The sequence below is a fragment of the Cryptomeria japonica genome, chromosome 8, assembly GCF_030272615.1.
Source record: "Cryptomeria japonica chromosome 8, Sugi_1.0, whole genome shotgun sequence".
Lineage (NCBI taxonomy): Eukaryota > Viridiplantae > Streptophyta > Pinopsida > Cupressales > Cupressaceae > Cryptomeria > Cryptomeria japonica.
In genome coordinates, this window is record NC_081412.1 from 725198567 (window position 1) to 725342745 (window position 144179).

Here is a 144179-nt window from a genome sequence, read left to right on the forward strand (position 1 = left end):
TTAGTTTCCCGAAACTAATTGCTTTTCAGGAGAGGTGGTGAGTGTTCACATAAACTACCTGACTGTTGGTGAGTGTGTCAAAACACCCGCCAACAACACCTTTATCAACTGTTTCTTCATGCATAACCTCATGCTGAATAGAATAAGTTTCCTCATGCAAGCCAAGTGAAAACATGGCTGCACAAATTGCTTCATCATGTTGTTCACAAAATTCAGATTTGGGAGAGTTGTCAACAAGACTTGAACAAAACTCCTCTATTATGCTTGTGAAAAGGGCTTCATCTAGTTCCTTACTATCTTCTTCATGCATAATATTTTTAAGTTTGTGACCTTGAAATATAGATGTAATCTTCTCATCTTGTTCAACTTGAATGGTTCCTTCATGCATGTCCATCTTTTCACATCTCAAGATATGATTGTCCTCCTTCACCGGCACCTTGGAAATGTGACCTTCAACCTCTTGTTGTTTATTCCTTATGGTATCTGATATGGTCTTTTCTTTTTGTTCATCATCTTTCTGATACTGCATAAACTAGATATGAGAGTCACCAGCTATGTCTACTTCCTCCTCTTGGAAGAGACTAGCAAAACTACTTTGTTCAGATTTAGAATCATCCACTGGTGCATTTGTTGGTGGTGCCTCAAGAGAAAGCCTTTATGGCGATGAAGGAAGCTTCAGCTACATAACTAGGAGCAATATTTTGATATGGAATCCTTGGAATGTCTTCTTCATAAGGGGAAGAGAATACACCTTGAGCTATTTTCTTTTTGAGGGCAACTAGCTCATTATCCAACCTCTACACCATGGTATTTGTTCTCTTGGTAGCCCATGATCCTAGTGAAGAGATTTCTTTAGACCCATTTGGCTCTATTTTTATCTTACCAACGAGGATAAGATCATCGTCAATATCAATTGCTAAGGCTTGTGCAACTGTGAGATTAACAGGAATTGATCTTCTCAACAAGAAACTCACCTTAGGCACTTGAGCATTGATGAAGAAGCACTTCAAATTTGTAGTGGTAGGCTGAGCAACAATTGGAATTATGTTAGACAACTTGTTGAATTTAGCAACAAACTCCTGCATGGGCTCATGTGACTCCTTTTTCATTTGATTTAGTTGTGCTAACAATGCATGCACATCTTATATGGGCTTGAACCTCTCTTCAAACTTTGTTCTGAGTGTAGACAAGTTGGTGATGGTCTATGGTGCGAAGTGGTAGAACCAATCTGCAACAACACCTTGAAGTGTCTCAATGAACAGTCTCATTGAAACATCCTCATGTTCCACACCAAGCATAAGACATGCAATATAGAAGGCATCAATGTGTTCATCGAGATGTTTTGTGCAATTCCCGTAGAACTTGGGAAAGTTCTTCAGCAAGCCATCAAGAAGAGCATGTAATGGCGAAATCATATTCAATAGACCAAAAGAATTCCCCCAAGGACCTTGAGCAGCAATTTACATGTCCTTGATGAAAGCTTCCCAAACTTCAAGAAATGAAATTACAATGAATAGGATACCAGTATACTTCAACTAAAAGCATGAGGCTTTTGGATGTGTATCGTATCCCCAGTAGAGTGGCCAAAAACTGTTGGTGACTAGGATGAGTCAATTTGCTATGTAATGATTCAATAAATTTATATCAAATATTCTAAGATAGAGTTAACAAAATATTTTAAATCTCTTGTTCAACAAAAACCCAAGAAAAGTTATTATGAAAACAACAAGACACTAGACTTCAAACGAAAGCATGAGGCTTTTGAATGCGTTTGTGTCCCTAGCAGAGTCACCAAAAACTATTGGTTAAAAATTTTCTACACCCGGGAAGATGTGCAAAATTATGGTTTCAACCATAGTGTGTGAGTATAAAACTCTCCTAATTTAGGGAAGGATCCCCCTTTGCTTTCTACTTCAACAATTCAGAAATAAAATCTAACTCTAAATCTATTATAAATCTAGGTAAAACTATGTCTTGTTCTCTTTTTTCAGAAAAGACACTTATTCTTTTCTCTTCTTTCAGAAAAGAATCATAGTTGAAAACACAAATGATTAATTAAGTAAACTAAATAAAGAAGCAAAGTTTCCATAAAGGCACAAAGTCCTATGTTGCTTTTCCGGGATGGGAAAACAGAAAGAAAGCTCAAAGTCTTCAACTATCTACTCTCCTATCAACCTTTTTAGATGATTTTCTGGTAACCAAACACAGTATGTAGCTGTTCAAAGTCTAACTGCACGATGCACCTCTTATGCACAAACATAGAAAATAAAAGCAGCACAAAGTCTCCAAGTTACCCCCTTTGCTTGAGTGTCCTACAATAGTTTCAAACATGACAAGCAACTCAAAGTCTACAATATCAAATCTAAAAACTAATATAAAACTCCAAACACAATAAATAACTTAAAGTTTGCAAGATTGAGCTTGAATCCCTCTTGTATAACACCTCAAAACTCACAATCAATCTCGAGATAATGTCGTCACATAACATCTTGAATTAACACAATTTTTGAAAGCAATTTGCCTCTTTTAATTGACTGCAATCTGATTTACAACTAAGCTCAAAGTCTTAGAGTGTACATAAAAACTAGCAGAGCCTCGTTGCATTACCAAAAGATATCCATTGCAATAGACCCCCTCAAGTATTTATAGGAGAGGAGCCTTGAGAAAAAGGTGGGAGGATCCCAACTAACTTGAGAAATTCTCTCAACCACCATGACTTATTCCAACTACAGTCCTAATGAAACCCAACTTGTAGTTGCTTTACATGTAATTACATTTTACAAAAATGCAAGTAAAATGACACTTGCAATTACAAAACTTGTTTTTACATGTAACTTGTCAAAACAAAATTACAAATGCATAATTGAAACTATTTTATGTGTCTGAAGACACGACTCTAACTACATCATCCTTTGTCTATGATGATCTTCATGTTGCTTCAAGATTTTAGAACTTGAAGTATTCGGGATTAGTGAAGACTACTTGAATCAGAACGGGAATTTGCATCCTGAATGATCTTTGTATCCTTGGCCAATGAACTTCAACCTTATCCATGCTCAGGGTAGTACCATTTCTTCAGGAGGGAAAGGGCTACCTTCCTGTTTTCATGTCATGACCATCTTTGTCTTGAAAGCATTCTATAATTTGCATTCATGAATTACTATTGTATCTCTTCTTCTCGTTGATTAAGAACTCATAACACCTTATTCAAGATGATATTGTTATAAAATAATGCCCATGCCTTGATTTGTTGGTTTGATAGATCATGTGTGCAAACAAGACTGGCAAGGGAAGGGATAAATTGATGCAAAAATGGGCTCACAAGTGAATTTCGGATTTTGAGGACTGCATTACATGTGTGGAAAAACTAGAGCATTGACTTGCAATTATGGAGAATGAACATGCAAATTCATATGTATAATGGGAAAACACAAGTTTGCACTTGTAATTGCATCCTAGAGATTCATTTTCAAGTGTTTTTTTACTGCAATAAGACCAATTTTGGGTTCTAGGAGGCTGACTACAAGTGCAATGTAGAGAAAAACTTTTACACTTCCATTTATAATCGGGTCTTGAAAATCCGACTACAAGTAACCAATATAAAATATAACTTCTTGGAAAACACTTGAGCATGGAAGGATATGGCTACAAATAGGACAATTTCACCAAGTTAAGGTGTATTGACAATTTTTATACTTGTGGTCGGGTCTTGGAGACCTGATTGCAAGTGTGCAAGGGGGGGTAAAATAATATGCTTTATACTTGTAGTCAGATCCTCAAGGTCCGATTACAAGTTGAGTCACAAAGACTTGAAGACACCAACTTTTAACCATCTTCATGAGAACCGATTTTTGAGCACAATGGGAGAGAATAAAATGCAAAAGACATACTTGTAGTCGGGTCTTGGAGACTCGACTGTAAGTATGTTTGCATTTAAAAACTTGCACTTACAACAATAAGACCCCATTCTTAAGATAATACATCACTTGTAGTTGGGTCTTAAAGACTCGACTACAAGTATTTTTCATTCAAAGACTTGTGTTTGAAGAGGGATGACCCGCCTGCAAATATGTGAACCGATGAATGAAAAGAACACAACACAATCGCAAGGCCAATGATGGATGCAAAGTGAGAGCACATGCTTGAATGTGTAGGGGGAAAAACATGAACTTGGCATTGAATGAATGGGAAGATTCACAGTGGGGTTTATACTTAGAGGCTAAAACATTTACCATGGTATGATAGGGAATCCCATTGCTTGTAGTCAGGTCTTGGAGACCCGATTACAAGCAATCAACACTTTCATTTCAAAAAATTGAATTATGATGCTTAAGAGCCAATTTAAACTTATTATAATGATATTATTGCAAGTGAAAAAACTCAACAAAAACCCCTTTATACTTGTAATCGAGTCTTAAACACCCGATTACAGGTGAATATATTTCACTTGTATGCACTTAGAAAAACCCTCAACTTGCAATGACTTCTCTAAAACCCAAAATTGCACAGAAAGTGACCAAAATGAAGGCAAAAACTAGCCAAAACTTTCACAATGATGGAAGATAATCTCATGATTTATTTACAATCAAGGAATGTAGACTTTCCACCTTGGGAAGTGATCCCTAGAGCCTTAAAATCTCAAATTTCAAGCAAAAATCTTCTACTTGCAGTGACTACTCTAAAACTCAAAATTGAAGAAAAAGCTAGGAAAATGAAGGCCAAAACTCACCAAAACTTGGTGAACAATGGAAAAGACACCCCTTGATGATTTGACCCTATCAAATATGAGTTTTTCACCTCATAAAATGTTCCTTAGAGACAAAAATGACACATTTTGAGCAAAAATTTGTAAGGGTTGTCACACTTTTTAAAATTCAAAAATGAGGACAACAACTATCAACCAAGTCTTTTCCTTAGTACCTCCTTAATAACCCTCAAAAGTGGGTGGAGGTGTCCTAAAAATGTCTCTCATGTGCCTTGCTATAATAATATCCTCATTCACCTTAGGCCTATGTCATCTATGGGGAGACTATCAATCTCTCCTATGTTAAACTCTCAAATGACTAGAGATTATAGAGCACTCTCACTCTCCTCCAACATGTTGGCTACCCTAATTTTGTATGGAAGGGTGGGGCTCCTCCGCATGGGATTCCTCGTGTCGAGACCCCAACCTAGCCTTTATCTAATAAAGGATATTAATAACCTAAGGACCCTTAACTTGCTCATTATTCTGACCCCCTCCCCAACTCCCTGCTTGGTTCTCCTCCTAGATATCACTTTGATTAGCTCCCTACATATTTAGTCGAGCACTTTGATGGCCACATCTACCCTTAGGAGACACCCTTCATTATACAAGTGTTGCATGATTTATATTAAACATGGTTTTGTCTTAACAATCTGTTCTAATGTATGATGTTACAAGTTTAGGCATTATGAGACATAATTTACCATAACAAACACACACCAAACATAGTAAGCATGTATAATCCAAAGCTCTTAGTGTATGAACATGACACTTTGATACCACATGTAATGCCCCCACCATGAAAACCATGGGAGGTTTTCCCAGAAACATGGAATTGTTTTTTAAAACATTTAAGTTAGCCTTGCATTAACAACTACTAACAACTCTCAATCTCACTCTATTAACACAAGACATCTTGTCACAACATGACAATGCACAAGCGGAATCTACTTCAATTTTAAAACACCAAAATCATATGGAGGAGGGCTCAAAATTCCCTAGGGATGTCCAACAAGGGTTTTCGACCCTTGTAAGACTTCACGAGACATCCCAAAGCAAACTAGACCATCTCTATGATCCTAGGTGTGACAATTAACCAACTTCAAATAAAGGAACATAAATCGATGCAAATGGTGCCATAAATTTTCAATAACCATACATATGGATGAGCTCAAAAATTTCCTATACTCTCTTAGACATGATGAATAACTTCCTTATATAAATTTTTCATTTTTGGGACCTAAAAAATGTTCTTTGTTGGATACATGGAGGACTACAACACCCAACTAGTACACTAGCACCAAATGCTATTGTCTCATTTCAACGTTGGATTATTTCTATAGTGTTGGTGTCCACTATGGTAACTAGTGTCCTAATTGGGCCCAATTGATACTCTTGCATGCTATAGTCCTTCTAGAGATAGTGTCCTAGCTAGTGGGCAATCCAAAAGTAGGGATTGGCCTCCAAGACACCACAAATAGAATGGAATCACCTAAGAAGTGTAAATGATGCACCAAGAACATTAAAATAGAAAGACTTGGATCGAGGAAGAATTGAAAAAAAGTCCCTTGGGCACTAGATATCGCTATGCACAAAGGGAGAGGATGGGGAGATGCGTAGTGATCTTTCCAACATCCCAAAATTCTACCTTAAGCTAGAACATGCAAGGCTGCACAATTATGACACTTTATAACATTTAAATTTTTTTACAAGATGCTTTAAGAGGCCTCCAATGGAGCCAAAACCTTCACAACATTACATAGTTCAACACTAGAGATGAGATGACAACATGGTGGATCTTTGTGGCTTAAACCCAAAACCTTAAACCCTAAACCCTAGGGCTCATTGTAAATTATTTTCTCTTTTTATTTTAATCAATCATTGACTTGCTATGGTCGGTTCTCGGTCACATTAGTTACAACTTGAGCCTATTCAACCATTGTCATGATTGGCCCTGCGCATTAGCCATATTATCGCTATTGCCTTAAGCCTTTTTGTCTTTTCATGCATCTTCCTTGAGATCAACGACTGTGATTGTCATGCGACTGTGTATTTAACCAAAACTTCTCATTCATCTTAACTCTATAGCCTTGTTCGCACATATAGCACATGGGTCCAACTAAAATCTGACTCCACACACATGGAATAGTAAGCCTCAGACACGTTTAATATTATGTGGCACATTGGAGATGTGAGCTCAGTCTGCCCGCCTCATAGGCATAGTATTGAGCACTTATATCTCTCATATCGAGTGGTCCAGATCATCGTGCAATTAGCCAAAGTTGCTTGTCCAACCTAACTCTGCAACCCCACCCGCAGATGTGGCACATAGGCCCCATCGAAGATGAAATTGCACACTTGGACCAATGAATGTGTGACATAAAGGAAGGTCACATAGCAAGGTGAGGAGGTGGTTCTAGCTTACCCATCTTCTAGTCATGATAATGAGTGATTTCCTTTCACAAGATCTTAGGCCCGAATCTTCGTGTGATTACATAGTTAGTTGAATATTCTCGAGGAAGTTAATTTCATAGCTCTGAAAAAGCTTAACAAATGGTGGCAATAAAAAAATAATAAAAGTAGTTGCGTGTTTTCTTTCTATTCATTATTGCCTGACAATAATTTAGTTATTGGGGCCACAACATTCGAATACAAAATTCAACGGCTAGTTCACACCATCAAACCTGCATACGTGCTTGTAGTCAATGTGCTCAATTTCCTGTTACAACCCAAAATTTTGGTTATATTTGCTTCACTCTGATTTCATTTTGCATTTGCTATGCTCTAAAACATGTTTTATATTATTCGCAATTCAATCATGTCATTATTAGGGTTTCTGCTCAAGGGTTTTTCACGTAAGTTATAGTTGCACTTGTCATATCAATTCTTGTGTTCTTTGTATAGGCTCTAAGTTTCATAAGTTTTTTTTGTCATCTAGAGTTGCAAAGAAGCTCATTTTGAATTCTATTTTGAAACCCTAACCATTATCTATATTTGTTCACATAAACCCTAATTCTAAAAAATGGTCAAATCTTCCAGCCTAGGCAAGAGGAAGTTCTCAGAAGAGATAATTGCACAACTTCTAGGATCGATAGAGACACAAAAGAGGTCTAAGCCAAGCACTAGGCCTAATGAATTTATAATTGACCATGCTAGTGGATGCACAGACACCTTGATTCCACCATGGGGATTTAGCCTCTAGAGAAGGGGTTACAATAAGAAGAAGGAATGTGTCCAAGTGTCAAACATATGGAATTACAATCTAGAAAGGTTGGTAGTTCCAAATTTCTATGTGAATATTGAGTTGGTCATAGCTATTGCTCAAAAGTAGAGACCAGATGTGAGGGATGTTGTGGCTAAGGAAGGAGGAAAATTGGCGGCCATTACAAAGGAAGTGATTGATGAAGTGTTCATGTTCAATCCTAATTTTGATTGGCCTATCAATTTGGAGGAGTTGGAAAGAGAATGCACGATCAATGAAAGGTTGTATAGAGTGAAGCTTGCATCCTTTAGGCCTACAAATTTGAAAAGATATGAGAGACATTTAACTTCAAAGCATGTTGCTCCTTATAGTACCAGCTTGTTTGGTGGTTATTTCATAGATACCTACTATGCTCTATGCCAAGTTTATGGGGTTGATGCTTCAATCATGATTCCAAATTCGATGCTTGTGCTATATATGGATATCCAAGATAGAGACATGAAGAGGACTTTTGATTATGGTGACTTGGTGGTCGAGGGTCTTCACAAAGCCCTTTGTGAGTTCAAGATGAAACCCTCATTGAATTTCAGGTATTATTCTCTGTTAATGCACATTTTCTCATATAAAGATCTTAAGGTATGGCACCCTGACCTTAATGTTAATTCTGTTTTAAAAGGTGAGTCACTCCTAGTCCAAGAGTGGACTTATATTTGGTACATGCATTTGAAAGAGTCTAGTTATCTCACCTTTGAGAATCATTTTGTTAAAAAGTTGTTGAGTATTCTCCAGGGAGAGGTGAGATGGGGCTTGAGTAAAGAAGTGAAAAACTTTTTGAGGCCTAAGGATCTTGTACCCAAATTGGGAATTACCCATAATTGGGGGTCATGGTTTTATCTTAAGGACTGTAGAATCATTATGGTTTTTGGTAGCCATGTTACCCCTAGGCTCCTTCCTATTACTATGTAAGATAATGTTTCTAACCTAGAAGTTATGCATCAGTTAACTGAGGTGGAGAAATCCTTGGCTGGGGGAGCTCATAAGAAAGGCTCATTGTTCCCATCACAAGTGTTGGCATTATGGATGAATTGATTATGTGTTGCATTGATGTTTTATCATTGATGTCAACACTAGCTGTTATGGATGGTTACCGGCAGACAGGTTTTGGTTACCGGTAGAAGATCTAGTGTTACCAACAGAAGAGACTATATGTTGGACGCTTCCAACATGTTTGGATATATGGAATGTGATTGGTTCCATGTGATATGTGCTTCTGGAGCATGTTTTGGTCAGTTGGTATTGGCTTGGTATTGGATGTTATCATACTTTCTGGTAAACCCTTACCGGCATTGGTTTAAGGCTCTACCGGTAGAGCTTTCACTAAGGAATTGTGACAAGATGCATAATAGGTTTTGGTGTAGCTCATGGATTTCAGGATGTTGAAGATGTTCTTTGATCATGCTTCAATTGCTTGAAGACATTGCTTTGACATGGTGGACCCAGAATAGGTCCGATACCTATCTAGGTTATGGACCAATATCATGATAACATGTACTCTACACGTTATCGGGATGTTTCGAGATGATATATGGATTTGTTATTATTGTTTTGGTCTTAAGCCGACATGGCATATCATTGTAATCTGGAATTATGTAAGATCTTATTGTAATATCTTTTAGGTGGCCGACCTAATTGGTTTAGGTCTCAAGGTTTGTATAAAATGATGTAAGATCTCATTATAGATCATCGGGATTATGTGTCATGGTCTTGGAATGCAATATCACATGCGAAGGAGATTTGGTTGATCATAGGTGATCGAATTGGGACTAAGGAAGAGGTCAAAGGCCTCTGGTATTGAGCTTGACTAGGACTGTAATCAGGCATGGTAGATGCTACCTTTGGTAGTTCACTTTATTGGATTGTTGTCCATTTATCTTGAGGTGGTTTTAACCTTTGTAGTCAATGAGACTCTTTTTTGTAATGAGCAGTACACTCTAGGCAGTGTGCCTTTTTGCATGTGCATGCCCCTCATTGTAACACATACTTTCTGCAGAAGTATCATCTGACTGTGGGTAGGCTTCCCACCGTGGTTTTTCCCTTTCCGAGTTTTCCACGTACAAATCATGGTGTTATGTGGTATGGTTTCTTTGCATTGATTATCTGCTTAATTGTTAAGTTGTATTGTTTACCGGTATATGTTCCTACCGGCATCTGTATGTACTTTACCGATACTTGATTTGTTTTAAGGTTGTATTGTGGATTTTCACCCCCCGCGCCCCCCCCTCTTAGTTGTTCACTAGTCATCCTAACAATTGGTATCAGAGCTTTGGTCCTCTTTTGCAGAAGCTTAACCGCTTGAGGTAGATCCTATGGTAGCTAATACTTCTAATCCACTAGCAACTATTTTCAGAAGAGAAATCCCTAAGCTTGATGGAACAAATTATGAGATATGGAAAATTTGAATGGAGACTCATCTTAAATGTCTTGGCAAGGATATTTGGGAGATCACTAAGAAAGGATACACTCCTTATGATCCGGCATCTGGCAATCCTGCTCCTGCAGACTTCGATAAGATTATTGAAAATGATTGCAGAGCTAGAGAAGCCCTCTTGTCTGCACTTACTGATCAACAGATCATGGGATTAACTGATAAATCATTGGCTAAGGTTATGTGGGATAAATTGCAAACTCTGAATGAAGGTGACCCTACTATCAAAATTGCTAAACTTGATGGTTACCGAGTACTTGATATGAAAACTTAAAGATGGAAGATAATGAGAGAATTGTTGTGTTTATGGAAAGAGTAAATGAGATTGTTATGGGAATTCAATGTTGTGGAGGATTTCTGAGTGAAGATGAAATACTTTCAAAAGTCTTGAGAGCCCTTCCACCGGCTTACAAGATGAAGCAACTGCAATTAATGAGTTAAGAACAATGGCAAACACTTCAGTTAATAGAGACATTCTAATTGGGAAATTATCTGCTTTTGAGGTTGAAGAATTTGGATCTTTTGGAGCTGTAAAATCTGAACTTGCTTTTCATGCATCATCATTATCATCTACTAACAAAAGTGATTGGAAATCCCTATATGAAAAATAATTGGAAGACATGAGGAAAGAAGATGAAGAACTTGAGCAACTTGAAGCCTTATTTGCTAAAAGAGTACCTAAAGGACCAACTGGAAGTAAGTATGAAGGAAAAGCACCTTTTAAATGTTTTACATGTAACAAGATTGGTCATTTTGCATCTAGATGTCCTGAAAGGAATGCAAGATTTGAGGAAAGAGTTAAGAAATCTTTTAAGCCTAACTAGAACAGATATAGATTCAAGAAAAGTAAACAATGCTACATAGCATATGAGGAAGGAGTAACTAATGACTTTGGAGATGAACTGACAGAAGACTTTGCTAGTGGATCTGGCAATGGAAAGGAATGGGTGTTCTATGCTTTGAAAGAAGATGAACCGGAACCGGCTATCAAGAATGAAGAAAAGGCCCTGGCAGAAAAAGTTGAAGATAAGGATGAATGGGTAATTAATAGTGGATGCTCACATCATATGACTAGAGATAAAGGGAAATTTTTGTTCCTGCAATAATAGAATGGCGGTCAAGTCAGATTTGGAGATAACAAGGCATGTATAATCAAAGGTAGAGGTATTATTTATTTGGATGGCAAGCATAATATTGATAATGTCTATTATGTAGAAGGTTTAAGGCATAATCTTTTGAGTATTGGTCAATTGGTTTTTGATTAAGGAAAACCAAGTTTTAAGGGACCTGAAACCCACTTACATATCAAAAAGAAAAGCATTAGAGAAACAAGAGAGGACAGAACAAAGAGAGAAAGGCTGCAAAAGAACAACACAAAAGACAATAGCCAGAGAAAAGAACAACAAAAGACCAACGAGACACTGGCACACCTAAAACATAACTAGAGCATTTAGGTGAAAATCTTTATGGTCTCCTCAACATCCCTGACAAGCATAATCATCGCATTTGTTGCCTCTTTAAGGTCTTTACTTTCCTGCACCTATTGATTACCTTTAGTCTTCAACTCCAACTCTTTAACATTTTGCCTAGTTTTGCGTCTGGAAGAATGTTGGACAAAGCTAGAACCCGGCTCATCATCAACAATCATAGTGTCTTTATTCTACTTATCCTTCTCCAAGAATGCAACCAACACATTCATATTTTGGGAAGACACCTTCAACACAACCAAGCTATGCTCCATGAATTTCCTCAGAGCACTCTCGGTTTTTTGAATCCTGTTGTTTATCAGTTCATTATCAGACTCACCCTTTTCTTTTAGAGTCCTCACCACATCCTCCAGGTGCTTCAAATCTCCCTTTATGATCTCACCTTCCGACCAGTTTGGAATTTCTTTTTCATCCTCTACTTCACTATTATCCTCAAAATTTTCCTCTTTTCCTTTATTATTAATATCCTTAACCACATTATCAATTTTGAGCTCCAGCTCTCTCTGTTTTTCCTTAATGTTGGTAATATTATTAACCACACACTTCTGGAAATTAAACATTTCCAGAGAGTTGTTTCTAGCAGCATTTAGAATAGTATCTACATGCTCCATGCCCTGGGCAAAATCCTCAGACCTAGGGTTGCCCTCCATATTATTTTGAACCTCATCCCTATTGTCTATATCATAGAGACTCTCCTTCTCCTCTGACTCATCAAAATCCTCTTTACCCTACTCATTATCCTTGTCTCCTTCCTAAACCTCCACCTCCTTCTCCTGCTCATGCTTCACCTCCTTTTCCACCTCCTTCTCCTACTCCTACTCCTGCTCGAAATCAGCCGTCTCTTCAGCATCTTCTTCAACTTTCTTACTAACCCTCAATTTCTTTTTAGGGGGAGGATTGGTAGAATACTCATCAGACTCAGAACTGTCATAATCCTCAGAGATATGGGCATTCTCCACAAAGGGATCATCCTTATTAGCCTTAACTTTATCCTTAAGATACTCATAAATTAATAGAATAAGACCTTGGTGGGAAATGGGGTAGGAATTGGGTTTCTTAGCATCGTTAGCTAGACTGTCATTAAGGGAGGAGGCTAGATAGAAGGGTAGAGATATCTTAGAGCCACGACGAAAGTGATTAAGGATAACAAAGTGATAATTATAGACTTTCAAAAACCTACCATCAACAGTAAGATACTCCATTAACACTTTCAACATTTTTTGCCAAAAGAATTTTACCTGGTTAGGGAGACAATAGGAAATATTATCCTTTTTGGCAAGGCGAGCCCTTTCATCTTTGTTCTTGGGGAAATTTTTGATGGCTTCCACTGAGAACTTACGATCTCTATAAAACTTGATGACGTCCTTTTGCAAACTAGTCACCTCAACCACCAAATCTTCATCCACTCTCCAGGTCTGACCAAACAAAGTAACTCTGGTATTTTTCTAACCCTTGGCAAAACCACGGGATGCAGACTTCTTGCTCCCATGCAATTTCTCCATATAATCAGTGAAGCCAATTTTATGCAGCATTCTCCAAATTTTCCTTTCACCCTTCCAACTATCATAGCTAGTGGGCTCATTATTGTTGAGATTTCCTCCCATAATGTAGTAGTTGTTCAAATCGAAACCCTCAGGGGAGCACAAACTGACCAGATGTTGAAGAACAGAGAAGTTGGAATCGAAAACCAAGGTAATTTTCTTGTTTTTCAAGTAGCCCTTTAAAACATGCAAATTAACCCAGTACTTAATATGATAAGGCCCTTCACACCTATACTCATTAGTGCGTCGCCTGAGACAGGTCACCATCTAACAATCCGCCTCACTCCAAACTCTATCATTGAAGTCCAAACCAAAAAGGGTAATAATGAGATTAATATGTACCATTGATCCTGTCATAAAATAATTGCTCTCAGACTTTGTTCTTACATGACGACTCTCCAATATAATTAGCATCTTCCGCTAAAATGACCCCCTCATTGGCTAACAAATCGGCTACCCTATTACCTTCCCTAAAGGTATGGGTAATAACCACACTATCACAGGCATCTAATATTTTTTTTGCCTTATCAATGATATTTTGGATATTCCAAGAAGGGGAACTAATACCTTTAATAGCCTAAATTATATTAAGGGAATCCCCCTCTAGCCAAATTCTTTTAAAATTGAAGCCTTGAGCAAGCTGAAGACATTTTAACATTGCCAGAGCTTCTGCAACATGGTTGATTTTAATTCCAAAGGGAGAAGCAATCGCAGCAACACAAAAGCCATAAGAGTTTCTGATAACACCTCCCCCTCCAGCATTACCTGGATTTCCTTTAGTTGCACCATCAAAGTTCACCTTCACCCAATCATGAGGAGGGAACCTCCAAACCACATTATCTCTTCTACTCTTCAGATCAGACTTCCAAACCTTATTCATTAATTTCCATTTTGTTAGAATCCTTTTCTCATTATCACTCATATCAATATAACTACATTGCTTGTTGCTTTTGTGAATGGTGTTGATGTTTTCTTTAATAGCCCTACAAATCTTTTCATAAACCACCTGAGAAGAACACTTAGTCTCCCTAAAAATTCTATTGTTTCTCTCCTTCCAAATATGCCAACAGGTCATAGGAAGAAAAAAGGACCAAAGGGTCTTAATGATGGGAAGCTTGGTAGGGAAAGTCCAATGCCAAAGGACTTCCTTAAAAATATTTTGCATAACCCAATCAACTTTCTATTGCGTCCACACTTTACCCCAGATTTCCCAGGTAAAAGAACAGTGAATGAACAAATGATCCACAGACTCAGCCTCTTTTGACATAAATCACACCTATTAGGGATCATAAATCCTCTTCTGACCAGGTTATCAATAGTGAGAATCTTGTTGTGAATTGCAAGCCAAAAAAACATATTAACTTTAGGAATGAGTAATCTATTCCAAACTTTAGTCCATATAGGGTTACAAGCCTGAGTTGATATCTTTTTGTAAGCAAAAGCAACAATTAAAGTACCCCTAGGATTACTCTTCCATAAAAAGACATCATCTAAATCTTTGTTGACATAAAAGGACAACAAATCATGCTGGAGCGAAGAAAATCCAGCATAAACAACATCAAGTCTAACCCATTTATTCTCCTCCCAATAATTACAAACCATAGAACCAAACCTCCTTTTACAATCTTCAATGATATGGCTACAATCCTTATTAAAAAGAGGCTCATCTTTGATCCATACATCCTCCCAAAATCTGATTTTGTTACCTTTGCCAAGGACCCAGCCAGCTCCAACTTTAGCAACTTTAATAGATTTTATCATACTATTCCAAATAAAAGATCCTGCATGGATATCTTCAGAATAGAGAAGGGAATGAATGGGTTGGTTATGCATGTATTTGTCAAACCACACCCTACTCCAATCTCTCTTAATACCATAGGCCCTCCAAACCTGTTTGGCTAACAAAGCTTTATTGAAAGGTTTAAGGGATTTGATACCTAACCCCCCACTACTTTTAGGACTACAGACTTTATCCCAAGCAACCAAAGCAATCCTTTTCTTATCTTCCACACCAGACCAAATAAAAATTTTCTAAATTCTTTCTAACGCTTCTGCAAATTTGACCGGTATATTGAACAAACTAAGAGTATAAGCAGACAGATTCTGAAGGGTAGCTTGAAGAAGCTGGAGCTTACCAGCCTGCGACAACATAGAGCCTTTCCATCCAGCCAATTTTTTGAACTTATCAATCAAAGAATTCTAGAAAGAGTTTGTAGGAGCCAAACCAAGAGGGAGGCCCAAATAAGTAGAGGGGACCAGCTCAACCTTACAGCCAATTATGTTAGCAATCCTCTACTGCCTCAACAAGGGGGTGTTGATGACGTAAATAGCAGATTTCTCCTAGTTAACCTATTGGCTAGTAGCAAGGGTTTCCAGCTTCAATTTAAAGAGAAAATGCAAAATTATTAACAAGACTAGTTTGGAGATTGCAACTGGTATTCAGACAGGAAGTAATAGCTTTCACTTGAACACTGGTGATAAGACATGCTCAATTGCTCATATTGATGAGAGTTGGTTATGGCATAAGAGGTTGTGTCATGTTAATTTTGATTGTATTGTTAAGATCAGTTCAACTAAGGCAGTTAGAGATATGACTAAGATTATGAAGCCTCATAATTCGGTATGTAAGGAATGTCAATTGGGAAAGCAAGTTAGAAGTTCTTTTAAGAGCATACATGATAAATCTAATGATGTACTTGATTTGATTCACACTAATTTATGTGGTCCAACAAGGACTAGAAGCCTTCAAGGTGATAAGTATTTCATGTTGATTATTGATGACTATTCTAGAATGATGTGGGTGACTTTTCTAAGGGAGAAGTCTGAAGCTTTTGAGAAATTCAAGATCTTTAGAGAAAAGGTTGAAACAGAAACTGGATTGAAATTCAAATGTCTAAGATCAGATCATGGCAGTGAGTTCACTTCTCATGAATTTAACAGTTATTATGAGACAAATGGAATCAAGAGACAGGTATCTGCACCTAGGACTCCTCAGCAGAATGGAGTAGTAGAAAGAAAGAACATAACCATTTTCGATGCAGCAAGATCTATGATGATGGAAGCCAAATTGCCTCATATCTACTGGAGAGAAGCAGTGAGTACAAGAGTCTACACATTCAACGGAGTTCACATCAAAGGTTAAACTGGTAAGACCCCTTATGAATTATGGTTTGGACATACACCTACTATTAAATATTTCAGAATTTTTGGAAGTAAATGCTATATCAAAAGAGATGATTCAATTGGAAAGTTTGATCTTAGATGTGATGAAGGGATATTTCTTGGGTATTCAATTCCAAGCAAAGCATATAGATGTTATAACAAAAGATTGCAGAAAATTGTGGAAAGTGCTAATGTGAAAGTAGATGTAGAGTACAAAAATCATTCTTATCATATGACAGGGAATCGACAGTGGAAATGATCATAATTGAACCAGCAATGCCTCAACCGGTATAGGAAACTGAAATAGTTACAACAACACAAACAGAAAATTCAACTGTGACTGATGATCAGAGCAGTGAACCTGAAGTTCAGAAGACACCAAGGTATGTAAGATTAAATCATTCTGAAGATCAAATTATCAGAGATAGGAACAAGGGAGTTATGACAAGAAGAAAACTGGAAAATGAAGAGGTATGTCTTATTTCTCAAGTTGAACCGGTAACTATTATTGAAGCTTGTAAGGATAAACATTGGTTAAAGGCTACGGAAGATGAATTAGATCATATAGAGAAAAATGAGACTTGGACTTTAGTTCCCCGACCCAAAAATAAGAATGTTATTGGAACTAAATGGGTTTTTAGAAATAATTTGAATGAGGATGGTCAAATTGTAAGAAACAAGGCTAGATTGGTTTGTAAAGGGATATTCTCAAATGGAAGGAATTGATTATTGTGAGACATTTGCACTATGCAGCTTATAAGAACTATAAGGTTTATTAAATGGATGTTAAATGTGCATTTTTGAATGGTGAACTTGAGGAAGAAGTTTACATTGAGCAACCTGATGGATTTTCACTAACAGATGATAAAGATATGGTTTGCAGATTGAAGAAAGCTTTATATGGATTGAAACAGGCTCCTAGAGCTTGGTATGCAAGGCCAGGGATAAATATCTTTTGAAGCTTGGTTTTACTAAAGGCAGTGCTAATAGTAATTTATATTATAAGATCACTGATAATGATATTCTGATTATTGAAGTATTTGTTGATGATCATTTTTGGAGGAGAAGATAAATTGTGCATGGAATTTTCTAACAAACATGAAGAATGAATTTAAAATATCCATGATTGGTGAGATGAGATTTTTCTTAGGTTTACAGATTACTCAAACTGACAAAGACATTTTTATCTGTCAAACTACGTATCTGAGGGAAATGTTGAAAAAGTTTGGTATGGATAATTCCAAACCGGTAAGTACTCCTATGGTGACAAGTGATAAATTATCTATCAAGGATACTTATACACTGGTAAATATGACAAGGTATAAGTCTATGATTGGTGGTCTATTATATCTAACTTAGACTAGACCAAATATTATGAATGCAGTAAGTATTGTTTCTAGATATCAAAGTAATCCTAAAGAAAATCATGAATGTGCAGTAAAGAGAATATTCTGGTATTTACAAGGAACAATAGAATATGGCCTATGGTATTCTAAAAATGATGATTTCACTTTATGTGCATATACTGACTCAGATTGGGTAGGAGATACTGATGACAGGAAGAGCACTTGTGGTGGAGCTTTCTTTCTTGGAAAGAAACTAGTTTCATGGAGCAACAAAAAATAGTCATGCATTTCTTTATCTACTACAGAAGCTAAGTATGTTGTAGCAGCAACTAATTGCACTCAAGTCTTGTGGATGAAGCAAAAGTTGAAGGATATCAGGGTAAATTATAATGAACCGATAGTTATCTACTGTGATAAGTCTGCAGCTATTGACATGTCTAAGAATCTAGTATTTCACTCTGAGACTAAGCATATTTCAATAAAGTATAACTTTTTGAAGGACAAGATAGAAGCAAAGGAAGTCAAATTGGTTTATGTGAACACTAAAGAACAGATTGCAGATATATTCACTAAACCGCTACCTAAGGAATCATTTGAGTATTTGAGAGACAGGTCAGGGGTTTATGTCCCTCCAACAGAGACTTGATTGATGCAGTTTGTCATCAGTCCAACATGCATTACCAGAGACATTATTCATTCTGGCACTGATGAGTGGTGCTACTACTCAGGGGGAGTAGTCAGCTTTGAGGTTTACATTATTGCTTTGATATTTTGGCAGATTTCTAGCATTGATGTCAAAGGGGGAGAGATATTGATGTGAAAATAAATAATAAAAAAAAGGAGTTGTATACATTAGGGGAAAGATTTATTCATAACTTTATAGAGATATCATTCACATAGACTGTTGGTTGTCTTCCACAGGGGGAGACTTGTTTGGCACTTCTTGGTACTTAGATGTTTTTCACATCTAGTATTGCCATCAATGCCAAAGGGGGAGATTGTTGGCATTATGGATGAATTTATTATGTGTTGCATTAATGTTTTCTCATTGATGTCAACACTAGCTGTTATGGATGGTTACCGACAGACAGGTTTTGGTTATCGGTAGAAGATCTAGTGTTATCGACAGAAGAGACTATCTGTTGGACACTTCCGACATGTTTGGATCTATGGAATGTGATTGGTTACATGTGATATGTGCTTCCAGAGCATGTTTTGGTCAGTTAGTATTGGCTTGGTATTGGATGTTATCATACATTCTGGTAAACCTTTACCAACATTGGTTTAAGGCTCTACCGGCAAAGCTTTCACTAAGGAATTGTGACAGGATGCATAATTGGTGTTGGTGCAGCTTCTACATGGATTTCAGGATGTTGAAGATGTTCTTTGATCATGCTTTAACTACTTGAAGACATTTCTTTGGCGTGGTGGACCCAGAATACGTCTGGTACCTATCTAGGTTATGGATCGGTATCATGATAATGTGTACTCTACACGTTACCGAGATGTTTCGAGATGATCCATGGATTTTTTATTATTGTTTTGATCTTAAGTTGACATGGCATATCAATGTAATATGGAATTATGTAATGATCTTTTTGTAATATCTTTTAGGTGCCCGACCTAATTGGTTTAGGTCTTAGAGTTTATATAAAATGATGTAAGATCTCATTGTAGATTATGGGGTTATGTGTTGTGGTCTTGGAATGCAATATCATATGTGAAGGAGATTTGGTTGATCATAGGTGATCAAATTGGTATTAAGGAAGAGGTCAAAGGCCTCTGGTATTGAGCTTAACCAGGACTGTAATTAGGCATGGTAGATGCTATCTCTGGCAGTTCAATTTATTGAATTGTTGTCCATTTATCTTGAGGTGGTTTTAACCTCTGTAGTCAGTGAGACTCTTTTTGTAATGAGCAGTATGCTCTAGGCAATGTGCCTTCCTATATGTGCAGGCCCCTCATTGTAACACATACTTTCTACAAAAGTATCATTTGACTGTGGGTAGGCTTTCCGTCGTGGTTTTTCCCTTTCCGGGTTTTCCACGTACAAATCATGGTGTTATGTGGTATGGTTGCTTTGCATTGATTATCTGGTTAATTGTTAAGTTGTATTGTTTACCAATATCTATTCCTACCGGCATCTGTATGTCCTTTACCGGTACTTGATCTGTTTTAAGGTTGTATTGTGGATTAAAAGTTATAATCTGTTAACAACCAATTCACCCCCACCCCCCCCTCTTAGTTGTTCACCGGTTATCCTAACAACAAGTTGTTGCAGGGATGTATTACTTTACAAATAAAAAGGCTTATAATATTTTAGATTCTATGTTGAATAAATATAACCTTCCTTGGGCCAAGTACATATACTATGATTCTGAGTGGTTTATTCAAGGGCTTGAGAAGACAAAGCCTCAACATCATAAATGGGAGGATGAGGAGGATATCATCAGGAATTATGCAAATTATAATGAGGTCTTGAAAGTGAAGGAAAGGTGGTACAATATACAGTATGAGGAGCATAAGAAGAAGAGAGTAGACAACTCATACTCCCTTGCATGGGAGATGTTATTTATATCAGAAGTAAGAATGAGGGCCATTTTTGGTGCATGCCCAAATGTGGATAGGACTCCTTTGCTACATGAAAAGCCTATGCTGGTGGTTGAGCCGTAGGTTCAACAAATGGAAGTGGAAGAGCCTAGTTCTCCTCAATCTATTGGTTCCCTAACTGGTCCTACTTCCCCTCCACCATCTCCCTTGCCTAGTTTTGATGAATGACCATCCATTCCCATCATTGTTGTGACACCTTTGCCACCACCCCAAGAACCCCTTCCACCACCTAGACTATTTGCATAATTTGCAATGAAGAGGCCAATGGTTGCATGATCTTCCTCTTCAAGTGGGCAACATTATCAAGTCCCAGAGAGTCCTAGAGCTATGACTCCCTTGCACACATTGTTTCTAGGTAGAGATATTCCATTCCAATCATATGAAGGTTTTTATTTTCAAGGAGAGGCACCTTTACCTCCACATAGATTCGACACCAGGTTGGGTGTCACAAATTGGGACCCTTCTCAAGAATGGGCCCTTGATACCTTCAAGATAGGTGAATATCTTAGTGAGGACATAAGGCTAAATGCTTGTGAGCAATTCATGAGCAATGATGAATTCATTAATACAAATGAATTCTAGTAATTTATAATAAGGAATATGGTAGATGAAATGGAAAGAAGAAAGGGTATCAAGCTTGATAGCTTAAGGGAGGATTAAAGACTTAGGATGAAGGATGAACTTCTAAGGGCTGCTAAGGAACAATCAGCTATTATGACTCCCAAGATGGGGAGACAAGTAGTGAAGAAGAGTGGTGTGCTCCTCCTTGAGGGCTAGGATATCTCCTCTACAATTGCATTTGATGCCTTAAGGAGAAGGCATGACATTGATTTGGAAACCATGGATCCAAAACACAGGAACAAATTTCTCTCTGGTACAATTTTTTATGACCATCTATATCAGTTGGTTATTTGGTGTCTACATTTGATCACAAGGAGGCCAATACTAAGTCATGAGATGGATCAATTATTTGCAAGCTTGATTGTCAAAAGGGTGGTTGATACTTTTGCTACTGAAGCCACATACATGACCATTCATATGGCAAGATTTTCTCATTAGATGGCAATAAAGACAGATGAAGAGGTCCTTATCCTAAGGAATAGGGTGAATTCACTGGAGGAGCAATTGTATTTGGGGCCAATGTATATGCCTCCTACCCTACCAAAAAATTCATCTGAGGAAGTAATAGGAATGAGAAGAGACCTAGCTCAAGCTAGGCTAGACATTTCAAGAATGAATAATGAGATTGACATGTTGAAAATGGATGCCTCAAGGATGGAGAAGAAGGCAGTTGTAGAGATTGATTTTGGATCATGCAAATGTACCATGGGATGAGCATAGAGAACTCTTAGGGTTTTTTCAAGATCATAAAAGATGGCAAAAGTTCCTTGCTCGCTCTCTGTCTCATATCAGCAATACAATTATAGTTTTGGAGATTGCTCTGATTAAACCTCTCCCTCCTCATTTGCATGACATCATGACGTAGTTTAGGTCAAAGTTTGAGGTAATGAAGCAATCTTTCATCATCGATGAAATGTACATAGAGAATTAGGTCTAAGCTCAGAAGCTTTCAGTTCTTGGTTACATGTCACATGCCAGTCCTATTTGATAAACAAAGGAGCAGCCTTAAAGGGAGAAAGATATTGAGGCCAAAGCTAGATTGGAAGGTAGAGATTAGGACTAGATTGGATCCTATGTTGATTGAAATCTTTGAAGATAAGACAAATCCTGAAGAAGTTGGAGTCATACATGGATGCACTATCAATATTTGATAGTGGAATGACAAGGATAGAAGTGGCCAGAATCGAGATAGATAATGAAGACCACCAACAACACATCAAAATACTTCAAGGCTACAAGAAAGATGGATTGGGAGCCCTATAATTCCTTCTCTCTCACTCAATTTCTAAATTTTGAATTTTTGAATTTCTCGCCTTTTTAAAAATTTTGGTTTTTATCTCTTTCTCAACATGTATAGATGAAAAAGGATGTTAGATTTGATTAGGTAACTTATTTATGACATTTTCAGAGAATATTGACTTTCATCTTCTCTGTTTAATGCATATCTTTTGTATAAATATGGTAAGTTGTTATTTGTCCATGTGCATTTAATAGGCTTGTAGGGTTATTTTATCCTCCAACTTGATAAGAGAGCTTGTGTGGAGAAAATAGGAGTTATAGATCATCCACAACAACTACCACCTGTGGAGCAAAGAAGGAGAATGTATGTCCCTGTCAGAAAATCCAAAAAGTTATTTGTTTTTTTTTTCTGTCAGGCGATCACCTAACACTTTTTGGAATTGTAAAAGGTATGAAGCTTGTTGCATCCTTATATTTTTCTATAAAAGGATATTCAAGGCCTTGTGTTGAGTCTCTAGGTTCATATTTAGAAATTTTATTTGAGTAGTGTAAAAGCTTTTTTCACTAAGAGTGAAATTGCACATAGAAAGTCCGTAGATTTTGCAATATAAGTATTGTTACCAGTTTCATGTCCTATTTGCAATTTTTTTTTCAATGGATGTGTGAAAGTACTTTACAATTATAAAAACATCTTGAAATCAATCTCAATTATTTCCAAGTTGTGCTCTTCAATTGTCCTATAAAATCTTGTTTAAATCAATTAATCAAGGATTTTTGGTTTTACTTTTGCACTATGTTGTTGAATTTGTATGAATTTAAGCTTCTTCTAAAGTAAAAGATTAAATTGCTTTATTCATTCATGTTTTGTATATTGAAAGCAGCCAAAACTAGGGGGATGGCCCAAATACAGGCACAGTAACAACTAAAGAACAGTTGTTAGCAGAATTACAGCATAGTCACAGCCTCCTAAAACTTTCCTCTATCAAAAACCTTCAACATACTAACTATATTAACAAATTTTAATAGAGTCATAATAAATAGTAAGATATGCCATGCAGGGCTAAAGATAACCAAGTCAGAGATGAATGAGGAAAGATTATAACTATGATCGTAACTAAAAAAACTAAGGCCACAAAGGTCATCCAAAAAATAAAAAAACCACCATGTAGCAAGAATCCTTATTTCTTTTTGCCATGACTGAGCTTGGGCAGGAGCATCCTAGCCCATTCTTTGGTGAGAAATTTAAAGATGTCTTTGTAGTCCTCTTCCTTCTTTTGTTTTCCTTTATGGGTGTTCTCCTGCAATAGAAAAAGGGTGGTCGCAGAGTTGTGCATGACCTTCAGCCCAAATCTGGTGACCTCCTAGAGCCTTTTTCAGTGATCTCCGCTTTGCTGACAATTTCCTGCATTTTCTCATTCAGGGCGTCCACTTTCTTTTCCATTTCCAGTAGCTTGTTGTTTGCTTCCTCCTTAATACTGATAGCTTCCTTCACAATAACCATTTTCTCAATCCTAAGGGTAGGGGACGAAGAATTGGCTCGAGAATTGGGGTCAACAATCGGGTTCACAGAGTTGTTAGGGCTTTTAGAGACATGGGTAGAGCTTTCAAGTAGGGGGGTGAGGTGGAATGGGATAGGGCCGCTTTGCAAGGGGGGTTGGTATAATCTCTTGCATTCTCATAATCACCCATGTCATGGGGTGAGGAGGGGTCCTTCAGGGATTTATCTTTTTAAGGGGATTTGGATGCCAATCTCATAGAGCGACGGGGGGTGTTAGTTTCATCAGTGATCTCCACATCAGAGTCAATTTGCTGAACCTTCACCTTCTTGGGCTCAAAGGAATTAGACTCCTTTGAGTGGCAAGCACGTTTTTTTCTTTTCTTGTTGAGAGTAGAGACCTGCAGAGGGTAGGCATTGGAGGGGCCAGGTTCAAGCATAAGAGTAGGTTTTTTTTTCAGGATTAGCAGTGGCCAAGGGCAGGGACTGACTTTCAGGCACATTTTGAATAGATATCATGCGAGGAGGGCAAAGAGCCAGGTGAAAATTATACAGGTGAAGAATGAGGCCTTGATGGAGAATAGTATAATCCTTACTTTTTTTCTTCGCTTCAGCAACATCTTTGACATTAGCAACCATAGAATGCAGTAAAAAGAACGGAATAGAAATAAGATCCCTATTTCTAAGATGGTGGTAGTAGAAAACCCCATACCGCCCTTCAAGGGTAAAATATTTCGTGATGATGTAGCACACCTCATCCCACGGTGATGGAAGCTCCTCGCGATTGAACCCACCAATCCGCTTCACAAGATTCTCACCATCGCGGAAGAATTTATTTAGACTAGTGGTGTATGAGATACAACTCTGCTTTTTCCATTTTCGACCCTCCATAGAAAAGCTCATCGCCTATGCTATAACCTCCTCATTCACTTCAAACGAAATGCCACCCACAATGACCCTTCTATCAACCCAGGAAGCCACAAACTATTTAGAAAATCTCTCATCATTGCCCTTCATATTCTCCATGAATTTATCTATCCCTCATCCCGTGCACACAAACCATAATGCCGACTTGGCTTTGAAATCATTCATCTTAACCGGTTCAAGTCTCACTCTTTCATCCCCCATATCCACTTCCTCCAACTTAACAGTAGTAGTGAGAAGTAGGGAATTAGAATTGTAGAGCCACTCAAGAGCAAATGAAGAGTCCAGAAATAGACCCACCAAACTTTGTACTAAGGCATTGCAATAATTGTCATAATCATTGCAAGTCATGTTTAAAAAAACCCACCAAGCCCGAGATATATTCCACTCATGTGAACCTTCAATCTGCCCAGTATTGACTAGGCAAGATAGGTTGTTGCCTTCATCAACACCAATGTCATTCATCTGGATGATTAAAAAAATACTACCTTTACCGATATTGGTACTCCGCAAGGAAATAAAATCATTATCCAACCGCCTTGGGTTATTTTGGGAATAATGACTAGGCCATATGCCGCCATGTGGGATGTCCATCCAACAATTGTCAGGCTCCGACTTCAAGTTCAAAATTTGAAAATTTATAATCATCATCATATTACAAATGGATAAGAGGCAAAGCAAAGGGAGATTAAACATTATTAGCACTTAAACTTTCCCTCTCAAGGATCTCCTTGGTAGCCACTAGCAGCAGATGAACATTCCTCCAACATCGTAAGCCATCTTGCAGCATGCCAAAAGGAACCATGGATTCAACAGCCACATTTCCTTCTCTGTAAATATGGCAGATAGTGAAACTATCAATGTTAGCTAAGAGCATTCTAACATCCCTCAATATCACTTCCACTTTCCATCCTTCTGCACTTCTTCCACTAACAGTCTCCACAATTATTTTAGAATCACCTTCAATTTCAATTTGTCTGATACCTATAGCAATGACGAACTTCATTCCCCATATAAGGGCCATTCCCTTAGCTTGGTTGATAGTATGGGTCCTCAAGCTTCCAGTGTAGGTAGTGATAATTTTTCCCTGATGGTCTCTTATAACTCCACCTCCACCTTGTCAATTATTGTGGACCACCCCATCAAAGTTTAATTTGTGCCATGAGGGACTTAGGGCTTCCCATTTGGTCATTTTTGTTGTTGATCTTTTTAGTGTTGTTGAACAATTTAAACTCCGGGGGGAGTTTCCAATGTTCAACAATCCTCCAGTCAGCCGAGTTAGGGGGATTGGAGGGGGATTTTCATCTACTCACCAAGATATTATCCATGATCATCTTGAAGCAGCTATTAAAAACATTGTCTGGGGAACTTTCAGCATCTCTGAAGATTCTATTATTTCTTTCTTTCCAAACACTCCAACATATATGAGGAGGAATATGTTTCCATAGCTGTTTAACTAGGGGGTGGTGAGAAGGTGATGACCATTTGTCCACAAATTGGTGTATGTCACCTTGGAAAACCCATTGGAGGCCACATTTTTCAAGGACAATGGTCCACAAGTGTCTAACGAAGGGGCAGTGAATAAAAAGATGGTTGTTAGATTCCTCCTCAGATTTATAGAGGATGCACCTATTAGGAAATTGGAAACCCCTCCTCCTTAATTTGTCCTAAGTCAGCGCTTTTCCACGCATGAGAGTCCACCAAAAGAAATTAATCTTTGGTATAAGTTGCGGGTTCCAATTTTTTTTCCAACATTTTGTATCCCTATTGAATGTCAAAAGTTGTCTGTAAGTAGACCTGACCGAGAAATCCCCAAACTGAACCCCCTTCCAGATGAATTTATTCTCATAGAGAGACAAAGGTATTCTCATCATGTGCACGAGGGCCTGAAGGTCTAGAGCTTTAGGAAAGAGTTCAGGCCAATCAATGAAGATCAAAGAGATTTTTTTTCACTTTCCTCTTCTCGGCACAATGTAATCAACAACATAATCACCAAATTTATCCTTTAGGATGTTCATTAATTGGTAGACATGAGTTTCACCCAAAGGTTTATCTTCCAGCCACGTATCCTCCCAAAATTAGATCTTTCTTCCATTTCCAAGCTGACACTTCAGTCTCTCTTTGATTATAGGTCTAAGCTTAAGTATCTTGTTCCATAATTTAGACCCAGGAGTTAAGCCAATGGAATTCAAGTTTAAATAGAACTGTTCTCTTTCCAAGTACTTAGCCTTGATAATGTTGCACCAATCTGCCTCCCCTTTAGCCAAGTTCCAACTCACTTTGGCAATTAAGGATTTGTTCAAGGTATTTATATTCCTGATACGTAGACCACCCATAGTCTTAGGTAAGCAAACAACATCCCAATTAACCAGTGAGAGGCATTTCTTTTCTTCCATACCATTCCAGAGGAAGGTTCTTTGGATCTTCTCAAGCTTCTCCCCCATAGAGTATGAGATTTTGAATAGGGAGAGGAAATAAACATGGATACCCTGGAGAGAGGCAACAAGAAGTTGGAGCTTCCCCGCACTACTAAGGAATTTACCCTTCCAACCTGCAAGTTTCTTTTGTATTCTTTCAAGGATAGTGTTCCAGAAAGCCGGAGTCACCTCTTTGATAGTAAGAGGGAGACCCAGGTAATTCCTAGGTAAATTAGCAGATTGGCATCCAAGAATATAAAGAATTCTGGTATGCAAGTACGTTAGTTGTATAAGGCAAAAGATGTGGTAGTGCTTGCATATTTTATATTATAATAATGGTTCATCTAGCCCAATGGATAGGCATTGGTCATAGAATTAAATTGATAACTATGGCACTTGAAATCAAGAAAATTTATCAATCTTTATAAATTTATTTTTGTTTTATGAATTCAAGTTTTAAGAAGTAGGATGCAAGAACTCTCATAGTGAGTCAGAATATATATGTTAAGGATAAAAGACATATCCAATAAGTTCAAGGATTTTTTTTGATTCACTTTATATGTTGAGAGTATATTTGTTGCAATACTAAAATAGGGAATTAAGATTATAAAAGTACTATTAAAGGGATACCCACCTAGGTCCAACAAAGCCTAAAGTGTAGAGAAGGTAACTAACTCCTTATCCCTAGTTACTATTCTATCAATTGGCCCATTGATCCAAACCCTTGAATGTTGAGGTTGGCTTCTCATAGAGGATTTTGGAACCATCAGTTGGAAACACCAACACAACACTATCCAAGATGACAGATAAAGCTCGCTAGATTCATTTTATGCCCAAAAGAATAAATTCATATGTTAATTTTAACTATTTGTAACATTCAAGGTGAAGAGGAAAGATGCATGGTCTTCGTGATCGACACCAACATCGAGACACGCAACTATGCTAATCCATTCTCATTTATATCCATTTACAAATCCCTCTTTAAGAGAGGTCCAATAAACATTATGACAACTTACATTTCCATATCAAATGTCTTTGATGTTATACATTTAATTGAATTGAAAAACTAGAATGCATATGGGAAAGACAAGTAAAGAGAGTTTCCAAAGTCGACTCCAATCCAAAGCCTCTCATCCCAAATAGTGGTTACCATGCCACCTAGCCATGTCGAACCTGTAGGCCCGCCCCACCATACTAGGAGATAATCACATGACCCAAACATATACACTCACACGATACACAAGGGGAGAAAGGTTTACACTCACACCAATCACAAAGAATACACGACATGGAATAAAGTGAAGTAAACACCAATAAAGAAAGGAAGGCTACATCTCTCAGGTGCTACTCAAGCTACGTAGGGGTTAGATATTATAGGGAAATAGAGGAAGCCTCATCATGTAACACAAAGGTATGGCTCATGGGAACTAAGTAGTCCTCTCAAAGAGATGAGGATCAATCATAGTAGATCAACATCCCATGGACAACCAGGTCTTCCTAGGTCTTGCTAAACCTATATAGGCACCCTAGGCATGAAAGGAAAATCTTTTACCTTTAGTTAATTCATTATATCACTTCTTATATCTTTATCTTTCTATCTCTTTATCTCATGTCTCTCTTACCTCCTCTATCTTTCCCAAAATATATCTATCTCTCTATCTCTCCTTTCTATACCCAACTCTATCTATCCCCATCTCCATCTTTCTCTCCCTATCACTCTCTACTTCTCCTCTCTCCTCTTTCTATTCTCTCTCTCTCTCTCTCTCTCTCTCTCTCTCTCTCTCTCTCTCTCTCTCTCTCTCTCTCTCTCTCTCTCTCTCTCTCTCTCTCTCTCTCTCTCTCTCTCTCTCTCTCTCTCCATCCATCTTTATCTATCTATATCTCTCTCCCCATCTTATATATATATATACATACATATATATATATATATATATATATATATATATACATATGTATATATATATACATATATGTATATATATGTATATATGTATATATATACATATCTATACATATATATGTATATACATATGTATATACATATATATGTATAGATATGTACATATATACATATGTATATACATATATATACATAGATATGTATATACATATGTATATATATACATATATATACATATATATGTATATACATATGTATATACATATATATATATATACATATGTATATACATATATATGTATATATATATATGTATATACATATATATGTATATATATATATATATATCTACCTCTCTCTTTCTATCTCTCTATCTCTCTCCCTATCTATCTATCACTTTCCCTATCTCGCCATGTCTTTCCTATCTCTCTATCTATCTATATCACCATCTATCTATATTTATCCCTCTCTATATATTGAACTATCTCCCCCTCTCTCCCTCTCTTATCCCTCTCTCCCTTTCTCTTCCCCCACTCTCTATCTCCCCCACCTTTTTATCTCTCCCTCCTATCCCCTTATCTATACTCTATATCTACCTCTCTATCTATTTTTTTCCCTCTTCCTCTCTCATTCTATCTTCTTCTCTACCTATATCTTCCTCTCTCCTTTATCTCTAGACATGTCTCCCTCTTTCTATAGTGTGGACTGTTGAAGGAGTTGCAACCAAGAATTTGTAGTCCAAAGGAAGATCATTGCAGAATGCATTGTGATAAGAGCTAAGCTCATTGAATTCAAAAAAAGATATCATTTTTTTTATTGAAGCAATTAGCGTTTGAAATTAAGGGGGAGATTGTTAGAATAATTAATTTCTCCCACTTCACATGAGGTTAAAATAGAATTTGCATGAAATCAGATAACTAGAGTTTTGCATATGCACGTGATCTCTTCTATAAGATAATATATCACATATAATAAATAAATTTCTATATTATTAATCTCAAAACAAAGTGTATATAGAGAAAATCTATACAAAGTATTCAATACCCATGAAAACTAAAAATAATAGAGGACTTTGTCAACAATCAGTTCCAAAATATATAAAGATGTTATCATGCATTAAATACATGTTATTCAAACTAAAAAAAGGCTTAAGACAATGCATAAATCATGCAAGGTAAGGCATGATTTGATCATGCAGATAAAAAATACTAAAATTGGTTCTAAAATCTAAGAATATTACACATACAATTTATTATACATAGAAAAGAAACTTTTGAAATTTAGCGAGGAAAATTTGTTGAATTGTACATAACTATGAGGTTGTTACGAAGCCATTGTTCATGCTTTCCTTTAATCTCCTACTAGATGAGCAATAGGGATGAGTCCCAATTGATTTCTCAAAGCAACAAAATTAGTTGTAGGAAGATCTTTTGTGAAGATATAGACAAATTGCTCAATTGTAAGACACAATTATAATTCCTTGTAGAACCAAATCATGATTTTTTTGAATTTTTCATCTCAAAATATTGTGTATATTAAGAAAAGCTATGCAAAGTCTTCATTGCCCATGATAACTAAAAACAATAGAGGAATTTATTCACAATCAATTCTAAAAATTAGAGAGAAGTTATCATGCATCAAATGGACGTTACTCAAACTAAAAAGGCTTAAGACAATGCATTAATCATGCAAGGCGAAGTATACATTGGTCATGGAGATACAAAAAGATTATAACTGATTCTAACATCTAATTATGGAGATATATATATATATATATATATATATATATATATATATATATATATATATATATATATATATATATATATATATATATATATATATATATATATATATATATATATGTATATATATATATATATATATATATGTATATATATATATATATATATATCATCATCATCATCTCCATCTTCCTCTCTAGATATATCTCCATACCCCTCTCTCTTCCACCCTTCCCCCTATATCTCTTCCTCTTTCTATCTCCCTCTCTCTCCCTCTCTCTATTGCAAACATAACAATATCGTGTTGGTAATGAAATTTGATTATCTTCATAATTTACAGGTTTTGCTTTAAAAAAAATTATTAGTATAAGTGGGTGCATATTTGAGTTGAAGCTATCACTTTTCCATTGACACCTTTATTGTACAAACATCATTTGCTAAATGACCTATCAATTGATCCTATATACTACACAAATATATGCAAAACAATAGGCCAAAATTTTCTCTAATTGACCATCCACACCTCTTTAACACACAAATATACAATTGCTAATATATATATACTAAATTGACATTCACTATGACCTAAAATGATGTCTTAAAATATAAATTTTTACATGTATAACATCAATTATATCTTAGAAAAATTGATCTAATAAATGTATAATTAGGCTGGGGTCCCATGGAGGGGGGCTTCCTAAAAAATAGAGTTGGAACTGCTAATATTTTTTAGGAAAAATTTAAAGCTGGTGGTCCCATGAATTTTGTAGTGTAATTCATTTCCCTCCAAAACTATTTTTTAATAGAAATAAAACTTAGATGTTTGACAAGTGGAAAATAACATCCCTAAGCTGGTGGAGTAATTTCTAGCCCCACCCCCTTTTCACTCGCTCAAATTTGCAGCCCTAAAAAGTACATTTTTTAAATTTATTCATGCAACCACCTCTTCCTTAAAAATAGAGCTTAAGCTCCCCTCATGGGACCCCTGCTTTAGCTGATAGGAAATATATGATGGGAAATCCCAATATGCATGATGTCTCACATTGACAATTTTCACAAGAAATTTTTTCATCTTCATGTAATCTTCTTTGCTCAAGTGTTCGCTCGCAACAATAAATAAGCCTCATCCCATTGCATGTCCACTTATGAGACAACTGCTAATGTTTCAGTATGGCACAAGAAGCATATTAATTGAATGAATCCATTGGAGTGAGATTGGGAGAAGACCACCTCATACAAATTCTTTTTAAATATGGATTTGTGGACTAGGGCCTTGATAGTTGTAGGGTGATTGAAAACTACCAGTGATTTATCTTTTTTGTTCCACTCAGTTACACCATTGGAGTATTTTCTCCTTACAAAGTGTTATGTGCCTTTCAAAAATTGTGTTTCTGGGAATTCCTTGTCTGAGCCATATGTTGTTGCACAATGTTTTGCTCGCCCATGCAACTATAGTCAACACATATAGGACCAAATATCAGGTATTTTTCATTAATTTTGGATATGTCATATGTATATTAGTTTGTTAAACATTCTTGAATCTTAATTCACTCTTGTACATCTGCAATAATTTTCAAAAAAAATCAAGGGGGACCTATTAGATTTGTGATTAGTGCACCATGGTATGAACCCTTGGAAGACACTCCTGATGATATAACAATTGTCAACAAAATTCTAGCATTCAATATTTGATGGCGAGGAATCGAAACAATACTTCTAATTCAAATTGGGATTCTCGATTACTCATTAGATATTGTGGATTGAATGCCTTTTATTCAGATCAAACTTGTATTGGTGCCATGGAGAAATCGTTGTATTGTTTCCAATTGATAACCATTGCAAGCTCTTAAAATTATTAATGATATTTTTACCAACTTACATGTAATATCATGGCAGGAGTTTTCAGTGTCATGGTGGTATCTTTATTGTTGTATATGGGTGAGTTGTATATAGCTTGTGGTGGTTGTATAAAATGTCATCTTTTTCTATTAATAATTTTATTTTTAAATTATTGAAGTTAATTAATCTAATTTGTATATAAGTATAAATAGGTTTCCATTAAATTATATGTATCATAAAGATATTATATTTGAATAATTGAATGTTAGGTTAGAAAATTAAATGTAAAAGAGAGTGGTACTTAGCTTGAAGAATTGAAGAATAAAGATAAAATTAATGAGATTTTAAACTTTGTTTGATATCACTTTAAATAATGTGGTAGAAAATTAAATGTAAAAAAGAATGGTACTTAGCTTGAAGAATAAAGATAAAATGAATGAGATTTTAGAATTTGTTTGATATTAGACTTGAAATAATGTCTCGCAATTAGAAGATTGTTGCTATATCATAGATCATTTTTCTCAGCTCATCAATCCCCATAAATTTAATAACATATAAAATATTATTAAGTGCTTAAGTATGCAACTTCTCTACTCTTCTTATTACATTTGTTGAAATATATCTTTATTAATTATTCCAATGCTCTAGAATGCTTATTGAGATGACCATTTCATTGTACTAAATGATTTGAATGAATTTATTGAATGTCGCCAAACATGTGTTTCATCAAACAAAGGTGGAAACGTGGGTGAGTCAATCAAATAATTTTAAATCTTGAATTATAAATTTAAAAGGGACAAGTTCATAACTTTAAGTTTATCTCAAAGTAGGCTAATAATCAAGTCCAAGTGGTAAAAGTTAAATGAAGGTAGATGCATAGATAGGTTGACCATTAATTGCATTTGAAAGAATTATGGAAAGTAATCTTAAAGGTAAAAAAGGATTGATATTAAGATCAAACAATGGTAAGAATAAACTTAAAAGAATTATCCAATAATAAATAATAACACAAAACCACAATCATACCTTAGCTAAAATTAATGGGAAATATACAAATTTAAAAAATTAGGCTTGAAAGGTTAATGAAGGAGAAAATTTCCTAATATGAAACTTCAGGTTAAGTAAGAATATTGGGTTGACTACTAGTGTAAAGGAATAAATCACACTACATAAATATTATAAGCTAATTGTACAATGCAATTGCTTCTAAGGATAAATTAACCTGGATGATATAATTAAGATAATGCTTAATATAAGGGTTAGGGACATTTATAATTGAGATAATGACATATGTTAAATTGGTTCGCCACATCTTGAAATTAAATGTCTTACATGCAAAGACTAGATATTAAAAATTAATTGACAAATAAAACTTGCTAACTAATCCCAAACGCTACAAGTTGGATTCCACCTATTGTTATCCTTAATCCAATAATGCAAAAAAATGATTATACTGCAAAAATAATAATTTTCAAAATTGACATAATTTAAATTTATTTTTATGTTTATGGAAAATATAATTTTTTTTTTACATCCTTGTATTTCTTTAAAATGTGAAAAAATATGTCATCTTTTTTACTATTTTATTGTTTTTACAGACACATATTATCTTTTATATTTTTTCAATAATGCATTTGGATACATTAATTAAGAATTCACATGCTTTTAATTATTATAATTTTGAATTATTGTTATTTTAAAATTATATCATTTTAATTAAATTTTATAATATTAAATATAATTCTATTGTCGGATTTATTTATTTATTTATAATCCTTGCTTGAAGAGCTGCAAGTTGTTGAATTCTTTTTTTCGATGGCATTGGAGGGGAGTGGTGTAGTGGTTGTGGTTGTGCCGAGCTAGGGCATTCAACCCTAGCTTGTGTCCAGGGTTGGGCGACTGTGCATGCGCGGGGAGGGGAGTGTGGGCTATGCGGGGGGTTTTGTCTGCTAGCAGGCTGTCCGATGACCTGTTCCTTGGCCGAGTGTGGGTTTTGGAGGTGGTTGGGACTAGGGAATTCGACCCTAGCTCATGTCCAGGGTGGGCGACTGTGCATGCACGGGAAGGGGAGTGTGGGCTATGCGGGGGGTTTTGTCTACTAGCAAGCTATCCGACGACCTGTTCCCTGGTCGAGTGTGGGTTTTGGAGGTGGTTGGGGCAGGCTTGGGTGTTGGATTTTGTTCTCCTTTCGTGGTTTCTTTTGGAGTGGAGGTTGTTTTGGGGGTTGCTTTTTTGGTGGTTTGGGTGCAGGTGTTCTGTGGGGTTCTTCCCCACTTTAGATCAAAGATTTGGCTTGCATGCATGTTTTAAGCATGGCTAGTTAAGCGACCACTGGAGAACCTTAGGGTACTGCAAAGGGTATGGATTTTCATGTAGCATTTGGAACCAAGACGCTTTCACAAGTAGCAATAGTTTTTAATAACTTATTTTCTCCTGATGTGGGGGGTGATGGGCTTGGACTGCCTAGCGGTTCTCGTATTCTGAAAGTTAATGGCTGTCTAGAATGTTCAAAGGAGAGACCGAGGCTAGTCATTCAACCAGAATGGATTACCGAGGAGGTGACTTATTATTCACAACATTCTTTATTGTGCAAGTTTTTGGGAATGAGGGTTTTGTTGCAATTTTTGGAAACTTGGGCTCAACGGATTTGGGTGCCAGAGGGAGAGATGAATATTATGTTGCTGGCAAATAACTACTTCATGGTTACCTTTAACTGCATGGCGGATCATAATAAGGTTTTTGAAGGTGGTCCCTACTTTCATAACCAGAATGGATTGTTTATGAAACCATGACATGTTGGCTTCAACCCCTCATAGGAGCTTCCAAATTGTGTGTCGATTTGGGTTTGGCTCCCTAGATTCCCGGTTGAGTGCTGGCGAGAGGACATTTAGTGTATGGTGGCCTCACTGTTGGGGCTTCTCAACAAACTCGGATAAAAAAGGTAATGACTTGGGCTCGCATATGCATTGAAATTGATTTAAGTAAGCCATTGCCAAATTCCATGGATAGTTGTGTTGGGTCTTATTCTTGGGTGCATCAGCTAGACTATGAAACCCTTCCTTTTAGATGTCGGTTATGTCATGAATATGGCCATTTATAGAGAAGATGTCCAAGATCAAAACCTAGTGAGCCTCAACCTTCTGTGCAACCCTGAAATCCATCAGGGTCTGACAAAGGTAAGGCCCCCAGTTTCAAGGGTGTTGCAGGGGCTGATGGCTTTGTTCCCGTCAAGGCTCGTAATAAGAACATGGGTCAAAAGAGAACCTTGAAGGGGAGATTGGAAGAAGATACATTCAACAGATTTGAAGCCTTGGATGATCTTAGTCAACAAGAAGTTATTTCGGGATTGATGAGTTTGGAACAAAATACTCTGGCAGCAGGTCAGGAGGGGGTTATTCTAAATGCTTCTTAGAACCCATAGGTTGGTAGTGCATTGCAAATGGAAATGTATTCCCAATAGGAGTTACATGAGAAAGTGAATCCTATTGCAAAAGTGACTATGGATGTGGGGGGCAATCCTCTTTCAATTTTAAAATCAGGGCCTAATGTGACAAAGAGCAGCAAGACTTCTCTCCAATTGGGTATTCATTAGAAGGACATGAAAAAAGGGTCAACCGACAAAGGACCTAAGCCAGGCACAAAGAAGGATTTGGAGAAGATAAAATTGATGGGGGAAAACTTGATTGAGTCAGGGTCAATTAAGACTTTGGATTCTCATTTTTGAATCTCCCAAAATGATAGTGTTGTCTTGAAACGTTAGTGGCTTGAACAGTGGCCCTCAACAAAAACCGTTCACGATTTGGTAAGAAGGCATTCACTGGATGTTCTTTTTCTGCAAGAGACAAAATTATTAGTGGATAGTATGACTGGATTGCTTCCTAAACTATGGGTAAGAGGAGATTGCCAGTGTATTGGGGCTATTGGTTCATCGGGGGGGGGTGGCCTATTTATGGAACCCGATCAAGGTTCTCCCTCTTTGGTGGATGTCATCTAAATCTTCCTTGTCAATGATTGCTGCCAGTCTTGAGATAGGGGAATCTATTCTTTTCTCCAATATTTATGCGTCTACAGACTTACAAGGTAAGCAGGTTTTGTGGTCTCATATCACCTTTATTCGTAGTGCAACACCTTACCACCCATGGATTATGGCGGGTAATTTGAATGCCATCTTGGAGTTGGCTGAGAAGTGAGGGGGAGCTATGTGGTTGGAGCAGTCGGCCTTACTGATGCGTGATAGCATTTCGTCTTTACATTTGGTGGAAATTAAGCTTAGAAATGGCCAGTTTACATGGAATAATCGGAGGATTGGGGATGATTGCATTGCAAAGAGGCTTGATCGTTTTCTGGTTTCTTGCTTCTGGGTTGGTGGTGGTTGGTCTACCTATATTGAGATCTTATACTGGAGGGGGTCGGATCACTGGCCAATTAAAATCTCTGCCTACTCTGCTCGGATCTCTTGATCTCCCTCTTTCAAGTTTCAGCTTATGTGGTTGCTGGACCCATCTCTGTATGACTATGTGGTGGAGTGGTGGAGGAGGGGAAGACCTGCCTTTGGCACTGCGATGTGCAAAGTACCAACTTAAACATTGGAATCGTTAATGTTTTGGCAATATCTTTCAGGCTAAAGTGGTCACCCAAGCAGAGTTGGATGGTATTACTAGACAGAAAAGAGAGTTTGGTTTGTTTGAGGCCCTCAGTAGAGAGGAAGCTAAGGCAATGAAAAATTTGGAGGAATGTGAGCTATGTGAGGAAATTTACTGGAAGCAAAGGGCAAGGATCGAATGGTTGTAAGAAGGTGATAAAAATACGACTTTCTTCTTTCAGTCAGTGAAAGCCAGACGTCACGACAATTCTATCCCTTTTCTTGTCAACAATAGGGATGATCAGGTGGTTTCGCTGCAGTAGATGTCTCGAGAGAGGGTTCAAAACTTTGCTTCCCTGTTTAGGGAATATGCTCAAGGGGGTTTAGTGGAGGATGCCTAGGTCCTCTCTTGCATACCTTCTTTGGCTACTAGGGAGATGAATGAGCATCTTATGGGTCCTGTCTCTTTGGAGGAACTGGAGAGAGTTTTTTTTTTCAGATGAAGAAAGGGAAATCCCCGAGCTCTGATGGCTTCCCCATTGAATTTTTCTAGGAATTCTGGGATATAATCAAGATGGGCTTAATGAAGGTGGTTCGGGAGTCCCAAAGGAACAAATAGATGCTCTGTGCTTTGAACTCCACTTTCCTTGTGCTTATTCCCAAGTGCGAAGGTGTTGATCGGTTAAGTCAGTTCTGTCCTATTTCTTTGTGCACCATCATTTACAAAATCATCTTTAAGATGATAGCTGAGAGGTTGAAAAAATAGCTGAAGTATCTAATTTGAGAAGAGTAGAGTGGTTTTCTGGAGGGTATACAAATTCTTGATGGGGTGGTCATTGCTACTGAAACTATTCATTCTATGACAACTTCCAAGGGAAAAGCCATGTTTATCAAGCTTGATATGGCAAAGGCTTATGATAGAGTGCGATGGTCCTTTATCAGGAAAGTTCTTAGAGCCTTTGGTTTTGATGAGGAGTGGATCCTTTGGGTTATGAGTTATGTGACTTCGACCTCTTTCTCTGTTTTGATTAATGGTGAGCCCATTGAGCTCTTTAGTGCCTCTAGGGGTTTGAGACAAGGGGACCCCTTTCCCCTTACCTCTTCATTTTGCTTGCTGAAGGACTAGGAAGACTGATGATGAAGAGCATGGAGAGAGGTCTTATCCATGGATGGAGATGGGGAGATGGTGTGGCTCCGTAGTCACACCTCTAGTTCGTGGACAACACTACTTTGATGGGATCGTCTAAGATAAGAGAAGTTACGAATCTGCACAAGGTTTTGGATATCTATCTTGTAACATCTGGTCAGTTAATTGATGAGGATAGTTCTTCCATCTTCTTTTTCAACACACCTGGCCCTATTCAGTTGAGGATTGCACAGATTCTGAAGTTCCAAATTGGTTCGCTTCCCATAAAATACCTAGGTATTCCCATCTCTATGGGGAATCTCCCTCGAGATTCTCAGCAGTACATCATCGATAGGTTTTGCCAAAAGGTGAATCTATGGACTCACATGTGGTTGTCTTTTGCTGGGTGGATTCAGTTACTCAAGTTAGTGGTTCAGGCTCTCCCCACTTATAGATGTCTGATCCAGGTGGCTCATGTGGGATTTGTTAAGGATTTGGATGCTTTGGCAAGGCAATTCCTATGGGCTGGTAATTTGTTGGGCTCAAAGTGGAGCCTTGTTAAATGGGAAACAATGTGTAGTCTGAAGCAACTGGGGGGATTGGGTTTAAGGTAGGCTACTTTATCTAGGCAGGCATTGGCTATAAAGCTGCACTGGAGATGGTGTGTGGAACAAGACCAAGTTTGGGCCTAGATTCTTGCACATAAGTATCTTCCAGGGGTTCCGAAGGAATACATCCTTAGATACCCTATGATTAGGAAGGGGTCCGTGATATGGAATACGCTTAAGAAGGGAGCTGCTCTAGTTAAGGAAGGCCTATTCTGGATTTGCAAAACGGGGGAGGAGGCTCTTTTCTGGTCTGATTCTTGGGATGGATTTCCTCCCATTATCTCACAGTACCCCAATTTGATAAATTTATGTTGACATTTCCTGGAGGCAGGTTGGTCTAGAGTTAGTGATTTTAAGTCTTATTATCAAGATGGGCAATTGGAGATGGCAAAGTGGAAGGATCCCAAAGACTGGCATGTGGTTGGTTTGCAGGAGGAATGCGATGAGCTGTATGGTATTTTAACTAGTAGGAATTGTAACTCCATCAAGGAGAAGGATACTCTGGCTTGGCTCCCAAATCCCAAGGGCAAATTTACGATTGCTAGTGGGTACCAAAAACTTATATCTCAGCGATTGACTGAGGATGAGGTTCTGTGGTGGAATTATGTCTGCAATAAGTTTTCTTGGCCTGAGTGCAATTTCTTTATGTGGACGCTTGCCTTGAGCAGATGTTTAACATGGGACAATATTCAGAAGCGTGGTTTTCAAGGTCCTTCTAAGTGTGTTCTATGTGGTACTGGCGAGGAGGAATCTTCACATTTGTTTTTCAGGTGCCCTTGCTCTTCCCAGATTTGGCATTCGTGGTGGAGTGTATGGAAACATCCTTGTGTCCATGTCTCATCCCTGGTGGAATTTTGGAGTAGATGGGGTAGGCCTCCTACCTTGGTTCCTTTCCTTTAGATTGTGTGGAGTATTGGACCTACTTTCATTTTGTGGCAAATTTGGTTGGAGAGAAATAGAAGATTTTTTCGGGGAGAAAGCCTGGTTATCTCCCAAGTTTGGTACATAATTATGGGCATGATTCAAGAGACAGTGGAAGCAAAGTGTGAGGTGATGTTTCCTTTGAATAGAGAGGATGCTGATATTGTGGAAATGTTGGGCTTTAAGGGTGTGTTAGAAGAGGTAGAAGGGCGAAGAAGAAGGTTCAAAGGGAGGGTAAATGGATGCCTCCTCCTGAAGATATTTTTAAATCAATAATGATGGTTCGTCGCGAGCTAATCCTGGTCCTGCAGGGATTGGTGGAGTAGGAAGAGATTGGACGGGTAAGGAGCCATGTTCTTCTTTTCTATCTATCAAGGGAAAAATGCTAATAATTTTATGGAGGGTCTTGCTATTCCTCACACCCTTGAACGAGATTTTGCCCTGGGGTGGCGTAAGGTTATCTGTGAATCAAATTCCCAGATTATTGTCAATATGCTAATTGTCAAGAAGGTGATTGGTGTGAACTGGCAGCTTGCTTTGGTTGTTCAACAGATATTGCAGATTAGTTCAAGGATGGAACTTGTGACATTTATCCACATTCCACGTGAGTGGAATAAGGCCGCTGACTGTTTGACTAAGTGGGCCACTAAGAAGGATGGTAATTGGAAGGTGGAAGGGGGGGGGGAACCTTTCTCTCAACTTTCACTAGGAGTTTAAGAGGATCTTGGTGGAGGAGATGAATGGTTATGAGGCTAGGTAATGATGAACTTTGCTTTTGGAGCCTGGGGCTCTGGATTGTATTTGTAATGTTATTATTGAAGAATTAATAAAGTTTTTACCCCTTGATTAAAAATAAAAAATAAAAATAATAATATAATACTAGAAAAAATAATATAATAATTAAAATGCATAATATAATAATAGAACATTTAAGTGTCATTTTAATTGAGTTTTAACTTCTTATCTTTGTTTTCAATTGTAAATGTCATGATAGTCTCAATGTTTATCCAAGAACATTGACATTAACCCTAACCTAACTTTAAATCTAACCCTATCTTTAATTCAATTGAAGATTTAAACAAAACCTAAGGTAATAAGCCGAGCACAAATTCTCCACCACTAGGCCAACTCAGGCTGTACCTATTGGGTATATTATTATTATATTAATTATATTTTATTATTATAGTATTATAATTTACTATTATATATATACATATTTTGATTGATAACATATAGTATTATATTGCTTTGAAAGAGAAGTATTACAAATGAGGGGCAGAAAGACAATCTGCGAGTCCAAGGGGTCACGCCCCAACTACAAAAAAACCCAAGCATCTACCTACTAAGACCCATAGTCACAAAAAGGGTCGCTTACAAATACAAAAAGGACCACACCACTAACCCCAGCTAGCCTAGCCTAACTACGCAACCATCCCAAAGCTTCCTCTCTTGAGAAATTGGGAATACCCCTACTGGACCCAGGCACCTGCTACTCACTCCCACCACCTGGCACCGTTCCAGGCCTTCCTCCACACAACGACCCACACTCCACCACCTTCTTTGGTTTCTTTGGGAGCTGATGCCGAACCAGAGGCCTCCCATTCTCGTCAAGGGGGGATTATAATTTACTATTATATTATTGGCATATTATTATATAATTATTAATATAATTAGATATAATAACATAATGTAATATAAAATTATATATAATTAAAATATATATTTTTTAAAATATTAAAATAATATATTTTTAAAAGATATTTATGAATTTATATACTAATTACCAATAATCTGGACGCTTTTCAATTTGCTTTCCACTATCTGTGGGTTAAACCAAGAAAGTGGCACAAACTTTTAAAGACTTCCTGTTAAATATTTTAATGGTTAAATGTTTTTGGATTTAATTTTTAAAATTATGATTAAAATTAAGTTGAAATATTTATAATTTTAATATAGAATTAGAATTATATATATTATTATAATTTCATAATTATATAATTTTAAAATTAGAACATAGTAATTATTATTTTATATTAGAATTAGAATTATATATATTATTATAATTTCATAATTATATAATTTTAAAATTAGAACATAATAATTATTATTTTAAAATATAAAATAATTATACAATATAAATATTTTCATCAGTTATACTATAATTATGATGTTAAATAATAATTATTTTAAATATTTAAATTCAATCATTATTAACTAAGATTAAGATTATAATTAGTAATTTTAAGGTTATAATCAAAATAAATGATTATAACTTAAGTTATAATTATCAATTATATTATAGCTCTAATCTTAATTATTATTAATTATTATAATTTTAAAATCAATATAGTTAAGGTTAGAGTTAGGCTTAGACTTAGATTAAGGACTCTGGATAGAAGTTAAAAAAACATAGAATTAAGGTTTTATTTAATGTTAAAATTAGGGGTTGTATTTAATGCTAAAATTAGGTTAAGAATTAAGGCTATAGTGAAAATTGATGTTAATGTTAGAATTAGGGTTGTGGTTACAACTAGAATTTGAACTAGGCTAGACATAAGATTAACATTAATGTTCATGTTAAACTTAGATTGAGGGTTAAGATTAGGGTAATGATTAAAATTAATCAAGAGGTTAAGATTAGGGTAATAATTAAAATTAGATCAAGAGTTAAAGATTAGATTGATGGTTATTGATATTTAGAAATAAATTTATAGATATTATTGTATTGTATAATTATATAATTTTAGAGTTGGAACATATTAATTGTTGCTCATTATATATTACAATTTTGGGTACTCTCAATGCATAACTACAATACATATGCTTTGAAAGTATATTATCTCTAACTATTTTTTAAATGTATGTCCAAATTGATATTTTATAACTAATCTATTAACTAACAATTTTTTTTATTATTGCAATACTATAAAGACAATAAGTACTAGCTGCGTGACACTTGTTCTTTCTTGATTATTTCCTTTTTAACATTTTTTTTAATTTTAAGATTTTGATATGTAAAATATTATGAAATCTATTTTTTTTTTAATTAAAAGGCTATTATCAAATCTATTAAAAAAATAATAATTAAAACAATTACACAATTCATTTTAAATCATTTTAAAATAAACAATTTATTTTAGTTTTTAAATTAAAAAATAATATAACTTTAAAAAAAAAATTTATTTAAACAAGTAATTATTTTAAGAATAAGAAATGTACACTTAAATTTTAATTAAAAAAATAAAAAATTTACTTTATGTCTAATTTAAAAATTTACTTTTATTTATTTACAAAATTTGTCATTTAACTATCAATTTTTCATTTACCACAGGCGTGACCTAGGTAATCCAGAAACGTGTGTAGAGAAGCGCTTCTCCTGCCCCCATGCGACCGATCTAACCGACCGTGCGATCGATCTAACGGACCAATCAATCTATCCTTTTCAGTCTGAGCACATTGACTCTTTAAGCGCTGAATAGACGCCCCCAACTTTCATACTTACAGCCTTTGCAGACAAACGAACGAGGGCATTTTTTCGGCCTTCATTTAATAACCTAAATATATTTTCTTCCATACATTCATCATTTACAATTTCTTCGGTCTGCACTCCTTATAGGCTGCCCAGCAGGCTAAATAACTTACATGTATAATCTTCGAATTTGAATAATTCGGAGCCTCCGTTGAAGAAGCATTCGTTGCTGTGAGGAACCAGATGATTTTTAAGAATAAAACAGGCTACAGTCGCAGGGTTTAGGGTTTTAGAGCTAAAACATAGAATTTCTGGGTATGGTTTCTGTGGTCTAATTTTGGTGTTTTGTGATATTGAATCTGAAGGAGATTGGAAATTATTTGGTCGGTTCCAGATGGTTTGGTGACAACGGTTGAAAATAGACTGAGGACGTCTTTTGCTGCGCGGAAAACTGCCCTGGTTTTGGTTTTATCAGAAGGTATGCTCTACTGTCCAATGTAAGGCTATTTTGTGATTAGTGGAATGATTGGTTGTGAAATTGATTTTTTGCTCTTTTTCTTTTTTCTTTTCGCTTGGTAATTGCTAGGCGAGGTATTGGACTTATATTCGTGGACAACATTTATTGAGTTCTGCTAACATTGGTCTGATATTAATGTATTTCATAATTGTTATACCACAACTTTGCGACATGTTTGTCAGACTTATGCAATCTTATTGATAGGATTGGTGGTTCGAACTACTCTTCACACAGAATTTTATCACAAGTGTGCTAGAATTATATTTTGTTATTGGCGTGGGCAGTTTGAACAGTCATACTCTTAGAAATGTCATCTCCAATCTTTTCATCAAAATTCATTTAGACCAACCACTATTCTTCCTTCAACATTTGCTACTTCAAAGCTGCTTTCTTCTTATAAACAATCACTCAAAAATTTACTAATTTAATACTTTGTTTCAAAAAACAAAAGCAAAATAGATAACACCATTAATTTAAATCAACTGACATTTCACACAAAGTCATAATATATTACACATTTCACCTGCATGAGCGGGACGCAATTTGTCTCTTGTTTGAATACAGTAATTTTTTGTCCTATAGTAAATATTTTGCGTAAAATTTGCTTTTGTATGCTTGCAGAGATGAGTTAATTAAGAAAGCTGCTTATTTTTTTTAATTTATCAGGGTTTATGGATTTTTTGAGATCAGGAAAGAATTCATTTGAAAAAACATTTTGGAATCTGAGATAGGGCTCGAATGCATTATTATCATATTGTTTACAGGATGTTAATACAATTATTTTTAAAAATTTTCTTACTTAATATTTCTGAGCAAGGTGCAGATAAGGAAAACATCTTGCTCAATCTTTCTTTTAGTAATTTTGAGAAGGGCTGAATGCATTGTTATTGGTTAACAGGCTCTTTTGGGTCTTATTTCGTTGAACGGTCTCCAGAGGAAGCGGCCTCAAGCTTTTTGAGAATTTAATTTGCCTTTGCAACCATGAAGCTGGATGTTAATGTGTTGAGATATTTATCCAAGGATGAATTTCGTGTACTCACAGCAGTGGAAATGGGCATGAGAAATGTAAGTTTGTGCATTTGTTTGTGTAACTACTGCATTTATCGAGTCTCTATGTTGTTTTTGCATAGCCGATTGATAAAAAAGAGACCTCTAACCCCATAGATAATGCAAGAAAGCATTCATCACCCAAGTATTCATCTGAATTATACTGGAACGATGAAAGATGAACTTATGAACTTTTCCCTAAAAACGGAATTTTCAGAGGAGCAAGAAAATATCATACATGAAAGTCTACAGTTTCATCAAAAACATTTGCATTTCATATGTTCTTCTCATATATGCCCTTTGTTTACATGTCTACAAATGATAAAGCACTTGATCTTGTGACTGCATTTTGGCATATATCTTGCCATCACTCAATGTTTTTTCCTGATGTGGGTCTTGTCTTACTTAACATAGATAGGAGGAAGAGCTTAATTGAAGAAGCTCAATAGATTGCTCAATAGCATCTGAAAGTTTGCATTTCTTCTTCCTGGATAAGCAAAACATCTCTGACCATGATCCATCTTGGGGCTTGCTAAACAGGCTCCTAGCTGGCTTTGACTGCATCCAAGTACAATCCAATAATGCAAGCCACCATCCATACTTTCATCCATTGACACTTACCCTGTTATTATTATGTTTTGGGACTCCACAAAGTAATCAAAGGAAAGGCCTAGTGAGACCTGCTAGTGGCATTCCTTTCCTTTTTACTAGGAGAAGCTGCATCCATAGGATTTCTCCTCTGGTCCCTTTTTGGGTTGCTTCTTTCATCTTTAACAGGCGTAGAAGTTCAGCAAGTCCTATTTAATATCTTCCTTTTTGGGGCCCAGCTCACTGGTTTCAATTTGGAACCTTGCACATAAGGCATCTGCCCTCTTCCTTTGCTCTGCTGTCTTCTCAGCCATGGCATTTTTCACCTCCAATTTTTATCAATCCTTCCTTAGGATTTGACTGTCGTATTGGATTGCCAACATGTTTTCATAATACAGTCGTGCATTGTACGGTCCAAATTTTTTGAATAGTGGTCTAGAAGTTAGATCCAAAGTGTCAGAAGCTAGATGAAGATAAAGCACAGCTGCAACCACATAGACTATTTAAAATACTCATCCTTAGAAATCTCTAAATTCAATTACAGTAATACAGTTGTCACAAAGGATTGCGCCCTGGAAGCTAAGCTCTGATGCTCAGCAATCCTGCGAAACATGGAAACACCTTCGAGCCTGTGGGTTGGTCCTAATGAAGGTGAATCTCTTGATGGACCTCCTGTAGACTAACTGTGATGGGAAAAAGGATAGAAGGATTGCTTGAATTGAAACCTATCCTAGGAGGAGGTGACGTGTAATGTAAAATGTCCCCAGTTGGGATTTACCTTAACTGGTCCTGAGACAACACTTCCCATTTAAGGTTAGAGCTCTAATACATTTATAAGTATAATTTTATCAAATCGGAAGACATTTCATTATAATGTTTAACTTAGAATTCTAAGTATAGTTCGGAGGATAGAACTTATCTCAATTTGTCAATTTGAAATATATGCCTCACTGTTGAATATTGCTGCGGCTCAACCAAACCCTCAGGTTATAGTAATAAGAGATTCCTTGCAGCTTATGCTGTAGTTCTCCCTTTCAACTTGATCTTCAAATGTTATGTAGTGACTATAAGTCTGCCACACGATTCTCTTCCCAATAAAGATCTTTATATCACCTTTGAAACTGCTATAAATCTGATCACAGTTCTGCTACAATATAATCACATGTTCTCTCTCCACAGACTGATATAAGTTCTTCGTAAGTCCTCTCTTTTAGATTGGTTATAACCTTTCTATATATCTGCTCACGTGTAGATCTTATATATGTTTAAGGACTAGGACGACTTTCTATACCTGTTGAGAGATTGAAGGATAACTTTTCTGAATTGATTATCTACAAACTCAGACCAGACCCTTTGTACATTCCTCCCCTATTCGCTTCTTCTTACTTCTTATTTCGAAGTCATAATCCCTTTTGAATTGAATGTCCTTTTTCTCTTTATTTTATGATAGTTCTAGATGTTCCTAAACTATTTCCCTTAATCCGCGTTTCATATCTGCACATGATATTTATTCATGCCTTCCCATATATCTGCGGTATATCTCAGGATCTCCGGTTCCTTTGAATATCGGGGTGAAGATATATATTAACTGGAGCTTCTAATTCTATACTGTCAAATATATTAATGGTTATGTATAGTGTCTCTTCCTTATAAAGATCACTGCAATTGATATGGTCCAGCCCTTTATGATATCGCTGTTAATGATATATTCATCCATGTCTCCCCTTGCTTTCTTTTTAATTTTCTTCCTGTTACATAAAAATGTCGGAATACCTCCCACAAGATCTACAAAGTATTCTTATTATATTTCTTACTAGACCTAAAAGTCGCATCCCTAAAATGTCCAAGAGACATGTCAATTCCTAAAGTTGGCAAATCGATTTATTAAGTAAATCGCATCTCTTTAAATTATATGCCAATCGCACTTATTAAACAACCGGTTCATTAACCCATCGCTTGATGTATTTTGACCAGTATTGGGGATGTCTGAATATTTGGCTTAATCACTGTTAACCAGTTGCATATTTTGGGGAATCGATATTGATATTTATTTGTTAGTCTATATCAATTAATTATCGGTGCTTGTTCTTTATCACACCATAATAAACGTAACTCTTAATCTTCCTTAGAAAACCAAATATGGATAAATCATAAGAGTTATAAAGAAAACAATCTTCGATACCCCTAAGGCTTCCCAAATCTGATGTAACATCTTATTGTTTGACGTAGTTTTAAGGGACCAAAACTGACACTATTCTGACATTCTGACATCCTTTGTTTGTTGTCTGCTGAAGGTAGGGACTTAAGGGATGAAATCACCTTTAATGTTCCATAATATATTTCGGTGGTGAACAATTACTAACAATCTAAAGCATTGTTTTCAAGCTGGTGGGTCCAGGATGCACAGTAGACTGAATATTAATACTTTTCTGATCTGATTATCTGTTGCAGTATTTATAATATTATTTTTGCAATAATGTATTATTATAATATTTATATTGTTATTTTGTCAATAATATAATATAGTAAAATTTATATTATTATTTGATAAATATGAAATTAATTATAAATTATATATACTAAATCTCGTTTATTATTATTATTAAGATTTATTTAGTTCATTCTATTCATTTATTTGGTTATATATATATGTATTTTTATATTTTAATTGTATTATTATTTATTATTAAATTCTATTTTAGAGTAAGCATTATCATGTTTTGATTGTTTAATGGGGACATCACATGATGCACCAAACGTTCTGATTCTATTAGCTGTCCTAAACTCACAGCCAGACTCAATGAAAGAAACTTATATGATCACAACTCAGAAATATCAAGAAATTCATAAATATTTCACAAGAAGGTTTCTTGTTTCAGCGTTTGTGTGAAGGAAACCTAAGTTTCACAACTTCAAACTACTTTCAGCAATCTAACACAACTTATAACCTTCATTTACATGAAATCCCTAACTCTATCATTGTATAAATGAGACATATTTAGAGGTTTCTTGAAGAGAAAACGTAGAAAACACATCAAATCATTCATAACAATGATGAAAACCAGGAATATCTGAGCAAGAGCACTGCTTCTTTATTGAACTTGAAAGGAATTGCTGTTACAACTGCCTCTAGAATTGAAAAAATGCTGAGTTACGAGGCTGTTCTCATGCCTGAAAAAGCTTGAAAAGCTACAATACCAGCTAAGGAAAGCAAGAACCAGATAGAAAGAAGAAGAAAGGAAGACTTATAGAAGAAGACGTGTAATCCCCCCTACTAGGAGGCTGCCAATTTGTAACATCCCCTGCTGTTGTAGGACTAAAAATGCAAGGAATATTGTCAAACAATTGGCTGACAACCTGCTGTTCTAACTCTGAGACTGTATAACCTGCGTGTTATGCGGTTTTACTAGTCTGCTGAATAACTTGCGTGTTATGCTGTTTTGACTGTTACAAAGTTTTGATTGCTTCCTCTGTGGTTGTTTGAATGCCGTTGAAGTGTATGTTTGATTGTTTGTTCATGTAGGTGTAATGCAATGAGCAGAAAGACAGATTGACTAATGAAGACAATGTCAGACACAATGAGAGGGGGGTGAATTAGTGGTTCTCAAACTTTTCCCCTTAACTATCCCTTGTGAGCATACTGGTTATTAGATCTAACTCAGAATAGACTTACCGGTTAGTGGAGAGACCAACTCAAATGCAAACACACTCAAAGGGACAACACATAACACCAGTATGTACGAGGAAAACCCAAGATGGGAAAAACCTCGGTGAGCAATGCTGCTGGAGTCTACTGCTCCAATCCAGCCTCACAATCAAAACTCTGTTACAATGTTTAGGGCAACAACCCAAGGAGCACCAACCCCTAGCTTGTTTATGGGCTACAACCCAAAGGATCTACAACCCTTGCACTAAGCTACAACTCAGTGATCTCAAATATAACATCACATACAAAATTAATCATTCTGTTACAAGTGAATCTTGCAACCATATCATATACCTCACTCTGCCGGTGAGACACCTTTTCTACTGCATCAGGTCACTCTTCTGCTGCTCTCATTTGCTGCTTTGCTTGTCGGTAAACTCTACCAGTTCACCTCTCCTCAGTTCTGCTCTACTGGATCTCCTCACTGCTCTGCTCTTTATCGGTACTATACTCTGCCGGTTCTATGTCTGCCTTCTCTGCAGCTTCCTTCACTTCTGCTTTGCTGGTATGCACACTATCGGTTCTGCACTGCTATCAGTTGAACACTTCAACTTGGTTCTCCCTCACACTTAGTCTCTTCTCAGATACTCGTTGAATACTTGACTAATTTGCTCTCACATGCAAAAGTAACACTTAATCACTTCACAACAGCACTCTCTTCTTCTATTCAGCAGCTTTGCTCTTTCATCCAGCGGCAGACCTCTCTGATTTTGGCTTGCATATTTATATACTGGTTTTCCCGCCAAAAGCCAATTCAAATCTTAGGCAATTAGGGTTTCCTCACCAACCTCGAGGCAAACCAAATCCAATCACCTAGATTGATGAACTGTAACTAATCAATCAACCCCGCCATTGTCATGCCTTCTTGATCATGCCTTCCATCTTTGGCAATTTGCTTTTTACCCTGTCGCTGATCTCTTGGTCAACCACTTTGCGGTTTCCTTATACTGCCTCGATCTCCTCAATCATTCTGAGCTGGCACTTAGTTGTCCTCCAGACCTCGAGCCGCAAACCTCTGCAACGGCTTAGCAACACATCCCATGATTCATGGGATCTTCCATTAATGTCGACCAACTCTGCAACTACCTCGTCGGTGTACATTCCATTTATCGGTGCATGCAAATCCGCCACCTTGACTTCCATGTGGCATCCATGTCGACCAACTACCAGCTTGGATCGGTGTGTCGGTTCAGGAATCACTGACCAAACACTCAACCGGTTCTTCTCTTTTACCAGTTTGCTAACCCTGCCGGTTAAACCCTTAAACCAGTCTGTCATCAACTTTGCACTCTGCTTCTCTTTCGGTGGACTAATCAATCGGTCAACATTCTTGCTAACCTGCCTTATGCACATCTTCATCAGATGGGGAGTCTTCTGCATCTACACCTTGTCCATATTACCGGTGGACTTACATACCGTTAAACACTCTTGATGACACCATGTCATCAACCTTCCACAGACTCCATCTTCAATCAGGCCATTCTCCTCTATCTGCATCTGCTCAGCCTTGCCTTCTCCTTGATCAGCTTTGACCATATCTCACCTGGTTTGTCAAAGTGACAGATTCATCACTCTCCATCTGTACTTGCATCTCTATGTGCCTTCTCAGACAGTCCAGTGCATATCCCTGATTTCATGCACTTAAGGCCTTCTTTTGATTCACCGGTAGATCCGGTGCGAGCCTTCAAAACACCTGCCTTCGCCTCATCTTCCTTATCTCATGGAACTATGATGCGCACTATGCATAATAGGAGAAAAGCTCCACTTATCGGTGGGAGTGAGTCCTTGTCATCTACACCCTGTAGTGCACTCATGTGGCTTCCTTGTTTGTGTAACAAACCTTCAAACAGGCACATGTGATCCGGTGTGGGCACATTCACTGTCAGTCATTGCTTCTCATGATGACTGCATCTTCATCTGGTGGGAGTCCTGCTGTTCTGCAACCTCACAGTATACTGATGACCCGTTCATCCTTCTCCTCTTGTGTTGATGTGATTTAGATAGCATTCCGCCTCTTCATCACAAACAACCGCTCAAACACCTTGCCCATCCTGCTTGTACACTGGTCATGACCTTGCCGGTTGGCAGCTACGCACTTGGTTGAACTGTCTTCCCCATGTCAACACATGACTTACCAGTTGACATCTTTTCCTTACCGGTGAAACACTGTACCGGTAACCTATTCATCTCATCCACACAAGTCAGGCACTAACTTTTGTACCAATGACCTTAGTGATCTTTCCTCTGAGTGGCATGCTCTTTCTTACCTTACCGGTGTTCTGCAACACAAGGTGATATCAAGGATATCTCATCTTGAACTCCTGCATGACAGTGTTGCACATACATCTCTCATACCGGTAGCCATCCCATACCGGTGGACATCAATGAAAACCCGATGCCAACCCAATGCCAATAGACAAATAAAAAACTTCTCAATTTAAGATTCACAACTAATTGTCATTTCGTCAAACATATTGCAGGCATCTTCAAATTTAAAACAAGACTTATTAAATTTTTTATTTCAAGCTACTGAAATACAAAGAGTAATCAACCCTGACTTACAACTGCTTACTTGCTGTTGTGTTGTAATTACAGTGCTCAGAAAACTCCTAACAGAAAATTCACTTCAAGCACATAAATCAGAAATGGTAATATTATTGTCAGATATTCCGACTAGCAACAAAGTTATGCATGACAACTAGCTGACCTCCAGCCCCTTATCTCAGAGAATACTGATTTTTTAATTTGCAAAGGATGATGTGGCGTATAATGGAGGAGACCCAAAAAACACAAATGAAGTTGATGATCCCACTGCTGGCAGCAACAAATCTGAGTTTGGAAGCAGCAGAAAACACAAACAAATTGTGATACGCTAGACTTGGATGTTCATTTCCTTAATATAGAAGCTCTTAAGAGTGAGATACAACCATTGTGGCAGACCAGGACTGACGCATGTCAGAATTGTCTCCTGCATTAAATATTTCATGAGGATCTCTAAACAAAATCCTTAAGAGGCTGCCGTTCACACATAATATTTGTTGCCTTTGAACTCCAGTGATGTCTTCTTTATTTTGTTGTGGCAACCATATAATAAATAATTCGCCCTTATCATAAAGTCCGATATTAATTCTAAAGACTCACGATTCTACTATATTTGGCAGACATTAAAAATAATAATCCTTTGATGAAGGATTTATCAAGGTCTTCGAATACTCCCTCTATTCTCTTCTATAAATGCCAAACAATAAGTCAGGTCCCACAAACCAAATGTTTTGTCAGTAATAATATATCTGCTTTTGAAGAAATCTTCAGAATAATTTATATTTGAAACCTTCCGCCATCCTTCAATCAAGCTGTCAGAAATAAATATAACTTTATTCTCATTTATCAATGCCCAACTCAGAGCACAAACCCGTCAAAGTTTGATACAATATTATTATTGAAACTGATAATAGGACTTATCTGCAAATTTGTCTCTACAAAGACTTCACAAATTTGGCCCAGCTGTAGATTCTGTCGTGAATCCACCTCAAAAAGTGTTGAAAACCGATAGCTAGATCGGATTATATGAGCAAATAAATATGAATAAATGTATCTACATTGGACTGGGCCCAAAATTGTTTATTGTAACTAGTAAACAGGGTAGGCCCAATTTGGGCGGTAAAATCAAATATGTATTTGAGCGATCGTTTATGTAATTGGGCTGGGACCAAACTCATGTAGCTTGTAAATGAGTACCAAGCAATAACGTCTTAATAGGTCAAGACCTATTTGAGCGGTATACATAATATTATTATGAAATTAGTAAGGCAGGCCGACTTGAGACTTGACACCACAAGTCAAGTATATAAGCAAGTCATTTGCATGGCATAATCAATCAATCATACAAAGCGAATTACTTCTCCAATATTCATCTATGTACTCAGCAAATTCCTTTTGAAGATCAGCGAATCATCCTTAAGGCTGTCAACACCATCAGCGAATATCCTTCTTGAAGGCAGCGAATATTACTGTGTGACAGCAGTCATCATTGAAGATCAGCGAATCATCCTTGAAGGCTGTCAACACCATTCTAGGATCTGCGAACCTCATTCTTGTGACAACAAACTGATCTGATGTTGGAGATAAGTTTCATGTCTTGTAATTGCCTTCATATTTGACATAATATAATTGGATTTTAAGGCTCGGTTTTTCACCTCCAAGAGGGAGGTTTTCCCAGGGTATTGCTGTGTTGTGTTTATGAGCATTGTGTTTTCATTACATTTTCAGTTTACCTTGAATTCTGTTATATCTGATTGCTAAAATTAACAAGAAGAACTAGGGTTTCGTCCAGCTCCCCCTCAACTTCTGAAGGTTTCCCTCTCCAGAAAAGATAAAACATTTATCAAATCAAAATATCAGATTCCAAAGGCCCCCTTCTACTTCCATTCAGCCTCCATAAAAAGAGTTCTCGGAATTTTCTAGAATATTAGGGCAACTTAAACAATTGGAAGACTTTATTTAATAAAGTGACAAATAATATTTTATTATTTGCTTTTATTTAATTAAATTAATTAATATTAAGTTATCATTTTAATATTTTTCTTTTTTTTTTGATAACTTAATAAAAATTTATTTAATTGTTGTCATTTAAAATTTGGGGACATTACACAATTCTGATCTGATCTGATCGATGATCATGTCACTGGATGCTTTTTATTCCTTTCCTTTATATCTCTTAATGTGAGGGAGAGGTCACACCTCTTCATTATGGATGCCCTTTGGCAAGAGACACACCCTTTCACCATTAGCACCCTTTGAAAGAGTGCAACTCTTCATTACTTCTGCCCTTTGAAAGGGACACAACCTTTCACAATCAGATCTGCACTTCTTATTTAAATTAGATTTGCACTTCTGATTCCCAAATTATCCCCTTCTCAGATTGAGGTTCTCCTCCCTTTTATATCCCATGTATGAGGGAGTCGCAACTTTTCCTTGTCTTTTGACCATTCATTAACTTAATTAAATTTTAATTATATTTTATTATATTATTTTTAATTTTAATTTTAATTTTATTTTGATTCTTTTCTATTTTAATATTATTATTATTATTATTATTATTTATTATTTAATTCTATTCCAAAATGGGGACATTACAAGAAGCTTCGAAAATAACTGAGGATGAACTTTGCTGATGATCTGCTTCTTCCACCTCTAGCCTGGCTACAACTGATTGTCCTTTTCTTTTTTCTATCTTCATGTTTGCATGATGAAGCCTTTGGGGTCGAAGTTGAGGAAAAGGCACGCAATACAGGGGTGAAAACTATTGCAAACTTAAAGCTAACGGCTCCCCAAGTTGTCTCAACTGGTACACTACCCATGTGGGGTCCTCTACTGATATAGAACTGATGGATTTGTGTCAAAACCCCTCCTTTTCAGGTCTTAACTGATGCATGAACTGAAAAATTCCACCTCTTGCTTTTAAAACTACTCCATGAACTGAAGCATGATGATCTTGAGTGATTGCAAATGTTATAACACATTGTATTCTTTTTCCCCTGCCTCTATTTCTGTAACATTGTGACACATTCTTGCTAGACACTAAACAAGCATAATATGTGACTTTTAAGCCTTTTAATCTTATCATTTTTTTGCTGTTCTGTTATATGTCACAATTACTTGTTAATGCTGGTCATTCTTGTATTTCTCTTTGTGGTGTTGATTATCAAAGCCGAGGGATCTTTGTCACTGTATTTGGCAATAAATCTGAGTCTTCTCATCTTCTTCTATTGCTTCCCTTTGCATCGCGATTGACTGTCATACTCACAAACTTCCTCTGTTATTTTCTTGATGCCCATTATGACTGCATTCTCATCCTAATGACTGGAAAACTTATTTATTTGGGTCTGATGTCTTTGATGTTTTGGATATCGTTTGACTGTCATTAGGTTTGGTGATCAAATGTGTATATCATCCTTCAAATACCCTGCCCTAACACTGTCACAACATATCTCCAACCCTTCCACAACACAGACATCATTAATGATGACTGTATCTTGCTGATAGCAGACTTAGTAGATGACTTTGCTTCTGTTGATTGCCATGTAGTCACTGTGTGTCACAACCATTCATTGTTCTTTGTATATGACTGCTCTTATTGCATAGGACTGCAACATTTTTATGGTTGAGAAATAAGACAGTGAAGCTTTATTACCATATTCTTTTTGATCAAAAGGTTTGCAATGTGACTCTTGTATCTTACAGTTAGAAATTCCTTTCTAGCAATATGGATCTCCTTGGAATCTGCTGTGACTCTTGTATGATCCTTTGTGCTCTGTTTTTTGAAGGTTTGTTGCAATCTTCATGGTTTTGACTGCACTTTTTCATGCCTTGAGATTTCGCTGTTTCGGATCCTGCTCTGTGATTGCAATGAAGGGTTCATTAATGCTTTCTTGTTTGTCAAATTTCATAAGGGATATGACTGCGTTTTGTCCTGTTGGTGTCTGTTTTATCATCTACCAAACATTAGAATAAAGTACCCAAAGATAATTTATCCTCTCTTGAAAAATCACCGCTTATGCTAAGATTGCTAGAAGATCATATGGCGATTCCAAGTTTTCTTTAGTCAGGTCTTGACATGTGGATAAACTCAATGGGCATTGTGATTTGCTGGTAATACACAGGGACTTACGCTTGAATGAGTTGTCAACTACTTTGGGACTTACATGAATTTATCAATTAAAGCTCTCTCTTTCTTTCTCCTTTTTATTGGGATTTTCGGGGTTTTAAGACTTGAAAAAAAAGACAAAAGGGATAAGGGTTGAGAATTCTACTCTAATCCTATGAATTCCAAAGACGGTATTGATTCAGTGAACTCAATAAACCACACTTTGTTCCACCTCACTTAAGACAACTTACACAAAGTGGATGCAATTTTCAAGGGATGTGCTTATGATTGGAAGTTTAAGCATGCACAAAATGGAAAGCTTAGACTAACTTTGCACAGTGAATGAAAATCATCCATTCACCAAAAATATGAGCGGAGATACACCATAAACCAATAGTTATCAGATCTTTCATTCAATCTAACATGATGAAATAAATTCTAAACTAATGTGTTGAAGAAATTGAAAACCTTGCTTAATCACTCAAACAATAGGGATTACAAAGCCTTAAGAGAAAGCACACATGTGATATATTATCTGAAAACGACCTTCATGCAACAATATTTCAAAAAACCTCACACTCTCCAAATGAGGAGGCAACCTTATATAGGAGTCCAAAATTTTTGAACGACCGAGATCGAACAGCGATCAAGGGTTCAAATTAAAAGTTCAAAACCCTAATTATGGTTTCCCCAAACACTAACAGTTAAAATGAACAAGAAGGAGACAAGTGGCGCAGCTGCTATTCTTACTGAGGGGAGTGTCTAGTTTCCTTCTTTGTAGATTCGATGTACCTGGACACAAGAAGTCGCACCTCCTCTATGGTGACACTTGGCAAGTTGTTAATTTGGAAGTCAACCATATCCACATCATCAGTACAGGTGGCGAGAGTGTCTTCCCAGCCAGTTGCTTGTGTTAGGAAATTTTCATCTATGCGTATGAAGCTCGAAACTTTGGAGAGATCCTCCTTGAGAATTGGCCTTGAAACTTTGAAGAAGTTTCCTTGAACTTTGGCCCTCAAATTCTCTGCACGCAGATGCTTCTCTCGCACCTCATCCCATTGCAATATCTCAGCTGCCACAAAGTAGACCTTGTCTTGAATATCTCTAATGGTCTTTTCAATTTCTGAACACTTAGCCTCGAATTTTCTCAAAGATTCAACTTTTGTAACCAAGGCAAAGTACCAAGTGCTAAAATCATATAGGTCACCGGGTTGGATGACTTTTCTATCTACAAGATCCTGCTGAGAAAGTCCTCTGATTATTTTCAGATATGGAATGATTCTTCTTTGAATATCCTCAATATCTTCCCAAGCTTCAACTATGTCTTGAATTTTGCTCAATAAGGAAGATGTGGAATCATGTGCTGATATCAGGCTCTCAATGAGTATGTCAGCACATTCTGAGGCATCAACAGTCCATTCCTTAGCTTCTCTGAAAGTTGTCTTCATGTCCTCATAATCCTTTAATGATTCTTATGGAAGAGGTATGGGCGGAGCAATAGGTACCTCCTCCCGATATATAGGTATCGTCAAATGTTGAAAATATCTCTTCCATTGCTCATTCTCATCTTCAACCTTCTTTCTCTTTTCCTTTTTCTTGGCTAGTCTTGCCTTGAGGGCGTTGCAAGAATCATCAAAATCTTGGATCTCTTGGGCTTGAGTAGGCTTACCCAAGTTCACAGTAGTGATTTCATAATCCTTAGGAGTGATGTTATCTTGAGTTTTCCCTGCCTTAAGTATTGCCACCTAAACTGTCCTGCATCCTGCACTATCTCTCTGGATCAAGGAGAATCTCTTGGCTGGCTTGGGCGGCTTCATCTTGCTGGATTTATCCAACTCGGCCAAAAGTTCAGCTGTATTATCTATATGGTGAACCTCTTGAGGAACTTTGGCTTTAATTCTTTCTCTCAATCGATCAGGAATGGCTGACTGCTCTACGCTACCCTCATCAAAATTATCGTCTACCTCCTTCGGTCCAGTGACTATGCCATCCAAGAATTCTCTTGGCTGCTCCAAGTTCTCAACTTCGATAACTTCAGCCACTTTGGGTTCTTGTCATGGTTCTTGAAATAGGAACTGAACTGGTTCCTCTGAGATCTTCTCAATGACAGGAGAAGGAACTCTCATTTCTTGTTCTTCTGTCTCAACATCTTGCTCTTGTTCATCAATTATCACTCTTAGTGGCATGGTAGAGGAAGCACTTATGGTCGAGTGCCCTTCTCTTGTCTGTTGTGGTCCACCTACATCTACCTCTCCAACAACCTCCTTTCCTTTTGCCCTTAATGAATTTGCAGTGGGCTCTTTTCTTTTCCTCGATCCCACACTTTCGAGGTTCCTGTGGCCGCTGGATGTTACACCATGATTTGAGGACATAGATTCATCTGTCCCCATAATATCATATGTGAAAGTAACATTCTTCACCTCAAGTTCCTTTGTCTTTTGAGCTGCCCACCATTTGGAATATTCAATTACTGGCCTCATAAGGTCTCCAAGGTTAGACCTCTCAACATCTGACCAATCGATAGGGGCAAGGGGCTCATTTTTCAAGAGGGCATAGTGCGGTTGCTCATACTCGCTGTCCTCTTCAAGCTGGTCCGCTATGCGGAATACTTCAGAAACTCTGATCAAATTTAGTGGAATTCTAGACTACAACCTCCTCCTTATGTTGAAGCTGTCAACAACGTTAGCCCAATAATCTTCTAAGTCTGGCCTATGCTTGAATTTTACTTCATTTACCTTCCCCATTTTATGAGAAGGGTCAAAATGGGTACCACTGGATCTCCTTATCAACAAATGCAGCAACTTGGGATGAAGGACATGTTTCTAACCCATTCCCAATAGTAAGCAAAGACGCTCATGTCTTCTGCTTCTTCCTCTTAACACTCATAAAATTTTCTAATTGTCGTACTACCTCGAGTAGTACCATCCTGTTCGTGGGAACATAGGCAATTTGTATGGCTGTCCTGAGAATGCCCGAATCCTCAGATAAGTGAACTTGGGGTACTGGATAAACCAATATCCAAATTTACTAATGAAGTCCATCGACTCCTGAGAGAGTTGCTGATGGGTACCTCCTTGAAGGGTTCTGGTGATATGCATCAGGAATGCATTATTAACTCTCTTCAAGTGGAACTTTTCTTCTAAGTGCAGCTGGGGATAGCAGTCATAAATAGGAAACTAGTTTTCTTTGTTCCCAACAGCGCCTCTACATACAATATCTCTGTACCTATATGTTTTGGCCAAAGAATAGAACAAGTAGGAACTCATGTAGAAAGTCCTATTCTTTTCCAAATTTCTCAATTGATCATCAAGGTTATCACTAATAATCCTTGCCCAATTAATCATCTTCACTCTAGCGTTGACCTCATGGATAAAGTAGTACATCCATCGTTCAAAAGGAGCAACCTGCTGGCTTCCCATAACCCTGTTCAATAGGACGATGAGGTCTCCATAATCTTCCTTGAAGTATGCCCGTACAAAGAGTTTGGGTATTTTAGAACTTCCTTTCCTTGGCTTTTCCAACCATTGATGGTTGATGTTAGCTTCATATTCCGCTATGTGATCTTTGTACAATTGTGTTGCCTCAATCCTGGTTATGTAAACAGTTTTGTGGTACTCTAGAATACAGAATGCTTCTCTGATCGCCTCTTCTCCTATGTCTGCCAGGATTCTGCCATCAGGGGCTACTATTTCTCTGCTTGGTGGGTAGTAATGTTTGGAGCATTTTGCTACTAACTTAGCACATTGCATCGCTGGAAGGAAACCAACAGCTTGTACGATTCCATTGTTCATCATCCTTTGCGCAATTGTGGTAGGTAGTTGAGCGCCTGTGCCATACATTCTCTTCTTAAATTCCCGGAGGTCGATGTGAACCAAGTTTGTGTCACCAACTTGTTGCCATTTAGATTTCATCTTCGATTCCGGAGGGGAATCTTTGTCCACTAGAAACTTCATCTTGCGTGATGTCCCCGCTTCAAAGTTCATCCAAATCTGCACAAGAAAACAAATAAACGTAAGTTATAATCTGCATTTTAGGTGCAATTTCAGAATTTGGAGGCTAAGTAATTTATAGTTTACTCTCTTCTCAACACTTAGCCTTGAAAATTGGATTTTCAAATACTTTGGTATTCTGAAAATTTTAAGCAAATCCCTTGAAAATCATCAAACTTAAGGAGTTAAAAGTCTGATTTTATCTTCAAAATCAGAATTTGGAAAAATCAAGTTCATTCAACTCCTTGAAATTTATTCTAACTTGTTTAAAGGCAGGAAATGAGAAAAAAAAGAAAGGGAAATCTGCTAAATCTATTCTTTCTCTTTAAACTTTGAGGAAAAACCTGGGTTCAAAACTCAATACCCTGCCTTTGAAACTAATTTTCACCTTCGAATAAAGAAGAAGAATGAGAAAAGAAGCTGCTTGGAAGATGAAAATCAGATGTTAATCTCAGAAAATTAATAAATTTGTCTTCCAAACAGTCAAAGCTCCTCTAAAATCTGTGTTGAAACTTGTGAAAATGGTTGAAAAATCAGACTTATGCTTGAAATCCTTCTTGAAATTACTTTAACCTGTAGAAATACTCTCAACTTGCACAAAACTTCTCTCAAAATGCCTCTCAACTTGTTCTTGAAATTCGAACTTCATATGATGAAATGAGAGAATGAAAGGTATTTGTATTGGAGTTTGAATTCTTCATTTTTCTAATTTGTCCTTCATACATTGAACTTGGACATTCAGTCTATCGAGTTTTCAAAGAAAGTTTCCATTTTGATCCCTAGTTGCTTTGTCATCACTATCAAGTTCGAAATCCTCATCTTATCCTTACAATGCAACTTTCTAAATTCATTTTCAGTCCATAATTCGGACTAAATCTGCAATATTCTTCTTTGAAAAACTTTCCAAATCGGTCTCAGCTCGAACTTCATCATCAAATCTTGCTGACATCTTTCGAGAATATTCTTTTTTCTCAAACTTAACATGTATCTCTCTTGGGCGGACTTTCTTTGACTTGTTTCTAGGTAGGGTGGACTTCATTATCATTGTGCACCATGTGTCATGCTAAGGCGGACTTCTTCACACTTAGGAACCGTATGCTCATGACCTTAGGCGGACTTCATCTCAACTTGTGATCAGTGAGGGCAGACTTAACTGATTTCATGTACCAAAGAGGGTGGAGTTCTCCAAACTTGTGCACCATGCCTTATGTCCATGGGGTGGACTTCATCTCTTTCATGCACACCACATTCTCCAAGGGCGGACTTTGTTAGCTTCATGCACCAAATGATAATGCTCACAAGCCTGACAAACTTGACCACACTGATGCAGGAAGGTCACAAGGCTCTAACAAAAAACCCTAGAAGGCAGGAAAAAAGGGAGGGTCCCCATTTGCAATGGGGTGATGTGTCAAAAGGTCATGACATGTCCCTGTGATCTTTACTACATTATGTTGTGTTCTTTGATTTTCAACTCCAAGCTTGCAACCTGTTCACTAAGTCACTACTCCACGAATGAGAGGTCATCAAGGTGCCCTGTCAGGATGGCTTGATGGCTTTTGGTCTGATATTTTCTCACCATCTTCTGCTTATAGAGGTTTCCATTAGGTTCTATTGACAGTCTGAGGTGACTATTCTAAGCACAATATATGTTTTGCAAATCATTCAATCCCACTGTTTGTAGACCGTCTTATGACCTCTGTGACAGTGACATGATATCTTGCTGTGACTGTTCGAAAGCCCCTTGTTATTGCTTTGTGGCTGCTCTGACCATCCTTTGTGTCCTTGTCCATTTTGCGTAGTAGATGTGTGATCTTGCCTAGGACTCTGTCTTGATAATGCTATGAATGTTGACAGTCATACCCTCTTTGATTGCCTTAACAAGATCCTAGGTCTCTCAGCCATTTTGTGGACTGATAAACTATGGTTTTGAATGAGCCTTTTGGTAAATCTTTTGAAACCCTTATTGTCTTCATGAAACACTATTATTTTCTGATCCATGGCTGCTTTAGAGTCTTTCTTGGGACCATGGCCTCCTCTTGATTGACTGTTCTATTCTTTTTTTCTCTTATTAGCTTGTGACTATATTTAGGGACTCTGTCATGAATTACTGTTTCATTGTTCACCTTCACTGATCCTCTGTCACTGTGCTTTGGTTAGGGTTTGATTATAAGAATTGTTCACTGTCTCATAAACACAGATGTTCACTGTTCATGGGGCTGCGTTCCTTCTCTATCATCATCGCTAGTTCTCAGCAGATCTAGGGTTTTGCTTTGATGGTTGTCCCTTTGCTGTGTTTTGAAAAGGCTAGTTCACTGCCCTTAGTGACCATACTGTCTTCTCATGAATTTTGACTGAGTTTCATGTATCTTTGAAAGCTTTTACCGTCCTTAGGGACTGTCTTTGCTACTCTATGACTGCACCAAAACCCTTGCTCTGCTTTCTTTATTGTTTTCAGCTCTATGACTTAAATATTTCCGAATACTTTGGGCCAGCAGTCCTGTAGCAGATCTGAGATTGTTTTCTCCTTTATTCCTGTAGAATGGTCTTTCCCCTCTGCTACTTTATGACATATTACAGTCCTCCATAGTCTAAGGCTTTTCATTGACAACCAAAGCCTCCATATTGAAAGATCAAGGACTAAGACTCTAAACTTAGAGCTTCCAACATGCAATGCTCCTAATAGAAATAACCCCCAGTATGCCTAGAAGTGCTCCTCCATCATTTTAAAACTTGTTTTCATTTTTCTTGTAATCATAAGCACAACATTGCACGTTGAAAGTATAAACAGGTGTCTCAAATGCCAACTAAGTTGTAGATCTGAACTTTACATAATGTCCTCCAATATGATTTCCATAACACAGTGCATGTTTAAGGCATACCTTTTAGATTGTATGAAGGCATGCAGAATTGCATCTTGAGAGGTTCTAAGCACGTAGCTATAAGCTTCTCAAATTCCTGGAGTCTCTCCCTTTTTACCATGAAGCTGCAAGTGCCTAACCATTCCATCCAAGCCATGCCCAACATTGCAACTTTCTCTTAACTGTAAATCAAGGTTTAAGGTCTCTTTTGCATGAAGCTCAGAAAACTTTTGCGTAAAAGCTTAACATTTGGTAGAAAGCCTCAACTTTGAGAGCGACCTTAAGTGAGTTGGCATAACAACAAGAGTTAACAAAAACGTTTTCTTCCAAAACTTTAGATTGAAAGTATCAACCTCTTTGACTCTATATGCTATGTGGGCTTTGTAAAACTGAACTTTATTTTCCATTTTTTGACCATGCGGTTCTTTGGAAAAGCTTCTGATGATAAACAAAGAATATTATTTATCTTTTACTTGCTTTAACATATTCAAAGGCTCTTTAGGTGGATTTTTATTTTTTCAACAAATTTGAACACTGCCTCAACATTTAATCCAAATGCCAGTCATTTCATGTAAGCCATTTTGATCTGAAGGAGAAAATTGGCAACAAATACTTATTACTGTCTCCACACCAATCACATGGGCGTCCTTTATAGAGCTTATCTCTGAAAAGATTGATTGCTTACCACTTAAGTGACTCTGGGCTTCTGTTATCTTTACAAAGGCATGTTTCCAATATGCCAAGGCCTGGTCCTTTCATCAATGATTATTAGATACACGATAAGTTTTTCCAATTTCAATTATCAACAAGACCATTATACACCTTATGCACTTCATCTAAGATACTATAGCTAGTCAGATTATCAGTATAGCCCTGGATAACTCTTTCAATTGCCTCTGACCATTCTAGGGCTCCTAGTTGCAGATATCTCTCCCAGTTCTCTAATATTTATACTGTTGTGTTCCATGGGACTTGCCATGAGAACAGCAATATGAGGTTTCTACAGAAAGTTAAGGAAAAACAGACCGGGAGAAAAATCTTAAGATTATCTAGAAACGTATATCAACCAGGAGATTAGTTTCTCGTATTTATCCTGATTGCACCTGAAATACTTCACACCTTGCCAACTTAAAAGACCAGGGTATTCTTTCTAGGCTGACAACTAGTATTGAGTTGAAGTAGGGGATAACTATAAACTGGATAGGAGCTTTCCATCTGAGCAAAATAGGAGCTAGAGAAGCAAGATCCAGGGAAAAAATATTATTTAACCATCGAAATGAAGATACCCCAGGCTTTAGAATATCAGAATAATAATAGCCCAGAACCAATTGAAAAATAAAGGAAATATTTTATTAGAATATTGTAATGTTTTTTTAATGGTCATCTTAGTTGTTTTTAGTTGGTTTCTATTTTCAGCTTCAGTTTACGATTGTTTCTTTTAGAAACATTCTCTTGTAAATTCTTTATATAGAGCTCTCACTCTATTGTTTAAACTTTAATAACATCGAATATTTTAACATACTTGTCAATTCCACCACAAATTTTTGCCTTTCATAGTTTTATTTAGTCTGATTGATAATTTGATAGAAATTATCATCATATTAAGGAAACCAAGACCCATATTGCCAATTTACAAAAACCCGTAGATTTGTGAAATTGAAGATGAAGGGTCACAACAGTGATCCATTTTGAAGTTTTGAACCAGTAAATCGAGGACTGGGAAAAACTTGAGCATATTTGAACACATCTGAGCTTTAGAATGAAATGCCATTGACCATTGCACACCTGCAATTTTCAGTTGTCAAACAGATAGAAAGAGAAAGTTTTAGAGGAAAAGTGGTAAACCGTAAAATGCCCCAGATGCCCTCATGCATGAGAGGATACTGACGACCATGGTTTAGTGAACATTTAAGAGGATGGCCAGGCTGCCAAATTATGGTAACATAATTTTCAAATGAGGTATCATTATTTATCAAATTCATGTTAGCTTTCTTTTTCATATTTGATTGAGTTAATGAGAGAGGGTACCCCTTGTGGATGGAGAGGAATTTTGACTACAAGCTCAACTTCTTTTGAGTAATACACGTCAGCTCCTGGATTGGCAAGATTTTTGGTCACTTTTGTGCCTTCCGACCTGACATAGGCTTTGCATTCAATGGACTCTCCAACAACTAATGATCTCCAGTCCAGGCACATCTTAAAATTGAGATGACTCTTTTGCAATTACATCTTTCATCATCAACAAGTCACCTTCAATGATAATTTGCAATCATCCTTTCCCTCTTGCAAATTTAAGGCCCTCTCCACAGTGCCTCTGCTTCTTCATTTAGATGCTTTCCAGGTGCCTCTATAAACCAGAATTGCCTCTTCATATTGGTTTCCAAATATGCTTCCTTCTCCTGTTTGGCTTAGTTCCTTCTGGACGTGCTGTTACAATTCAGTTTAAAAGTGCCCATCTTTGGTTCTATCCTCTTAAGGATTATTATTCCTTTGCCTTTTCTATCAACCCCCTTATCAGAGTTCATTTTTCTCTGTTTTCTTAAGAAAACATTCTATTTTTTGTTTTTAGGCACCTAGGCATTAAGGGACTTCAGACCCTGAGTAAACAAGATTGCCTAGCTGGAAAGGTGTTAGCCTGGGATCAAATGAAATGTATGTATTTGTCAAAATGGGGCTTGTAGGTTAACACATAAAATTTAAAACAGCTCTAAGCTTAAAATTATCTAGAGGTAATCATAAAACTCATGGAATGATCTACAAGTAGCTTCTCTTCCCCGATTACAGATTCAAACAACTTAAAATAACTGAATGCCAATATCATAATTGTGAGTCTAAAAGCCACTGTTTCTCTACCATCTTTGTTGGCTATTTTCTCTTTCGCAAAGTTTCTTAACAAAGAAAGTACTTTGAGAGATCTCCAGCATGAAACTCCATGCAGAGATTATTCTCACAGCTTATTACCTACATAGACCTGTCTGGTCTGAAATTAGCAATACAAAGAAGATCCTGACTGAAAGGAGGGCAGGAGACAATGCATTCACATAGGCGCTGAAGTGATGAAAGATGCAGAATCTAAATTCTACCCCAAGATGCATTGCCGGAGAATTGCAGTCAATTAATTAGCATCCATTTCATTCTTCCATGTGTAATTGATGAAAGACACAAAATTTAAATTCTAGCACAAAATTTGTTGCTTGCCCATCAATGAAATAAAGCACATCCTGGAGCAGTGCAATCCATCTCATTCTGCTTTGGAGGGTAAAGGGAACACAGAAGCATATACCAACAATTATCTGCAGTTTTGCTTCAGTGAAGTAAAACCCACACATCAGTTCCTTGATATTACACAAACCCTTCGACATGTCAAATCAATCCCTTCTTTATGTGCATAATCTGTGGAGAAAAGTCTGGCCTCATGCTTATCCAGAATGCCATCTGCCTTATACTTGGTCTTGAAGATCCATTTACATCCAATGTCTTTCTGACTTGGTGGAAGATCAACAAGCTCTCAAGTCTTGTTTTTCATTAGGGATTGATATTTTAGATCCATAGCCTCCTACCAAGGCTTTGATTCTCGTTCTTCCTGAACGTTAAATGGTTCAAAGTTATTGATTTCTGGACTCATTAGTGCTAGTCTTTTACCTCATTGCGAGCCATTCTACTAGTTGTCAGTCTTTAAATTGAAGTGTTTGGGACGCCATCCATCTTTACATCACGAATGGTACTAGTAGACCACATAGGCATAGGTCTTGTGACATTTGTGGGTGTTGAGTTAGATTGACTATCAACATTCCCATCAATTCTATCTTCTGTGTTGAATATAGGAGCACTATCTAGAGCAAGTGATGATGTGGAACGTGAACATAATTCACTTTTCTCATAAAAAATGACATCTCTGCTGATGTATATCTTCTTTGTGGTAGGATCCATAAGTTGATAGGCTTTTGACTCATTGCTATACTGAAAAAGAATACATTTCATAGCTTTTTTTCTTCAAACTTCTTTCTCTTTTTCTTAGGAATGTGCATATATGCTATGAAACCAAATTCACAAAGATGAGAAATAGATGGTTTAACTTTTGTCCAAGCTTCTTTTGGTTGATACCATCAAGTGCTTTGGTTGGTGTGCGATTCAAAAGATAAATTGCTGTATGCTTAACTTCAACCCTCTATGCATGTTTCAAATGAGAATCTTTCAACATGCTATGTACCATCTCCATGATGACGTGGTTACACTGTTCAACAACTCCATTTTGTTGAGGTGTGTAGGCTGTAGTTTGTTGACAACAAATTCCATTTTCCTTCAAGTAGGAGGAGAATTCTATGTTTGGGGAATTCTCCCCCTTGATCCTAAGCAAATGATATAAATACGATGATTCATTTCTTTCTCCACAAGAGTTCGAAACTCTTTTAAGTAGGAAAAAGATTCATATTTGGTCTGCAAGCAGTACTCACATTTTTCTTGTGTTATCGTCAACAAAAAAATGAAAATACATGTAACATTTGTGACTAGGTGCCATGGGTTTGCACCAATCAGTATGCACTAACTTCAAAGGCTGGCTTGCACAATGCTCACTAGTATGGAAGGGTATTGGCTGTTGTTTTTCCAGCTAGACAGCTGGAACAAATAGCACTTGACTTCTCAGTTGAGGGAAGCCCTTTTATCATGCTTTTCTTACGTAAACAGCTAGTGCTCAAGTGACCAAATCAGTGATGCATAATATGGCAAGATCATTATTCTTAGTCACCAAGGCTTGATTATTGTCAATTTTATCAAGCCTGAACATTATGCCAATTTGAGAAGCCCTTGAAACAATCCTTGAACTTTTAGACTTATCATGGATGATTAGTTTTGTCAAATGCAATCCTCGAGTTATGGTCAAGAAATTGATTGACAAACAGAAGATTTTTGGTAAGTCCTAGCACATTTGAGACTTCAGTGAGCTCGCAATGATGTGTGCCAAAGTGCAAGGAGATTTCACTAGTAGTTTGGATGTCACAGGTTGTGTCATCTCCTAGACAAACTTTATCATGATGGGTTTCAATATGAGAAACCACTCCTTCTGTCTAGTCATATACTTTGTAGTATCTAAGTCCAAATACCAAATGGAATTTGATTGTGAACTAGCTTCAAAAGTTTGGGCTAAAAACACAAACTCCTCTCCTTGAGAGTCATCTTCATATTGTCATGGTGTTATTTGTTCTTCAGATCCCATCACATTTTGCGACTTGAAATGGCTTCTTTTGAGACATTTTATTGTTGGACGACCGTCGATCGTTTGGCCAAAGAGTTGTACCGACAATTTTTACTTCATGTTCAATCCTTTTACAAATTGGACACTTCGTTTTAGATTGGGACGAATTACCAAATTTTGGGGGTCCATCGTCAATCAAATTGTTTGTTAGGCTTCCTGCCTTTATGCTGCGTGGTCATGTCATGATCCTTGTCACTATGTTTGTGAGTTACAAATTCCTCTTTTTGAAGTAGACTTACTAGCTTCTCAAAACTGGGTGTTTGTTCTGTGTCATTCAAAGTGCTCGTAGAACAATAGGCACCAAGATAGCATCCTCAGTGCTTTGTCCTTGTCATGTGGGTATGAGGAAGGACATACTCTGCAAAAAGGTAGCAGAAATCCTTTCACCAACAAATTTACCAGACTTATAGAGCCTTTGTAGGGAAGAACATGAAACCAAGGTCACAGATAGGTATCTGACTGAACAGCAGAGTAAGAAACTATGTTCCATGGAGATCTGTTGCAGCCAAATTCTGTTTGTAGGATTTTGAGGGTACTTCTGGGCATTCAACTTTTTGTTGTTCTGTCTTCCATCCTTTCTGTCAAAAGGAGGTTCAGTTGAGTAAAGTTAACAAGCTTTTTAATTGAGAAATCTAACACCTGTGGCCACTTTAAGTGCCATAATTCTCATAGGGAAAATTCTTCAGGCAAACTTTGGCATTCAAAGCTAACTAATATCAACACAAGAAACTTTTTTTTATTATATAAGGGGTAAACGCTTTTGACCTGGAGCTATGAACCAGTGAGGCCACAAACGGGGGACCTCATCCCCACACTTCACTTGTTCAAATCCGCGAGCACAACGGCCCAGCTAAGGCACAAGGCCTTGTGAGCACAAAGGCCCAGCAGGGATTTGAACCTTGGTGGCCGCTTCACCAATGAAGTGTTTTAACCGTGACACTAAATGTCCGAAGACATCAACACAAGAAACTTGAACTTACAGATACAATTGGTTAAATTCATCACATAACTGAAAAAAAAAGGTGAAGTGAGAAAAATTGTGGTACTATAATCAATATAAAATCTTGAAAACTCATTCAAGATCCCACTTAGAAGAATAAAATATCTTTAAAATTATAAAAAGAGTTACCACAACTAGTTATTATAGAACAAAGGTGCTCCATAGAGAGAGTCATGCCTCTGTCAGCTGCTGTATTAGTTTTCCTGAAGCAATGATTAAAACAGATATCTTGAAACTTAACCCTTATTTGGGGATGCTATTTTTTGACAGTCCTTGCAGATCAATTATTGCTGACCACCGTGGTGGGGGAGTTACTTTTGAACTTAAGTATATGTTGTCAAAAGTAGGCTTTTTTACTCAAAAATGCTTATTTGAGTTCCCTCTTTTCATTGTAGATATTTTTATAATAATCACCCAGCTTCTTTATTGCAATCCAAAGGCCTCAAAAAAAAGTTTATACTTATGCATTATTAGTAGCCATTTGGGTTACCTTTGGATGCCCCATCAGGGTTGAACTTATAAAAACCCTTATTTGGGGGTGCTATTTTGTGATAGTTCTTGCAAATCAATTATGGCTGACCACTGTGGTGGGGGAGTTACTTTTGAACTTAAAGTGTATGTTGTCAATAGTAGGCTTTTTTACTCAAAAATGCTTATTTGAGTCCCTTTTTTGACCATTCATGCTTATAGCAGAAAATGTACATATGTAAAGTTAACTTTTTCATGTAAGAATTATCGTTTTTATGATTTCTTTCATTATTATTCATGTTTATCATTATTAATTTGACATTTGCAGCATGAAATTGTACCAGTAGAGCTAGTGGATCGAATTGCTGGTCTTAAGTAAGTATTTTTTTATTTTCTAAATTGTTGGTAGGTGGGTCCTTCATTGACTTTTAAATGCATTTTTGGAGGTGCCTACTTGTTTTTATTAAATTCGCTCACAATTTATAGCTTAGTAGCATATACCTAGTGACCTGAACTTAAGAGTAGCTTGTAACCTATTTAACATGTAATTTAAAGGATTGTGCAATTTTATACAAACACAATTTTAGTTCCATGCAAGTATATCCCCCAACAGGCAGTAAATAATATCTAATTCATTTGAACTCTTTAATGTATTGATTTGAGGAATATTTCTGTCTACTTGTCATGAATTAAACTTTGAAAGCTGTTTTAAATTCTGTCTAATGATGTCCTTTATTTCATTGTAGGCATGGTGGCACCTATAAGAATTTGAGAACATTATTAAGGCATAAGCTTGTGCATCACGATTCATCCAAATGTGAGTTTTATTGGACACATTGGAAATCCTTTAAGTCATGTTGATTACTTAAATCTGACATTTCTTATATTTGGTTTGCTGTTGACAGATGATGGTTTTCGTCTAACCTACATGGGGTATGACTTTCTTGCTATCAAGACATTTGTAATCCGTGGTGTGATTGTTGGTGTTGGCCGCCAGATAGGCGTTGGGAAGGAATCAGGTGTTACCCATCTGTTCATAATTCTTAATATATTTGTAATTTCCAATATGAAATTGTTTTAGCAGAGCTAGTGGATCAAATTGTTAGTCTTAAGTAGGTTTTTTGGTTGATTTTCTAAATTTTTGGCAGAAGGTGACCACTTCATACATGCCTGTTTAATTTTTTTTTGAGGTGCCTATGTGTATTTATTAGTCATAATGTTTAGCTTAATAGCATATACCAAGTGACCTGAATTGAGAGTAGGTTGTGACCTATTAACATGTTAGTCTAAGAAATTGTGCAATCTGAGATGAACATGAGTTTAGTTCCATGCAAGTATGTTGCTCAACATGCAATGGAGTAATATCAAATTCATAATGGGTTTTTTAATCTGGTTTCTGCATTTTTACTCAAGATTTTAAGCTGACCATGGAAACCAGGAAAATGACAATATAGTAGGGGTAATATAGTTAGCCCCTTTTAATCTCTTCCATGTTTCTCTTTGGCTATGTTGCCCCCCTTCTTTTGCAGATGATTATCTAGGCTTGTGGGAATTCAACAATCCTAATTCTTTCTTTTCATGATTTGATCCTAATTCTTTCTTTTCATCCATACATGGATTGTAAAAATCTTATGTTCCTAATATAGTTAGCATTTTTTAAAGATTGTGTATAAGATGAAAAAGTAACGTCTTCTTTTTTGTGAAAATCAAAGATGATTCACTGGTAAAAACTTAGTTTATTAACTGAGGGAAGAGATACATTTATAGGAATTACAAAATATCTTAGTTATTAAATGTTACTGTAGACATTTAAGATGTCTAACAGTCAGTTACATTATTGACCATTAACACTAATACTATAAAATATTATTCTAACACTTTCCCTTAATTGTCAATCTATCAAAAACACCAAGTTGCCCCCTTAATTTTAAAAACTTATCCGGGCTCAGAGACTTGGTGAGAATATCTGCAGTCTGATCCGTTGTCGGAACATACTGCAACTGAACTGATCCGTCTTCTACTAGCTAGCGGATGTAGTGACAATGAAGTTTGACATGCTTGGTACGCTCATGGAAGACTGGATTTTTGGCCAGTTTGAGCACCCCTTGATTATCAATATACAAGGGAGGAGGACCTGCTTGTGGCATCTACATGTCAGAAAGCATCCTTCGGAGCCAAACTGCCTCACATGCGGCCTTGACTGTTCCCCGGTATTCGACTTCGGTGGAGGAAGGAACCACGGCCTATTGCATTTTGCTGCTCCAAGTGACGGCACCAGTACCCAAACTGAATACGTACCCAGAAGTAGATTTTCTGTCATCCACTGATCCTGCCCAATCTAAGTTAGCATAACCAATCAGCTTTGGATTGTTGCACCTGCTACACAAAATGCCATAGTCAGAAGTGCTTTTCACATATCGCAGCACTTGCTTCATTGCAATCCAATGATCAACTTTTGGGGCTGTCATGAAGCGAGAGATGTAGCTGACAACAAAACTGATGTCGGGGCTAGTGGCAGTGAGATAGATGAGGCTGCCTACTAGTTGCCTGAATTCGGTCTCATCTACGGTAGGTGAATCAGACTTGGCTGATAACTTCAGCCCTTTCTCCATAGGTGTGGAAGCAAGTTTACAATCCCGCATTCAAAACTTGTCAAGCAAACTGTGGGCATACTTGGACTACGAAATAAAGATACTGTCATCAGTCTGCTAGACTTCAACACCTAAGCAATAATGAAGAAGCCCCAAAATTGTCATGTCAAAAGCTTGGCACAAGTCCTATTTGATTGCTGTAATCAAATGTGCTGATTGCCAATAATGATCAAGTCATCGACGTACACAACAAGAAAAAGGATATTTCATCACCAAACAATTTGACATACATATTAGTGTCACAGGGACTACGCTGAAAACCATGTTCAACCAAATACTGACCAATCTTGAAGTACCAAGCCTGAGGGGCTTTCTTCAGGCCATAGAGGGCTTTTACTAATCTACAAACTTGATGTTCCTTACCAGGAACCTTGAAGCCAGGAGTTTGAGTCATATAAACTTCTTCCTGCAAGTCACCATTGAGGAATGCACTCTTAACATCCATTTGATGAAGTTTCCATCAAAACTGAGCTGCAATGGCGAGAAGAAGACAAATTGTACTCATCTTGGCAATAGGAGCAAAAGTCTCCTCGTAGTCAATGCCCTCCCGTTGTGTAAAACCCCGAGCAACCAATTTGGCCTTGTACTTATCCAAAGTACCATCTGCATGATACTTGACTTTGTAAACCCATTTACAATTGATAAGTTTTTTCCCAAGAGGCAAATCAGAAAGAACCCAAGTGTTATTCTTCAGAAGACTATGGTATTATGACTCCATAGCCTTTTCCCACTTAGGAATGCCTTTAGCCTCAGAATACGTTTAGGGCTCATGGATGCTGTGGATGTTGGCCATAAGTGCAAGGTTGACTATATTCCGTCGCTTTCTCTTGCGGCGAATTGATCTATCCTCGAGAAGCTCATCATCATGAAGATCTCCTATAGTCTTGGCCCACCATTTAGGCCCGAGGGTAGAAGTACCAACATCTGACATTGGAGGAACATCCCCTGGAGTTGCTGGAACAAAGCCATCTGGATGCGAATCCTATGAAAAATCAGGTGGTGTTGGATCAGTAGATTCCTCATCTTCAGAGTCGGAATGCTCTGAAGCCCTCCCATCATGGGAACCAAGAGGAAGATTGACACCAACATTAGAAGTCTTCATAGACGGATTCGCAGGACCAGGAGTAGTAGAAGGCATAAATGGACCAACAGTCTCATCAACCACAACATCATGATTTAAAATGAGACGATCTGTCTCCACATCAATCAACCTGTAGGCCTTGTGGTTTTCACTGTAACCAGTAAACATAAGTGTCTGGCTCTTTAAATCTAGCTTAGCACGCTTAGCGTCTGGAATCCATACATGAGTTGTAGAACCGAAGACTTTCAAATGGCCCACTTTAGTCTTGCATCCTGACCAAGATTCTTCAGGGGTCATCTTCTTAACGACATGTGTAGGTGACCGATTTAGCAGATAGACTGCAGTGTAAACTGCTTCAGCCCAGTATTTCTTAGGAACATTTCTATGTTCTATCATAGAATGAGCCATTTCAGTAATGGTGCGATTTCTTCATTCAATTACACCATTCTACTGAGGGGTGTATGGTGTGGTGAGTTGGCATTTAATGCCATGTGTAGCACAAAATGTAGAGAAGTCATTGGAACAAAACTCCCCCCCATTATCTGACCTTAGAGTGACAATTTGAGAACCAGATTCTTTCTCAACTAAGGCCTTAAACTGCTGAAATGTATTGAATAAATCTGATTTATTTTTCAGAAAATACACCCACATTTTACGACTGAAATCGTCAACAAATAACAAGAAGTACCTGTAACCAGTAACAGATGCAGTGTTCATTGTCCCACATACATCAACGTGAACCAATTGAAGGATGTTGGAGGCTTGCCAAGAATCACCATTCAAGAATGGTGTCCGATGTTGTTTCCCAGCTTGACAGGGTGAACAAACTCCATGATTTTGAGGTTGGATCTCAGGTAGACCAGCAACCAAACCCTCCCGATATAACTAAGAGAGATAGTGCACGTTTAAGTGCCCATAACGTTGATGCCAAAGTGTTTTGATGGATGTACTTTGAGCAACCAGAGGGTGCTCTTGAGAATTGCCAAAATCAACAAGTCTATACAAACCATGATCCTCAAGTCCCATAGCGATGGTAGTACGGGTCTCCCTATCAACAATGCTACAGATGGAAGAACTGAAGACAACACCTAATTGAGGAGAATGCCTCATTATCTGACTGACAGAGAGGAGATTATGTTCCATGCTTGAAACATAGTAGACATCAAGAAAAATTAAATTTCTACCTCCTAAGTGAATCTGGACAGCGCTCTTACCAGCAACTGTGTACTCTTCTCCAAAGATTACTGAATCTGAGAATGGTTCAAATTTCGTGAACCAATCCCGATGATGGGTAAAGCGCCGCGAAGCCCCTGAATCAATATACCAGGCAGAAGAGTGAACTGGATTTGTTGTTCTCTTGGCCATAAAAGCATAGAAAGCAAATTCTTTCTGCTCAGAGTGTTCAACGACATTTGCTTTCTGTTGAGACCCTCCTTGTTTTTTTTGTTCAGAAGCCAATCGAATTCGACGCTCGGCCTTCATGTGACCAAACTTACGACAATAATTGCACTGAACGTTCTTCTTCTTCTTGGTGTCTTGAGAAGAACCAAAGCTTTTTGACTGAGAAGATTGAGCCTTCCCTTTGTTCTTAGTAGAAGATTTGGCAGAGAACGCTTGCTCGATGGAGGGAGAACTGGTACTGCTTCCAAATTGCTATCACCACCGATCTTGCTGTAAAAGCTTGTTACAAAGATCAAAAAACTTCAAATCGATGTTAGTGGAAGTGATATTGAGTGTTTCAATGAAATGCTGGGAGACTCTTCAGAGTAATGACCACCATATCTTCTTCCTCCATTTTTTGACCAATAGCTTCCAGCTAGTTGCGAATATCCTTGATCTTTGTCAGATGCTCCTGAAGAGATGTTTTCTCATTCATCATGATCCTGAAGAGCATATTCTTAAGAAAGAACGCTCCGCTTTTGTCAGAGGTTTTGTGAAAACTCTTCAAATGATCTCGTATCTCCTTCGTAGTTTGGCCGAACGGTACTTGAGGTAGCTGCTCATCGGTAATAGAGAGTTTGATGAGCATGACGGCTTCCTGGTTGCGCTCATCCCTTTTGTCTTGATCTTTTTTGGTAGTGTCTAGACGTTGAGACGTGCCTAGAACAACTGCACCAAGACATCGGTACTAAAAAATCATTAACATACGTTGCTTCCAGATGTTGTAGTTGCGGCCATTGAACATCTGGCTGCTTTCAAGCATAATGTTTGTTAGCAATGCCATCACGTACCCCAAGGTTGGATGGTGAAGGCACGAAAACCAAAAGATGAAAACAGAGGGTTCTTAGAATTAAATTCTGCAAGTCAGATTCTGAGGCTGAAATTGAAACCCTAGCACGGTTTTGGAGGCAGAAATTTTTCGGAAGACCCAGAAAAAACCGATGAAGACCTAGAAGAGCACTCGAAAAACCCACAAGGAATCTATAATCAGATTTTTTTTCTGACTGGAAACAAAGGAGATAATTACAAAACCCTTGCACAGTTTTTGGGGTAAAATTTTCTGGAGACCCAGAAAAAAACCGTTGACAACCCGGTTCAGATCTCGACAAACCCATCAAGAATTTGCAATCGAATTTTTTTTCGAGTTGAAACAGAGGGTCAAAACCCTAGTGCGAATGTGCAGAAACTCTAGCCGCGAAAATAACGACCCAGAAAAAACGGGCAGGTACCCAAAAATGCTTACGGAAAACCCAGGTGGTAGTTTTTTGAGAACACAAAACTCGTTGCGTGCAGACACACAGAGGTGCGAAAAATCGCACAGGTCGCAACTGCACAAAAAAATGTGAAAATCAAGTTTTTTTCAGACACGAAAATCGCATTAAAAAAACAAGCGACCGGGGTTTTTGTTTTTCAGACGCGAAAATCGCATTAAAGACGCCCAACAAAGCGTTGCTGAGAAAGAAATCGCGAAATTTCCATGCAATTTTAAAGATCACAAATTATAGGAAAAAGACTCAGCAAACAAACACAGGTAGGGCAAAAAAACCCTCAAACAGATCCACGAAAACAGACAGTGCCCAGGAAGAACAGAAACCCTAGACGGGTTTGAGGAAAAATTCGAAAAAATTAAACTACAGACTTTTTCGAAAAATTTCCTAACCTAGGGCTCTGATACCATGTGAAAATCAGAGATGATTCACTGGTAAAAACTTAGTTTATTAACTGAGGGAAGAGACACATTTATAGGAATTACAAAATATCTTAGCTATTAAAAAAGTTACCTACTACTAACTACCTGTTACTGTAGACATTTAAGATGTCTAACAGTCAGTTACATTATCGACCATTAACACTAATAATATAAAATATTATTCTAACATTTTTTCCTCCTGTAGAATTTCAACTGTGAAATTGTCATGACTCCATTTTGTAATTTCAACTGTGAAATTGACATGTACTGAACTGTTAAATTTATATTCCCATTAGCTTTTTAAATGCCATAAAATCAGTTTTCTTCACATTGAATCTGTGAATTAGCTATTCTGGAATACCTTTTTCTGAGAAAACTAGAACACCTATTTAAGCTGTGCAACAATTTTCATTTAGTTATGATTTGATTGCAACGGCCAGCCAAAAATTAGAGGACTAATTTTAGGAATGGATGGAGATTATATCCAAAATCCTAGGAAGTTGTAAGTTTATTGTGTTTATAGTAAATAAAAGTTATAATCAATCTCGGAATATCCTTGTTTAGGATTTTAATTCACAAACTTCAAAACAGAGCTTTGTGCAATGGTCTTCCTATTGTTAATATATTACTGACAAAAAATCTATAATGAAATCAGCATCACATCTCCTTTACAAGTTAGATCTGGATTATGTGAATTTAAAATTTTGAAGTGCTAATCCTGGTGTTGGAGATCAATCATCAATGTCATCTCATTTTTTGGCTTTTGATAGTTTTACTCATCACCTTTTCTATAAATTTATGCTTCTTTTTCATATCTCTGTATATGAAAATTTGGAATCTTTTTCATATCTGTGCATGAAAATTTGGAATCCTTTTCATATCTGTGTATCATATTTTATTGTTTAATATTTTTTAGAGTGTCTAGCTTAGTGGAAAGGTATTAATTTTTACTTTACTTGTTTTTTCCTGTTTATGCTTCTTTTTCATATCTCTGTATTTGAAAATTTGGAATCTTTACCATATCTGTGCATGAAAATTTGGAATCCTTTTCATATCCGTGCATGAAAATTTGGAATCCTTTTCATATCTGTGTATCATATTTTATTGTTTAATATTTTTTTTAGTGTCTAGCTCAATGGAAAGGTATTAATTTTTACTTACCTTGTTTTTTCCTGTTCTGTTGAATAATATTAGCATTACTATGTAACTATTTGAATGGCATGTATTCTGATCTGTTCCCATTTATGTTCACAAAGATATAATCGATGTGGTCACAGAAGACAGAAGAAATTAGAGGATTAATTTTAGGAATGGATGGAGATCATATAGAAATCCTAGGGGGTTGCAAGTTGATAGTGTTTATAGTAAATAAAAGTTATAATCAATCTGGATTTTAATTCACAAACTTCAAAGCAGAACTTTGTGTGATAATCTTCCCATTGTTAATATATTTATGGCTAAAAATCAATAACTGGGTATCATAATTTATTGTTTAATATTTTTTTGAGTGTTTACCTAGTGGAAAGGTATTAATTTTTACTTACCTTGTCTTTCCCTGTTCTATTGAATAATATTAGCATTACTATGTAACTATTTGAATGGCATGTATTCTGATCTGTTCTCATGTATGTTCACAAAGATATTTTCGAGGTGGTCACAGAAGATGGAAGAACACTTGCAATGAAACTACATAGATTGGGCCGGACATCATTTAGAGCTGTTAAATCAAAGCGTGACTATTTGAGGCATCGTACCAACTATAACTGGCTCTACCTATCACGATTGGCGGCTCTTAAAGAATTTGCCTTCATGAAGGTTGGTTTTAACATGCCCTCATTTTAGTTAGTTCATTGTCATAGATGCTTTGTATTCTTGTTAATTCTAATAGTATTACTTATTGTAACTTCTTCAGTGATTTTTTTTGAGAAGATTAATTTTGTGTTTGCACCGCGCTTCCTGCAGGCATTGGAAGAACATGGCTTTCCAGTTCCCAATGCAGTGGATTGCAATCGACATTGTGTCTTAATGTCGCTTGTTCCAGGTTATCCTCTGTAAGAATTCTTTTTCATTTGGATGCCTCAGCTTATCTGCTGTGTATGGTTAGAATTGGTAAATTGAACCTGCACTTGTAATTAAAATCAAATTGTACCTTATGGAATAATTTTTTTCTCATCTAGTGATCCTTATAAACTGTATGATCAATTGTAAGATAATATTTATCTGGCCAATCAGAATGTTTTGATTCCGCATGATTTGGCATCATTCTGTTTGGTAGAAACATTAAATATTTTCTTTATTTATATGCTGGCCTCGAACTTTGACTTTTTGAGGCCTATATGCTTGCATGTTGATAAATGATTGTTCTATTTGTTTCTATATCGGAGAAAGAAGATTATGATTGACATAGATTTAGTGGGTAATAACAAACCTGAAAAATCTCTCTTTTGTGGATTTGAAATGCTATGTTTACCTTTACTTATGGAATAGTAAGTGGAGATCTCATGTTATCTGATTCATCAACTTTTTTATGTTCTTTTCTAGGGTTCAAGTTAAACAACTGCAGAATCCTAGTGTAGTATTTGAAACCATAGTTGGGTTGATCGTTCGCATGGCAGAACATGGACTCATTCACTGTGATTTCAATGAGTTTAATATAATGGTAAGAAGTCTTTATTTATTTATGTCTGTTTTTTCTAATAATTCTATCTATTTGATTTTAAGTGTTGATTTATTTCATATTTATTATAACTTTTTGACGTTTGGCCGCTATTGTAATACACAATGTTCCCATCTGAATTTTTTTTATATTTTAATGAGTGTTGCTTTGCTCTGTCTGGTTTAAAATGATAAAAGATATCTTAGGTGAAAATGTAAAAATGACTTATTATATCACTACTTTATCAAGAAAGACTAAGCTTTCTAACACCCTTAATGACCACTTTGTCCACTTTACTGGCTCACTTGGAAATATGTTTACAAAAACCATGTTACAATATTGTGGAGGTGGTGCAATATCTCACAGAAACAGTTATGGATCAATATACAATGTCTTAAGTCTTCATAAAAAAGGTCTCTATTGGAGAATTCAATGAAAATAAGAAAACAATGTAACCACTGTTTTGTGGAAGACTGATTTCCACTGGTGCTAGCTTCTTCATCACTGTCTGTTGCCTGCCCATTGCCATCCTTGGCTTGAGGATTGCTAGCACTGTCTCAAATATGGAAGGATAGGATCCTGTAGAAGCCCAACTGCCTGTCTCTGTAACAGATAAGCTTGTCAACAACATTCATGAAAGGATTCTTGGCCTTCAAAAATGGTTGCATCAGGTAGTTACTAGAGACTTGAATCTGGACACCTGTTGAACTGGCATTCCAAGGCCTACTTCCCCATGTTCAAATTCAACTCCCTAAGCTTACCCAAGTCCCTCCTTCCTTTGTCCGATTCCCACATCATCTCCTTTTATCCTTTATCTTCTTCATCTTCACCAACCTTAATTATTTGGTATGCATTATCTCTTGAGAGTAGCCATACTATCATCAGCCTAAGGGAGCACGACGGTATGATCATGACCATCCTTTCCATGCTACAAATTAGATTAAGATAGGCTGAAAGAGAATGCAATGTGGTTGTTATTGGCTGTAGCATTCCTTCCATTTTTGGACACAAAAGGGCTTGAGATCACAAGAGGAAAGTGTGATTGAATTTTCTTTTGGTCACTGTTGGCAGAAATTAATCGTGTATCAGGAAAAACTGCAAAACGGATGAAAGGTACTGTGAAATTAAACAGATTTAAGGACCAAATGGTAATCTTCCTCTGACTGAAAGTATGGGTTGCATCGAGAAACCAAATACAATGTACCACCAACTGGCCATGAGTCATAAATTTAACTAAAGCAGAGAGATGCAGGAATGATATAGGGAGGCCTTGTGGTTTAAGCAAACAAAATTAAATTGGAGTACCCAATTGTGCCTCTTCTCAGACCATCCTCAAACAGAAATGCCTCAAATTTTCGAGAGGGAATTGGTATTGAGATTTGACTTTTTCTCCATTTTAAGTCAAATTCTTTAGATGAAAGATTGAATAAAGTTGTTCAGGATAAGCCACCAGAATGATAACCAGAAGAATTACAGAGGCAGTAGAAGTTCTAGAGGCCAAATGTCTTTGACTACACCAAAATTCCAAATCATGAGGAGTTGTCATGTCTAAGCACAGGAAAATATTGTACACATAAACAGATGGGGTGTAATAATGTAGCAAAATTCTACAAAAAAATGAGGTCACTTGCAAGTAACTGTACTTATCAGGTTTGATGTTCCTATCTGAGATTGTCAAAATTTTCTCCTTGTGCAGGAATCCTGAAGCACAAAAAGGGGGCAAAAATTACCATTCAATCAAAATTTTATCTACAAATTTGTGACACAATCCCAATTGGGGAAGAATTCTACAGGCAGTCTTGTTTTGTTTATATTTTAATAAACGCTACAGCATTTTATAATTTCTTGACTAAATCATGATTGATTGTAAAAAATCTTTATCTTTTGGTTGGCTGGGCTGTATCATTTTTGAAGCATCTCACAATATTAGCATGTAATATGCATAAGAATTGACTTAAAGAATGAATGCTCAATGATAAAACAACAAAAGCATTAGGTGAATAGCGAATCAAAATTACAAAGATAATAAACACAGATTTATAGATTCTGGAAGTTAGAGTTGGACAACTTTGAAAGCAATCCATGGACTGATCATTAAAAAGTAAGAGGTCATATAATGTTTCAAAGGAAACTAGCAGGTTAGTGGATCTCACAAACATTAGTTGATACTGCAATACAGTACCAAACCTGGCATTAGGAAGGAACTTTTCAAATATATCTCACAGAAGTTAGTGAGACTGGAAAGTCAAGGAGATGGCATAAAAGTGGAAAAAGCTTTTGCATTAAGACAATGATTTCCAACAGAGATAGATAGCTAAAATTTGATTTGGCTAGCGTGCCATAGCTTGTAAGGTTTAGTTTAATGTTTCATGCAAATGGTGGATAAGATACATAATAGTTATGATGGAGAGGGATTTAGATATATAAAGTTGTGTTAGTAGGATGGAAAGAAAATATTTTGTAAATATGCTAATTTGAGACTGGTTTTAAACTGGACGATGTTTTATTTTGGGTTTGAATTACAGATAGATGATGATGAAAAGGTCACCATGATTGACTTTCCACAAATGGTTTCTGTTTCTCATCGCAATGCACAGATGTAAGGACTTTTCATAGAAATTTTGTTTTCCTGATTGTAGCCATTTAATCTTAGGTTCTAGTTTATTTCTTTATGTGCGTTAAGTTTTTAATTTTCAATTATAGATGCACTTTCGTTATTATCTTCCCAATTGTTTTCATGCACCTCCATGGATTTCCATTTCACATTGTAGATGTGGTCGAAGTTTCAAGTAATTTAATCTTGTCGGCTATGTATGCTTGTTTCTCAGGTACTTTGATCGTGATGTGGACTGCATATTCAAATTTTTTGAAAAGAGGTTGGTAGCGTTTATGATATCTGGTTTGTTGAACTATTATTTTTCTTTAAGAATGAGCAGAATGAGATATTAACGGGTGCTCGGAAGCTATTATAGTTAAATTAAATTCAAAATTGTTATTTTCCATTATTTTATAATTTCAGTTTATGTGATCTTTTACAATCAAAGACATGTCAAGGGCAGAATCTGATTACATTAGTTGTTGTGCAATAGTATTTTGGCTTCTGAATGTTTCATTCCGTGAGTGAGATAATACAAGATTGTTTTAGTAGTAATTTATACAAAAAGAAGGTGAAAAGGGTTTAAATTTTGAGTGCTTTGATTATAAGTCGAGTCTTTTCATGCATTTCTAATTTGGGTTAAAATGGCTTAAAGAGTTGTGGTGTTACTAGTGTTGCTTTATGCATCTCTACCCATTCAGTAATTTTTTTAATATCTTACACCAAAATAGTTGCCTTTCGATGTTTTTGTTTTCTATGAATGTTAGATATATAATAATGTAATTCTTCCTAATTTAGATCTAGAAAAGGAAGTTCAACAGTAAAATATTGTTTGATGCTAGTTGATTGCTATTGGTTATTCTCTATTTTTCAAGTTGATCTCTTCTGCAATCGTTTCCCTCCAGTGACCTTTAGACTGATCAATATCATTTAGTTTTTACTCTTTAAATTAGCAATTAAAAAATGTTTTATACAGGCAGAAGAGCAAATGACTCATAGAATTGTGCATGCATGTCTAATGTCGGTTTATGCATTAATTGATGTTTAGTATCAGTTTTATCATCGTGCACCAAAATTACCTAGTCTTCAAATGTATTTCTTATATACCACCATGTATTTTGAGTACCGTTTGAGAGAATCCAAACCACTTTAAAGTGTACTTCACCCAAATTTAGTCCTTGAAAAGGAAGTTTAGCCTTAAAATGTTGTTGGATGTTCGTCAATTGCTATTGATTGTGCTACATTGTCCAAGTTTGTCTCTTTTGTAATCAGTTTCTCTCCAGTGAATTCTTATGATAGAATTTGTCATACACACAACTAATTTACCTAATTTACCTAGGATCTAATGGTTATGAGTTAATCACAAAACTAGTAAAATGAGTAAATATATTCAATATTCAATATAACGGAGCAAATTGCAAAACATGAAATACAAATATGTAGGCCTCTAGAATCCATGAATTCAACTCTTAATCTCTCCCAATCAGGTGTTGAGTTAACTGAGTCTAATTGAGGCAGAGATAGCATTGACTAAACAAAGGTAGCAATGTAACTTCCATCAATCAAAGATTGACGATGCAGTGGTGGTGCTTATGTACTTTAAGTCAAGGTGTAATATTAGCCACCTAGTGGAGAGTAATGAATATTTCTAATGCCCTAAGAAAACTAATGAATAAGGTGTAATTTTACACCAATCACCCCCCATAATGCAAGTTAGTAGGAAAGTGAAATGAGAAACGAGAAATGGGTCTCAAGAAACAAGTGATGTTATGTAATGCCCCTTCCTAATATTTAACAGAACCCTTAAAATTTTTGTGGTTCTTTGCTATGCTAGGGTCAAGAACTTGGCACTTTCTGACTCGAGATCCAATGAGGATGAGGTGAGATCATATAATGAACAAGCCAAGGGATTAGTCACTATGAATTTTCTGAATATAAAAAAACATTGTAGTTTCCAATGTAAACAGCAAGGATGATTAACATCCAAACTGTCATTAATGTATGCAAACTGCTTTTGTCCATGCCTTAGAAGATGAAACATATATGCAAGAATGTTTAACTATGAAACCTTGACACCAATACTTAACTCTTGATAGTTGTTATAGCTATTTGACTATGCCACACATAGGAATGCAAACTATTCAATGTTCATTAACGCATTAACACATAATGCTGAATACATTCATTGCTGTTAGAATGTTATGACTCCCCTTCATATGGCAATATTTTATCAAAACCAATGTTACAAGACTTGAGACTTCCCTCAGACTCGACACTCTGATTTTTGAACCAGATTCGGACTTGGACCATGAAATAGAGAGATTTTATAAAGATTTAAAACTTGTTTCATGCACCTTTTAATAAATAAACTTTAAAGATACAGTAAACTAATCGAATAGAAGCTACTTTGATCATATATACAAGTATACATTAATCACACGAGTATAAAAGTGGATTTTAGCTAAAGGAAACAGCATTATTAGATATATAAATTGTAAATAGTGTCAAATATATACAAAACTCATGGATTATGAAATCCACGGTATGAAAACAAATATCAAAACTAAAGGGTTAAGCTCAGAGGAGATTGCATTGCTTGTCCCAACATCATGGTAAGTCTTGCGCTAGCATCTAAGATAGGTCTTTGATGATGATGCAGCCATGATATCTGCTCGTGTCTCAGTGACAGCACCATCCAAGTGGTCTGTTTGTGCTCTCTCCTCTCCTGTGGCTATAATCTTGTCCTCTCAATCCCTTTCATAACCCATGCAATGTTCATCATTGTTAAAGATGAGATCTTCAGCTTTGGTGATCCAATTTGATCGTGGGTCAACCTCCTCTAGGCTGGTGGGAGATAAGTAAGTGCCCAAGATTTGTTTGTGATGGAGGTGAAGGTTGTAATGAAAATAAACAAGATCATTCAACATTTGCACTGACAACCTATTGTGCTTCTTGTAGTGTATGTGCTCAAACACACTCCAATTGTGCTTGCATCTTAACACTGTTGGGAAATTTCCAACCCGTATCCGATGAATTAACATTAAAGACTTATTCTCAAGTTACGATATCAATGTATGAGATAAAAATCTGAAATTTGTATGCAAATATGAAATTAAGTAATTTTAATGTGGAATTACCATAATTAGATCTGTCTTCTTAATGATGCTAATCAACCAACATAACATACTTAACAACATTACCTTATGTGAACTTATAACAGCAATAAATAAAGGATAACAAATAAGATAGCAGCAATGATGTACAAATCAATAACTTAAATAGCACCACATAACATAAGATTTACATGGAGAAACTCGTGGGAAAAATCTCCACCAAGAAGAGAGGTTAAATATGCTTGTCTTTGAAACAAGTGTACAATTAATTACACACTTCCATTCTCCTCTTTGCCTACAACATGGCAGCACCTATGTACTTGTGAACAAGCTCTTTACACCTCAACCTGTCATTATTCTTGTAGAGTAACTTTAAATTCAATTGATCCTTATAGATTCCACATCCAAGGAGCTGATAGACTCATAAAGAGGTCTTAAGCAACAAACTTGGCGCCCAAAGATGACTCTTCATTCCAAACGTCCAAACCTTGATTTGCCTCCTCAATATTCGAAATGACACCAGTTTGGGCTCCAATACTTTTCCTCTAACTTGAAAATTAAAAATTACATTAAATGCTATAAAAGGTAGAATACCAAGAGACACTTGTCTCTTTCCAAGTGCCGACTTGGAGGGCAACAATTGTAGAACACATGTTGACTACTGAGAGGGGCGAGGGGGGGAGGAGAGGTGCGGCGGTGAATCAGTAGAAAATGAATCTTAAATATTTTTATCCAATTAGATCCTTTTGTAAAATTGCTTTTAAACTGAAACTGAAACAATAATACAAAGCAATCATACATGGAACAACTGCACAAGATTTGACATGGAAACCCAAGATGGGAAAAACCACGATGAGTAACGCTGTTAGGATCTACTGTCCTAATCCAGCCTCACAGTTAAAATCAATTACAATCTTTAAGGGTACCAACCCTAAGGAGTCACCAAACCCCTATATTAAGAGCACCACCTCTTTCAACACTCTAACTCCACAATCTGAGCACCAACTCATAATCCTTATGGCACCAACCCAAAGGATATACAAAGGAAACTTCAATCAATTACAAATTGAAACAATTATCAATGTGCTTATTGTGAACTCAAAAACAAACTGAGAGTTACTGCATCAATCTGAACACTAAATACCACAATATCTTTGCAACACAATACATATGTTGTGATCTGTAGTAGACATGCTGAATTAAATGATATGATCAAGATGTTTCTGTATATATGACATTATGCACTAGTACAATTTGAAGAAAGAATGCAAATAATATGAACTATATCTCTGTGAGATCCTTCAATAAGCCTGTAAAAATATGGATGACTGTGATAAAACTTCAAACCACTGAATGGTATCATCAACTCTGAATAAGATTTCGAAAATACTGTTATTCTTATCACTTCATAGATTGTCACAGCAAAGACAAATCCAGAATCTCCGCACATTCAAATAGATTGCTAATCTGAAAATTATCGTCAATCTTTTGTACCCTGTCCACACTCAAAACATATATCAATCTGCAGTGTATGCTCTATCACTTTTGTAATCAAAACTCAACTCAAATTGAATCAATAATGGAAAGAACAATCTGAAATTAGGATCTAGTCTCACCACTGGATCTGCAGAACATATTCATGAAGATTATATATTCTTATTTGTCTGATGGCTCTCTCGTCTCAGACTTTGAAAACTATATTTCTCATCTTGTCTCAGCCTTTCAAAACCACAGTTGCTCTGAATATAATATTGCTGATATAGAAAAGAATTCTTCAGAAAATATGTATCATATTACCCAGCACTTTTTTAAAAGCTTACACAAAGTCGCTTTTTATCATGATGTCCAGCTTTGATAGTTAAGGATCTACGTATGGTAGTTATAAACTTATAACTGTTGAACAACATATTAAACAATAAATGTTTGATGAAGTTTATCACTTGCTCTTGTTGTTTCTTTTAGAAAAACAAACAAATACATGAGTCAATGTATCATTAAGGCAAAGGTTAGTTGTAAAACAGTTACAACTACCAAATGGTTGCAACTACCTAAAACTGATTGCAACTTCCTAAAGCTATCGACTTCAGTAAATCATTATTATTCATGACAAAATAAACTTCATGTCTTCATTCAATCAGCCCCTCAACTATACGTATTCAATCAATCTTCTATCAAAAGTTAAAACAAAATCTAAGCACAAACTTAAGCTTTTGTGGCATCAAATCTTCCGTCAAAACAAAATCTGAGCACAAACTTAAGCTTTTGTGGCATCAACCTCACAGTACTTTGCAGAGACAAATGTAATCAGATCAAAGGTAAAATCAATCTTGTATTCTTTGTATTCGTTGACTGTTATTATTATCTAATGTGTCTAACAACAATCACTCATTTGTCCTCTTCACTTGTCTTTTACCATCCCATTCTAGGCATCCACAAGTGGGGAAATGTTAATTAAATATTTATGTCCACAAGTCACCTTTACTGTTGCTAGTGGAACCTGTCATCCCTTAAGAATGTATTACAAACAATAGTGAAAATAAATATTACAAATTATTTTTCCCATACACCCTAAGTGCCTCAAGACACTTTCCAAGGATGCTGGAACTATGCAATATACTATAGGATTTACATGGTAGATGACACCTCACTCCTAACAAAATCATTGCATGGTTGTGGCTCGAGACACAAGTTGCAATCTTTTGAAGATTTGGAACCTTAGTACCAAACTTTTCTCACCATGCATCCCTGAGTTTTTTTCAGTCGTCCCTGTCCTTGGGACAGGGGACGCCCAGGGGACATCCCTATAAATTCTGCATATTAACAATGAATTCTATAAGCAATTTGACTTTGACTCTCAATTTAACACAAATTCGGCATAAGAATTCTACTAGTACTTTTATGTTAAGGTTCTATAATGTATATGTGCATGATTTATCCATGTTTTGATACGAATATTTAAAATTTCCCCATTTTATACAGTCATCCCCTAGCCGTCCCCAAAATTGGCTTGAAAAATCAGTGTCCCAGAAACACGTCCCTGTGTCCCCACGTCCCCGCGTCCTATAAATTGGGGGTAACCTTGATGTTAACATAAAAAAAGAACATTTTTAGGGTGAGGTAATTTTAAGTCTTTTTTCTTTTTACCTTATATGCCCAAGTCTTCCTCTCAAGACTCATTGAGTTTGGCAAGTCTTACTAGACTTGTTGGGTACCTAGATCACGAGTCCAAGGGACCTATTTAGTGCCAATCACTAGGAGGCTTACCAAGTCTTGGCAGGTTTGGGCAAGTCTTGTAACTATGATTGAAACCCATTGGAATTTTATAGATTGTGGTTATTGTTTCATTAGCTTGCAGGGACTTGGAGACTTGTTCATGACAGGGTTTTCACCATGCCATGGTGGGGCATGAGTAAAAGTGCTTATACTATGCATAATTAATGATTACTTTTTGGTTTTTCGTACCAAAAAATTACAAATTAAATTTATTTTAGCATTTAAAAAAATTGTATCTGCATAGTGTTGTGTAGGAAGGCCTCACAACACCCCATAAGAACACTTTTTGGCTTTCAGTTAGTTGCTTTTACTTCTTTTTGGATAATTTGACGGGCATTCCTAGGATTTTTGGGCCTTTTGGATGTGATGGTGGGGATGGATTTGACCCAAAACCTTCTAGAATAGGAGTGATCTACAATGACCTATAGAAAACTCCTCCAAGCCCTTGCAAATCTTGCCATTGAAGCTTCATGCAGACCAAATGATGAGCAAAATCTACAAATTCAAAAAATTTGAACTCAACATAAGATGAACCTATAAATGCAAATAAGCCAATTTACCCAAGAAATACTATCGAGAATAATATCTATTTGTTCTCATTATATAGAAAAAGATAAATCCTATAAACTCATGGCTTCAATGCCATGTTAGAAGTTTTCATATACACAACAAATCTACTCAGGAAAGGATTAACCATATGATATCATGACTCTAATACCATTTAGAAGTTTTCTTATACACAACAAATCTATAGACAACCGAGTGCCTATGAGCTAATTAGAGAACCAATAAAATGAAAAAAGATATCCAACATTCAATATGATAGAGCAAATTACAAAGAGTTAAATACAAATTTATGTCTCGAGTCCATGAACAAGGAGAAGATGTGTCTGAGAGGTCCTGATTTTAATTCTCAAATCACTCCCTATCATGAGGCGAGTTTAACTTATTCTATTTATGAAAGAGGTGACCTTGACTAAACATAGGTGGCATCTAACTACCATACATCAACGATTTATGAGGCAGTGGTGGCACTTTTGTATCTCAAGCCAAGGTGAACACATGCCATTATTAGCAACGAGGTGAGAATAATTAAATATTCCTAATATTGTAAATAAATAATTTAATAAGGTGTAATATTAGACCTACACTTTTGACTGATCAATATCATTTAGTATTTATTCTAGAACTCTGCAATTTAAACATGTTCTTATATTGTAAGCAGAGGTATTGTATTTTTGCAGAAATTATAAGTTTTTTGCTATGCATTTTAATTTTTTATCATTGAACAATGATTATTGATTACGTGGATTGAATTTGTCGGAAAAGAGATTAGAAACTATGCCTGTATCTTTTGCTTTGTTTATCCTATAGATGTCTGTTGCTACTTTATTGTCATAGTTATATGCCCTTTATTTCAGGTTCAATAACTCGCCTGATGATGACTCTGGCTTTTTAGAAGGATCTGATACTGACTCTGAGGATGAAAGAAGACCCTGCTTTGAAGCTATTGCGAAAAATGCCGGATCCCTGGATAAGGCACTTGAAGCAAGTGGGTTTACAGAACGGACCCAGGATGAATTAGAAAAGGTAACATGATCTGTATTTATTTTGGATGCTCAAGACCTTTTCATGATTTAAAGGCCAAACTAAGCTTTGCAGTTTCTGAGAAGAAGCTACAGATTGACTCAGTCAGGATCTTATCTGCAGTTAATTCATCTAGGGCTTTTTGTGTGAAAATCTATACTTAGCCTAGCGACATGGGATGAATACTTTTCATCAAGCTGTTGTCTCCTTGTGTCTAGCTGTCTTCAACTTTCTTGCTCTTGCATTTTCTATTTGCGAGTATTGAATATAAATTATGAGGAGCTAGATTCTGTATTTAGGCTTCTAATTTTAGTTGAATTTCTTGCAGTTTGTGTTTGACAAGGCTAATAATGGTGACCAGACAAGTTCTGATAACGAGGATGATTTGGAAGAAGAATATTCTTGCCACAAATCTGAGTTCACTGGGGACATTACCAGTGGTATTGATAATCTTTCAGTAGATGTTAATGGAGATAATCAAATGATATCAAGTTGTGGACCAATTATAGATGATAAATCAAATGACAGAATGGATCCCATTTCTGTTACTAACGATGAATATGATATGGCCCAACATATTGCTGCAAAGGATCCAAATATTTCAGCCAGTTTTGCTGGACAAGTATGATGCATTTATATATCTTATTCTTTCTAGTTGTTTTAAAGCATTATGTCATGATATTGCTACAATCTGGTGTTGATCTCCCTTCCAATGAAGAGTAATGTAAATACGTCATATGGATTGCCCAGTTTTATGCTTTTTGCTATAAATCCACTTTGTTCCATCTTTCTTCATGGTTTATTGTGTGATGTTTTGTTTCCATTGACAATCTCTTATTCTGTCGTATTTGCCTGGCATACTGGCAGGGTTATTATTTGTGTTAATTTGAAGCATAATTAACTTTTTGCAGTTTCTTTCTATAGTTGTTTGACATGGAAGCCATCTACCACTCTCTTTCCTTGAGTTCCTATTGCATCCTGTTAAATACGCTCTGGCAAAGAAGTCAAGCTCTTTACTGAATCTGCAATCATGTCAATCTTTTAAGAGCTTGATTTGAATGACTCATCCTCGAGTTTTACATGCTGAGAAAAATGTCTGATGGAAAGCTTACCTGGTCTGCTTCAGCTTGATCTGGGTCAAAGCCGCCTTGATTGTTATTATCTTTGAATGTTGGCAGCCTTTGACTCTGACTGTTGTTTGTTCCCACTGAAATATGTTGCTTTGCTTTCTGCATTGCATCAAAGTATACTGTGTTTCTGTTTAATGCACAATGTTTTGTTTCCATTTACATTCTCTTATTTTGTTGCCTTTGCCTGGTGTACCAATAGGGTTTTTCTTTTCATGTTAATTTGGAAGCATAATTGACTTATTGCTGTTTCTTTAGGTAATTTTTCTTTTCTTGGAAGCCATCTACCACTCGATTTTCTTGAGTTTCTGTAGCATAATATGCTTTGGCAAACAAGTCAAGCTCTTTCCTGAATTTGCAACCATGTTAATCTATTGAAGAGCTTGATTTGATTGACTTACTCTTGGTTTGTTCCTGCTTGATCTTGGGTGTTCCAAATATATATATATATATAATCAAAATCCAAAGTCAATGCCGCCTTGGTTGTTATGATCTTTGATTGTTGGCAACCGTTGACTGTGGCTGCTGTTTGTTCCCGCTGATATATGTTGCTTTCTGCATTGCATCTAGTGTGCTGTATTTCTATTTGTGGCCATTTTATTAAGAAATTTTGATCACTTAATTCATCAATCTAGTAGCATTGTTGTTCAATTGCTGAAGTACAGTTGCTTTAGCATGTTGCTTGTCAATATTTTTGTGCCCGAGATTTGACAAAATGTTGGTTTTCGAGCAGGAAGGAGACGGTGAATCTGTTACAAGTGATGATGATTCTGAACTTGATAGACGCTTGGATAAGCAGAGACGGCGAGCAGTTGCAGCAGCCCATAGTGCCAAGGGGTCATATGCCTCTAGAAATCATTCCAAGGACAAAGGTGGGCGGAGATCCCGAAATGCAAATATACAAATGAAGTCTGCTTTTTGGTGAAGGGTGTTAGCTTCTAAGTCCAAGCTGGTGGGATGTACGGCTCACTATTAGATCTGATTTTTTAATTAAAGTAGATGTTAGGCAGTTTCCTTCCCCCGTTATAGTCTTTTTGGCATGTACTAACTAGTCTGTTATTCTATTAGCAACGTTTTTTTTTAGTGCATGTAAAATTCATATTTCTAATTTGAAATCTTTTTCCCAAATTCGAAGAAATAGATGGCTAGGTGCTTAATTGGAAAAAAGATGGAAGTTTGATAAGGGGAAATAGCTTAGTATATTCATTTATATCTTATTATACAGAAAAAAGTAATATCTAAAGAAAAGGATTTTAGTATATTTAGTTCCTGCATCTACTGTATAGTCTTACCTGCTGGCTCATACTTAAAATATTGTTTTCATATTTCCTGTAGTCTTGCTTTATCTCAACTCACTCATTCACAGGTCTTTATTTAAGAAGAAGATGTTTGTATGCTTAAGTTTTTCCACCTGTATTTAATACAATTTTTACGTTTCTTGTGGTTGTGTTGTATCTTAAATCAGTTATTTCTTGTATCTTAAATGTGTCTTCATGCATTCAGACATATTTGGTCAGTACAGGGACTATTTTTAGTTGGGTTAGGGGCATTTGGGATGTAGTTTGACGCCATTTGGGTAGAGGTCACGAAAAGCATTCATTTAGGACGCCATTTTTTTTCCTTTCAAGGTTTTCTGAGAAGTACAATGGGGATCTAAAATGGGTTCAAATTGAATGTTTGTACCTTATGAGATATACTTTCTAATGGTATTTTTTCTTCTTTCCCAAATTTGCTGGTGGATCATAAATGCAGGCTATAAAAAATTAAGACAAGCCTTGGATTTATTTTGCATTCTTGACAATAGTTGAACTATCCTTCGGACTAAACTATCTATTCATTTGAGTCTTCTAAAAAATTAATCTTAGGAGATGTGCTTAAATTTGATTAATGATTATAGTATACATATTTAATCTTTTTAGATTGAATTTATATATTGTTTATTATATAAATAATATTTTATAAAAAAAAAATAAGTTGATGGAATGAGATGTCACCTTGAAAGCATCCAATCAAAGCCATCCTCTAGATTGAGAAAAAAATAAATCGAACGATCAAACCCAAATTTTTGTCAAATAATTGAACAGGTTTATTAAAGCTATTTGTAGACACCTGAAATTGATTATTGCATTTGATCAATTTTATCTGTAATTCGACTTATTTTCAACCTCCATATTAATTAAATAACTTTTTCATTATTTAATTAATGGTTGTTCATCTCAGCCTTCATTTGAAGTCATTTTTTGTTTCAATTTATTAAGTCCTAATCTAAAGTAAATTTAATTATTAACCTATCCCTATCAGTAACCCCCTTCTAAAAATTTTCCTCACATGTGCCGTCTTCAATCACTTAGCATTGAGATCTTAACCCATCTACTTTCTTCTCAATCTTTCACAAATTCACTTAATTTTTATTTAAGTATGATCAAATTCATTCTAAATCTCCACACTTACTATCTAGTCACTTCAACCTGTCGTGTACTTGGTATGGGCTTAACCTTGATTATAAAAAACGAATTTTTAATTCGTCATTTGTCCTCTCTGTGATGAAGACAAAGAGTTGCCTTAATGATAAATCCTTCAAAGGTATATATCATGTGCTCCCTCTTCTCATTCAATCTCATGGTATCATTAGACACAATCTCCTTGTTTGAGACAACTCAAGCCATTGTGGCTATTCATCCTATCCTTTCATTTTAGCTTTCCACATCATTTTCCTTAAAATCTCTAAAAGCTTGGCATTCATATCTCACAATTCTATGAAAGTAATGTTATGTTGAAACTTTGAGCACACATTAAATTGATTGATTGTGTAAGTCCTCTGCAACAAGGAGTCTAGCATAGGGTTTTAGGGTTTAATTGCCAAGTTTTATGGTTTGGATTTCTTCACCCAAATTTGAGTGTTTGTTTGATTTTTTTTATATTGTTTGGTTCAATAGCTAAATTATTCCCATTAACAAAAAAAATCTTACATACACTATTCATAAAATATTTAAACAATATTGTAAAAAGTTAGTTGTAAAACCTTATAAATAATCATAATTAGGTTATAGCGAGGCATTAAAACATTCATATGGAGCTAGTATGGTGTTTAAGCACAACAAAAGCTAATCTTTCATTGTAGGGAATTTATGATGGTATTTGTGGGGTCTACACCAGTAAAATAGTTTTAGCTAAAAAGTTTCTCAAAATAGGGTACTACTAGGCTACCATGGAACATGACACATGCCAATATGTTTAATGGTGACTAACTTGTTAGTAGCATGGAGATCTCATAAATGTACCTTTTCAAGCATCACAACCCATCACCTCACCTTGGCCCTTTTCTCAATGGGGTCTTGATCTAGTTGGTAAGATCCATCCATCCTTATCGAATGACCATAAGTTAATCATCACTACCACTTAATACTTCACAAAGTGGGTAGAATGCATTTCCCTCCCTTTTACCATATAAACTCAAATATCCAAGTTCATCTTATATTATATCATTTGTCACTATGGCTTCCCCTACACCATCATTATCGTCAAGGGTAGACCTTTCAAGAACCAAGATGCTCTTAATCTTTTTGAACAATTTCTCATCCAACATCAACAATTGACTCTATATTACCCCTAAGGTAATGACTAGGTTGAGGTAACCAACAATTTTTTTCTTAGAATCTTAAAAAGGTTGTTAATGATACTGGTTGTGATTGTCACTTTCATCTCAATCCTTGCGGGCCTACCATATTGGCTTTCACACCCCTACGAGAGCCAAATGGGTTTGAGCTCCCATTATTACATATTTTCTTGCAAAATCTTATTAATGATGAGTATTTGGTTGTCTATTTGCACCAGTTAGAGCTCTTAGATGAAAGGTGCCTCGAGAATAGAGTTCCAAATTGGTGATCTTGTCCTTGAAGAGAATCAAAGGAATCTATTATACAATGAAAATAATGCAATGCCCCCATTTTTAGGTTCACTAGCAGTGTGGTTGTCATTGACTTTTTGGGTTTGTGGGGGCATGTTTAAAGGGGTAATTTGATGTTATCAATGAGCTCAAATGGTTAAGAGGAATCATATAACACTTTAAAATGTTATTTCTAACTCTCGCTCTCGATTTGGGTTGCAAGATTCTTGGATGGAGTATTTTTTTTTTCGTTAAGTCATCTAATCAAAGTCTATTTATCATCTTTTATCATAGAGAACATCTTACATAGTAAAATTTTGATTTTGATGCATTTCAGTCATTTTCACTAATTAGGTGTAATATTGAGTTGTATTTAATTATTTTCACTAAGGCCACCTTTTTAATTAATTAAAATTATAGGACACCTCAGTGTTATGGTTCATTGAAAAGATAATAGAAATTTTTTAATGATGGGACATCTAAACGTGACTTCAAATGTTGGAAATGTTTTAAAAGTAAGTTGAATCACTTTCTGGAGTTAAAATGCTCAATAAATTAATAAAGTGATTTTCAAAGAGGTTCTAGTAAGTTACATACAAAGCTTTAAAAAGGGGACTTGGGAGCTCATTTGGATGTTGGAGTTTAATTATTTCTCTTATTTGAAAACCCTTATTGTTCTAGAGATTTGGACTTGGTCCATCTCAATCTTAGGATGAAATCCCTTTTGAAGAAAATTAGCTATGGTAGTGAAAGATCCACTTCAATTAATGGAGATATCTTATAGGTACTTCACAATGCATTTGTGATTGAGTTTATCAAATTTGTGAAGTCTCTTTTAGAAACAAATTTGCAGGTATTCTAGTTAAATTGCATAACTCTTGGTGTTGGATGTCTTGCCTGAAGTTTTTTTGGAGTTTGTTGGAGTTTTGAATGATTTATTTATGATGGTTGATATAGAGATTGAAGCATACAAATTATTTGTGGAGTTGATCCGATTGTTGGGCATTGCTATCACAGAGCATTGCAGTTTTGTTTATGCTCATTAATACTAGATTAGGTGATTTGGAGCACGTGTTGTTGGGCATAGGGTTTCTTGTGTTGTGGTTGGATGCCTAGGATTCGTGGTTACTTTGTGTTGTGTTTTAGGTGCCTTGATGATTGATATGTGTGATTGTCATTTTGAAAGAGGAGCAACTAGTGTTTGAAGGATTTGGCTTCATTTGGGATTTTTTATTTTTTATTTTCATACCTACATTAGCCCCATTTTGCAACAATAGCATATGGGTATGCTTGTATTATGATTTTAATGTATTTTGGCTATTTGGATATTGTACTATTTAATGATAAATTGTTGTCCACAAATCGTAATAAATCTAATAATCGTTACTAGTTGTGGGTATTTTGAATATTGTGCTTTGGAATGTTATTTCTTTATATATCACTATTGCAAAAATTACTATCACATTATCTATTACTACATTGTGGGCTATCTTTCAAAACATCAAAAATAAAAAAACACTTCGAAAATAAGCAAGGGTGTATATTATAGTGGTATCAAAGCATACTTTTTTCTTACCAGCTTGTTGGGTGGTTTTGAGATTTGATTTTTTAGATTGAAGAATGGCAACAAAGGACAATAAATGGTTGGCAAGATCACTTTGTGAAGCAAGTAGAAAGCTTGGTAATCAATTTCAATCAAGGGATGATGCTTTGAACACACTTAAAAGGGTGTAAGAATGTTTGAACCTTGTTGAGTAGACACCTTCTTAATTGATGCAGATAGCTCTATTTTTTATAGTGTCTCGATTTAACACAAGTGGCTGAGACATTTAGATGATGAGATTAAGATGATGGTTACTTCTTGTTTAAGTGAGATCATGAGAATTGCAACACCTTTAGTCCGTTATGGTGATAATACAATGCAAGAAGTAATGTAATTGATTGTGGATAACTTTCGAGATCTTGGTGCTATTAAAATTTCTCACGTTCTTAAAAGGGTCACCATACCTAATATACTTTTATAGGAATCAATTTGAGTAAACTCATGCTAGAATTAGATGCATGGTTTAATATACATACTTCTCCATTCCTTGCTTCAATCAGGGAAGATTATGATAATGATGTTATTGCAAATATACAAACAATTATGATTTTGTCCATTAATGAGAGTTATGATGCGTCTAAGTCTCTATTTTCTATCCTATCGACTAACAGGAAGAAGATAATTCTTGAAATCCTATTAGTTAATGAAAGGTTAGTTAGAAGAGTGATATCTCATTGTGAAAATACGTTGAAATCTTTCGTAGATGATAAGGAGAAGGTGTTTGAAAAGAAGTCCATAGCAAGAAAATTTAATGTAGTGATTGTTATGAAATATGATGAATGTGAGATAGATCCACATGCCATCTATTTGTTCATGCACGTGGCTCTGATGGATAAGATTGTGCATGAAGGAAATGACATAACAAAATCCTTGAATACACCTCTAGAACTATCCAATGAAGTTGTTGACACTAGTACAAATGTTGGCATAGTTGAGATCATTAATACACCTTGAGATGATGGGCTTGTTGAAGACAAAAAGGATGTTTTTTTCAAAACAACTAACAATGATGATTCTTTATCTCATTACAATGATCATGACATGGGCGACTTCAAGTTTGAGTACCAAACCAAGCCTATGGAGAGAATTTCTTATAATGACATGAATATTGGTGAGTTCGAACGACTTATTTAAAGAGACGTCCTCACAACAAGAACACAACGAACATATCTTCTCTAAACAAAAGCAAACAACCTCATAACACATGGGATGAATCTCCTTTTGATCATGATGATGTTCTGATTTTAGAGTACAATGCATGCAGGGAGGATGGTGTTGATTTTATTCTTGAGAACAAATCTGGTTTATCATCACATGAACTTGACTTTGAGTTGAGTTCTAGTGACTTTGATTATTTGGATCCATAATTTATTGTTGAAAATGATAATGGAGAGGCACAAGTGATCTGGGACAACCTTGGGGTGATTCATGGTAGCTATTTTTAGTATTCATCATACTAGAAATTCACTTTCTTGGTATGATCATGATTGGAAGATTCAATTCTTGGTGTTAATTGACAACCCATTCTTTGAGACGGGTGTCGACATGGCTCATGACAATTCACTTTTTGAGTTGGATGATGGAACAATTCTCAATTGTAGCATTACACTTGGAGAAAATAACAAGGTTTGGGATCCTAGAGTTGATTTAGGACTTGATCTGGAGTGTGGTTTCCAACTTGGTGTTGATCTTCGTTCACATTATGAGGTGTCGAGTTACCCACTTGGTAGACCACTAGTTATGAAATATGCAAATGAGGAGACAAATGAAGATTGTATTTGAAGTTATATGACACTAGGAGGTATGATCATTGCTAACTACATGAGGAATTGGAAAGTAATTTGGGTATGCAAATCAATAGCTTCAGTTGAGGATCATTTATTTGTTGGTACTTTCTTTGAGTTGCATCAATTTTGCATGAAATTGTGTCTTGAATTTTGGATTTGGCCAACGAGTGGAAATTCACACTTTATCTGAGTTGAGTAGTTTTCGATGCCTTTCATTTGAAATTGGAGATGTAGTTTCTTCTTGGGATGTATTGAATTTTGGAAACCATTATTGATTGGGTTTTTATGCTTGGGATCCTTAACAAGAATTGGTGGAGCTTATTAGGGAACGTAGGTATGATCTTTGGAGGTATACTAATGAAGATTTCAATAGCGATAACATTGTTCTTTTCCTTACCATCTTGTGGTTTCATCTACTCATATTTAGAAGGATTGGAGAGGGATTTTAAGGATTAGAGAAATGAACAAATGTACACTCTTGGGTGTGTTCCTTGGCAAAGAACAAAACTTTAGTTTTGAGCTTGCTAATTGGTTACAAGTTAGTCACTTTACATCATAGTTTGCTCTCATTCAAGGGAATTGACACATTATTCTTTGTTAAGGAAGTAATAGTTTTCAATTGGAGATTGTTTGGAGATGTTTCCCAACCACTTTTGAGTTATTTTCATGTAACATAATGCTTTTTACACATGCTTATATTTGGTAAATTTATTGGTATTGTTGTTGTCCTTTATGTAGAGAACTAAAATCAGATTGTACTTCATTGATTTCAATTTTGAATAGAGGTCATTAATGTTTACTCCATACCTCCTAACTTAGAGAGATCATCTTATGAAGGTTTTGTCATGAAAACTTCAATAGTTTACTCTTGTTGGTTCAAGATAGCAAACATTTGGATGTCTGGGTTCATTGTTCAAAGGCTTCTGGAGTTGAGAGTTTTCACAAGTCTTCATGGTTGTACTAGATTAACGCATAGGAGACATGCTAGATCCATTTGGTGTTATGTTGGTGAGTTTTTTAGATTCTTGCAAAGAATTGATTTTCTTTTAACAAGAAGACTGGGAGAGTTTACATTTGCAACTGTGACTTTGTATGACACCTTGAGGAGATATACTAAGGATTGAAGTTGTGGGAAATTTTTTAGTGTGAGTATTGTTGTCCATTTTCTAATTAGCCTATCCATGACTTCAATTCTAATGAGTTGGATGACTTCTTTAGGCTAGCAGTTGAGTACTTTATGTTTGTAGCTGGTTGGTAGAGGTGATTTGCTCAAAGGAGATGACTCTTTAGTTACTTCCATATTCATATCTCTTATATTTTCAATGGGATTTCAAATTGATTACTATTGTCCTTAAATTTCCATGTTGGTTATGGTGACATATTTATATGAGTAGATTGATTTTAAGCCTTGGTAGGCTTTAGGACAACTACTTATAAGTGCTTTTCTAGATAGTTCATTTATTTATTGTTTCTACTATAGTGAGTGATAGTCACTATTGTTGGAGTAATTAGGACACTTAATCTAATTATTTATTAATTAGGTTGTCTAATTACTTTTTCACTTAATCTAAACTAAGGTGCTTTTGAAAAAAAAAAAATTAGGCTAATAATAGTTTAAATTGTTTCATTCATTATGATTGTGACACTTGGCACATACTAATTTAATCTAGCCTTTGGGGTTTGCATCTACGATTTCATTCATCCTTTTACAAGAAATCATTAATTTATTGTAATTGTGAATATCCAATATTGTAATCAATGAATTTTGTAATAATACATAATTTTCAAGTTGTTATTGAGCATAAAATATTTTTTTGATCTCTTTTGTGTGACGTGTTTTTCTTGTAGATGATTCTTGGCTCTGTGGTTGTATCATCAAATTCTACATGGTATTAGGGAAAATATGTGAAGTTCCTATCCACATGCTTGAGGGATCCAACCCTGGGTGTTTTCTCTGTGCATATTGGGCTCAAACGGAGGTTGTCATCACATTCACAATGTCCCAAAATCCCAAGAATAATTATCGTTTCATCAAAATTCAATTAGTTGAAATTTTGGGTCAATTTTGTCGAGGGCAAAAAAAATGAGGCAAAATTTGAGGGTAGCTAAAAAATCTAGATACTTTGGAGCAAGACGAAGGCGGAGGCCACCATCATGTTCAAAATGGTCAAATACACACAGATCAATTGTTTATTTGTCAGAATCTAAGAAGAGAAAAATTATTTCTTTTTGGTGCTAGGCTCTTTTCACTGGGATCCACACCAATTTGCTACCATTTCTTGATCTACATGTAGGGACAAAGGTTTTAATTTCCGAGTTTTCAAATTTTCTCTCAAAATCTTTTTTTTTTTTGGTTTTAGCCTTTATTTTTCTTAGAAAATCCCCCCAAAAAAGGCTCCTTTAAGATTGAAAAAGCAAAAAAGAAAGAAACTCTAGTTTTTTTATATATTTTTCTAAGAAAATGAAAATTTTCATTTTCCAAAAATATAAAAGCCAGTGTTCAGGCTGGAAAAATTAAAAAATATCACAAGAGAACATGTGTGTCTTTTCTTTTTCAAGGAACTCTTCTAAAATTTAAAAAAAGCATGAAAAAGTGCCTTAAAAAGGTACGGGTACGTGTGATTTTTTCCCCAAGTGCTACCCATTATTACCTTCAGCATCTATGTACAAATAAACATGCATCCCTTTTTTCGATGCAAATGTTTTTTTTAAATTTTAGGGAGATTCTAGATTCCCAAAAGATTCTATCACATGCAAGGTTTCCAAGCAAACCAATTTTCCAACAACTTTGGGAGGAATATTCTGTGAGAGAATAACACATCCCAACAAGGAATAAGAATATTCTAGTGACCAACATCTCTTTTAGGTGACCAAAATATTATGGGAACATTTTGTTGTTGACATTAGCACATTAGTGGCACTCTCTTCAAGCTTTTTGACATGTGGGTTTTTTTGGCCATAACTTGGGCATACGAGCTCAAGATTGCACATATCGTTAGAAAGCTAGTTCCAGTGCCAATCCAAATTTGTAGGTGGATTTATAGATTCAACACTAATGTTTAATACCAAACCTCTAAAATCAACATTTAGTTTTGGGCGCCTTTCTTAGAATACATTATCAAAAAGATCCGAGTCCTTTTCTACATGATATCATCAAGTACTCAGAGATCTCAATCTTGTCCTTTTGGGATCCTTTCTTAGAATACATGCAAATCAAGTCTCTATTTGTATTGAGGGTTTCTATTTTTGTACCATTTTGGAGATTATTTTAAGGAGTGAATAATTTATAAGGGTTGTAGATCTAAATATTATGGGAGAAATAAACATGGGAATGAATTGTGTCCTAAATTCTCACATAATGTTTTTCAACTATTGCTTGAGAGCGCATTAAAAACCCAAGTTGTTCTTTGGAGGACGCATTTGAGGGTTTATCTATCCAACTTTATGACAGACATAACACAACTGTTGTCAAATCATTTTTTTTAGAGCTTGTTCAAAATTAGTTTCCATTGGTTCCTTGTTTGTCACCTTCAATAGTAATCGATTGTGTACATTCTTGTGTTATACACACACGCCCCATCTCTGATATGAACCCCCTTTGTTTCACTAGCTTTGTTGTAGTTTTGCAACAACCTTATCATGTAAAGACTGCATGAAAGAGAGAGAGATTGGATCAAAGTGAATCCTTCAACCACACAAGTGTAATACGAGCAAGAGGTGAAGATTGGAGTATTGTAGAAAGTTGCTCATTAAATCTAGGAATGTCCATCTTATATAATTTCAATCAAAAAGCCTAAGAACAAGGCGGGGTGCAGAGTTTAAGATACAAGTTCAAAGCTTGGATTCTTGTAGAATGAACAATAATGAAAGACCCATGCCTTTTCAAACCTAAAGGGATCTTTTAGGAATCTATCAATAAGACATGAAGATTGGTACAAACAAGCGATGAAGAATGGACTAAGGGCTCACCATGAATTATAAGAATGATAGCAAAACATAATGATAAGAATGAAGTTGAAAGAATAATAAGGATGAAATTGGATCAAGAAAGAACTTTAAATTTTGAAGAGCAGGAAGAAAGAATTATAGACCTAGGTCAATAAGCCTAAGATAAACATGAATTAGACTCAAGGAATGAGCCTAAGAACAACATAAAATAATGCAAAATCAACCAAACATGGACTTGGGAAGAATATCTTGAAATTCCCAAAATGTTTCCTACCTCTAGGTTTTAGTCTGAAATTCCCAAAATGTTTCCTACCTCTAGGTTTAGGTCCAAGTTAGGCACAAAATCTTAATTTTATTCCTATGCTTGATTTTCTAAAGTGTTTCCCAACTCCAAGTTTTGATCAAGTCTTCCAAAATACTTTCTGTAGTTTGAGTTTTGGAGATGAGTTTCCCATTTGTATTCCTAAGTCCGAGTTTGGCATAATGGGTTCTTAATTTGTTTCGAAAGACCAAGTTTTTAGTTAAGGTTTCCTAAAACAATTTCAAAATGAATGAGATTTCAATATCTAAGTTTCATTGTTGGAAGTTCATTATCAGCATTAAACGTCAGAGTTACACACAATCGAATTCCTACCAGCATGTCAAGACAGTGAGTTCAAGACTGAAAAATTTGGAAGACATTCTATGTGTCTTGATGTTGGAAATTAAGGTGTCTCAACCTTAGCAATTCCAAATTATGTGTAGACACATAAATTTTTCCACTAAATTAAATAAATATTTAATATTTATTTAATACACTAATGTTCTTCTATTAATTAAATTCACATTTAATTCATTCATTACAATCCTATTCTGCTAATTTAATTAAATAAATTTCATAAATTCATTTAATTTCCCTTTCCTCTCATTTAAATAAATTAAACATTTATTTAAAATCCCTAACCAAAATTGCTATTTAAGTAAATCAATATTTATTTAAAATCACCCATCCACTTGCATTATCCTACAAATGCAAGTTGCACCGCTATTTTAATTAAATAAATTATTTAATTGAAAGCCTATTTATCCTTACCCACTTGCCAAGCCCTCTTGTTCATTAACCTTCTTCTAGATTCTTCTAAGCCCTTCAATTTAGCCCAAACCCCCTTCTAATCACTTGCACAATCCTAATCCCAAATTAACCCCCAACCCATCATCTCACCCATTTAAGACTCTTACAAAGTCTTAATGACTTCCCTTATTAAACAAGTTAACCCACATGGGTCTTGTCCCCTTGACCCAAAGCTTAACCATGGGTAAACCTTGGATAATAGCTTTATTCAATAACTCAACTAGCCATGGTAACCCTCATGTCTCCTCACGCATTTAATGGTTCTTACCTCTCCTCTCAAGCCCTCTCATGATGCCACTTGTCACCATTACATTGGTGGAAGTTGAAAACATGGATCAAGGATCAAGCCCTCCTCATTCAATCCTAGCCCTTGCTAAGTCAAATCAATCTTGACCCTCCAATCAACCATTTTGCCTATAAAAGGAGCCTCATTCCTCAAGCAAAGGAGGAAGAATTTTAGCATTGTTATTATAGTTGTATAAGAATTCACACTTAAGCTTTCTCATATCAATACTAGTTTGAGCATTTGCATAGAAATAGGATTTCATTCTCAACCACATTCAATCCTTCATTTGGCATCCATGACTTCATGCTAAAAATTGAGGGCTACACTCAAGCAAGCTTTGGATCTTGCAGAAGAGAAGAATACAAGAGAGGCAACAAGAAAATCATGGGAAGCATCTTAGGGAGTCTCTTCTCCCTTCTTTACACTTGTTTATGCTTCTTTTGTGTGCTTGTTAATATTTTTTAATATGTATGTGAGGGATTTTAGTTCATTTGTTTTGGTTTTTGGTTGAGACTAACATATTAACACTTGATTTTTGTTTGTGGCTTGTATGCCCTTTCATGTGCATCATTTTGGTGAACCTGGCGTGAATCCAACACTAAGAAGTTAAATTTTTAACTAACAAATTTGAAACTTGCAGATTTTCCACGCAGAAGACGCACTTTAGCGCTATTGTCACATGTTTCAGCCCTTTTGTTCGGAGTTGTAGTGCTTCTGCAAATACCCATCATGGTGCATCTGTCTGTGTTTTGGTGCTTCTGTCATTTCCTTCAACGCTATTGTTTCATTTTAGCGCTTTTGTAACTTACTTTAACACTTTTGCATTATTTAGATGCTTTTGTTCTCTGTTCTAGCGCTTTTATTTTTCTTACTAGAGTAGTGCTTTTGTAACAGGCAAAGAGCTAATTTGTGCAACACAAAAGAAAATTCTAGGCTTGTAAGCCCATCATATTGCATAACATTTTGAGCATTTTGCGGGTACTAATTTTTCTTGCAGGTTTAAAGGAGTTAGTTTAAGTTTAGTTAACTTTTTATCTCAAGTATTTTTTTTTTTTTAACAAAAAGGCTTAAAAAGAACTCATTTCCATTTTGCAAGGGTTTAAAAATAACTTCATTTTTCTTTGGTGCTCGCTAAAAATAACTTCATTTTTCATTTTGGTGCTATAAAAAGGACTTCACCTTTTCTTTCTTGCAAGGATTAAAATGAACTACAAAAAAATGTTTCTTTCTTGCAAGGCTAAAAAGAATCTCACATTTTATTTTGGTCCAAGTTAAAAAGAATCCAACATTTCCTTTGGTGCAAATACAGGGAGCTACACCAGGTCGTGTATCGAGGATACACAATTTTATCGGTAGGGGTCACATTACTACACGTGTGGGCCTAGGAGCATATAGTGGTGACACGACCGCTTGCAAATAGGGACAAAGCAGCTGGCCGACCTTATGCATATGGATATGCTGGTGTAGTTGTCTAGCGAAAGTTGGGTAGACTAGAGTATTGCAACGAGTTTTGGATGATATAGACATGATCATCTGAAGGCCGTATATGGATTATGAGGTATGGGTGGAGGATGGGATATATATGTCCTATGTATATATGTCTAGGTATTTGATCGAGTGGATGCCCTTTATTATTGAGAGATTTTTGCATAGTCGGGTCTATAGATAATATGGGCGATAACAGGGGATACCACAGGGAGCCTGTTTATATGCTCGTCGTTAGCAAGACATACCCGAGTGAGAGTCTACCATTGATAGTACTCCAGTGATGGCCGAGTATATGTGTCTAGCTGACCAGATCTAGGATTATGGAGCCAAAGTGGTAGACACGAGTATGAAAAAGGAGTAAACTACGTATTGGATTGCACATGTGGTGGCTTGTTTATCCGATCCAGTAGAGCCAGTGTGGACTTTTTATGATGAGGAGGAGCAACCACATGGTCGAGGAGGATAGAGACACAAAGAGGATGATGAGGGGGATGATGGGGGTGGTAGTGGAGGTGGTGGTAGAGGTGGTAGTCTTGTGCCAGGTGCAGTTGGAGGTGTGGTGGGAGATAAGCAGACTACACAGAGGAGGAGATCAAATGTTCTTCCTCCACTGACTCCTCAGATAGAGATAGGTGCAACATGAACTTCCTCTCAGGTTCCCATCCAGATTAGGGTGCCTTCTCATCAGTAGGATGAACATATTAGGGCTATGCAGATCTTTGTGTAGTAGTTGCAGGCATAGGTTTTGGCGCAACAACGACAAATTGCCTAGCTGCAGACCGAGAGAGATACTACGATAGAGTGATAGGGACGAGAAAAGGCCCTTGCTGATAGATTAGATAGAGCAATCACATGCACCCCTCTCAGAGACACACTTAGGGATATACAATACTCAACCAAGAAGGTCAAGTATTACCGGCGTTTATACGAGGATTCAGTCCCTCGAGAGCGGAGAGCACCTAGCTATGTTGCAGTTGCAGCCACCCAATCTGGACGCAGTCATTCCAAGAGAGAGAGCAGAAGCGTGACGAGACTAGTATGACACGATCCTCCTGGCTAGGACCCAGGAGCGGGGACATCTGTCGCGAGACTCAATTGTCCCATTTTTGTGATATATATCACTTTTGATGTATCTCATATACAAACATGATGTTTATTTGTATATTTTGACCTTGCTTTGAGATTATATGAGATATGGCAACAATTTTCCTTTGGTCCACATGTGATGTTCTATGATGACAACTGATGTTTATATATAGATGTTATGAGTTTATGATGCTTTATGATGTTTATGATGATCTCATGATGATTTTATGGATGTTATGATGGTGGTTTTATCATATGATTTGTAGACGTATCAAGCACATCATGATGTATGGATGCAAATATTTTTCTTAATGGCATTTGTATATGCATGTTTTGATGTATGAATGCAATGGATGTTATTTAGATGATGATGATTATCTATATGTTTTGAAGGTGATATATGCTTACTTGATAAAAAAATGTCAATATGATGATGATTTATGTTTTTATATGATAAATGTTGGAAATATGCCTTGATTTCTTCTGACCAGTGTTCGAGTTGATCGGGGTAACTTACCCCGATGGAACAACTTGCGGGAAGGTATCGGGTTGTGCTTTCCCAATGGACTCTTCCTATCGAAGTTACCTTGGCCGATGAACTCAACTTCTCGGAATGGTTGTCATTCGCTACACCGAAGTCCTGATGTGTTAGCTGTCTTTTGGTTGGAATGCTTCGCATAACAAAATAGTTGTTTATAAGTCATCTCGATGACCCGACGAAGTCGACTTTGGTCATCTGGGTAACTTTGTCTATCGGGAGGACTGGATGGGAGTTGTGTCGATAATCAATGGATCCACCTTGGGTCATCGGAGTGCTATCGGCTATCGGAGAAGCTATGTTGAAGTCTGGTCGATGCCCAATGGTTCCGGTCTCAAGCGGTTGATATGTCATCGGATATTGGGAGTGAAGTTTTATGGTTGTGTTGATTCCTGATGGATCCACCTTCGGTGTTATCGGGTCGCATTCGGTGTCGTCAACGATCGGGAGTTGATGTTCTTCTTTATGCTAATGGCCGATGGATCCGCCTTCGGTGTCATCGGGGATCGGTTGTTCGAGTTTCTTCTTGTGCCAACAAATTTCATGTTATGTCGAAACCCAATGAAGTCGCCTTCAGCGATCAGGTTGATCAGGGATCGGGGAGACAACAAGAAGGTTTTGTCGATGTCCCAATGGGATCGTCTCTGGGTCATCAAGAGATCAAAGTAACTCGTTTGGATTATTTCCAATGACCGATGGGGAAATATCCGACTGCGGATGGTCGCCCGGATCGAAGTCCAAAAGACAAGTAGGCGGACACTCAAAATGTTTTTGTCGAGGTACTTGAATATGAACCGACCCAACTTCCAGATGAATGTGGTTTAATTAGTTTCCACGAGTTCATGAACCGACTGGCAATCGCTCGACGGTTACACTCCGAAGTTGTTATTCTAACTGACAAGAATGTAATGATATGATTCGACAGATGGCATGTTTGCAGTTAGAGGATCAGAGTGATCATTGTTGTATTATGTCAGGAGTTATTGTATAATTCTAAGTGTGGCCAAGTAGAGCTAAAGGAGAACAATGGTTGAGCATAGCAGAGTGAAGCAATAGGTCTGTGCTGATCAGAGAAGAACGAAGTGACTACGAAGGGATGCAGAGAGGCTACGTTGTTGTAGTCTTGCATGTTTGTAGTCTTGAATGTTCTGCATGATGTTATAGCAGAGTTCCAAACTGTGTAGACTGAGAATGAATACCTTCTCTATTAAGACTGTATCTTTATTGTAATATTTTTACTGTAAATAAAGTAGTCTTTCAGTTGGGTGGTGGGTTTTTTCCCATAAGGGTTTTCCCACGTAAATCTTGGTGTTATTTCTCTACGTGTTTAGACATTTGAATCATATGTCTGTGTCATCTTAATGTGTTGCAAAATAATTTTAAAAGGCATTCTTGCTTGATCCCTTATTGAATTGACGTTAGGAGAGCGTTTCCGCATCTGGCTTTCCTTACAATAAATGCATTTATGTGATGGTTCCATGATATACATAGGATGTGATGATAATAATGATGATAATGATGATAAATGAAACTAAATCTATGAATGAATGCAACTAAATGCACTAATGATCAGTTTAATTGTGTCTCGTTGTCATTCCTTTTAGCCAATTATTTGTGCCCTTTTTGTCATTATTGAGCTTTTGAAATGTTGGAAGTTAATACAAACATCAATGGTATAATTGAACCATGATGACTTGAGTATAACTTACATGAGTTTTGATATTGCAAAATGACACAATTGTCGAGGTATAATTGAACCAAGACGACTTGAGTGTTGTTTGCATAAAACAAACAAGAGTTAACCATTTTTATGTGCAAAATGCGAAATGTCTTCAATGATATGTTTCCAATCACGTCTTGAGATAAATTTGCATCATATGAATGATTGCCTCACAGATAGCAAGCCAAATAAAATATCACTCTCCTTCGTTGCTACTCTAATGCAGTGCATCCTTGAGTTGCTCAAGGGATCTAATAACTCAAAAATCAAGATACAAATAGTCAAACTTCATGCTAAGAGTAAAAAAATCATGATTCAGAATATATCATCTATCGCGTTTTGTTTTGTGTTGATTTTGATTTTGAAGTCTGATGATTAGTCTTGACATTTGTCTCTATGGTATGCCTTGATCCTTTATTGTTTTAATTATGTCTGTGCGATGAAAACTTAAAGCGGCATGCCCCCACTGAGATTAGGATTTTGCTCCTAGCTATGAACACCTCTTTCAATGTGGATATATACATTGATCGCCCAGCCATGGTGAGAGATTTATGCGGATAACTGTTCAGATAATCAAGGACAGTGACTACACTAAGTGTGTCCAAGATTTTGCTATGTGTTTACAAAAGCTTTGTGATGGCCATATGCTTAGTGTGAATGGATGTAAAAAGATATGATATGGGTACATACAGATGGAAGAGTTGATCTATCACAAATAGCGCTTGTTGCCAGGTTTTCACTATTTGTTTTTATTGCACTTTTTTATTTGTTTTCTATTTCTTATATTTTTCTTGATTTTTTGTTTTTTTTCTAGTTTTTCCTTATCAATGCATTGGATAACTTAGGTATAAATTTTTTTGAGATGAAAACTCTTGATAGGTTCGTCAAACAAGTCCCCTTCTGATGTAGATAACTGACATGCCCCTGATCTGTAAGAAGATATGATGACAAAAGGACCTAGCCACTTTGGTTCAAACTTGCCCTTCTTTTATCGATCTTGTTGATTGCGAGGATTTTCCTTTAGTACCAAATCACCGATTTGAAATGATCTTGGATTTACCTTGTGATTATAGCTTTGGCACATGCATTGTTGATATTCTTTGAGATGATCAAAATCACCTTGTCGGCGCTCATCTAGCAGTTCCAATTCTTGCAGCTTGTTTAACCGATATTCCTCATCTGGAATGAGTCCTTTTAGCGATACTCTGAGTGATGGGATCTCAAAGTCAATAGGTAAAATAGCCTCTGATCCATACACAAGTGAGTATGGTGTATGACATGCGCAAACTTTTGGGCAAAAAACACAACAACAATTTTTTTTAAAACACTTATTTGTTTGTGACCTACGTTAAATTAGATGTGATAATTTAATTAGTTCTACTAAAGGATAACTTAATTATCATAAGAATGAGCCTCTAATGCGACGATAAATTTAATTTTATTTAGCTAGAAGGCTTAGAACTTTTTCCCAAGCGATTTATTAATCAATTAACTAAATCCTATCTAAGTGTTGAAAGTCAACCGATTAATCTTGAATATAATTCCCAATAATAATATTTTATTACTGAACATTTTCAATAACTCTCATTAACTAAAGATCAATAATTTAATCCTATAAGATCAACACAACCTTCATAATTAAATAATTTGCCCAATAAATTCTCTCGTTTTAATTATGTTAAGTATTGATATTATTTCCTTCTAATATTTGAATAATTCTAGAACTCATAAAATTATGCAATTTCGTTGAATTAATATTAATTAATTGATCAATAAATGTAAGGCCCCAAACGTGATTAAAATAACCACATCATTAATAATGTCTAGAAAATATATCTTTCATCATCGAATTCTAGTTTCCCCTTAATAACATTTAAATAATCACTTCATTAAGATTACCCCCTTATCGATTTTAAAATTAATTTCATCCTAAAACACCAAGATTACCCCATTAAATTAAAACCTTTTTTTTTTTAATTTACTATATATATTTAAACTTTTTATCAATAGGGAATTATTCCCCCGCAAATCTTTACTTTAACTTTTAAAATCTTAAAACACTTTCTATATAATATCCTTTTAAAACCCTATCTAGGGTTTCCTATATTTTTATATGAGATGAGATCATCTCAAAATAATCTCTTTATATTTTTTTTATTATCATATCTATCTTTTTGTTTTGTTGATAGCAAGTCAAAAAGCGGTGGAGATGGCAGATCACGATGACCATTTGTAGGGCGCCTATTTTTCATGGCAACCTCTGCTAACCCACGACGCCCTCACCTCATTGAAAATGGGTGGAGATGGCAGATCACGTCGGCCGTTTTTAGGGCGCCCATTTTCCATGGCAACCTCTGCTAACCCACGACGCCCTCACCTTGTGCCCCGTGGGATCTCATGGTGGCAAGAGTTGCGAAGGCAATGGAGGGAAGGGGAATGGTGGCTGTGGCCCCCACTGCAGTTACCCACAGTGGCGACCGAGCCGACCATTGTGGTTTACCCATAGTGGCAGCCAAGTCACCACATGGGCTAGCCACACAATGGTACAGGGTGGGGTGGAGCTCTCGGCTCCCCCATCTCGAGCTCCGTGATGCAAAATGTATTTTTTATTTTTATTTTATTTTATGTTTTTTTTTTTTTATATTTTGGTTTCAATAAAAAAATAGATGTATAAACAACATAAATATATATCTATTTCTCCAGATTAGCATGTTACAACAACATTATGTTTATTTACATATAATGCATTTTTCTTTTATTAGCTATATATGTTTATTTATATACATGTATTTATATATGTATATATAAAAATATATAACTATGTAGAAATGAATAAGTTAAAATAATTGTATTCTCAAAGCTCACTGTAATTTTCCAGAATAATCTATATTACTACATCATTTAATTTTGAAGCAAAATATATATGTATTTTCTAAAAGAAGGTCTCACAAACTTTTTTCCAAAATAGCCTTTATAACAATACTGATTTTATTCCCTTAAAGACTAACCAACAATATAACTAAGTGTAATTGAATAAATCACAAGATTTAAATATGAAATTTAATTTTCTGATTTTACTTTCTGCTAAATATTTGTTTTCTACTGCAGAGTTACTACTAGCATTTTTTAACATGAAGAATATGCTCCAATAAATAAATGATTTGCAAATATTTTTATCTAAAACTACATGTTTAGAATACATACTAAGCTAGTTTAGACTATAAAACTAAGTAAAGAGATAAGCTGCATTTTATTTAAATGTTTATCTACTCATTCATCTTATATATTTCCTTTTCAATAAACATTTAAGCAAAAAGTAAGTTTACACTTCCTACTCCATTTCATGATATTAAATAACAATATAGGAATACTATTCAAATGCTTATTTGATTATTCGAAATGAATATATAACAAAGTAAATATACAATCTTTTCTCTTTGGATCTACTTTACAATAATAACCAAAATTTCAACTTCAAGCCTTTCTTACAGTTCTACAAAATTAAGGGCTTGATACTAATACATATTTTCAGAATTTCCAAATGAATCTAATAGGAGACCTTGCACACGATCTTGGCTTTTCTCCATACTTTAACCCAAACGAAAACCTGCACATAAAGCTTATAGGTTGTGACCATGGAGGCTCACCTCCCAACCTAGGTTTACAAGAAGCCACCCCCGAGCTAGGAGAACCAAGGCTAAATGGGTTACAAACAAAATAAACCATGAAAGCAAGAAGAAATCATCAAAAATAGAACCCCCAACCCAAGGATTTACAAAGTCACCAAGTGACTAACTTTGTGAGGTGAAGGTGGACCAAGTACCTAGAGGAGATCTGCAAGAAAGAGGAACAAATGCCTTCACAAGGCTACCAAAATATAATCAACTCAAGTGACATACTTGACCCAAAACAAACCTTATGTCCCCCATGGCATACAAGCCCATATCTCCCCTTATGACCCCCTTTTCATAAGCATAAAAATAATGCAACAAGGGTCCCATAACCCTTGTGTATCTCTCTCTTCCAAGAAGAGAGTCTCTACACTCATAGGTTGTCAAGTAGCCCTTCACCCCCAAGGCTACTCTACCCTCCCAAGGGTGAGTAAGACCTTGAAACACCCATAACACATATAATCATGCAACTCATAAAAATAACATAAAGAAATAACTCCATCATTCAACTTCACAAATCACATAAACAACTAAGCAAAATACACAAACAATCTTTCCTTCACATTAACAATGAAATTCAATATGCATGGTAGAACACTACCAACCTTTGGTCCTGCAAATGGTATGAGAAATGGTTGAAGGAGAGCTATCCAATCCACTAGTCTTTTTTTTTCCCAAAACTTAAAATGCAACTCCTAAATCCTAATTTCCAACAACAATTCTAAGTCTCCAAGATTGGAGAGTGGGTGATCGAAATCCTAAGTTTGAATTTCTTCCCTAAGTAAACTCTTCTCACACTTTCCAACCTCTTGGAAAGGATGTGAGATCTCATAGGTTGGTCTTTCCAACCTCTTACATGCTTTCTAAAAATGGAAACTGAAAAAGGTAAGTGAAAGTGGGGAAGAGCAACTATCACTGAAATGGAAGGTTGTCTAACCAAAGAGAAATCCTCAAAAGTTGAATTTCGTCCATCTTAACTCAACTTTTTAGGTGACTTGATAGTCACATGTGAGTGGTCACATGGTTAAAATTGACCTTTACCCATAGGTATAACATATGGGCCTTCAAAAATGCCCTCAATCTAACCTTAGGAGTTAGTTTGACCCTCTAGAAACTCACCTAAAGTTTACCTACGGGTTAAACTTGAGTTGACCATTCTAATGGCTATCTAACCAAGACTCTATTGGGACCACACTAAGATATTTTGAATAATGCATTGGTTATACAAATTCCCTCCAAGGGACATGTCATTGCCAACTCACTTCACAACACAAGTGTCAAGTGACACCATAAAAATACACAATACTTTAATACGTATGGCAATGTCCCTTTTTGGAATTAACAAATTTAACAAATACAAATTAAAAACACATTCAAGCATTCACATTTACAAATAAAATGCATTACACATGAGGTGTTGTCTCTCCAAATAGACAACCCTTGGCTTCACAAACGCACATAGGTTTGGCTTGATTCTCCAAATAGTTTCCATGGTCACATGGATTAGTTTTCCTGCACATCTCACTTTGCATATTAGTAATCTCAAATAATCACATGCAATATTAATATATGAAAAGAATACAATTCAGACACTTTGCATACACTTTAAATCATAATAATCAATTATCCAATAAAATCCGCATGAAATAATTTGCTCAATGGCATCATCATAATCATCATGAAATTCAATCATTCATAAGGCATGCATCCATGTTTTCTATGATCATAATGAAGTACTGCAAATTCAGAGATAAATGACATACATCATATCAAGGTTATCCAATCACTGGATCATATAAAATGTAAATCCATAATGCATCAAAATATGCACCACAAGGTAAAATGATTCCATATCATGGTTCAATTACTTTTCTCACTAATTTATCTATTTAACATAGCCCATCCTATTGAATTATAGAATCTTTACATAGTGTACCAATCATCCATGCAAACTATTAATAAGGTCAACCATGGTCAAACTAGGTTAACTAGGGACTTGATCGGGGAGGGGCTCTACAGTGCAGCTCCTGTAGGTGTGTGAATCCTAGTTTTGTAGGCCCATAATGCTGGGTTGAGTTGAACGTGCCAATCACATCCAGCCTCGTTCACTGTTTCCTTGAGGATTTTCAAGATGGTTTTGTTTGAGGCCTTTGCTTGGTCATTCCTTTGTGGATAATATGGTATGGATAAACGATGTTGATCTGTGATAATGGAACTAGGAATGCCATATTGACAAATGAGATAATTTGGGATAAAAGAGGATATTTGCTTGCTAGTAACAATAGTCAATTGGACGATCTCTATCCATTTTGTAAAATATTCAGTGGCCGTGATGATAAACTTATGTCCATTTGATGAGGAAGGATGAATCTTTCCCACTAGGTCAAGTCCTCATTTACAGAATGACCGTGATGTGGTGAACGATCGTAGCTCCTATGTTGGTGCATGTATAAGATTGCCATGAATTTGGCATTTTGGGCATTTTTTGGCAAACTGATATGATTCTTTTTCCATGGTCGGCCAATAATATCCCATCATTAGAAGATTCTTGGCAAGAGTAGGACCACTTGAATGTGTTCCAAAAATACCTTCATGGAGTTCATGTAAGGCAGTTTTAGATTCGTTAGGATCAAGACACCGAAGAAGAGTACCATCAAGACCTCAACGATAAAGTGTGTCAGCGGTTAGGGTATAACGGGCTGCTTAACGAATAAAGATGTGTTTCTGATTTTGGGATAGGTCTAGTGGAAGGATATTGTCTTTTAAGTAGGTGTAGATATTTCCATAGAGGGGTGAGTCGGAACCGACTATGTGGCATATGACTTGGGATTCAGAATTGTCATAGGTAGGAGAAAACAATTGTTCCACCAGAAACTCATAATGATTCTGTTGGTATGGTATTTGCAGGAGTGAAGCAATGGTTTCCATGGGGTCCGCAACTTTGTTTTTAACCCTTGGAATCTGCTCAAATTTGATGTCCATAAAATATTTCTTGAAGTCATCCACCATGTATTTGTAGGGCATCATCTTGTCATCCTTCATTTGATATTCATCATTAACCTGATTAATGACCAATTGTGAGTCTCCAAAGACTTTCAACTCTATGATCTTCCACTCCACAACCATATTGATGCCTATGACTAGAGCTTCATACTCAACAATGTTATTTGTGCAAGGAAACATTAATTTGTAAGATTTAGGATTAGTATGTCCTTCTGAAGTGATAAATAGAATGTCGACACCTGATCCATATTGTGTGTACGATCTATCAAAGTACAAAATCCATGGTTTTGTTAATACTGTGAGAATATCTGTATCTGGAAATTCCACATGGACTAGATGATTTTGTAATGGTCCCTCCGCTAGTTGATCTACAATAGCTTGACCTTTGATATCCCTTCTATCTGTGTAGTGAATGTCAAATTCACTTAGAATCATGACCCATTTAGCTAACCTCCCTGTGAGAGAGGCTTTGCTGAGTAGATATTTTAAGGGATCAATATTTGCTACCAACTTGATTGTGTGAGCTAGCATGTAGTGGCGAAACTTTTGAGAAGCGAACACCACTACCAAACAATATTTTTCAATGAATGTGTAGTTGAGCTCGTATACATTCAATGTCCTGGTGATGTAGTATATTGCCCTTTCCTTGCCTGTTGAATCCTCTTGTGCAAACAATGCTCCTAGTGATACCTTTGTAGCTGATATGTAAAGAATGAGAGGTTTGCCTGCTATTGGTGGTACCAAGACAGGCGGATTCATCAGATATTGCTTGAGTTGATGGAATTATTATGCACATCGATCTTCCCATCTAAAAGGCACATTCTTGTGGAGTAGATGAGTGAACAGAAGACACTTGTCGGCTAGTTGAGAAATGAATTGTCTTATGAATTTTAGTCATCCTTGTAGAGATCTTTATTGGCTGATATTTCTAGGAGGTGGCATCTCCATGATTGCTTGTACCTTTGCAGGTTGCAACCTGATTCCTTTTTCTGAGACTATGTATCCCAAGGGTTTGTCGGATGTGACACCGAAGACACACTTCTTAGGATTTAGTTGTACATTGAATTGTTCCAACCTCTGAAATATTTTATCCAAAGTCTCCAGGTGTCCTCTTGTGAATGATTTAGCCAATAAGTCATCTACATAGTCCTCCATGAATGTGTGCATCATGTCATGAAATATTTTGGTCATTTCTCTTTGATAGGTCACTCCTGCATTCTTCAAGCCAAAAGGCATGACATTCTAGCAGTAAGTACCCCATGGACAGGTAAATGTTGTTTTATCTTGGTCCTCTGGTGCTATTTTGATTTAATTGTAGCCTGAGAAACCATCCATGAGTGATAACATAGCATGCCCTATTGTTAGATCTACAATTGTGTCAAGGTTGAGTAAAGGAAAGTCATCCTTCAAACAAGCCTTGTTAAGATCCCTGAAGTTTGTACAAATCCTAATGTTCTTATCTGGTTTAGATACAAGCACAATGTTAGAAATTCATTCTGCATAATCGATGGGTCGGATGAATCCTACATAAAGTAACTTCTTCAGTTCCGCTTTAACCAATATGACGACATGTGGGTTCATTTTCCTCAGTTTTTGTTTGACATTCTTAGCTCTGGGAGCTATAGATAAGTGGTGCATAATCAGATTCGGATCTACCCCTGGCATATCTACACAATACCAAGCAGAATTGATTTGCTTTCCCTTGAAGAATTTGATGAAGTCGGGTCTTTCTTGTTTTGTTAGTGATTCTGCCAAGTGTATGGTTCTTGTTGCTACTCCAGTGCCGATGTTGATTGATTGAGTTGGTTCAATCAAGATTGGTTATCTCTCCTGATAATGTTCAGGAAGAGTGTCAAGTCTCTCATCCTCAGGCACCCCAAAGAGGTTTTCACCATTGGATACGTCCTTTGTTTTTTCTTTTTTATGATCTAATACTGCCATTAAATGGTTTTCACCATTAGATTGATTTTATATTTTATTTTTGCAACTAAGAGACTTGGAACTCTCCTAATTGATAACTTCATTATGAAATTCACTGGTGGAACGTGTTTTCGGGTTCACGAAACAAAGGTATTGGACAACAGTGTCATCATCTGCGAAGATAGGTATGTTGTTGTTCAGGTTGTTCCCAGTCTATGAGTATTAATGGTAAGGGATCGTTTAGCGGGTTAAGGTTTACAACAATGAGGGTCATGATGGATAAGTTGTCAAAATTGGCATTAGTGAGGCAAAAGTCTATGACAATACCCTCTTCAAAATCTATTTCGCTCGAAACCTGATCGTCCTCACTAGAATCATCGATATGTTGTGATCCAACTTCACCTGGTCTAGCCCTTGAACCTTGTCCATCATAGGGTATGGGTGTATATGTGTGGATGATATCTTTCTTAATGTCTTCATTGATAGAAAAGAAAGTATCTCATTCATATTCATTTGAGTCTATCTCAGAATCACTTTCTAAGGCTACACCACTATATCTGACAGGATTATTGTATGGGGAGAAGAGTTCATTGATAATTGATACAAGTTTTGTCGCTTGTTTTGATTCAAGTTATGTGCTTGCTTCTACTCTTTAGTTTTGTTCATAAAAAGACTCCTCCCTTTGAATGGCAAGTTCCTCTTGTTGTTGTTCATATTCGTCTTCTCTTTGTTCTCTAACTGTTCCTTCTGTTACTGATTTTGTATTGGCCTGATTAGGTTCTGTTATTGCTTGCATGTGATGTATCTATTTATATGAAGTCTCCTCTCTTTGAATAGAGAGTCCCTCTTGTTGTTTCTCATATTCTTCATCTTTTTGTTCTTTGTTTGTCTTTCCAGCTTCTTGATGTATCACTTCTTTCCATGATTCCTCTTTATGTGTTACATTTCTTCTCCATCGAGGGTTTTAATGATGATCTCATTTGTGTACAAGTTAAATATGTTGTTCATACCCAAGTCTAGATTTATCCTTGGCAAGTTGTGAATGAGGTTGAATTGGTTCTGTGATGCCTTCTTGACACTTTCCAATAGGACCCTTTTCTTGATATCCCATTAGTTGCATGATTCTAAATCCATTGCCATACCATTTTGTGGGAATAGTGATGTTAATGACCACTGCTCTGGTTTCTTCTTCATCTTTGTAGAGCAAATTCAAAACATCTTTGTCTTCTATTTCATCTGCTAGTGTTCCTATTTGAATGAACATACCATCAAGCTTTTTGATAGGTTGTGAAGATTGTTGTCTTGAAGTTGATGGTTGTCCATGAGACCTTGGTTAAATTGACAACTTTGATAGACATGGGGATTCAAAAGAGTATTCTCCCATGCCTTTTTCTTTCAACTTCATACTTTTCTCAAGATCTATGGATAGAGATTTGAGTTGATCCTTACTATTTGATAATGTGGAAGTGAGAGCTTCCCTGTTATGGGGTACAAGAACATTTTGAACTTCTTTGAGATTATTGCAATATTGGAAAGGATTAGTGTCTCCTGTGATGGAGATTTATTGTCCATCATATGGGAATTTTAGGCATTGATGATATGTGGATGACACCGCTTACATTTCATGGATCCAAGGTCGACCCAAAAGTATGTTATAAGACAAATCTATGTCCAAGACTTGACATAAAGTATCTCTCTGAACTGGCCCTACTTGAATGGGTAATACCACAAGCCCTTTTGACGCTATTTCTTCATCATCATATGATTTGATTGTTATCTTTTTTCTTAGGATCAATGGTTGTTTCTGAGAAACCCAATGCACAGATAAGTTTTAGAGTGCAAATATTTAGATTGTCTCCTCCATCTATTAGTAATCTTTTCACTCGATGTTTATAGACTAGGACTTTGATGTGGAGTGGATTATTATGTGGATGATTTAGAGAGACATCACCATTCTCTAAAAATGATAGTGTACTTAGGCAGTATATAAGCGTAAATTGCATAATCAGATATCAATGAGCGAATCACAACTCTAATCTAATCAATATTACTCCTAAATGAAAATAGAATAATGCAATATAAATTGAATTGAAAGAATGATCTATTTAAAACTCCCTCAATTGAAATAGCAAGGCTTCCATTTCTCTTCTCCATTGTTGTTGATGTAGGTGGCTCTCAGGTATTGCACTGGGATTCCTACATAGATAAGACAATTGTTTGAAGACCATAATTCTCTGATTCTCAAAATCTAGATTGAAATGAGAAAATGATGTTGAATTTATAGATTTTCAACATAAAGGGGGTGAGAAATAGAACTCAAGTGTTGATTGGAAGACAACTGAAATTGATTGATCAGTTAACAAATTTGATTGATTTGTTAACTCATTTGATTGAGTAGTCAACTATATTGATTGGAGAGTGAACTGAATAGACGGATTAGTAAACTCATTTGATTGATTAGTGAACTGAATAGACTAGGGAGATGACTAAATTGATGGATTAGAAGACTGAATTGATGGATTAGTCATAAAAAGTTGTTTTTGAGTTAAAAAAGATGATTGATGAGTTAACCGAGTTAACTGATTAGACAACTGATTTGATCAATCAGTTCTGATTTAGCATGTGTTGTAGGAATTTAAAATTGAATTTGATTTTCATTTTTAATTTGGATTTGAATTTGGTCATTTGAATGCTGGAATGCACATGAAATTAATTGAAATTCAGATTTGGGGAAAATGTGAGTTTGGAAATATGAAATTAGATGAAATTAATTGAAATTCAAATTTGGGGAAATATGAAATGAAATTAGATGAAACTAATTGGAATTAGAATTTGGGGATTTGGAGGAATTAATTAATTAATTTAAATAATTTAAATGAAATTATTTAAACTTAGAAGATTGAATTAATTAAATAATAAAGATTACTTAACTAAGGAAAAGGTTGTAATTAATTAAATAATTGATATTTAATTAATAATTGAGATATTGTTAACCGATTAAAATGATTTGAGAATAGAAATAGAATAATTGGGAGTGTTGAAGGGCAATGATTAGAAGAAATAGTTAATTTTATCAAATAATTAAAGAATTACTTAATTAAATAGACGAATAATTAGTGTAGAACTAATGAGACATTTTTAGGTGTCTACATTTGCCCTCTTTGAGACAATGTCGGAATGACGTTGTTTCAAAGAAAATAAATTTTTTTGCCCCAATATGCCTCGATGACAGTACGATATAATGCCCCCTTGAGAGATTGTTTGTGCATTGAAGACATGAATGATCTCTCGAACGAAGAAGAATGTTAGATGAACAATTAATTTATGACATAAATGAGTTTGATTGGAGAAAAGAAATGGTTAGAAGGATTTGTTGATAAGATTGATAGGATGGATTTGACAAAGATAAAGTCTGGTTTCAAGAAGGACACATCCTGTATAAGACAAAAAATGATCAAAACGTCTGATTTCAGGAAGGATACATCATGTATAAGACTAATTTGTCTTATTTCAGGAAGGATACATCTTGTATAAGACAAGGATAAATGATCATGTCTGGTTTTAGGAAGGATACATCATGTATAAGACAAATGATAGGTAAAAAACGTCTGGTTTCAGGAATGATACATCATGTATAAGACGAAGATAGATAAAAATTGGATGAATGATAAAATATGATGAAGGTGAGGAATAGTTGATCGATAGATAGAATAGTTGATATGAGAAAATGATAGAATTATAGATGAAAAGATTGAAATTAAGTAATGAGAGAGATCACGTTAGATGAAAGAATGATTGGAAAGAATGATCAAGTAGAAAAATACTTGATGAGTGAATGATATGAAGAGACAATCAACATGATGAGATTATAAAAATGAAATGATATGATTGATGATGAATAGTCTTCTTGTCTTTATTCATAGTGCAATACATTTTCATCATTGAGCCTTATTATGTAACAATGAAGCTTTGTACACCAGGGTATAAGGAACCAAGATGTATAGATATCTCATTGCAAAGAAACAAACACACAACAGAAAAGGAATGAACCCTCCATCCTGGGAATTATACTAGGGGTTGAGGTATGTGTGGCATTCACAAGCTGAATGCTCCTATCACAAACACCCACTAGAGAAATTGCCCTAGAACTTCATTGGTTCAAACCACAAACAACAAACCAAGAGAAGGATCATGCTCATCACGACTCCTCTAGTCACTTTTGGACATCCTTGAGTAGCTAAAAGCAATGATCTTCGCCAATTTGATAAAAGATAAAACCAACTAGAACAAAATGCATCAACCATACTGATTTTTGTCTTCATGTGATTGCTTGATGTGATTTTGATAATGTTTGGTTTCAGAAGTTTTGGACCCCGTCTAAGAGCGATCCGTTTGGTTTCGAGTGTACCAATTATATTTAAGACAAGATGTTGATCACGTTGACAATTTGATAGTAATTTGATAGATTAGACAGTTGATCAACTTGATTGCATACGTTTTGACAAGATAGTTGTATCCTTTGTTTAACTTTGTGCGAGGTGTTTGCTAGATAGCTGCTAGGATATTTGATTCTTGCGAGACATTTTATTGCAAGTTTTTTATGTTTTCTGATTTTTAGTTTGTTTTTTATGAGCTTTTTGATGTTTAGGGGTTTTTGGTATTTTCTCAATGTTTTTGTGATTTTTTCAAGATTGTATTTGAATGTTTTTGTTGTGATTTTGATGTTTTTTAATTTTTAATTTTTTCATGACTTTTTCGAATGTTTTGGTATTTTCTCAATGTTTTTGGTATTGATGAAACATGACCTGCCATTAATTGATAAATGTCAGACTAACTTGGACAATATCCAACAGTCATACTAATCTATGTCATTGTTTTGATTTGTTTGATCATTGATATGAATGTCTGGTTTCGAAGAGTGAGTATCCCGTATAAGACTGGTTTGTCTAGTTTCAAGTGTACCCTTCCTTGTATAAGACATGTTGACGTTTGATAGAGTTTGATTGATTAACAAAATATGTGATCAGTTTGATTGTATACTTTGAGAGTTTGCTTGTTGTTGATTTGATTTGATGGATGACCCATGCTTTCTTGCTTTGAATTTTTTTTTTTTCATTACATTTTGTGATTTTTATGATTTTTTCAGGCCTTTTTGTGAATGTTTTTAATTGATTTTTTCAGGAATTTATCTGATTTTTAGTATTTTTTTAGTTATGCCTGCAAGTATGCAAACCTATGATGACATGATGATTTACATAATGCAATGGAGACAATGAATTTTTTATATGAGTTATGCTAATGCAGGATGCATGACAAAAATGCAGTTCCTATTCAAACAAGGATGAGTGTGTGTCTTTCATTCTGAAATGCACTAATTGGATTAAAGGTGTGAAACGTTTCAAAGATAGGAGTTCGATCCATTCTCAAAAGACTTAGACCATCCAACCTAACACACTAATGTAATCAAGATTTATGAATGGAGGCACGAAAAACTTCTCCATCAATTCTTGAAATTTTGATCTTCTTTTGCTTATGTGTGTGCAATTGAGTTCATTCCAATTTTTATAACCATCAAAGACCCTTGGAATCTTATGTGGCTAGCTACATGAGTTATTCTGACTTCAAAAGGATCCTGGATAGAGCCTCACTGCCAACAAGATTTTAGGGCTTCGGCGAGGTTATGCACTATAATCTCTCAAACATTGATCCATTGCCAGTAGGCGTCCATAGCCCTGATGGAGTTACTTGCATGTTCCCATAGTCAAGTTTTTTTTTGTTGCACTTGTATGCGTGATATTTTAGTAATATATCATTTTTTTTTGTTTTGCCTTGAGATTGACATAACAATTTTTTCTTTTATTTTATTGCCTTGACTTGTAAGTAATGAAACCTACTTGGGTATGACAATTACAACGACGTTGAAGCAGAACATTGGATTTTTCACTAGCCACATGACCAACTAGGTATCTGTAATGACATAGAGCTATTGATTAATGTGTGAGATATAGCAATTGATAGATTTTAGGTAACAAGACTTGATAGTGAAACTATGACCAAGGATAAAGCTTAATCACAATGTGATGTTGAAGATGAATGACTAAAGGCCTCCTAAAGACTTCGTGAACAAGTATCTAGGAAATGAGATGACCTTCCTTCCTTTCAGTGTAGATAGGTGAATAAATCAGACAATCTCATGTTTTATTGATGCAACTATATGAGAAAGCAATAATGATATGTAGCTATGTGTTGTGCAATGGTGATATGCAAGCAACTATGATGCACTCTGAAATGGAGATATGCAATGCAGTAAAGAAATATGCAAATGCAGTACTGAAAATTGAAATGAACCCACCCTTAGATGTAATATCAATTTAGGTGAATATTTTTATTGAGTTGGTATGAAATTTGTGTAGATAATTCATTGGTCTTTGTTTGAAGGGTCGAATAAACCTATCTTTTTCAATAGAATATTCAGTTGAGAGTCTTTCATGTACAATTTCTACTATAGCCTCCTTATTTTGAAACCAATCCAGCTCTAGTAAATCTTCTTGCCCCCAGTCTTTCAAGTGTAGGTGTATGAGGAAAATAGATTTTGGTTTCAAATTTGTGACATGAGTGGGTGCTTTACCTGTTTTTATTGATGCACTTGAAGAAGATGATGAAATCAACCAGGTGTTGATCTCATTAGTTGGTGTTATGCTTGTGCTTGAAGAAGATGATGTAACAATATGGGTGTTGATTTCATTAGTTGGTGTTATGCTTGCTTTTGTCACGATATTGGCATTTGATGATGGTGCACGTACCATTGTTGACAAGTTGTCATGTGTAGTATGATCTGGATTGTTGATTTTATTGATAAGGAGTTCATGAACAACTTGTGTATTGGAATCATGAGAGAGACTAGGAGAAATGTTAATGGGATCTTGTTGAGGAGGTGGATCTTGGATGGTACTTGAAAGAACGTCTTGCTCTTGAGAAATAAGGGTGTTATTATGAGTGGAATAGAAAAGAATGAGGGGATCATCATAAGATTCTTGATAGGTGGAGTCTTCATCAAAAATTGGGTAGGATGAAAAGGGTTGTTCTTGATCTTGATTTATTTCATGACTGATTTCTTCTAATTTTGGATTGTTCTCCTAACATAGGGAAGGAGTTTGGATATTCATGGGAGATTCTTGGAAGGTTTCAACCTTTTGACTTGATGAGAAAGGATCTTGAATGAGACTCTCTGAATCATGACTTGGATTAGATTGGATTTGTGCTATGGATAGCCCTTGGGAGATTGTGCTATTGGATGAAGATAGCATGGATTGGTCTTGTGTGACTTCTGGGGATGATAAAATGGTGGATAGATATGGTTGATTTGGATTTTGGTTGAAAGGGATTTGATTTTGGTTGAAAGGAGTATGATTTTGGGTGAAAGAGGTTTGATTTTGGTTGAATGAATTTTGATTTGGACTTTGGTTGAAAGGGGTTTGATTTTGGTTGAAAGAGGTACTTTGAATGTTGGGTTGATATGATTTGTATGATTGATATGTTGGGTTGAAAGAAGGTTGACATGACTCTAATTTTGGTCGAACTGAGGTAGGAATGATTTTGTTGAAGAATGAAGGTTGGCATGTTTGAATGGTCTCACAAGAAGAAGAAGGTTGGCTTGATAATGATTCCCTCATGGTTATCACTTCCCTCATCATATTTTCTAACCAGCCCCTATGGTTGCTAGGACTAGTTATGTCTCTCATTTATTGTTGCAAAGTATTGATTTGTTGAGCTAATGTTTCTATGGATGGTGATGGAATAGGAATGGAAGAGATGAATTTTTCACCTTCCCTACGAAATGCATAATGCCAATGCATGATTTTTGCTTGATTGGTTTGAACCTAAGATCACAACATGTAAGATATTTTTTTCATTTCTAGATAGTTGCATAAGTTTGATTTGATGTTGATGTTGATAAGCTTGTTTGTTGTAGGGTTTTGATCTTGTTGATATTGAAACTTGACTTTGTTGAGGGATTTGATCTTGTTGATGTTTTTGACAAAACTTTGGTTGAGATTTCACTTTGTTTTCGGTATTTTCTAAAATGTTTGAACTTGGTGAAATGTAGCAAAGGACACAACAGACACATCAAAAAGAATAAAACCACATGAAAAGAATACTTGTTTAAGGAACTTTTTTCAAATTCCCATGAATGTTGGAGTCTTTTTCAAGACCCCATTTTGTTTTCATTGTATTTGGGCAATTCGATATCACATCAAGTAGACTCTCCTAAGGTCAAAAGGTCACAAGTATTATCACAACCCACATCTTGATACCCCGTCAGCTGAAACAACCCTGTGACACCCTAAGGTGCGCTCATTTTTTTGCCTTTTTCCGGAAACTAGACCAAAGAAGATTGTTCCCCAATTGGCCTGTTATCCTAGGAGATATATGGTGAGTGTCTTGGGGGTGGATTCTTCCCCACCCTTCCATAGTGATAAAATAAGTGTCTAGTTACTGACTCTGTTGGACTTCTAATTTCTATGGTGTTTAGACAGGGTTCCATTCGAGTGGTCACAATCAGCAATGTTTTACACTTCGTTGAGGGAGGTCTCCCAGTCTGTAGAGGTTACGCTCTATAGATTTTAACATACCTATAGGCATTAAGGGAGGCATAACATCGTTGTGACAACATGTAACACTCGTCGCATATGATTTTCATCACATATGCATTTATTTATAGTGGCTTGGATTACTTGGCTTTAGTCGTTACCACTTAGGTCGTTCCCCTCTCACTGGCCTTAATGGCTCCCTAAGGGAAACTCAGGAGGGCAGGCCTTCTAAAGGATTTAATTGCAAGAAATAAATGAAAGCATGAAAGAAGAGAGTCTGGTTTTCTAATCACCCATTGAAGGAGAGAGCATAATACCTATCCCTTCAAAGACACGAAAAACAAATTTTCTTTTTATCCTTCCATTGCAATGATTTTCTATTCGAAGTGGAGATGTTGCTCCACACAGGCATGGGGTTCAATTTTAACCTTCATAGCAATTGTGAACAAGAAAATAGGTTGTTTGTGGTTTATTTTATTTGCACCAACTGAAGTGTTTCTAAGCTACCCCTACAGAGAAAATAGCGTTAGTAGACACATGGTGGTCTATCCAGCCTAATATTTCTTCATTTGGTTACAAAAATCTGCTTCAGTGTTTATCAATTATCTGTTATAAAATAGAACAATAAAAGACTAGAATTTAAGAAAAATGAAAGAATAGAGAGGTTTTTTTTACGTGAGGAACTTTCCAGAAATGGAAACCTGCCAAAAACAAAAACTTTCCAGAAATGGAAACCTGCAAAAAATGGAAACTTTCCAAAAACAAAAACCTATCAAAAGTGGAAACTTTCCACAAATGGAGACCTGCCAAAACGAAAACTTTCTAGAAATGGAAACATGCCAAAAAAAGAAACCTGTCAAAAATGGAAACTTTCCAGAAATGGAAACCTGCCCAAAATGGAAACTTTCTAGAAGTAGAAACCTACCAAAAACAAAAAATTTCAAGAAATGAAAACCTGTCAAAAAAGAAAACTTTCTAAAAATGAAAACCTGCCAAAAATGGAAACTTTCTAGAAATGGAAACCTGCCAAAATAGAAACTTTCCAAAAAAAACCTGCCAAAATAGAAATTTTCTAGAAACGGAAACATGCCAAAAATGGAAACTTTTCAGAAATGGAAACCTGCCAAAAATGGAAACTTGCCAAAAATGGAAACTTTTCAGAAATGAAAACCTGCCCAAAAATGGAAACCTGCAAGCATACACAAAATTTCAAATTATTGTTAGTTCATGTCGGGTTCACCAAATGTACTTAGGTAGTGTATAAGCGTAAATTGCATAATCAAATATCAATGAGCGAATAATAACTCTAATCTAATCAATATTACTCCTAAATGACAATAGAATAATGCAATATCAATTGAATTGAAAGAATGATCTATTTAAAACTCCCTCAATTGAAATAGCAAGGCTTCCATTTCTCTTCTCCATTGTTGTTGATGTAGGTGGCTCTCAGGTATTGCACCGGGATTCCTGCATAGATTAGACAATTGTTTGAAGACTGTGATTCTCTAATTCTCAAAATCTAGATTGAAATGAGAAAATGAAGTTGAATTTATTGATTTTCAACACAAAGGGGGTGAGAAATAGAACTCAAGTGTTGATTGGGAGACAACTGAAATTGATTGATCAGTTAACAGAGTTGATTGATTTGTTAACTCATTTGAATGAGTAGTCAACTAGATTGATTGGAGAGTGAACTGAATATATGGATTAGTAAACTCATTTGATTGATTAGTGAACTGAATAGACTAGGGATATGACTGGATTGATGGATTAGAAGACTGAATTGATGGATTAGTCATAAAAAGTTGATTTTGAGTTAAAAAAGATGATTGATGAGTTAACTGAGTTAACTAATTAGACAACTGATTTGATCAATCAGTTCTGATTTAGCATGTGTTGTAGGAAATTGAAATTGAATTTGATTTTCATTTTCAATTTGGATTTGAATTTGGTCATTCGAATGTTGAAATGCACAAGAAATTAACTAAAATTCAAATTTGGAGAAAATGTGAATTTGAAAATATGAAATTAATTGAAATTCGAATTTGGGGAAATATGAAATGAAATTAGATGAAATTAATTGGAATTAGAATTTGGGGATTTGGAGGAATTAATTAATTAATTAAAATAATTTAAATGAAATTATTTAAACTTAGGAGATTGAATTAATTATATAATAAAGATTACTTAACTAAGGAAAAGGTTGTAATTAATTAAATAATTGATATTTAATTAATAATTGAGATATGGTTAACTAATTAAAATGATTTGAGAATAGAAATGAAATAATTAGGAGTGTTGAAGGTTGATCATTGGAAGAAATGGTTATTTTAATCAAATAATTAAAGAATTACTTAATTAAATAGACAAATAATTAGTGTAGAATTAATGAGACATTTTTAGGTGTCTACAAATAGATTGTGACGCACGGTTAAATGTCCCACCATGGCTTAGAATCGGTCAATATCCAAGTTATTTGGAACTGTAGTGTCAACAAGAGCCTTTTCCATAATATCCTTGTGTGCAGGTGAGATCTTGAGAAGCTCTAATATGGATATGTGGGCAGGAGTCTTCTTCAATTGGTCTACCAAGTTGTATTGAGTTTTTGGAGATGTCATTTTAGGGGCACTCCCTTTTAAGACATATCTAGATTGGGCCCGTGTAGTCACATTGATCGGGGCATGTTCTTGTTTGTTTTTTATTTTGATGACGTTAATTTGATTGTCGGATGCCAATATGTGACTGATAACATTGTTGTATACATGATTGATATGGGCTCCTTTGTTGTTCAAGGACGACGATGTGCCTTTGTCATAATTTGGAAGTGGGTTTTTAAAGGCTTCATGACCATCGTTGGTTTTGTGACCATCTACTGTTATGTCACCATTATCTATCAAATATTGAACCAAGTTCTTCAACCTTAGGCAATCATTTGTGTGATGCCCTTTGTTTCTATGATAGTCATAGTAGTTAGCATCATTCCACCATGATGGTTTGACCTGCAGCTCAAAATCCCTTGTGTTTGGAAATGTAATGAGTTTATTTTCCAATAGTTCTCGAAATATTGATTCAAGGGTTTGTTCTAAAGGTGCGAACTTCTGTCGGTATGGTGTTGGTTTCATGTTAGCGTTGTTTCCCTGATTGTTGTTCCCTTGGTTGATGTTTCTTTGATCGTTTGTTCCTAGCTTTCTTTGATTGGTATTTCTTTTTGTATTGTTTGGTGGAGTAGCATTAGATAAGTTTAACACCGGTTGTTTTGCTTTAACATTGTCCACTACACCATCATTGACAATATTTTTATTTCTCGTCCAAAATTTGGACTTGTCTGAGTTGTTGTAGTTTTTGTTATAATTAATGTTTGATGAACTAGCACCTTCTTCAAAGAACTTCAAAGTTCCTCTTTTGATTGAGGCTTCTTCTATCTAGATGCCATTTTTGATCAACTTTTTTAAACTAGGTAAACATTGTAGTTTCAGTTGATAGCTCATCTCGTCATTAAGATTGTCTATGAATATTTTCATTTTCTCTTTTTTAGGTATGGTTCAGGGATATCTAGATATCAATTTTCTCCATCTTTGCAAGAACATCATGAATTTTTCATTATTCTTTTGTTTCGTGTTGCAAAGATCAACCATGGTAATCTCGTGTTAAATGTTATAGGAATATTGGGAAACAAATATAGTACCAACTTCTCAAATGATCTGATGAGAGGTGTGATTTTTGAAAGCCATTCCATTGTTTGTCCCCCTAGGCTTCTTGGAAATAGCCTCATCATGTAAATATCATTATGGGCGAACTCGAAGCTCATCATGCGAAATTCCCTTACGTGATCACAAGGATCATTTTTACCATTGCATTTGTTATACTTTGGTATTTCAAAGTTAGGTGGGAATGGTGCCATGTTCAGACTCGATCAAATGGATAAGGACAAATATCCTCTAAGAAATTTTGCGTGGTAGTTCCTTGTTGCATGTCTTCCATTTGTTGTTGAAGTGCTTGTAGTTGTTGTGTGATGAAAGTGAGGGGATTGTTTACAGTGTTGGTATCTTGATGGTTGGCATGACCTTGATTATTAGTGTCATCTTGGTCATTGGTATCAGTCTGATCATGTGTATTGGAATTGTGTCCTTGATTTTGTCCTTTTGAGGTTCTTGGTTTGTTTTGGTTGTTCTGTATCAAAATCCTATACCTTTTCTAGATAGCAGGAGGAAGTATTTTTGTTTGTCCGTTTCGATGAGTTTATCAAGAAGTTTGTGTAAGTCGGGGTCTTGTTGTGCCTCCTTAATAACTTCATTTGTTATTTCTTCCTCATCTAGATTCATGTAGTTTTTCCAAGTGTTAACTTCTCGGCATCCCATGCTTGATTTTGGTTCTTCTTCCCACTCAACGTTTTTACGTGATTTTGTAGAAATTGGCATGGCTTGATTTGACACAATTATTTAAATTGTATTGTCATCGATGTCAACCGGTATAGAAGGACAACCGGTAGGGGAATATAGTTGATGTGCAGTTATTGATGTCAACTAGACTAGCGGGTTACCCGTATAGGCTATCACTAGTAAGGAGAGGATGACAACTAGTAAGTGATGGGTTGATAGTGTATGGTTGTTAATTGGTGAGCATGTGTTGAGATGGAGAAGATAAATCAAACAAGAGAGTGGTTGCCAACCGACAAACTTATGACCAGTGTACAAGCAAGGTGAGCAAGATGCTTGGATGTTGATTGTGATGAAGAGGTGGAATGTTATCAAGTATCACATTAACACTGGAGGAGAAGTATGTATAGGTCACCGATATGTTGTGTGGATGAGAAACAATAGGACTCCCACCAGATGAAGATGAAATCACCATTTGAAGAGATGACTGACAGTGAATGTGCCTCAACCAGATCACATGTGGTTGTTTGAAGATATGCTTCTCAAATAGGGAAGCCACATTGATGCAATGTCAAATACAGATGATAAGGATCCACTCCCACCGGTAAGTGGATCTTATCCCCTATTATGCACGGAAAGCATAATATTCCACCGAGATAAGAGAGAAGAGTAGAAGGCACATGATTGAAGGCTCACACCGAATGAACTAGTGAAACACTAAGTTGCCTTAGGTACATGAAATCAGGGATGTGTACCAGATCAATCTGGAAGACATGATGAGTTACCGGGACAGAGGAAGAGTAAAGAAGTGATGAGTTTGTCACTTTGACAAACCGGTTGAGATATGGTCCGAGATGACGATGAAGATGGAAAGGTTGAGCAGTTGCAGATAGTGAGTGCAATCAGTATGCAGATGCCTTAGATGGAATAAGTTGAAGGTTGATGACATGGTGTCATCAGGATGGCTACCAGTAAGATTTAGAACCGTTAAGAGAGCAAAATGTCTAAGTGATGTGCTCCTTCCTGATGAAGATGAGGATGTGGTGGATTGATATGTTGGCAACCATCATAGGTGCTCCACTGGAAGTGGAGCCAAGTGTAAGGTAATGACAGACCGGTTAGGGTAACCGGTAGGGTTAGTGAACCAGTAGATAAACCCGGTAATGGAATTGGTCGATGAACCTATCTAGGTCGACACAAAGGTTTTTGTTGTGATGGAAATCGACATAGATGCCATGTGGTGTTGAGGTGGCATGCATTCATAGGTCGACATGTTGAGCCGGTGAAGTGTCAGGCGGCAAGGTAGATGGTGACATGTCGACAGCATGATTCACGAGATGTGCAGCAGAGGTTTGTGACTTAATCTTCAATATATTCAACAGATTCAACCTCAGTAACTTATACTTCAGCAATATAACCAAAAACTGTAAAACATGTTAACTCATAAACACATAATCATCATAACACATATAACACCAGATTTAACGTGGAAACCCAAATAGGGAAAAACCACCGTGGGATTTTAGACCCACTAAGAAATATACTCTTCTAGAGTATGCTCGGTTAAAAGCAAATCCTATTAAAGATTACAAACACATTGCTAGATGTGACCCGGTTAAGGGATTTCCCTTAGATCTGTTAGGATCTTCACTTTGTTAGAAGTGACCTTGTCAAAGGATTTCAAACACTCAACTAGAATGTTACCTTGCTAGAGGATTTACATATAAGACTGTTAGGTCCACTTGGTTAAGATATTTTCTGTCACTTTACAAAATAACAGTAATAAAAATATATATGCAACTTCACATCTAAAATGCTAAAGCAAATTCTTATTTGCTCAACACTGTCTAGTCATAAGACTTATCTTGTCCCTCTGCTGGGCTCCTTACTCTATTATTCAAAATAGGTCTTCAAGCTTCTATGCTCGGTAATCACTATGTAGCATCCATGTGCTTACACTTTCCCGCATACATTGTTCATCAACAATTTCCTATTTATAAACATTTTGCTGACCGCTTAATCTCCTTGATCACATTTCCCATGATCAATCATAGCCATCAGATCTTCAATCTTGACTAGGTTCAATGCATCCTTCGATCTGATAAATGTTTTACCTTGCCTTGGAACTTGTGCTAGGTTATTGCGGTTCAATTTGCATTGTAGATCTTCCTCTTGTATTTTCATTGCCGTAGATCCTTAACAAACTTCATGCACAACATACCAATCATTTACAAATCTCCAGGTCATTAGCATTCTTCATTAAATAATGCTTTTATTCATCCTATGCGATTTGTTACAGCTCAGTTGTTACTCGATAAATACTGAACTTTACTTGGTTAACATTTTGCCTTCTTTAACCGATAGCGATAACCTTAGGGTTTACCGACTAGGTTCTTTAAGGTTTACCGACTAGGTTCTTTACTCGGTAACATAGTATAGTTTTAACCTTACAATCAACAACATATGAAGGATATCAAAACAATCAAAACAACATGATCTCATCATTGTCCAATTCGGTAATAGTTGCCCATTGAATAACTCATTTCTCCCCTTATTCATCACATTCTTTTTGTGTCTTTTACCGACATCTTAATACTCATCAACTCATACTTCTTAAGATATGGCAACATCATGCTGAGTCAAAAAATCAATTTTTTGACACCAATGACAAAATAATATTATTAAGATAGTAAACATCCTTAATCAATTATATCCATAATCATCAACAACCTTCTCAATATCCTTATTGAAATGCCAACAATCTCTCATTGTAATTGGAATGCCAACAATCTCCCCCTTTGGCATTGATGGCAAAACCAATTGATTTGACCTAATTGAATCGGATTTAGATTGCTGTGAGATTCTGAAATGCTCTTCCCCCTATCATTGGTCTTCTCCATGTAGTCTCCTCCTTCGGTCATTAGTCTTCTCCCCCATACATTAGTCTTCTCCCCCTTTGACAACAATGTCAAAAAGTAAAAGAACTAATACATGATTTCTTCCTCTGAGAAGTGATTTCTTGTTGTTGTGTATCAACTCAGTCTCGGTGAGAGCATTTTGTCTTCAATTCTTGTTCCCTATTTTGTTTCTTGCAAACCTTTAGAAAATCTCCTAAAGTGTGTAAATCAACATCAATCCACACATAATATTCTGTAGATTCATCGAATTGATGCTTTCACCAAACTCTGTCAGTGATTAGAAGATAGGGGAAGGACCCCTAACTGACTTCTGAGATACTCAAAAGTGTCCCTTGGCAGTGGCTTGGTGAAGATATCTGCTATTTGTTCCTTTGTGCTAACATACTCCAACACCACTTTCTTCTCTTGAACTTCTTCTCTGAGATAATGATATTTGATAGAGATGTGCTTTGTCTTAGAGTGCATAACAGGATTCTTTGAAATGTTAATGGCACTAGTATTATCATAGAATATAGTTACTGGCTCGGTAACTTTCTCATTTATGCCTTCTAACAGTTGTTTTATCCATGCTATATTAGTGCAATTCAATGTTGTAGCAACATACTCAGCTTCTGCTGTTGACTATGAAACACATCCTTGTTTCTTGCTAATCCAACTCACTAGTCTTTCTCCTAAAAAGAAAGCTCCTCAACTTGTGTTTTTTCTGTCATCAATGTTGCCTGCCCAATCAGCATCAGTATAAACTTTTAAATCAAAAACATTTCCTTTTTGATATACTAAGCCATAATCTTCAATGCCTCTCAGGTATCTGAAAATTCTCTTGATTGTTGTCATATGGGTTTCTTTGGGATCTGCAGAGAATCTTGCAACAATACCTACTGCATGTGCTATATCCGGTCTACTGTGCACAATATATTGTAACTTTCCAATCATCGATCAGTAAAGTGTCTCATCAACAGATGCAGATTCATCATTCTTTGATAGTTTACAGTTGGTAGTCATAGGATTACTTACTGGTTTTGAATCCTCCATTCCAAATTTCTTCGAGATTTCCTTTATGTACTTGGATTGAGTAATGAAAATCTCATCTTTCATTTGCAGTATCTGTAAACCTATAAAATACTTTATCTCACCAATTAGTGACATCTCAAATTCTTTGCACATTTCATTACCAAAGTTTTTGCATAGAGAATCATTTCCACAAAATATAATGTCATCAACAAATATGGCTGAGATCAGTATTCCATTGTCTTCATCATTCTTCATGTGCATATTGTTGTTTTCACTTGCTCTTATAAAATCAATCTTGATTAAGTAAGAGTGCAATCTCTCATACCATGCTCTAGGTGCTTGTTTCAGGCCATATAAAGCTCTATTCAATTTACATACCTAATCTTTATTCTTGTCTTCAACAAATCCTTCAAATTGTTCAATAAAAACTTCTTCTTCTAGTATACCATTCAAAAATGCAGATTTGACATCCATTTGATATACCTTGAAATTTTTGAAAGCAACATATGCCAACAATGTTCTTACTCCTTCAAGTCTAGCCATAGGTGCAAAGGTTTCGCCATAATCTATTCCTTCTTCTTGAGCATAACCTTTGCAAACTACTCTTGCTTTATTTTGAATGACCTCACCTTTTTCATTTAGCTTGTTTCTGAAAATCCACTTTGTACCGATTACATTTTTGTCCTTCGGTCTTGGGACCAATGTCCATGTGTCATTCTTCTTGATTTGATCAATCTCTTCTGTCATAGCATTTACCCAACATTCACTATTAAATGCCTATTTTACTATTTTTGGTTCAAATTCAAATATCAGACATGTGTTTTGTCTTAGTTTGTTCCTTGTCATCACTTGATCATCCTTATCTCCTATAATTTGACTTGATGCATGATTCCTTCTGACATATTTGGCTAATACGGGCTCAGTAGACTCTGTATGATCTTCTTCATCACTCGGTAACTGGATATTCTCTTCATTTCCTTCAGCAGCTTTCTCGGTAGGACTTCTCGGTTGAACATAGACAAATCCTTCATAATCTTCTGGTTCTTTGGAATTTCCTTCATCATTTCTTTCTGCAAATTCATCAATTTTCACATTTGCACTTTCTACTATTTTGTTAGATGATTTGATCAGACATTTAAATGCTTTTCTTCTAGAAGAATAACTTAGAAATGTTCCTTCTTCACTTTTCTGATCAAACTTACCATTTCTATCATCTTTGTGAACATAGCATCTACTTCCAAAGATTTTGAAGTAACTTACATTAGGTTTCTTGTCATACCAGAATTCATATGGTGTCTTCAGGGTGTAAACAAAAGTGCTTATTGCTTCTCTCCAAAAATTTTTAGGTACCCTCTTTTCTATCATCAGGGTTCTGGCACAATCCACAATAGATCCGTTTCTTCTCTCAGCTATCACATTTTGCTGTGGAGTTCTCGGTGCAGAGACTTGTCTTTTTATACCATGATCATTGCAAAATAAGTTAAATTCATTAGAGGTGAACTCTCCTCCTCTATCAGATCTAAGACATTTCAGTTGTCTTCCTGTTTCATTTTCAACTCTTGCCTTGTACCATTTAAACATTTGAAAAGCTTCTGATTTTTCTTTTAAAAACATAACTAACATCATCCTTGAATAATCATCCACAAATAATATGAAATATTTATCACCATAATAACTCTGAACTTTCATAGGACCACAAAGATCAGTATGCACAAGATCTAAAATTCCCTTAGAAGTGTAGGACTTACTTGTAAAGCTTGATCTTGTCATCTTACCCATCTGGCATCCTCTATATATAGCATTCATAGGTTTTTCCAAACTTGGTAGACCTCTTACTTGGTGCTTCTTACTTGTTTTGATCAGATTATCAAAATTTACATGACAGAACCTTTTATGTCATAACCAGATATCATCTATCTTTGCATAAAGACACTTGTTCCGAGTTGAGTCAAGGTGAAATGTGTTACCTTTTGTTTGAGTCCTGGTAGCTGCTAACTTTCCATGCTTGTCATGAACTTTGACAATTCCTTTCTGAAATTGTATTCGGTATCCTGTGTTGTTTAGTTGTGCTACACTCAACAAATTATATTTCAAACCTTCAACCCAATAAACATCATCACATTTTGCATTGTCAAGAAGTGTGATTGAGCCTTTACCTTTTACCAGACATGGTGCATCATTACCAAATCTTACATAGCCTCCATCATAATCTTCTAATTTAACAAATTTGTTTTTATCACCTGCAATGTGATGTGAGCATCCACTATCTATGATCCAAGAATCATTATTATTTATGTGAGATATTAAGGCTTTTTCTTCATACCTTTCTTCATCAGATCCATCCTTAATGGCCACATAAACAACTTCCTCTGTGTCTGTTTCATCAAATTTGTCATCATTGGATTCCTCATCGGCAATTAGGCATGTCTTTCTATCTCTTCTTCTGAAATCTCGGTATCCTCTATAGTGATTGTCTTTCTGTCTGTCATCTCGGTATTCTCTCTTTTCAGTAGAACCTTTGTCAGGACAGTTAGAAGCCATATGTCCTATCTTATCACAATTGAAACATTTCAAAGGTAGCTTTCCTTTATACTTACCTTTGCCTCTTGGTAACCTTCTGGCTAATAGTGCTTCAAACTCTTCTTGCTTTCTGATTTCCTCATACAGTTTGTGTACTTCTTCCATATTTTTGCGAAATCTTTCACTTGCTCCACTGTGATTTCCTTCAGAGTGCTTATTCATTCTATCATTGTAGTCATTAGATTCACCAATATGAAAAGAACTAAATGCAGATTCAACTTTATTTACCGAAGACCCACTATTATCCAAATTACTTAACTCAAATGCATGTAGCTTACCAATAGTAGCATCCAAAGAAACTGGCATGTTAGGTACATACCTTAATTCATTGATTGCAGAGACTCGAATGGCATAGGCAGGTAGATGGGTTCTCAACAACTTACTTGTTACATCCTTTTCTTCAATGGTTCCTCTTTCTCCTTTGATTTGATTGACAGACTCCTTTAACCTTGTACTCTATTGAGTTATGTTCTCACCTTCACTCATTCTCATAGATTCCAGTTGTCCTCTTAGACTATCCACTTTTTCTCTTTGAACATGATCATCACCGCCATACACAGATATGAGCTTGTCCCACATTGCTTTGGCATCACTGCAGCCTTCTAGGTCATTAAACTTTGATTCGGTCAATGCATATGTTATTTCAATCATTGCTTGAATATGTTCTTACTTTGCCTTTATCTCTTCCATTGTCAATGGATAGGTGCTAGGTGTAATGAAATCATTCTCCAGATAATATGTAGCATATTCTCCAATTCCTGATAAGTGCAGCTTCATCCTTTTCTGTCATGTGGAGAAACTAGATTTGTTCAGCTTTGGGGCATCCCTCTTATACATCTTTGGATCTTTGCCTCAAGTACCTTTAAACCTTTCTTCCGGAGTCCAAAGCTCTGATACCAATTGTAAAGTACTGATGCCAATAGCTGACAAGATGAGAGGGGGGGGGTGAATCATACAAACTTAATCTTCAATATATTCAACAGATTCAACCTCAGTAACTTATACTTCAACAATATAACCAAAAACTGTAAAACATGTTAACTCATAAACACATAATCATCATAACACATATAACACCAGATTTAACGTGGAAACCCAAATAGGGAAAAACCACCATGGGATTTCAGACCCACTAAGAAATATACTCTTCTAGAGTATGCTCGGTTAAAAGCAAATCCTCTTAAAGATTACAAACACATTGCTAGATGTGACCCGGTTAAGGGATTTCCCTCAGATTTGTTAGGATCTTCACTTTGTTAGAAGTGACCTTGTCAAAGGTTTTCAAACACTCAACTAGAATGTTACATTGCTAGAGGATTTACATATAAGACTGTTAGGTTCACTCGGTTAAGAGATTTTCCGTCACTTTACAAAATAACAGTAATAAAAATATATCTGCAACTTCACATCTAAAATGCTAAAGCAGATTCTTATTTGCTCAACATTGTCTAGTCATAGGACTTATCTTGTCCCTCTGCTAGTCTCCTTACTCTATTATTCAAAACAGGTCTTCAAGCTTCTATGCTCGGTAATCACTAAGTAGCATCCTTGTGCTTACACTTGCCCGCATACATTGTTCATCAACAATTTCCTATTTATAAACAATTTGCTGACCGCTTAATCTCCTTGATCACATTTCCCATGACCAATCATAGCCATCGGATCTTCAATCTTGACTAGGTTCAATGCATCCTTCGATCTGAAAAACATTTTACCTTGCCTTGGAACTTGCATTCCTTCCTTGGAACTTGTGCTAGGTTATTGCGGTTCAATCTGCGCTGTAGATCTTCCTCTTGTATTTTCATTGCCGTAGATCCTTAACAAACTTCATGCACGACATACCAATCATTTACAAGTATCTAGCTCATTAGCATTCTTCATTAATAATGCTTTTATTCATCCTATGCGATCTGTTACAGCTCGGTTGTTACTCGGTAAATACTGAACTTTACTGGGTTAACATTTTGCCTTCTTTAACCGATAGTGATAACCTTAAGGTTTACCGACTAGGTTCTTTAGGGTTTACCGACTAGGTTCTTTGCTCGGTAACATAGTATAGTAATAACCTTACAATCAACAACATATGTAGGATATCAAAACAATCAAAACAACATGATCTCATCATTGTCCAACTCGATAATAGTTGCCCATTGAATAACTCATTTCTCCCCTTATTCATCACATTCTTTCCGTGTCTTTTACCGACATCTGAATACTCATCAAATCATACTTCTTAAGATATGGCAACATCATGCTGAGTCAGAAAATCAATTTCTTGACATCAATGACAAAATAATATTATTAAGACGGTAAACATCCTTAATCAGTTATATCCATAATCATCAACAACCTTCTCAATATCCTTATTGAAATGCCAACAATCTCTCATTGTAATTGGAATGCCAACATCATCATCAAATTCCTCATCTGTGATACCGCCATCAACAACAATAAGAAAATCTCTCTTGCCTTTACCCTTATACTTTTTGAATTTCTCTCGCTTGTGTTCATTATCACCATTAGGATAGTTAGCAGCTATATGTCCAATCTTATTGCATGCAAAACATTTTAAAGGTAATTTACCTCTATATTTACCAGTGCCTCTAGGAAACTGCTTGGCCAACAATGCTTCAACCTCAACTAAACTGTCTTCATCATCAGCTTCTATGTTGGATCTAGATTCATAATGGTGACTGACATCTCTACTTTTCCTCATAAATGGGTTAGAAACAAAAGCTCTAAATCCAGACTCTGATTTTTGTACACCACCATCATAACCATTTAATTCAAAACCAGTAAGCTTGCCAATGATGGAGTCAAGGGTTACCTTAGTTTTGTCAATAGATTTCAGCTCCTGAGTGGATGCAACTCAGATAGCATAGACCGGTAGCAGGGTTCTTAGTACCTTACTGATCACTGTGGCATCTTCCACTTTACCTCTTGCACTCTTAATTTCACCGACTATCTTTTTTATCCTTTGACCATACTGCTAGATATTCTCACCTTTAGCCATTTGCATGTCATCAAACTTCTCTCTTAGACTCTCTTCTTTAGCAATCTTAACATATTCATCACCGCTATAAATCTCTTCAAATTTTTGCCATACCTCATATGTAGTCTCTAGACCATGAACACATACTCTGCATCAAATAAAGAACTGATAATAGCCTCTAATGCTTGAATTTTTTCTTGTAGTTATTTCTTCTGATCATCAGTGATAATCCCAGTAGGTGCAACATATTTAGTATTGACATGTTCCCAATACTGGTTTCCTAGACTTGATGTAAATTTTCATTTTGTCACTCCATATCCTATAGTTCTCTCTATTAAACTTCGGACCTTCCTTCTTCATCATGATCTGCAATATCTTTACCTCAAGTTGTGAGGCTTAGACCTTAGAGGACCTGATATGCTCTGATACCAATTGATGGTATGATGAAAGAATAAGAATCCGATCAACTACTGAGAGGGGGGGGGGGGGGGTGAATAAGTAGATAGAAAAACTAATACAAACTTCAGCAATCTCAAAATCAATCTCTCAAAGTAAACTTAGAACTATTAATGCAATATCACTGTCAAGATAAAAAATCTTAAGATAAATCGGTTGACTGTTACAACAAATTAATAGTAAACAACTTCAAACTCATAAATATCCAAATGCTTTTACTTATCCAATAAAACTTCATTTCACAATGTTTCTGATTATCATGACTTATCAAAGTGGATTAAGTAATTAAGAAAATCGACCATAAAATCATAAGCACAAAACATTCACCACTTTGATCCTATTAGGGACCACCCGGTTAAGGGATTAACTATAATGCCTTGTTAGAAGTAATACCCTGTGAAGAGTAACCTCGGTAGAGGATTTGAAAATCCAAGCTAATGGATCACCTTGTTATAGGATTTGAATAGCACCAAGCTTGTTAGAGCTTACCCTGTTAGGGGATTTCAATTTTGTTGTAATTGTTAGAAAACAACAGGAGTTTGTCGATCTGTTTGCATAGAACTACACTTGCTTGTTTAAATCCTTTTCATGCTCCTATCTACCTTTACTCAAACTGCAGATACATCATCCAATTCGAAAACCACACACACAACTAAAACTTTGCCAACTCTTAAACTTAAACAATTCATAGACCTTATAAACAAATCAATTAGGTCGGTAACACATCAAAAATCTAATTCTCTCATACAGATTACAAACAAGTTGGTTCAACTATCGCCGTTGGATTACATAGAAATCTCTGCACATCAATCAAGAAAACCTCAACCGCTCCTTGATCACCGCTTCATCGTACTTAGTAACTCATCACACGCTTTTCATTACATGCAATATACTTGCTCATTCCCTAGACAAAAATTGTTTCACCAATGCACCAAAATCACTAGAGATTACCTTCATACAATAATCATATGTGGCATAATCATTACCGCTCATCATCATATTATAAACCAATATAACCAATTCATAAAACTTAATGGGTTAGATTTTATCAAAAACAATAGGTAGGGTTTACCGGTTTAACTCTCCAATACATAGCAATACCGGTTCACTCCACAAACTTACTTACCGATTATTGTTTCCTTCACTTAGCTCTTCCTACCAATTACAAAATAATATTACAACAATATCAACATTATCATTACCGGTTAATTGACATCAATGACAACATAACATATCATTAATGCAATCTTCGTGAAAATGCCAACAATCTCCTCCTTTGGCATTGATGGCAATACAAATATCAATACCATTGATTGTTGTGAGCTATGATTGTGAATAGGAATCCTGGTTTACATTACCAAGTATTCACCTTGTCTTCCTTCTCTCTATCAATCATCCAAATCACATAGTTCTTCTCCCCCTTTGACAACAATGCCAAATTGAAAGTAAAACATGTAATGTCAAATTTCACTATTCAGCATCAACAACCTGCAACTTGATGCTCCCCCTGTGGAATAACTCCACTTATACACCAATCCTTCTAAAAAATTCTGCAAGTAGCTCTAGGACTGATGTAATCTACATCATGCTCAACTGACCTCATGAAGGGGTACAACCCCTAGCTGAATTCTAAGATACTCAAAAGTAGTCTTAGGCAGAGGTTTAGTAAAGATATCTGCAAGTTGCTCGGTAGAAACATGCTCCAAGATCACATCTTTACTTTGCACTTTCTCCCTTAAGAAATGATACTTCAATTCAATATGCTTGGTTCGTGCGTGCAAAACAGGTTTTTGGAAATATTTATGGCACTTGTATTATCACACAAGATTTTGATAGGTTCTGAAATCTTCATCTTAAAACCTTCCAAAATGTGCCTCATCCAGATAGCTTGGGTATAATTCATGTAAGTTGCAACATACTCAGCTTCAGCAGTAGATTGTGATGTACAACTCTTCTTCTTACTACTCCATGAAACAAGTCTTCCTCCAAGAAAAAATGCTCCACCGGTTGTGCTTTTCATGTCATCAACATTTCCTGCCCAATCTCCATCTGTGTACACCTTCAAGTCAAAGTTCCCTCCATATGGATACTGTAATCCATAGTCAACAGTACCTTTCAAATATCTAAAAATCCTCTTGGTTGCTATCAAATGTGTTTCCTTAGGGTTCTTCTGGAATCTAGCAACTAGACCAACTGCATGAGCTATATTCGGTCTGTTGTGAACAACATAGTGCAATTTTCCAATCATTGACCCGTATTCCTTCTCATCAACAGATGTGGATTCATCTTCCTTAGACAACTTACAACCTGTAACCATTGGTGTCCCAACTGGTTTACAGTCACTCATACCAAATATCTTCAAGACCTCTTTCACATACTTAGACTATGTGATGAAAATACCATTCTTCATTTGTTGTATTTGCAAGCCTATGAAAATTTTTATTTCACCCACTAAAGACATTTCAAACTCATTTTTCATTTCATCTACAAAATCATTTCTCACGTCATCATTTCCTCCAAATATGATATCATCTACAATTACTTTGCTGGCCAGTATTTTATCTCCTTTAGATTTGAGATAAATGTTACTATCATCACTAGTTCTGAGAAATCCTATCTTCATCAGATGTGTATGAAGCCTTTCATACCATGCTCTCGGTGCCTTCTTTAATCCATATATAGCCTTATGCAATATGCATACCATGTCTTTCTCACCAGTCAAAGCATAATCATCTGGTTGCTCAATGTATACTTCTTCTTCCAGTATCCCATTCAAAAATGTTGATTTAACATCTATACCTTGAATTTCTTATGTGTTGCAAATGCAAGTAAAGTTCTAACACCTTCCAGTCTTGCCACTGGTGCAAAAGTCTAACCATAATCTTCTCCTTCCTCTTGTGCATAACCTTTTCAAACCAACCTAACTTTGTTGCGAACCACAACACCATTTTCATTCAACTTGTTCCTGAATACCCACTTAGTACCTATCAAATTTTTATTTATCGGTTGGGGTACTAGGGTCCATGTGTTGTTCTTCTCAATTTGATCTAATTCCTCCTCCATAGCTTTAACCCAATGATCATCACCAAATGCTTCCTTAGCAGTTCTTGGTTCAATAGTGGAGATCATGCAGGAATTCTCTCTGATTCTTCTTATGGTTAGTACTCTAGCATCCTTATCCCTAATAATCTGCTCCGGATTGTGATTGAGTCTCACATATCTTGGTATAACATGACCATTATCCTCAAGTTTAGCTTCTTCATTATCATCATCTTCTAAATTTATTTGTTCTGGTTGAACTGGTACATCAGTATTTTCTTTACCGATTTCAGATTTCATAGTTTCTGGTTCCAAAAACAAAATGCAAGGATCTTCAACCTTTTTCTCCAAACTGGTTCCCTCTGAGAATTTAGGATATTCATCTACTCAAACATCAACACTCTCAATAATTCTCTATGTCTGGTTGTTAAAACACTTGTAGGCCTTACTCTTGGTGGAATAACTAAGAAATAGCCCTTCATCACTTTTAGCCTCAATTTTTTTGACATAATCACCTCTCTTAATAAAACATTTTCTTCCAAATATCTTGAAATAACTAACATCGGGTGATCTTCCATACCAGTATTCATAAGGAGTCTTGTCCTTACCTCTTTTTACCAGAACCTGGTTCATTGTGTAGACAGTTGTGCTGACAGCTTCTCTCCAAAAAGTTTTCCCTTCACCTCCTTGTATCAACATCGTCTTGGTAGCTTCAACAACTGACCGATTGTTTCTCTCTATGATACAATTCTATTGTGGTGTCCTCGGAGCATAAAGTTGTCGTTTGATACCATTTTCTTCACAATATCTAGTGAATTCCTGAGAAGTAAATTCATCGCCTTGATCAGTCCTCATACATTTTATCTTTTTTCCACTCTCGTTCTTAACTAAGGCCCTGAATGCCTTGAACTTACAAAAAGATTCAGTCTTATCCTTCAAGAATGTGACCCACATCATCCTTGAGCAATCATTAGTGAAGATCATAAAGTATATGTCACCTTGAATACTTTTTATCCTTATTGGTCCACAAAGATCTCTATGAACCAAATCTAACAGATCCGCTCCACTGAAAAATATTTTCTCTTGAAAGTCGAGGATGTCATCTTTCCCAACTGACATTCCTTACAAAGAGCATTAACCGGTTTCTCCAGCTGAGGCAAACCTCTCACTATCTTGGACTTACTCACTTTAACAGTTATCAAAGTTTATATGACAAAATCTCCTATGCCAAAGCCAACTAGCATCTATCTTTGCAATTAAACAGTTGCTGACTTTAGGATTAAGGTGAAACAGGTTACCTTTTGTTTGCTTCCCGGTTGCAATCAGTTCACCTTAGCTCCCATAGATTTTACACATACCATTTTTAAACTCTAATGGGTATCCTTTGTCATTGAGTTGTGCCGCACTCAAAAGATT

General features: G+C 36.1%; 1 protein-coding gene across 2 annotated transcripts; it reads left to right on the forward strand.

Moving 5' to 3' along the window:
* The first annotated feature begins 44882 nt into the window (after positions 1–44882).
* LOC131046748 (uncharacterized) lies at positions 44883–91888 on the forward strand. 2 transcript variants are annotated; one of them, XM_059209519.1, is made up of 12 exons: positions 44883–45045; positions 69865–69911; positions 70283–70353; positions 70442–70555; positions 78038–78213; positions 78361–78449; positions 78940–79057; positions 81580–81653; positions 81883–81930; positions 89458–89626; positions 89952–90245; positions 91484–91888. In XM_059209519.1, exons 1-12 carry the CDS (start codon positions 44962–44964, stop codon positions 91673–91675), a joined length of 1476 nt encoding a protein of 491 aa, XP_059065502.1. In that variant the 5' UTR covers positions 44883–44961; the 3' UTR covers positions 91676–91888. The 2 variants fall into 2 exon arrangements, with proteins under 2 accessions (XP_059065502.1, XP_059065503.1); XM_059209520.1 differs by lacking the exon at positions 69865–69911 and having other exon boundaries at positions 44908–45045.
* Positions 91889–144179: the final 52291 nt, after the last annotated feature.

What these genes read in the sequence shown, in the direction of transcription:
- LOC131046748 (XM_059209519.1), top strand. Translation starts at nt 44,962, where the DNA reads ATGAAGCTGGATGTTAATGTGTTGAGATATTTATCCAAGGATGAATTT. An exon ending in GCATCACGATTCATCCAAAT is followed by an intron (nt 70,354 to 70,441) that starts GTGAGTTTTATT and finishes TGCTGTTGACAG; the next exon opens with ATGATGGTTTTCGTCTAACC. An exon ending in CCCAGGATGAATTAGAAAAG is followed by an intron (nt 89,627 to 89,951) that starts GTAACATGATCT and finishes AATTTCTTGCAG; the next exon opens with TTTGTGTTTGACAAGGCTAA.